Consider the following 110892-nt stretch of genomic DNA (forward strand, 5'->3'; position numbering starts at 1 on the left):
AAACAATAATTTTTTATAAACAATCGCATATTTTTTCGGGTTCTTCACGCTGTAAATGGGCAATATTACAGTCAGATTAAGCGCACAAGGCTCACCTTTAATAATCTGTAAAAAAAACTTTGTTCATCCAATCCGTTCTGAAGATATCAAATTTTTTGTCAAACTGTGTAAAGTTTGGATGCGCAGTATAGTGTAGTGCAACGCGGCGCGCTTCGCAGTTGGCCTTGCATTGTCCCATGGGATCATACACTAAAACGTATAGCACTTAAAAAAGACATAAAAAAGGATTAAAGATTCAAAAATGAGGTGTTTCATTACCAGAATTTTTATTACATACATCCATATCTACATGAAAACATACAAAATTTAATTAGTAATAATACTCTCGAAACAAGATGTGTCCTCGGAGAAGATTTTACTTCGAATTTTTTTGTTGCAGGTTCGAAGTGTTGAAATTGCCGCGTTTTTTTTATAGCTATTGCCTCATTGAAGCGTTTGGAAAATTTTTTCTCATGTCCATCATGATCTTTTTGCGAACAAAAAACAAAATCTATCGATTTAAACGCATCTTTGGCCCACTCGAAAAGAACTTTAGCATCGCGAATATGATTTCCAGCAGCACGCTGCATACTTGCTTTTCGGGCTAGCCTTTTAACTGCTCCGCCGACCCCATCGCACGCTCCCTTGCCAGGGGAAGTCGCACAGTGCGGCCGATTCCCGAAAAGCTGGCCAAAACTCAAAAAATTAAGTAATTGATTAAAAATTTCATACTCGGGGATTGTCGGGGTCGCTGATTACGAATTTGATCTAAAAATTTTGAAAATCCACCCCCTTCCACCCCTATTGGCCACCCCCTCACGTGAAATAGCGTATATTCAAGAACATAATCAAGATGCATGTAACACAAAAAATAGCATAAAAGCCAAGGTAGCAAGTGGTAGCAGCTGAATCTTGTTTTATTCAGTAACCATTACTTTTTTGAGTAACCTTTAATAGGTTTCAAAGCAGCATATGACGGCGTTGTATTACTATACAGTTTGAAAACTCAAATTTTATAAAAAAAATTGCAAAAAATGTATCTACGTATTGCTAAAAATTTTGTGTCGAGGTATTGATATGTACTAAAGATGTCTCGTATTTTACTAACCTTCCGAAGATGATTCCATTTGGTTTCGTTCAATTTACTCCATTACAAAATCTTTCAAATGTGTACAACTTTCACTATTCATCGACAGTAATACGATGCTCAAACGAAGGCCACGTTGCGACTGAAAATACAGAGGATACTTAGGGTACAGGACGTTGCTATGAACGATTTTCACTTCTCAAGGCATTACTGTAGCCAACCCAAAGACATAAAAACTCTATCAAGAAATTTTTTTTTTCGACTTTTGGCCAGCTTTTTGGGAATCGGCCGCACTGTGAGTCGCGAAGAAATTCCATTCGGCTTCGATTCCGAAATCTTTTTTGTGGGAATATAGGTTCAAAAAGTTAGATTTATTCTTGTTCTGCGATGCAGCTCCATCAGAAAAATAAGAAAACTTTTTTGTATATCTGGATCTAAATTTGCTTTTTAGATACTTAACAAGTTTTTAGTTTAACTTAGTTTTTCAGAAATGATGACAAAGCTTAAATGATGCTGTTTACCACCGATACAATCGTAAATTACTTACGGGTTAATGACCACTTGGCTATTTGACCAGTGATGAGATTGGATCGCATCTTGCACTTGAATTTTGTATTTTTCTGCAAAATCTAACGTGACAACGAATTCTCCATCACTTGCAGTGTTTTTTTCCAACAAAGTAAGCTGCTTGGGCTTTTGATAAAAAGTCGTTCTTTAACACGGATGCTAGATCTTCGCTTAACTTTTTCAAAAACTCTGCTATCTGATCCGTCGTTTGTACTATATCACAGCTGCAAAACAAAGTGTTCACGAAATTGCACTGCCAATTCATTTAAAATTTTTTAGTTACCGATCAGTGTTGATCCATTGAGTAAGCCTGACTTCTTCAACGTTATTTTCAGTCAATATTTTTTGCAGTTCATCAATGATTGGAGCCACTCCAGGACATTTATTACATTCCCGAAAATAACAAACTGACGTTGAATTATTGCACACAGAACGCTTTATGTAATCGCCCACAGATTCTTCAAAGGCGATCTTACTTTTGCAAAGTTCTTGCTTGATTCCATATATTTTTAGAGCCACCTTTTGATGCATTTTGCAAACACATACATTGTGCGTGCCGTTTTGGTCTGCAAGAATACATTGACGGGGTCTGAGGTATAGAAATTTTGATAAACCAACCTGAATGTCAGAATACTCTATTTTAAAGTGTTCATGTAAATCCACCAAAATTTAAAGTAACAATCTCTTCTGCGGTTTCAATTTCTTTCCATTTTCATAAACCGTTACACATTCTTTCATTCTAGGTAACAATCTGCTGGTTCTTTCTAACATTTTTATAATGTTTTTTTTTTTTAATAATAAAATATATCTATTAATTTCATTAAAAATTAAGGCTGATTCGTTGTACGTATTTGAATACAATATAACTCGAAGAGTTAATCAAATCTCCTTAAGAAACTTTCAGGGATTATTGAGCAAAAAATGTTTTTTTCAATTAAATTTAAATTTTACAAAAAATATTTTTTTTTTTTCAATTAAATTTAACAAAAAAAATTTTTTTAATTAAATTAAATTTTAAAATTTTTTTGATAGTAAATTTTTTTCAAGTTACCAGTTACCTGTTTTCCATTCCCATCGCGTGCAAGCGCGTACCGACGGTTGACCTGCCAACATCCAACTCTTGAGACATATCATCAAAGGTACGACATGCGTCTTCATCCAATAATTTTTGTAGTTGAGTATCTTGAAATTTTTTCGTCGAAATTGACACTTTGGAAGCGTAGTATAGTAATAATAAGTAATAAACAATCAGTTGAGTTACTCTCCCTGCTCTACATGCTGTACGTAGACTTAAGAAGACGCATTATGGCTGGCACAGAGTAGATAGGGAGTTCCCGCCAAGATAGTCCGCCTCATCAAAGCCCTCTACGAGAACTCCGAACTGGCAGTGCTTCACAAAGGCGATATCAGCGATCCATTCACTACCAGCGCAGGCGTAAGGCAAGGTTGTCCCCTGCCGCCCCTTCTCTTCGCCATCGTCCTTGATTACGTCATGAACCAACCGACCCTGCACAAAACAGGCATCGTATGGAGTTTCACCAGACATCTTGAGGACCTGGACTTCGCCGATGACTTCTGTCTCCTCTCTCACAAACTCTCTGACATGCAAGTGAAGGCGGACAAACTAGTCGCGCTGGCACGGACTGTCGGACTGGAGGTCAACATCGCCATGATCAAGGCTATCAGAGTCAACCACAATAACGCAAGGCGGGTGCCCGGTGGAATTTGTCGAAAGCTTCTGCTACCTCGGCTGCACTATGACGACAGATGATGGAACAGATGAAGATGTCAACTGCAGGCTAAACAAAGCAGGGGCGGCACTCGGACGATTGCATACAGTTTGGGCGAGTTCGTGAATCTCCAGGCGCACTAAACTACGAATATTCGGCTCATGCGTGAAGTCCGCATTGTTGAACGTATGCGAAACATAGATGGTCTCTAACACCATCACATAGAGGTCACAATCTTTCGTCAATAAATGCCCGCGCATCATCTGCGGAATATTCTGGCCAAACACCATCAGTAACGACGCACTGCGGAGATTAACGAACGAGGAACCCATCCTTAGGCAAATCAAAAGCAGAAAGTGGCGATGGCTAGGTCACACATTAAGAAAACCACCAGATAGCATCAGGAAAATGGCACTGGACTGAAACTCGCAAGGAAGCAGAGGTTGCTGTCGACCAAAAAATACTTGGGAACTAGCAGATACCGACACATCACGGGACGGTGCGAAAACAACAGCACAGAACCTCTGAGTGAACAAGGAAAAAAAAAAAAAAAAATGTAGACTTAAGGCCTTCACTGTATATTAAAACAGAGATATAAAAAACTAACAAAATGTATGCCAACACGCTTAATAGCCACTCGAATGCTTTAGCTATAAATCTAATACATAAATAAAAGTCAAACTTCTCTTCCACTTGAGTGGCGCGATAACCACTTACTCGCCACGTAAAAATCCTTCCCCAATGAAAGCGACAACGAAGCCTAATAGTCAAACTACTGGAAGATTAGAACAATGTCATAAATTAGATTTGCCAGATAAAGAATTGTAAAGTACCTAAAACAAAATGGTGTATGCTGGTTAATCTCACGCAGCCCAAGCACTCCCATTACGTGCATAGCTTAAGTCATACCAAATATTCACAAGATTCGCTTATTGTCGTAAAGATAAATTGCAAATAAAAGTAGCAATAAAACGCAAACAAATGTTATATTTTGATAAGCAAATATAAAAGATTGGTAATTATTTTAAAAATTGATATTTTATTACGCACTAAACTATTTGAAAATAAGTTACATTTTAAATTTAAGAACTGCTTCCTATTTTTTATAATTTTAATTTATATTTTTTCATATTTTTTTTTAAATTTACATATTTTTATTTATCTTATTGACATTTTCTTTTTATTAGAACGACTTAACTTATTTGTGACAAGTAGTTAAACAACTATAATTACCTACAGTATGTATGTATGTATGTACAATATCACAAAAGGTCGGCTGAACGATTAGTTCTGTTTGTTTTATTTAGAAGAGAATGTTACAGTTTAAAATATAAATTAAAAACAAGTTGTAAAATGAAAAACAATGTTGCACAAAGGACTGGGCGCATAAAAGCAACGGTATTGCTTGCAGCATTTGTTTTTTGTTGTTGGTTTTTTTTTTTTGACATTTCAAATTTAAAACAATTTACTTTAGTTCGAAATGCAGCTAAAAATACTAGTAAATACTTAAAAAAACTTTGTATGGAGAACTGAGTTCGAGTACTCAATGTAATAGGCAGACGACAGAGGCGTTAATCGGGTTTATCGGCGCAGTTGATGCTGATTAAAATTGTTTTCCTTCATTTTGGAGTTACACGGAGTTTCGACCCAACGTACTCCGCATGGCGAATGGTAGTCACGCACCAAACCATTCGGCTACGACGGCAGCCGGCGCAGTTGATGCTGATTAAAATTGTAGTGTGAAAGACGGTTGTTGCGCGGATTAGTGAAGAGCTGATTTGCTTATTGGATAAGATAGATAGATAATACGGGTACTAGCAGCGCTGATGCTAAGAAAAAATTATTTATTTAGAAAGAAATCCTGAATTGCAATTTCGCAAACTGCGCCGAAATATCAAAATAATTAATGCGATTTCGAAAGTATTAATGCAAACTAGCATTGCAACCAGTCTCCCTTGTTCTTCGTTTTAAAATTATTTGATTATTTTTCATTCACAGCAGATATTAGTTGTCGTTCGTTTCGGCAATGTTGCCATCGAAAATTCCCCTAATCCGCTTAAATTTTGAGAAGTAAGTCTACTTGACAGTCCGCATTAGTTGCACTTCATTACTGAGATAATTCCGATTTAAGTCGTTAATCGCGATTAAAGCCACTGACGTTCGCGTAAGCGGAACGACTCGGGAGTGCCGCTCCAGTATAATTTCCCGTTCATGTATGGGAAATGTTTTTGCTGCTACAACCACTACAACAACATGCCACCGTCTGTCTAAGCTATTAGTGTGCAGCAAATAAGGTTTAGCTTTTATGCGCAATCTATTCATCTCTCTCGCACGTTTGTAGCTTCAATTGAATTTAAAAAACAAAATATTTCTTAAGCGTAAATAGCAAGTAAAATTGTAGAAAAAGTATTAAAACATAAAAGTTAAAAAATATTACAAGCACAGTTTGGACAAATTTTATAAATACAGAAAAAAAGCAAATATGTAAGAAAGTAAAATAATAATTTTTTTTTTTTGTTTTTTTTGCGCACAGTGTAAAATTGCGGACGAATGAAATTGTTATTAATAAATACCTCACATTTAGTTTAAGTTGAAGATTTGGCAACCAGAATTACAGACATTTTTCATATATCACAACTAGGCTTGGAAATATTGCTTTCTGTTTTTGTATTGAAATGAATCCGGTTTCAAAGTAATTATTGTCATTTTTCACTCTAAGGAACGTTCCATTAAATTATTGAGTACGGCTTCTTAAATAGAATTCAAGGCATCAACTGATTTGCAAGTATCTACAAACCACAGAGTTTAGTCCACTATACTTTAGTTGGCATTCTTCAACTTAAATGCCCAAATTTGGAGCTTACGATGCCATGCATGCCATGGAGCCGATGGCAACCGATCTTGCAGTAGCACACACGCAACTGCATACAATTAACTTGCTTTATACTTATGTACTCGTATATATGTACTATATGTACGGAAGACATTTTCATAAAAAATGTAGCTGCATATTGTTTACTTATACAATTCACACTATCTACTATTAGTTTGGGCAAAAGAAATCCCTTATTTTCTCGATAGATGGCTGCAGTGGTCGATACCTCGTAAAGTATCGGTGAAAGAATTTAAAGTTTATGTTTATTACAGTAAAATAATGCATTTTTTCTTTTTCCCCAAACTAATATTTCTACTCAATTTTATTGCTTTTCCGCAACCCTTTCAACACCGTTTTCCACCTTCCAATCCGGCTCGAATGCCTGATTTGTGTGTTGCATGCTCAACGCTGCATCAGCGTGATTCCGATTGCGGGTGACCTGTGTGGAGTGGTGTAGACCGTAGGTGAAGTAAATCACATAGCCAATGCACACCCATATCAGGAAACGTATCCAGGTTTGGTAGTCCAGCTGGAACATTAGGTAAATATTCACAAACACACTAAGGCAGGGTATGAACGGCACGAACGGCACTTTGAATGTTAAATCAATACGAGAGATCGGTTGCATGCCAATGATGATCGCAATCAATATGAGTACCACTGCAAGTATGCTCAACGTCACTGTGCCAGCAGTAGACTTTATGCTATACACAGACTCCACCGTGTCCCAAACGATGCAAATCAAAGCAAACAGTACAACGGCAATTTTTGTAATGCGTGAGGTAAGCAAATTTGGTTCCCGATAGGAATTGCCATTGTAGAATTGGCGTATAACTGTTGGGCAGCTTATGGAAACCGTCTTCATATCCATATCGCCATCCTGATAACGCAGCACCAGCACACAAATCGCCACAATTGTATAGGCCAGAAGTGTACCAATGGACATCATATCAATCAATTGGTCCAAATCGAAGAGGAGCGCCATTAGAGCTGGAGAAAACCAAAAGAAAAATTATGGAATTGTTATGAAATATTTAAAAAGTTAGTGCTGTTAGGTGACATAAACGATGTCAGAGGAGTTATTGTAAAATAAATAAATAAATAAATGGCGCGTACACTTCTGTTAGGTGTTTGACTTGGTAATATTGTGATTTGTGAGATTAAAACTAAACAAACTATTCGTTAGTGCCGTGTGAACATTTGAGTTCATTGCAGCTATAAAATACAAGGCAGCAAGCGACAGAAGATGACTTCCAGCAATGTTTCGCATAACAGCAAATTTGCTTAGAGCCTTGTAAAGTTAGAGAAGGTCTATGATTGAAAGTAATAATAAGTGAATAGGAATGAAATAATAAAAAAAATATATATAAAAAAAAATTTTAAAAAATATAAAAAACTAAAAAAAAATTAAAAAAACATTAAAAAAATAAAATAAAAAATAAATAAAATAAAAATATTTTACAGCGTCAATCTCGTCATTTAATAGCCACACCTCCTCTTCCTTAAAACTTACACTTAGATCTAGAGTGGCTTCTAGATCAATCTGGTGAAAACTAAAAGGAGGCTTAGAAACGGTGTTATATGCAAAAGTAATTTTTTATAATTACAAAAAATAAAACAAATTCCCAACTCAGTTTTCTGTCATAGTCCAAGTCCGCATTAAAAATAGATGTACTATAATTAACGAGTATTTTGATTTTATTTTTTAGGCTCAAAAACTTACCAGCAAAACATCCAGAAACTATGGTTGCCATTAGTGGTGTTTGAGTGTAGTTGTGTACTTTTGACAATTTCTTGAAAAGGATGCCGTCATTTCCCATCGCATATAGGATACGTGGCATAGGGAACATAGCACCCAGTAAACTGGTGGTTAATGCAAAGACTGCACCAATGGTGACAATCCATTTGATAGAGTACCAGCCAATATCATCGAAGGCTTTGGGGAATGGAGCATTTCTATCCTGCAAAAAGCAGATACAAATTATTAGTTCAAAATAGGGTTCTGAAGTGGTTAATGGTTTTATAATATACAATAAACATTTTTTGAGTAGTTTTGTAATTTTCGCTTTCGCTTTTGTAATTCCTAGCAGTGTTCGCACGTTTAACTCTACTAATACGTCAAAATATATTTAATTAATTTTTACATTTACATTTATTCAAGGTAAATTCCAACAACAATATTTTGTACGTTTGATTGTCAAAGAAAAATATTGGCAAAGTTGAAAACAAAGAATGAATTCGCCTTGTTTCACTCTGGGCTGACAGCCACATCGACACGAGGAAAGAAAAAAAATCAGCTGATTTACCGATACCACCTTTAATAGATTCGCCTTGCATTTATTTTAGGCAGCACTGGATGACATGAATTTTTATGCCGAACTGTCAATATTTTTTCGCCCAGTAGTTCAATCGCCGAATGATTCAATTCAATTATGTGAAGTATGTAAATCTGGAAATAATCTGGGGGTTACCGTATCTGAACCCTGGTCTCAGAAGCACTTAGACTTATTCATGTATTGGGAAGAAAGCGCAAGACGAAAATACCTTCCGAAGAGATTCCCATCAAACCAGGCATTCGTACGTTAAAACTGGCAGAACCACTACGGTATATATCCAGATAACAACCTGTGGCTTGAGTCCCCATTTTTTGCCGAACATAGATTTTCAGGAGTAGAAAGCAATGCTGGTCTTCTTTATCCGATTTTCAATGTGTAGCTTCCAATGGAGTTTGGAGTCAAAAATCAAGACACTGAACTTCCGATGAAGGAGGGAGAACGTGGTTATTTAATCCGAGAAGTCTAAAGTGTGGAGGTTTACATTTTTTGGTAAATCGCATCAGCTTCGTTTTGTTAGAGTTCACTCTGAGGCCACAATTGACAGCCCAGAGATTGATTACAGTCAAAGACCTTTCCACGATTTCAGCCATGACTTCTCATCGCCTTTCACGTTATGTCCATCGCTGCTCAAAGGACAATCAAATTAAAGGTACAGACCTCTCTATTCGCAAACTGGAGTTTGAGTGTCGTATCAGGACAATCTTTCCAAGTAGGGAGGATGCACCGATGCCAATTTATCTATTTTCTTTCAACTTTTCGTTCTACAGGCATGGAAGATATTAAAATTTTTCCGATAGTCAAGCTAACGGCATTGACTGCAGCCTTCAGCGAATAAATGGTATTATGAGTCTGTTTACTGGCTTCACGCTCAACTACTTCCCATACGCAGTAATCCACGTGATTAAAACTTGGGGAGTTAGACAGCTATATGTTCGATGTTATGCGGTCATTGAAATTTTCAGTCATCCAACCTTGTACCGCTATCGCTTTGAGTGAAAGAGCAGAGTCTTGCTGAAAAATGTATTGGCTGTAAGCGCAAACACTATCAATTCAGTGTTTCACTACTGTCTCTAGAACTTCGATATATGCAGCAGAATTCACGCGAAATCTTTAAGTAAAGAAATGTGTAGCTGGAAGTTTTGTGTGCATGACAACAAGAACCTCTACAGGAGGAGCATAGCCATCTGTCATTTCTGCGTTTGGTCTTGGTCAAACAATTTTTTTTTTGGCAGAAGAAAACTATAACATCTCCGGCGCTTCAGGGTGTTTAATTTTGCTTAGAAAAGGTTTTGAGCGCATAACTCGCTTTTCTCGTGTTTGCTCCGACTTAAACTGTCTTCAGCGCATAACGTAAGATTCATACCAAAAAACTTTATGACGAAATTGACGATTAAGACCCTCAGAAACATTAAGCTTTCTCGCAAGGGCCCTCATTGATTTTGAAGGGCTCTCATCAATGATCGCTTGCATTTGTTGAATAAATTCTGAAGGTCGGCCAGTGTCAGAACGCCCCTCGTGCTTTTTGCGTTTTGCAACAGATTTTGCACGGCCGCCTGACGCTTCTAATTCAAGGCGAACCTTATAAACGAATGCATGGCCTTACTTAAGAAAATTAGAGATTTCTACATCGATAACTGCATGTCTCTTCATTTCTTGAGTTAAGTTGTAGCCCTCCATGTCATACGACGTTTACTAGATTTTGATTTTAAGCCTTGCCTGCGCAACTACAATTTTTATATACATTTTTTAATATTAAATATAACACAAATGCGTTTAAAACTTACCAGCTCAAAATAAGGCACCATCATCGTAAGTACCGTTGAAATGCCGAAGTAAGACAAAAATATGATAATTAGCGAAATAACGATCGCGAGCGGAATATTACGTTTCGGATTAATTGCCTCCTCTCCAGTAGTGGCAATGCAATCGAAGCCTACAAATCCAAAGAAACATTTTGCTGCTCCAGCCAATACACCACTAATACCAAATGGCATAAACCCGCCATTACCAAAACCATCGGGCACCTGATCTTTTGATATGGTCCAATTAGCGGGATTAGCTGAAAAAAAAAATTGTTTTTAATAAAAATATTTTATTTAATTCTTATGAACAATGTACTCAATATGATTTGCAAATATTTACTTACCATTTAAAGCACCAGCAACTAGAACTATGCCAATAGTGAGCAAATTTACTGCTGTGAAAATATTATTCAAAAAGCTGGACTCCTTGACACCGAAGGATAGCAGCGCCGCCAGCAGCAGTATCACACCGCAAGCTAAAAAATCTGGATAATTTGCCAAGAAGCTCACTTTGATGGGCATTGCTTCTTCCAGCGCAGCTGACATAGAATTGTCGATCAGTGCGTCAAAGTATCCGCTCAAGCCACGTGCGACACCGGCTGTGCCTACAATCATGAAAGTTTTTGCATAGATGAGTGGATTATAATGGCATACACGACGCGATTTCTGCACTCACCAATGACATACTCCAATATTAGATTCCAGCCTATTGTGAAGGCTACAAATTCGCCAATTGTTACGTAACTGTACACATACGCAGAGCCTGCTTTAGGCACACGTGCTGCAAATTCCGCGTAACAAATACCAGCAAAAGCAGAGGCAACGGCAGCTATGAGGAAGGATATCGTCACGGCGGGGCCAGCGAGACTATATGCAACTGACCCGGCCAACACGTATACGCCCAAACCAAGCGTGCTGCCTACACCGAGCGCTGTGAGATCGAAGATATTGAGCACGCGTGCCAATTTCGAATCGTTTTCCACGACATCATCCGTTTTTCGTCGAGTAAGAGCGGCCCACAATTTTGACATTTTTGCACTCTATTTGTATGTATGTATGAGCGGTGTGCTGTTTGTTAGTATTTTTGTTGTCTTTTTTTATAGTGGGCAAGTTTTTTATTTGCGATATTACCAGGCTGGAATGCTTGCTGAAACGAAGAAAATAGGCAATCAATATAAATTGCGAAATTTTGAAATTTTGAAAATCGAAGAGCCATATTTAAAAAGGACTTAATTTTACTTTTCGAAATTTTTCTATTTACTTTAACAAAAACCACATTTTAAAATTTATGAAAAAAAACTTTAACAAAAGCATAAGGTTAATCCCTCTTTTCACCCCCATCCCTTGTTGAGGAAAATGTCCAAAGCACGCATCAGAGAGACGTACACTCAGCCCAGTCCAGCACCATTCTGGGTTTATAGAAAGAACTGGCGCTGGATGAGATATTCTGAGGAGGAGAGGGCACAACAGATCTTAAGACCGAAGTCCCAATATTGGTCTATATATCTATCCACCTAAAAGCTGGTATCACCGTCACTTCAGAAATACGACAGCTCAATATTGAGGGAATACAAAATAGCGACGATTGTATTGAGAAAATTAGTAACGTGAGTGTAGAGGAGATCTCCTACTAAGTAGAGAATGTCAAAATAGCGATGATTTGGAAACAAATATGTATAGTAGGGTTAGGTTCATACCTAGGCGAATCTATTAAAGGTAGCATCGGTAAATCAGCTGATTTGTTTTTTTTTTTCTTTCTTCGTGGCCATGCCAGAATAAAACGAGGCGAATTCATTCTTTGTTTTCTACTTTGCCATTACTTTGCTTTGACAATCAAATGTACAAAACTTGTTGTTGGTCAAATGAACCAGCTTTAATGAATGCGTATTGGTTAATACTATAAACAAGTAAGATAATAGAAAGGAGAACAGAAAGCAAAGCAGGTGCTTGTAAACAGAAAAGAAAATGTAAGCAAAGCGCTAAAATTACATCACTGATTCCTGGCTCTGTTGATCGAGTAGCGGTGCGCAAAATGTGCCAACTTCTGTATTCTCTCATCCATTGAAATTCTTAAAGCATTGTGTTGTTTACTATTTACAGCCAAGAGTCATCAATTACAATATTACGGCATCTCTGAGAGTATTTTTGGATGGGACCCAACAATTAAATGAAAAAAAGAGCGGCGTTGCAAGGGAAATTCCGTCATGAATAACAATAAAAATGAAACACTATACAAAAATAAAGTGAATACAAATATTCGATTATTACGTCCGCGAATCAGCTGATTCTTCAAATTGACTAGGAATAGGATAACTGTTCGCGGATGTTGCCACCTTCTTTTTTCTCTCTACTGTGATTTACACTCGTCATGGTAAGTCGAGTAAATTTGATATCAAATTTCGAATTTGAGGTAGGAGAGAGTATGGCGGAGAAAATTCAGAAGTTGTGGCCAACATCAGACCGTTCACCGACTCTCAGCGATTTTGAAGGAATCAGCTGATTTGTTGACGTAACAGGTGCTAAGGCGGCTCTTTGTTCACATACACAAAACTGAGATTGAGTTGGTGATATAAAAAAAATCAACGCAGCTATTGCTCATGTTGATTCGCTGCCGTGTGAAGATAGATGACTAGATGCGAAACTCTCTCATTTAATGTGAGAGCACGCCCAGGAACTCGTTTGAGTAGTTGGCAACACTGCCAGTCGTTGGGCTGATGAATTGCTGATATACGAAATGGCGGGTTAACAGTAATAAAGCGCGAAAAATAACTCACGAAAATAGATTGCTTTTACGTAAATGCCCCGAAATACATATTTTGCAAGAATTTAGAAGAAGTTAAACGTTTAAGCGCGCATCAACTTCCGCCCTTTCAACAGCAAAAATTAAAGAAAGGACAAATGTTGCCACCCGAAAATCTACAATTCGAAGGGCTATTCTAAAAGCGCCACATATGAAGCATAAAAAATTACAAAAATAAACCTTTGAATAAATTTCGCAAAAGAACGTAGCCACATTTTGCAAGGGATCACGTGGCTTGGAGTTCTGTTACAAACAACGATCCCGGTGAATGGAAAAAGGAGTATTTAGTGACGAAAAGAAGTTCAATGTGGATGAGTACAATTATTATTTTCATGACTTAAGAAAGGAGGAAAGTCACTTGAGTCGACATCACAGCCGTGAAGGTGGGGTTATGGTATGAGTGGTGCTCCTCGTAGTATGGCGTGTTCGAATTGAAAATTAGAGACTACAAAATGACGGGAAGAAGCTTTAAAGCTCTGTTAGAATCATCTTTTCCCGAGATTCGCGAAACGTTTGAACCTTTGGATTAGATCTTTTAACAGGATAATTCATCTGTACACACTTCAAGTGAGGTAAAAACTTCGATTGCGTCCCGAAACGTTGAAACTTTAGTCTGGTGACCATATTGCCCAGATCTTAACATTATTGCAAATTGATGGGTATGGCTTGCTCGTAAGCTTTTTGAGAATTGGCAATAATTTGAAGATAAAAATGCTTTAATTCGAATCCATTCATCAACGTATTTTCAAAGTAATTTACAAACAAAGTGGCAGAATTCGGCTGCCGAATCACCCAAGTGACGTAACAGCCAAAGTTCCCCTCACAATTTTCTTTTTCACCATAGTTAAAGAGCACACCTTGTAAATCACCCAAGTGACGCGGCAACCGAAATTCCCCTCACAATTGTCTTTTTCCCATTGTTAAAGAGTAAACCTTGTAAATCGCTCAAATGCCGTGGCAGCCGAAGTTCTCCTCACAATTTTCTTTTTCACCATACTTAAAGAGCACACCTTGTAAACCACCCAAGGACCGTGACACCCGAAGTTCCCCTCACAATTTTTTCACCATAATTAAAAGCAAGCATTGTAAATCTGTCATCCTTGTCAAATACGATTGCTTTAGGCAACATTTTGCTCCATAGAAATTACTGCCTCTAATCAAGTGAAACGGACTGTGTCCACAGACCTAAAGATCGCTTACATGAATGGATGGAGAATAAATATGCGCTCGCTGTATCAGTCACAATTATAAAATCATATGGGACAACTTCAAAAAACCACTTCAGCTCTCACAGTTCGCAATAAAATCGATCATATTGTGAATGCCGGAAGGTGTACTTCTACTCTGATCATTATCTCCGGGGGACCAATAATACATATAAGTACAGGTTTTTAGGTATTTTTTATTAAGGCTAATGGGGAAATTTCAGATTTCTGTTAGTAGCGAGAGTATATTGACAGATACTCATGTACATATATGCATACATATATATACATACATACATACATGCATCACGGAGGTCGCGCTCCCTTGGGATCGGGCGACTAAGCTGGGCTCTAAGCTACCGTGGGGGTCGGCAGGTTGCGGATAGCCGGACGGCCTGTAGTAGCAGGTTAGTTGCGAATAAGTTCTAACAAATAAGCAGCCCCCGACAATGAGCGGCAGAAACGGAGGAAGCGGTCTAAAAGCTAGCAAATCCGAAGAGGTTCCTGTGACAAAGGCGAAACGACACCGCCTTTAATAAAATAAGTGTCCCCCTCATCATGCAAAGGCATGGTGAAAAATACAAAAATCCAGAAGCGACTGACTCATATTGGGCGGCTCCCTGGTCAGCGTCTGTCCTCCATGTTAGGGGCGGCTGTTAATTTAATACGATCTACATTAAGACCGCGCCCAGTAAGGTCTTAATCATGGAATACTGGAATACGTTAGGACATACCGCCACGAGCTGACGACTGTATTATTCTGTTTCCCTAGTAAGCGGAGTGATATCTAGCCGAAACGGCATTCAGGCTAATAATCCAGTTGCCCCCGCCCCGTTAAAATGATGGCAAGTCTCTAAGAACGCTCCATATCCTGTCGCCATTAAGTGTCGGCGTAGGTCTAGATGTAACATTCCTAGTTAACACTGATTCGGCTCTGAACTTAAGCTCTCATAAGGAGCTTTTGTCAACCCTCGCATGGCCTCCCTGCTCGCAAAGATAACCATGGAATCATTTACAAGTGACTACGCATCAGGATATGGATAACGACTTATGAGTTGGGGCCCAACAAATTAGAAATGTCTTCAAACCAAAACCAAAAACAAACCACGGAAGGAAGTGAAGTGGTAACAAAAATAACATCAGAGGTAACAACAACCATTGCAAACGGCAATACGCGGCAGCGGTGAATTGCTGAAAAACCCGTTCCAACGGAGGAAAGAACCAGGTCGGCATCACCGTGCATGCAGCACTTTGGCTTCACGAAAGCGATGACGGCCGAAGAAATATATCGAGCCATCGGCGATAAGGTCAAAGAACTAGCCGAAATGATGGAGCTTCCGAAGAGGAACATAAACCAGCCAATGCGAGATTTGGTCACGTACATAACGGACCTACACAAGAAACTGGAGGGATCTATCCTAACTCCGGAAAACCTGGCGATAAGAGGGGCGCATAGTGAACCATCTACTGTCAAAGATGGATGTACCCAAACTTCGCCTCTAATTAAGCGTATAGATTCTACGCCAAAAAGGGCTATCGACAACGCCGCTGCAAGGAAAAGTCCTGCAAAAAGAAACAAAAATAACCGCGTTGAAGCTTTGAGAACAGAGCATGTTGCAACCGAAAAATGGGAGATGGTTAAATCCAAGAAAACCCGGAAGGATTAACGCAAAATACACCCAAATCGGATGAAAAGACAGAAAGAAAGCGTTGGCAGCATATCATATGCGGAAATCCTGAAGCGGGTTAAGTCAGAGCCAAACCTAAAGGAGCTGAATAATGACATTCAAGGGGTCAAAAAAACTGCCAAAGGGGAGTTACTTTTGGTGCTGGCAAAACCATCTGACCCAAACACCCTGAAAATCCATAAAGCTGTTAAGGCGGCTTTAGGAGAAGCGGTAGAAGTCAGGGCTCTAACGGAGCTTCGGCAAGTGGAAATCCGAGACCTTGATGAAATCACCACAAAAGAAGAAGTACATGAGGTGATAACAAAACAGTTCAAGGAACTTGACGTACCTGCCTCAGCGATTCTGGGCCTACGAAAAGCATATGGAGGCACACAAACAGCGACACTAAGAGTAACGCCGGAGACCGCTACCAAGCTGCTTGAAGCAAACAAAATTCGAATAGGCCTTGTAATTTGTCGCATACGAGAGAAAATAGAACCAAAAAGATGCTTCAAATGTATGGAATATGGGCATGTGGCAGGAAGTTGCAAAAGCCCAGCTGACTACACTAGCGTCTGCTTTAAATGCGGCAACAAAGATCATCAGGCCAAAAATTGCACACAAGCAGCAAACTGCATAATATGCAAGAAGAAAAATGTAAGTGACACAGGGCATGCGATGACCAGCAGTTAGTGCCCAGAATATCAGAGAGCTCTGAAAGAAATACGACAGAAATGAAGATCTTACAACTTAACCTTAACCACTGCGAAAGCGCGCAAGACCTACTCACGCAGTCTATACGGGAACACAAAATAGACGTTGCTGTACTCAGTGAACCCTATAAACACCTAGAAGGCAATGGCTGGGCCTCTGATATTACTGGCAAGTCGTCAATCTGGAACTGTGGGACAAATAGCTCCCGACTTATGAGCGTGAAGGCAGCTCGCGGATTTGTACGAGCGCGTATTGGGGAAACATACGTCTATAGCTGCTACCTACCGCCCAGCTTAACTCTGACTGAAGCTACCAGTATCCTAGAGAATCTCGCCCTGTGGTCGAATCTAGACCTGTGGTCGTAGCTGGTGATTTTAACGCTTGGGCTGTGCACTGGGGATGCCCGCGAACAAGTCCAAGAGGTCAAGTCCTCTTGGAAACTTTCGCCATGTTAGACATAGTCCTTATGAACACAGGGAACCAGCAGACATCCCAAAAGGCAGGAACGGGATCGATAATAGACCTTACCTTCATGAGTCCCAACCTTGCTCGCTCGACGAAATGGTTTGTTAGCCAGCATTATACCCGGAGTGACCATCTCGCGATAATCTGCGAAATAAAGAAACATGACGAATCAAAGGTGCCATATACATACGACGCGAGATACAGGGTCGACTCAATGGAGGCTGAAGTAATCGAAGTCATGCTGGCAGATGTAACACTCACTGATGATGCAACTGAGAAGGCTACACAAACTATGAAGCACCTAACAAAAGCATGCGACGCAGCCATGTCTAAAACAAGGCCTAACAGACATAATAGTGAACCCGTTTACTGGTGGACAGCGGAGATTGCGGAATTGCGTAGCGAGTGCAACAGAGCAAGGCGAGTTTATCAACGTTCTAGGGGCACGCAAAGTTTCCAAGGGAATCAGCTTTAGTATAAGCAAAAAAGGAAGGCCCTAAAAAAGGCAATTAAAGGGAGTAAACGACAATGTTTCCTCCAGCTATGTGACGAAGTCGATAGTAACCCTTGGGGACTCGGGTATAGGCTAGTCATGAAAAAACTAAAAGTTTTCAAGCCACTCCCAACAACGTGCCCGGCCACACTGCGTAATGTAGTTGAAACATTGTTCCCAGCACAAGATGCTCTCCGAGCCTATGATTTGGAAAAATGTTGTGAGGGAGACCAAAATATGCAGTTGGCAGACAAAGATGAGCTCCTGATGATCACTAAACGGATCAAAAACAATAAAGCTCCTGGCCCAGACGGAGTCCCCAACGAGGCACTAAAAGTGGCAATTCGAAGCCATACCGACATTTTTGTAGATCTCTACAATACATGTCTAAAAGAAGGCACATTTCCAACTCAGTGGAAGTTACAGAAACTGGTGCTGATTCCAAAAGGATCTAAACCAACGGAAGATCCTGCAGGCTACCGCCCCCTTTGCATGCTCGACACCGCAGGTAAAATTCTAGAACGGTTGATCGCTAATCGTCTGGAGGCTGCCATTGATGACGCAGGCGGTCTATCATCCTCGCAATTCGGATTCCGCAAGGCTCGCTCAACCACAGATGCTGTAGTTGCGGTTAAAAGCATTGCGCAGAAGGCAATCGAAGGAACTCGGTGGTTATACGGTAGCAAGGAATACTGCCTAATGGCAACGCTAGACGTAAAGAATGCCTTCAACACCGCGGACTGGAACCAGATTCTGATGGCGCTTGATTGCTTCCAGGTTCCAACGTATATACGAAAGATTATACTCAGCTATTTCACTGACAGAACCCTCCGCTATAATACCGATGCGGGTGTTAGGGAATATAAAATAACTGGCGGAGTTCCACAAGGCTCAGTCCTAGGCCCCTTGCTGTGGAATATTATGTATGACGGAGTCTTACGTCTCAGTTTACCCACAGGGTCCAAAATTATAGGGTTTGCTGACGATATCGCGGTTGTGGTCGTAGCTAAAGTACTACAGCAAGCAGAAGCAACCTACAACCAGGCTGTCGGCGTGGTAAAAGAATGGCTGCGCAAGAATGGTCTAACTCTTGCGGATCATAAGACGGAAGCAGTGCTTATTAGCAGCAGGAAGAAGGTGGAGTCGGCAAATATAATGGTGGGCGAAAATACCATAGGATCGAAACCGTTCATTAAATACCTGGGCGTATTAATCGACCATTGGCTGAACTTCAGAGATCACCTATCATACGCAAGCAGCAAAGCGGCAGAGGCAGTAACAACACTGACGCGCATAATGATGAACACTAGAGGCCCTAGGCAAAACCGTAGGAGACTACTTAATACTGTGGTCTCATCGATTTTGCTGTATGCAGCTCCAGCATGGGCGGAAGCAACTAATTGCAGCTCATATGTGAGTTGTATGAAATCAGTGTATCGACTGAGTGCCCTCAGAGTGTGCTGCGCGTTTCGAACGGTATCAGAAGACACCATTATGGTTATTGCAGGACTACTCCCAATAAATTCAATGGCAAAAGAGTACGCTGAAGTTTACCAAAACAAAGCTACTTCAGAACGACAGACAATACGCAAGGAAGCAAGAGAGCGTAGCTTGCGTTCATGGCAGGGAAGTTGGAGTTCGTCCCTGAACGGACGCTGGACGTACCGTCTGATTCCCTTAATAGCCAAATGGGTTAGCCGTAAGCATGGACAGTTAGACTATCATCTGACCCAAATACTGGCGGGACATGGGTGTTTTAAATCCTATCTATATAGGTTTAAGCACGAAGACGACCCGTACTGTTCTCATTGTGCACCAGCTGTAGAAGACGCAGAACATGTTTTCTTTGTCTGTCCGCGATTTGTGTTCGAAAGGGAGGAATTAAGCACTAGGGTGGGGAAGCCAATTTCGGCTGATAACCTAGTCGATATTATGTTAGAGGCAGAAGAACACTGGTCCGCTGTATGTAATATGGCAAAAATAGTAATCTCCAAACTGCGTCGCGCTGAACAACAGCGCAGATCCTCATGAAGAGGCAATAGGCCGTTCCCCTTCCCGTCAAGTGATACTTGACGGTTGACGTCGCTGAACAACACAGCGCAAATTTTCAAGAATTGGCAATAGGCCGCTCCCCCTCCCGCGAAGTCATGCCTAACGGTTGTCCCGCGGTGGGAGGGAAACGGAGCTGGGGTGGGTTTTTAGTGGGTGAGTCGAAAGGCAAGTCCCACACTTTTCGGCTTTCAATGCTTTGTGCCACCTCCATAAAAAAAAAAAAAAAAAAAAAAAAAAAAACATACATGCATATATACACATCTTATCGATTAGTTATTGTCAAGAATGCAATTACTTTGTGCGTTATTTTTTTCCAATACTTCAGGTAGATTTCAAAATATACGAGTACGAATTAAATGGTGGTTTTATATGAAAAACAATCGTACTTGTGCAATGTAAGGTAAGTTAAATGTACATACATACAAATACAGGTACTACCACTACATTGACGTCTGTTTAAAAAGTTTATTGTTTATTTATCTTTTTTTTTTATTCTAAAACAACTTTTTCGCATTAGTCAAGATAATCGTGCTACAGACGGTTGAAATCACATAAGCGTAGACTTCTGAGCACACACACACACAAATCTATATACGGCAAACGAAGCACATTTGTTGCTATACGGATAAAATCTGTATATAGACATTAAAGAATGGCAATTAAGATAAATTTACTTGCATTTATACTTATTCAAGTCTTTGAACCTCCGCTTAAAGCTATGTTATAAAAAAAGTATGAATCTATTTTAAAACAAAAACACATATTGCACATACAGACATATCGCACTTGTTACGTTAAAGCGTAACAACTCAAAATCTGAACATTTTCAGTAGAGACGAAAAACTGTTTCCGTAAATATTAATAATATAGGTATTACAAAGAAAAAAATATGTAATTGCACGAAAATATCATTAAAAACAATATAACGGTTGTTTCGTTCTTATTTGTTTAGTAGTTGCGCTAAAATAACATATTTTTGAGTTGTTACTCTTTTCCTTTTCTTTTTGAGTTGTTACGCTTTAACGTAACAAGTGCGATATGTATACATATTTGTATGTATATAAGTATGATCACATTATCATTCTCGCACTTATGAATTCGAAAACCGATAAGGTTTTGCATCCAAAAAATTATTTTTATGAACATTCTTTTGTGCTCGACAAACACTTCAACAACGCTTGACTTGCGAATCTAACGCTTATTTGCACAGCACAAAAGACATTTGCATAGGCAAAAATGTCTGCTAGAGAACTACATACTTTAATAAGGGTAAAGCACCCGGATGTACTCGTATGTACATACATATTTAAAACTTATACCAATGCCGGTTTACCGATGCTTGGCGCAGATGAAATTATTTAAGGGGTTACATACGTCAAGAATTTTCAAAAAATCGATGTTTTTTTACAGATTATTATTCTTTATAGTTTGAGGCGTATTTCTGTGAAAGTCGATTGTAAAAATTCCCCAAACATACAAAGTTATGGGAGACAATGTAACTGCCCGACGAGAGTTTGATGCGCACAGGTAGCTATCCTTTGTTTGAGGCAGCTGGACGTTACTTGAGGAGCCTTTTAGCCTGTCGCTTCTTTTGTTATTCTAAAGTATGTATCGGGACATCTATAAAACATTATCAGAATATGTGTAGGGTCTATATGCTAAAGTTTATGAAACTAAAGAGAACAGTTGTGTGTGTTATTTGCCTCGAGCGAAGTGCAGTTTCTAATATTTTTTGATGCGGTTTTTTAAATATTCGAAAGTGTTTTCTCTATAGATTTGATTTTTGATGTTTTTATTAAAAAATTGTATAAACATAATTAAAGCGTGACATTTATGACGTAAAACGCACACTTTTTTTAAAATGCCGTAAATTGCAAAATTTTTCGAAATTCAAAAATCCGGCTCAACAGACTATAACTACAATTTTTTTTTACTTTTTACAGATCCATCAACATTTCAAGGAGAAAGGATGCAGACGGTGGAGCAACTTTTTTTTATTGTACTTTGGGTCGCGTGATTTTTTATATACTAATTATTGTAAGAAAAATTAAAATCATTTGTTTATAAAGGTTAAGTACTAATAAACAATGTATAACATTTTTTCATATTTATTTCTATTGCCATCCCCTCAAAAATAGTTTCTCCTTTAGCGCTGCTGGACGTATGTAACCCCTTAAGTATAAATGGAATTACTTAAGTGTAAAGGTAGATATTTAAGTTTAGATATGTCTGTGTGGTTCTAATGAAATTCACAGATGTAACGATTGCATATTTTATCAATTTGTGCTGCATGCCTTTTTATAGAATTTAATATTCCAACTTGGTTCTAGAAAACTTAACAAATTTGCATAATTTGATAATTGGAATACTACTCAGTGACGTCATTAAAAGTATCACAAAATATCTAATTTTTTTCTTAAGGAATATAGCTCATATTTTTCGCAAAGGTCAGACACAAATATGAAAAACTGCTACACATCAAAAATGTCGAATAATGTCTCGCAAAAGAGGCATTCGACATAATTAAATAACCAAAGCGCCCTCGGTAGTCTAGCGTAAATGCACTAGCCAGCATCCCTCGCATTTTTCCAAATTTACTTTCTTTCCTTGTTTCTAAAAAAAAAAAACAAAAGAACTCTCATTCCTCATTCCTCAAACCCCAAAACTTATCCTTTCCATCCTTTACATCCTTACTCCCGCACAATAGTCAGCGCATTGGCGCCAGGGGAAGCGGGCGATCGCGATAATAACGCAGACACACCAAATTTAGCGAAGTCCTCAACCATCTGTACGATCCTTCTTGCAGAAAAATCTGAAACAAAGATGGCGCTCTAAGTAGTAGGCGTTGTTCCTAAGCAACGAAAGGTGGACATTCCTACTTTTTAGGACCGGTAGCGGCAGGCTAATCACCAATCCTGTCAGAAATCAAATAGATTAACGAAACCAACGCAAGAGGTCCTATGCTCCTGAGAGGACCACTCCTGTCAAGGGTATAAGAAGAGGGTATAGATATGTAGATACATAGCCATTGGAGGAAATATAATTTTTGTTTATACACTGGGAGAGACTGCACTAATTTCAATGGTTATTCTATTGCTAAAAAGTGGATATATAAGGTGGCCTCTACGGCCGCAAAACGTTTTCCTTTTCGTTACGGACGCAATTTTTCGAGTAGGTAGAAATCACAGAGAGCCATATCAGGCGAATACGGTGAGTAATTGGTGGTTAAAATACGATTTCTAGTCAAAAAATCAGTCACAAGAGTGGATCGATGAGATGGTGCATTATTCAATAAGCGCCAGCTTCCTCCTTCGCGGTGTTCTGGGCGAATTCGACGAATGCGATGCAACAAACGCTTCAAAACGCCAAGATAGAAAATTACATTGACGGTTTGGCCTGTTGGCATGAACTCCTTGTGGACAATTCCCTTGGATTCGTAAAAACAGATGGGCACTGACTTGATTTTTGACTTCTCCCATCGCGATTTTTTGGGTAGTGGCTCATTTGGGGTCTTCCACTCGGCATTTTGACGCTTAGTTTCAGGTTCATGTTGGAAACACCACGTTTCATCACCAGTTACAATGTTGTGAAGGAAGTTCTCGTTTTTTCTCGCCTCTTTAATGAGGTCTTTTGAATGTTGAATTCTGACCATTTTTTGGTCCTCAGTTAACTTGTGCAGTCCTCAACTTGAAACGTGCACAGACCTTTCGTAAGTCCAAATGATCAGTTAAAATGCCATAAATCGATGTTTTGGAGATATTCAACTCCAAATCCATGAATTTGGACCATGATTTCGGTTCATTTTTAATAAATTTTCGAACAATTTCGATGGAGATTTGGGTCGGCCCGAATGTTCATTGTCATTTATGCCCTCACCGCCATCTCTGAAACCAGTAAACCACCCATGAACGCTGGCACGAGATAGACAATCATCGCCATAAAATTTTTCATCAATTCAAATGTGTCGGTAAACGTTTTACCCATTTTAAAACAAAATTTGATAGTAGCTCTTTGTTCGAAACTCATTTTTGTGCAAATGACACAAAGATACTGACACTTTAGACGCAATAACTTCGCTTCCACTGAACCGAATCTCACCAGGTTTTCACTGGAAGTCAACTAGGGATGCAACTTCCAAGGCACTAACTCATTAAAAAGATGGCGCCATCAAAAACATTGAATGACGCCTGTCTGGTTTATTTTGAACTTCACCTTGTATATCATGCTTTGTTTTTATTAGTACTTTTTGATACTGAAAATTTTTGTTTAATAATCTTAATTTTTCAGATTTACAGCAGCACGTTAGTTTTTTTTTTGTATCTTTATTCACAAAACACATACACCCACAACGACTTTATTGTATTAAAAGTGCATGAAAAAAAATTTTTAATTAATTGGTTATAGAAAAGTGAAATATTTTATTATGCACTAACTATTTTGGAGCTATAACATTTTTTGTATTAAGCCATAAATATTTATTATGCTTGCTCAGCGCAAGACTTAAGTTGAGAAATATGCAAACAATGTCACTTTTTATAGCCATATCTACATATGTAAATATTTCAATATTTTTTCTTTTTTTGTTTTGGTTTCATGCATTCAATTACACCAGATCTAAAAACTTGTAGCGTAAGAAAAAATTGCTGCTAATAAAATAAAATAAAATAAATTTTTAATTGCTGCGCTGCATTTGTATTGACTAAAATGTTGGCCAGGTAAGCAATATAAGAATATTAACCAGTAAAGTGTGGCCAAAGCCAGCATCTGCGCCAATTTGTTGGAGATTTCTACACTTTTATGCCACCTCTGTGCTGTAGACGCATTTTTATGGGAGACTTTGCTTGCTACTCGAAGGTTTGCCCTTGCGCGCCGAGGGAAGAAACATTTTCTAACAATTTAATGAAAGGCATGAAAGCCCACAAGTGGGCATCGAACACACGCCCAGCGGTGGGTATGACGCGCACTAAGTAAAGTTGATAGCAACGACCGCCAAAGAATGAAACAGCTGCAAAAAAACAAAAAAAATCAAAACAAAAAAGCAACAAGTGCAATTAAATCAACCACAACAACGTCAATGAAACCAAATTAATTCACAAAGCTAACTATGTGATATATTTGACAAGTTGAAAAAAAAATTCCAGCTTTTTGTTTTGTTTTGATTACTACATTTGCTTAACTGAAAAAACACGTACACCGAATGCAACGCACGAAAAAAACAATGAAAAAATTATAACACAGCTGAAAAACACTTGAGCAGCTCAAGGCTGTTGACGCCGTCAGTAGTGTTGCCGTCCTTCTCCTACCAAAATTGGTATGAATTTTTCCACTTGGTTGATTATTAGATTTGTGAGAATTTAGCATATTTTGCCACCAAAATTTGTCTTTAATTACTCACGATTTTTGTCATCGATCACGAATGGGTTTTTGGACTAAATTAAAATGCGAGGTAGTTTTCTCTTTCAGCATTTGCTTGAGTGGGGATCCATAACTATGTGAATTTTATTAAGGGTAAGCAAAGTTATTCTTGCAGCGGATATCAGTTTGGTTTTATAAATCAAAGCACATTTTTTGAAACTACAGGGCCCGCCATCTATCGTTACGGATTTGAACTAGGTATTATTTGAAGAATGGTAACACTTAGCTGTCATCTGATTTGACAGAAAATTAGTTTTATTCTTCCGCTGAACGAAAATGGTTGTGTATACGCTCAAAGAACGCTGGGAAATATTGCGACATTACTTTGAAAATCATGGTAATGTTGCAGAATGTGTACGAAAATTACGTACGGCAATGGGAAGAAGAAAAGCACCGAATGAAGCGTATGTGCATTAATGAGCGAGGCGCAGCCGTAACCGTCAATGGAGCTGCGATTTGACACTGTTGGATTATTATCTTTGGAGTGCCGTCAAAAACCAGTGTTATGCCAACAAACCAGCAACAATTGATGCGCTGAAGACCAACATAGATGTCATAGCTGAAATACAGCCGCATACAATCGAAAATGTGTTGAAAAATTGGACCGATCGTATGGGATGGTGCATGGCTAGCCGAGGCAGCCATATGAATGAATTTGTGTTCCATCATTAACCGGAAGGATTGTACTTCAAAATAAAACAGACAGTTTGGACAAATATTGAGTAGTTTCTTTTTTATAGCATTTTTAATTCCGTAAAGTTATATGGCGAACCCTATATAAAGAAAAAAATGTTTACTTAAAATTTTGTTATTTTTTTATCTTTATAACTAATTTTGCTAATGAACTTTTTCATGTAGGTTAGGTTAGGTTATAGTAGTAGTCAGTCTGCACGACCAACTCACTTAAAGCTTGCAGCTCCGTTGTGATAGCACTGTGCAACACGGGAACCTAATTTATTTTTCTTCGTGGAACCATTTTGTGGATCTTATGAAGCGCAGAATTGGACCCATCCCCACGCCAGACAGTTCCGTAATAGAATTGAAAAAAATATTTACCTAGAAAACCTGCTCTGACTTTAGCTAAGGCCGGACAATTGTAACGGAAGTGCTCTACTGCTTCTTCCTCATCTCTACAGCTTCTACTTCTTTTCTTCATACAACTTTTCTGATTTTTAGTAGGTTTTGATTTACTTACTTTACTAGGAAGTTTGGTGGGAATAAAATGTTACTGAGTGGCAACACTGTATATAAGTGCTTAAAATGGAATGCCATTAAAAATGTGTAGCAAATGTAAAAACAAGATAACAACAACAAATAAGTCAATAATATTACAGCTATTTAAGTTGAAAAGCGGTAGAGACATAGAGTAGTCGCATACAATTAAAAATATTTCATATTTTTAGAGTAAATGATCAGGCAAGAATTTTTATATACCGTCTATTACAAAAAAAAACCGAACTTTGTTAAATAAAATGAATGCGCCATCTTTTGAACATTTATTTCAAAAATATTAAATATTAATTAAAAATATTTATTTGAAAAATATTAAATATTAATTAAAAATATTAAAAATTTTTGAAATAAATGTTCAAACGAGACTTTTTATATACCGTCTATTACAAAACAAACCGAACATTTTATAAGTAAGAATAACTTATTAAGCTTAATTTAGAATATTTCTGAACTCCGTGTTGTTATTGATGTTGTTGTTGTAACAGCATAAAAAATTCCCGGATATAAATCCGGAACGTTAAATTCTACATACGCAGTTTGTTCGAAAAAAAGGTGACTTTTTTACGCAAATATGTGAAAAGCCTTGAATATGTGCGCCGATATCTAGACTTTATCCAGCATGTCGAAGGAGAACATCTCATTGATATGCGATTGCGAATATCTGTGAAATTCCATACACGAAATTCTATTTCGTCCATTACTTGAAAATCACTTGACTTTCTATACGCAAACGAGTGTCAAACACAGAGAAATAAATCAATCTGGCTGAAAATCTTGGTGTGCGACCTTCCAAGAGATGCTACTAACTCAGCATAACCTCAAAACGCGCCAGTAATTCCATTTCGCTGACTTTGCACGGACCTTCAAGCAACTCTCGTGACTATATATCGCATTTTGATCGAGCTTTTAGTTCAGTCAGGTGGTCAGTTTTGGACGATAATGCCACATCTCATCATTAAGAGTTGTGAGGGGCTTTATGTCAAATGGGAAACTATTTTATTTGACCATTTGCTATATCCACCTGATTTGGCACACTACGACTATTACCTATTCCTGAAACTGTATTTTGAATGAATGCAAAGTGTCATTAATCATTCAAAGCCTATTGTGACCATTATCCTATATAGCATTCCTAAAAAGTACCCGGCTAAACCCATAAATAACTTGGAAAACCGTGCGATTGATTAAGGAAAAATATTTATCAAAAAATACGCAGTGATTGTGAAATGCTTGGAGACTTTTTTTATTTTATTGTTTTTTTTTTGTAACAGGGAGTGCACTTTAAATTTTCTCTGCCGACAACGTCAAAAGCAATTATTTTTACAAACTCAGTAACGCCTTTGCGCAATAAGTTGTAAATAACAATAACCAGAGGAAAGCGTTTTTGCATATGTTTTGGCACTTTATATGGTACAGCAATATTTAATTTTCAAAAGAATAATTAAATGCTGATTGTGAAACAAAAAAAAAATAAAAAATTAAATTTTTTAAAGCACAAAATAAAAACTTGTTAAGAATTCAGTTCCTGTCAATGACACTGCAAGCAAAATTTATATTCAAATTTACATATCCAAAATTTACTTAGATGCATAATTTGGAACACGTTTCATCGCGACCACTTGGACACATACATACTTATATATAATATATGCATGCATATGGCTATAAGGTTTGTAATTTTAAGATTTCTTTTTAAATTGTACTTTTTTGTATATGAATTTCTTTTTCAACGCTGAACCCATAAAATATAATATTTAATCACATCTCATGGGCTTAAAATGAATCCGCGTACGTTTTATCAAAGTTCTGAACTAGCGGTTTTTTGCTTCTGCTTTGAACAGAAGAATCATACGAGAAGATGCGCTTGACACGCCTGGCACTGGTACCATGAGATGTGTAAACCAATGATGGTATGTAAGCAAGCTACAAAAGATACAGCCACTTATTCACAAAATTGCTGAAGTTATTCCCAAAATAAGACCCCAAAATTTTGAAAGTATACTAGCGAGTTGAGTTCACTATTGGGGTATAAATGTTGCGAATGTCGCAAATGTCTATGGAAACTAAGGTCTCAGAAGAAAAAATAATCATCTGCCCTTATGGATAAATCCTTCGTCACAGTATTTTCTTCCAAAGAGGAATGGGATAATGGGCTTAGTGTTAAGGAAAATGATATAAACATCTATACAGATGGCTCAAAACTAGACAACAGAGTAGGTGGAGGGGTTTACTCCGATAAACTCGGAGTTAGCCAATCTTTTCGCCTACCCGATCATTGTAGTGTATTTCAGGCGGAAGTCACTGCCATAAAAGAGGGTCTTACGGTAATAAAAACGAGAGTATTATCCACAAATGAAGTCTTCATACACTCGGACAATCAAGCAGCAATTAAAGCGCTAGAATCTAAAGCACACTCGTCAAAAACAGTCATAGAATGTTATAAACTTCTAAATAACGTATCAAAATACTACAAAGTACATCTTATTTGGGTGCCAAGCCACAGGAATATAGCAGGGAACTGCAAGACAGATGAACTTGCTCGAGCCGGTGCAACGGTCGACCTCCAAGTGGATAAGACGCTGATACCCATGCCTATAGCCACTTGTGAACTACTTATAGATAGGGAAACCATCAATAAGGTAAATACAAGTTGGCAAAACCTCTCAACATGCGAACTAAGCAGACAGACATGGCCGAATTGGAACAGCGGTCGCTTTTTGATTGCTTGTTAAGATTTAACAGAGAAGCTATAAGAAAAATGATACTGGTATTAACTGGTCATTGTCTAATAGGCAGCCACGCTAGAAGGTTAGAATTTCTGCAGAAGCCGTCTTAAAACAGACGAAGAGGAAATAGTGAGACACGTTTTACGTGAGTGAGAAAACTTAGCTGTGAGGAGGGAGGCTCCGCACTCTTGATCCGGCCTTTTTAACTGATGTAGCAGACACAGCGCATCTAAAAATAACGAAGCTTTGCTCGTTTATTAAAGCTTCCGGATGGTTTGAAAAGGAACACATGGGTAAGGATAAGTTCCAGTGGTATCACAATAGACCTATGAAAGGTCTAAATGGGTCAATGCGACAGCCACCCCACCTACCTACCTACCTTATGGATATTTTGCAAGGATAAGAGATTCAATTAGGACGCCCACTATTATAAAATTATAAAATAATAAGTAAATACGTGGTTTGCCTTTTATATTGCAACGCTACTTTTGATGCACTATAACTCGGTATTTTTATTCAAAAGTTTGGTACTTTTTTAGCATAAACTTGCATATAAAATATATCGACCTTCGCCAAGTAATCTTTGGCTGACCGCGACCTCTGCTCCCTTGCGGGTTCCAGTTCAGTCCCATTCACCTATCCATCACCACTTTATACGTTTGATTGGCCATAGGATTGGCACCACACTTAGGCACTGTGAAACGCTTTTTCAACGAGTTCCATTGTAGAATGAATTTTGTGAAGACCGTCCAAAGTTGTGCCAGAAACAATTGATGACGTGCGTCAACTGACAACATAAGATCGTTGAGATAGAGTCATCCTTGGACAAAGTGGGACCAGCATACAATCAATCTTGCTTGAATATTTGGTCGTCAAGAAGAATTTGTACTTATTGGATACCGCATAATTTGACAATTGGACTCGTGCCGATTGGTGCAAAGAAATGTAGCAGGAGCAAAGTACAGGTGATGAATCTTGGATCTATGCATGTGAGACGGAAACAAAATAGCAATCGACAGGTGTATGGCTGTTCCAAGCTTAATCCAACAAAAGTTGTTCGCGGAAATAGCACCTCAATCTGGTCATATCGCAACTGTACCAATAGAAAAACTTAATACAGTCAATTCTGATTGGGACACAACCATTCGTTTGCCAGAAGTTTTCGGAGAATCATGCTGCACCAAGATAATACGAACTCCCACGTATCAACTCACACAAAAGGGTTTTTGAGCACCCTAAAGTTTTAAAAATGTATGGCGCATAAGCTTGTACAATGGCAATATCCAATGAGGCATCCCTTGGACTGTTTGAAAGAAAGATTCTGCGGAAGATTTTTGGACCTTTGCACTTTAACAATAAGGTGTGTGAGCTTTACGACGACATAGACATAGCGCAGCGAATAAAGATCCAGCGGCTTCATTGACTGGGTCATGTCGTCCGAATGGATACAAGCGCTGCGGCTCTGAAAGTATTTTCGATATATATTCGGTAGCAGCTGGTGGTAGCAAAGCAAGAGGAAGGCCTCCTCTAGGTTGGATAGATTAGGTGGAGAAGAACTCGGCCTCACTTGTCCAACTGGCTTTGATTAGCACATAAAGAAACGACCGGCACGCTCTGTTAAACTCAGCCAAAATAGTATAAGCGGTTATCGCGCCAATTAAGAACAAGATTGATTAAATTAATGGGCCATCCGCCTTACAGACCTACAGAACAATTAATACGAATTAAAAGAATAAATGTTACGAAATTTTGACACCTGAAAGCCAAGAATTTGAAATTATTGGCCTTTATCTCACTGTGACGTAAAACTTAAGTGTTTTTTACTTTTACTTTGCCGTCATTTGATCCACTACAAATTCCAAAGGTAATTTTTTTTTATTCATTTTTTGATATAGAATACATACATAAATATGTGATACTACCGATAAGACATTCGGACTTTCATTGAGCTGCTACTCATATATAATTTTTTTTTATAATTTTTGGCACACTTCGCTGCTATTAGCAAAAATACTTTGTGTGCCAGACAGATAAAGTTGTGTTTCTAAATTTGAAAAATGGTTCTAATTGAAGGGACAATAAATTGTTTCCAATATACTCCGGCTGTATACAATATACTCCTCAGTGAAAATAATTTTTATAATAACTTCAATGGCCATAAAATATCAGGATTATCAAAAAAAAAGCCTCATTGATTATCTATATGAAAGACCTTCTTTAAGTCAAATTTCTTTAATACCATACAAATTTGAATAAAAAGGGTTCGCTGCATATCTGCGGCGCGGTGCAATCGATAAACCTACAGATCAACGTTTTACAACACACACTTGAACAACTGTAGGTTGATCGATGGCATCGCGCCGTGGCGGAGGAGTTCGTTGAAGCATGAAAATCAATCATGAAATTTCGTCTCTCCATAAAGCCGAATGGTTAGTGCGTGACTACTATTCGGAAGTATGCAGATTCGAATATTCGTGTATGGAACATCAAATGATTCAAAAAGTTTTTTCTAATAGCGGTCGCCTCTCGGCAGGCAATGTCAAAGCTCCGAGTGTATTTCTGTCATGTCATAAAACCATATATGTCTTTTTCTATCTCCTCATAAAAACATATTTGCCGTTTGGAGTCGGCTTAAAACTCTACGTCCTTCTATTTGTGGAACAACATCAAAACGACCACAAATGAGAGGACGATCCCGGCCAAACGCCCAAAAAGAGTGTTAAGCGCCAATTATGTATGTATATATCGTTTTAAGGAAAAAAATCCAAACTTTCGTTTGAGCAGAGTGAAATTCGAATCGAAATTTGAAAAAAATTAAAAATAAAATTAAAAAACTCGCCCTATGTTGCTCTGTTTTCTTTTCGCTTTAAGCGATTTTTAAAATACTAATTAAATAAATAAATAAAAATTTAGCAAAATTTTTTTTTCAATTAAAATTTAAATTTTTAATTATATTTAAAATTAAAAAAAAAAATGAGAAAAAATTTTTAAAAATTTTCTGATGTTGTTTTAAGTTTTTTCTTCTTTTACCTATAAGTTATTTTAAAACTAAATTTTAAATTTAAAAAATAGCATAAGTTAAAAAAAAATTTAATTTTAAATTTTCTTTTAATTTTTAAATATTTCTTTTATGTTCTTGCTTCTTTTAGCTTTAAGCTAATTTAGCAACGTTGTTTTTTTTTCTTCTAATTAAAAATTAAATTTTAGAAAAAAAACAATTAGCAAAATTAAAAAAAATATATAAAACAAATATAAGAGAAAACAAAATAAATGGGTTTTATAGGAGTAAAAAAATTAACTAAAATTAAAAAAAATATAATATAATATATATAAAAATATAAGAAAGACCTTAAAAAATATTTATAAATTAAAAAAAGAAACAAAACATTTTAAAAAATATTAAAATTTTATTTTTGAATTTTTGCTAATATTTTTTTAATTTAATATTTAATTTTTTAAAAAATTTTTTATATATTTTCTTTTTAATTTAATAAAAATATTTTTTATATTTCTTTACTATATTTTTTTTTATTTTTGTTAATTTTTTATATATTTTTTGATGTTTTTATTAATTTTTTATATATATCTTTAATTTTGTTTTCTCTTAGCCAGACAAGCAAAAAAGGAAAACAGGCTTGCACAAAATAAAACTAATTCTAAACCCTTCTATCTAAAATTAAAAAAAAACAATTAATTTAAAAAAATGGATCAAAAGTTAAAAATTAAAAAAAAAACGTATTTAAAAAAATTATCAAAGTTAAAAAAAAATTGAGGATTAAAAAAAATAAAAAAAAACAAATTTAGCAAAAATTTAAAAAAAGTGTACTTTTTTATCAGAAAGTACGCAAAACATCCTATAAAAGACATTTATTTTGCTATCTCCACAAAAATAATTAATTCTAAGCTCCAATTTAAAAAAAATGTTATCAAAAACAATGTTCCAAAAATCAAAAAAATCTCAACAACCACTTACTAATTCCTCACTCTTTTTTGCACAAATTATGCTACCGTAAAGTGTACCAACTTTACCAAATTTCATTAAAATCGAAGCGCTGAGGTTTTAGGCCGGCACACTTGACGTGTTTTGCCTCATTTACAAAATATTTTGTTACTTTAGTTTTATTTGCAAATTTTAATATTTTTTTTTTTGTTACTTTTTTCTTTCAATTTTTATTTTCTTCATTTCTTGCTGACCGAGTTCAAATAAGGAGTAACTCAACAAAAAAAAACAAAGAACTTTATATTTACTTTTCTTTGCTGTGCCTTTACAGCAGCTCATCGTTTTCATGTTATGCTAATTTGCCACAAACGTAAATCCCCACATACACACACACAAGTCAAAACACTTAAAACATATTAATTAGCCATAGCACCAACATAAACACTACATGCATATGTATGTGTATGTGTAAGTGTAAGTTAAGTTAAAGTTTCAAGTGCAAATATGGCTAACGTATTTAATAAGTAAACAAAAATATCTATATGCAGTTTCTAAATGATCAAAATGATGAAGTAGGAAACGTTCACAAATGTCAACTGGTATGTAATTTATTACCTTGAAGTCCACCTTCGACCACATTTGAATGAGCAAAGCTACAAACTTACAAACATTCATAAATATGCATATTTAGTGAAAAAGTCATTTTTTGATAGATTCGATTCATATAACTGCGCTGGCTTAGGCAAGTACGACCTTAAGCTTTGCTACAGATTTTCAATTGCTTACTATACCTTATGCGCTTGATTCTTCAGACCGGAAACCTTTAGCACTTTTTCACCTAACTCAGGTATTTTGAAGATTAATTGAAAATATTGGCTTCCATTGGCATACCATGCAGAGCAACAACTGCGCGGAAATTTTTCTATGCATGCCTCGTAAATGGTGTAACTCTAAAACTGTTACATGGAATTGGTGCTGTTATTTATTGTAGTTTGCTGGTTGATAAAAACTTAAAAAACTGTGAGCGAGCAGTGTAGGGTTGTTAAAAAGTACAAATCTAATCAAAATTGTATCGCCGAGAAAAAATTAGGTAACAATTTTGAAGGAAAATACTGATAAGAAAGTAATCGATTAGCCTTTATTGCATTCCCCAAATCATACATTCCGGGAGTTTTTTTTTAATTTTTTTTCATTGAATGAAAATAAGACGTTAATTTTTTGATTAGAGATTTTTTCAAAGATTAAAGATTTTCACTTATGGTTTATTTCAATTCAAATAACTCGTCTATAAAATGCGTGCCATAATTATGTGTTTATAAGTTTTGATAAAAAAAAAAAACTTTCAAATTATTTTTTATAAAAATTTATTTCGTTCAACTACATAAATTCAAGTTTCAGATTTATAAAAATCGCCCCATATATTGATAAAATTTGATACACATTTTTTTGTATTTTGATAAAAAAAAAAATTTTCAAATTATTTTTAATTATTTTTTATACAAAAACTCAAGTTTCAGACTTATAAAAATCACCACATATTCATAAATTTTAATAAAATATTTCTTTTCAAGTTATTTTTAAGTATATTTTTTATAAAAACTTATTTCATTCCATAAAAAAACTGCATAAATCCTAGTTTCAGACTTATAAAGCTGTAAATACAATTTTCTTTAAATAAATTCTGATACAAAATTTTAACATTTTGTGGAAAATTTGTCAAATTTTTATAAAGCTTGTGCGCAAACTAATCACCCAATTTTTTTTAGTAACTTTGAAACTTGTTTTTAAATGCTCCTTGTTATATAATACACTATACTCTTATGAAAAAATAGTTAAAATTAAAACATTAAAAAATATTAATAATCAAAAATTAAAAAAAAGTGTAAAATCAAAATTTGTCAATCGTCAAAATTTTGTCCTATTATAAATCCAAGTTTTTTTGAATTTTTATAAATCTTGTTTATATAATCTTATTTAAAATTAATCATCAAATTTTTTTAATAACTTTGAAACTTGCTCTTTGTTATATAATAAACTCTACTTTTATTAAAAAATAATAAATTTTGACCATTCAAATTTTGTCAACATGTGTTGATCGTATAACGGATTTTTAATCAAAAATTCACATGCATCTCTTGTTGATAATTGCAATTTTACAGATCACTTTGAGACCCTTAATACTCGTTAAGATGGCAGTCCCATCTACAAGGAATTCAACAACAAAAGTTACGTGGTCAAATATTATTTGTGCACTTTATTATTTTAGTTCATCTATGTATTTCCCTCACAAAACAGTCTTGTCATTGAGGGTAACTGTAGAGCCGATGAACTAGCGAGACTCGGCACTAAATTGTCTGATGAGTACATAGATAATGACATAGGGATACCCTTACAAACATGTAAGCTACTCATCCTTGAAGAAATTGTAAAGAAAGCAAACGAAAGATGGCGTAATGAAGCCACCTGCAAAATCGCCCGTCAACTGTGGCCGACACTAAATGCTAAACGCACAGAATCTCTGCTAAGCCAAAATAAACACAGTCTTAGCACATTGATCTCAGTCATAACGGGGCACTGCCTAATAGGTAGACACGCCCAAAGGATGGGTGTGCAAACACATGACTCCTGTAGAAGTTGTCTAGATGAGGGCGAGGAAGAGACGATCCCGCATCTTCTGTGCCACTGTCCTGCTCTATCCAGTCGCAGGTTTACTATTCTGGGTAGACAATTTTTTAATATTTTAAAATTTTTGAAAAGCACACACTGGTTTTAGGGGAGATAGGGACAAGCTCCTCACGCGGCATCACAATGGGCTATGAGCCTGAGTTTGTCCCACAGGACAACCGCTTCAACCTAACCTAACCTATGTATTTCAAATCTCAAGACAATTTAAAAAATCTATCTAATGTGTGAAGCCGCGCTATATAAAATTTATCTCTTTTATTTTATTTCATAGGAATTTTTTTTTAGTATTTTTGTTATGCTTCCATATGCTTTTTTACACGTTTTTATGAATACAAATCGGTCCACTTTAATAGTCAAATTTACTTTAAAGAAGCAATTGAAACCCTACAGGCTTGAAGTGAAGCGTTTACATTAAAAACCAATTTTGAGAAATTTTACAGCGATGTATTTTTTACAACTTACAATTAGCAAATGTTGTTCCTGCTTTCGACCTTTTATTGTTCATAAATTACTTTAGCGCGTTGGGCTTAAGAGTTCAAATATTTGCTTTGTTTTGTGGAATAAAATCACTATTTTATTAAATTAATTTTTTTTTTTTGTTTCTCAAAACGTTCGTTCCACAAAAACTTTCTTCAGCACAATTGTAATTTATGCCTGCAACAGGATCTTAAAAAGACAACGGTAGTATTTTTTGCAATTTCGATTTAATTTTTTTATATTTTTTCGAATACATACAATTTAAAAAAATTTATTACAATTTGTTTTCCTCCACTTGTACGCTGAACAGTCCTTTCAATATGAATTTCTTTTTTGACTGTGTTTAAAAACGATAAAACTTATTATTTTATTGTAAATTCACACACGTCCGCCTTAGCGATCGTACACGCAGTCTTATGAAAATCACAGGCTATTTTAGCCGTAACGTATCCGCACCGTTGGCACAGGTAGGCAGTCGTTAGCAATTTTACCTCAAGCACGTACTCGTACACGATCACTGCAATATCACTACACCTCCACACGCGTTACGCTCCAAACTCGTTCTGAACGGATCGTGTCTGGAGTAAGCCATCATAAACCTTTAACGGCCGCAGCTCTGCTGTCAACAACGTTAACAATGGCAACAACAACAGCATTCTCTTGTAGTACTAAATCAACTCAACAACATGCGCCGCTGCTACTTCAATGCGCTCTTAACTCTTTTATGTATTTTTGTTGTTGCTGTATTTATTTTTTATCTCTGTCAAAGTTGTAGACGCCGTAATGTCAATTTTATTGTTATTTTTGTTGTTCTAAACCATTTATTAGTATTGCGGTTGTTATTGGTTAGCGCTTTCTATTTCCCCACCATTAATCCAGAATGCACCGAATGCGCTTGGATTGGCATAATGTACAACTTCATGTTCATGTTTTTGTTATTGCTTATACACTTGTGATTATGACGCTCGTCAAATAATTATTAGTGCCCATCGATTAGCAGTAATGCGAATACGAGAACAATAAAAATGGTCACGCGAACCGCCTTCGTTTCTTAGCGAAAACAAAAGTGAGTAGAGTAATAACTGCTATACGAGTAAATACTTATGTACATCGATTGTATAGTTTCTGCACCTTTCGCGTCTTGTTTTGACGACAACACCGCTACGCTTTAACAACAACGTCACTGCACGCAGCATGGATGTACTTACATATGTATATTTGTGCTTAATCTAATCGGTACTTTATACATTGCAGAGTGCACCGGAAATTGGCTAACCATAAAAAAGTAAAATTAAAATTATAATTAAAATTAAAATAGTAGTAAATACGGCTTCATGATTTATCCAATCTTCAAGTGATGTGTGCGTGAAAGTTTGTGATGTCATTAATGGATGAAGCATAAATCAAAATAAACCATGTATCACAAAGATCTATTGATATCACGATGCGGTGTAATATAAAGAGATCTGGGTTAGCTGTGGCCAAGTGCATTGAAATAGGGTGATTGCAGCGACGCTTATACAAATGACTCATAAACTGCTGATACACATCGTAAACTGCACTGTCTGTTGTGGCTTGCAAGTGGGAGGTACTGACGAGCTATACGCACTGCAGGCAATGACTCAAGAAGTGATTCGTTCCAGAAAAACTATGCAACCAGAAATAGAGCAGATATAGCGCATGAAATCACACATTTTTGGGAAAAATTTATTGTCAAGTCTTGCATTTTCCCATCTATGTCATATGATTTGACTTTAGAGAGAGTTAATGTTGGTTACGATAAAAATTGTGCTACAAAAATTAAGCAGCCGTAGCAGGTGTAGCGAAAAAGTTAGAGCCCAGATATCTAAATCTTTGCCCGACCAGAGCAGGGCAGCTGGGAAGAAGGTGCTGAGATGATTCCAGCTCGTCTTACGGACAGCTTCTGCGGAAAGGACTTGGAGCAATCCCAAACCTTGCCGCATGGACACTTAACGGGCAATGTCCGGTAAGGATACCTACCAAATTCAAGAGCAGCGATTTCGTTGGCTTTAGATGGACCCTCTGGCGCGCTCGTTCTACCCATGATCAGAAGAATCTCGCGACTTTGCACGAGGCCCCATCTTTCCAAGAGCAGATGTTATCAGGTTATCAAGGGGATCCCAATCTTCTCATTTTGCGATGAAACCATCTCCAGAGTCCACTGTCTAGCCAACTCATCGGCCCATCAGTTTCCCTCTAAATGTGAGCCCAAGCAAAAATGTATGCTTTTGGTACGGATGTTATTTTCGAACATGCAAAATCTAACATTGGTCAAGGTACAAGGTGGCGCAAAATTAATCATTCAATTTTGCTTTTGAACAACTCTTTTACTAAATCAAAAAAACAATTATTTTGAGAGATGGAAATCTTTATTTTGAGCTTTAGGCGCTTCATTGATTGTCTGTTTGTATACTGCAGCTGTTTAGTTCATAAGTATCAAATATGATTAACGTACCGTGCCATTTGAAAAAATGTAAATCTCTCCATAGGGTTATTAATTTTGCCCCGCCTTGCAGATATGGTGATCAATTAGTAATATTACAGAAATCGCTTCAATTTGTTAAATTTTATGAAATGTTAAATTTTGAGAAAATTTCCCAAAAATGGTATGAAATGTAACCAAAGTATAACTGAAAGTACGCACATACGCGCAACTCCAAACTCAGCTCCATTTAAGACTTATTGAGAGAGCTGAGTGTGGATGGGGTACTGTGATTAGTAGAAGGCAGACTTTAAGGTCGAGATATAAACCTTCCCTTTTTCACTTCATTTCGACCAAAGTTGGCAGGAATATCATTTGGCCGTGTCTAGCCGTAATTTTGAAATATGACAAACATATAAATAAATATCAAAATTGTAATATAAAGCGTGTATTGGTATTTGATAATTAATAGTACTCTTACGATTCTTTACAAGCATGTCAGGTTCCGTTCTTCTCTTCTTGTTCTATGTGATAACACAACAGCAACAACTAGGCTGAAGTGAACTATGAGGTTAACGACCTTGGCGTTAGGTTGCTATTAAGAGAGAGCAACTATGTTACTCAAAACTTATGCTAAGTATGCATGTGTGTATGTAGTACAATAACATTTCACTTGTGCAGCAGATTGTATTGCTCGACTCAAGGTTTTACTTTTCTATAATTAGACTTACTCATTAATTGTATTATTGCAGGTGTTAAAATTAATTGGCCTATAATATGCAGAAATACATTTGTAGACACTTTGATATTAACAATTTACCACTTTAGATGGTTGATAATCACGCAAGGGCGAGTGCGAGTAATAATATTAGACTAGAGGGTTATTATTCTTCATTTTGATTTATGCTTCAATATAACCTTTTAGTATTTCGAAATCTACTTCTCACTTCCTTTTAAGCGAATGCATGTGATTTTTATAATTTTACTTATAAAATTTGATTGTTTTATCAATTAGCTTTTTTATATTATCAATTTGTCAATGAAGTAATTTAAAAGCACATGGCAGCCAAAGTCCTTCAAGTTCGAGTTTTTTTTTAAGTTCCAATTAAACACATATTTTGAATGGGAACTCATTATCTGTTTATTGACATACTCGTGTGGTATGGAGTAGGGGGTCTACACTGTATGAATTGTAAATAATACTCTCCAAATACCCCTCGTGTATAAGGGGTCTACACTGTATGAATTGTAAATAATACTCTCGAAATGCCCCTCGCGTAACAGCAATTTCGCGTTGAATGTTATCTTTTAAAGCTTCAATTGGTTTTGGTTTAACACTATTCCTACCAAAGGTGTCAAAAAAACACCCTTCAAATTTTAACTTAATATTATTCTCTGACTGTAATCCAACTTTCTCGATTCATGAGGGACCTACAGTTTTAAGGCGACTCCGAACGGCAAATAGTTTTTATGAGGCGATTTTTCAGGGCAGAAATAAACTCGGAAGCTTTGCCATTGCCTGCCGAAGTGCGCCCGCTTTAAAAAAAAAAATCATGTGCAGCATCGTACACGTGATAGAAGTGAAACTTCTGTGTGTGAATGAGTGTGAATAAGAGAGAGAGAGAGAGAGAGAGAGCGAGAGAGGAAGAGAAGGAGACAGGGATAATTTCAAAAGAAATACAACAGTATAAAATTTGTGTAACCAAAATTCGATTTAATTAACTATATACGCATTATGCTATCATCTGTTGGTGGTTCAATTGGTAATACAGATATAATTGGTTTGTGATAGCTGAAATATGAAATATATGTACGTGATTCAATATTTTCTAGCGTGTGAAAATTGCATCTAGTGTAGTTCCGGATTTTGTTGTTGATTCTTTAGGGTTATTGTTTATCTGCAAACCGAATGTTTCTCGAAGAAATTGAATCAACGGCAAAGAATCATTGGATCCGAAATTTACGTTGAAATCTCCCCCGAGAATCAATGGAATTTTGTCTTCGCCTCTTCCAAGTGCATTTGCACCTGCGTGGTTGTAAACCAGTAGTGAGCGGTGAATGAAATATATTATGTCATGAAGATTTTGGTTCGGTGAGATATATGTAGATGGAGGCTAAGACAATAGTTTTTCCATTCAGCGTTTGACATTCTGCAATGCAAACATCGCCAACTGGTGTGACTGTTGATGAATATGACTCATTTCCATGCTTGGTGTGACGATATTTACGCTATCATCTTGATTGTGGTAGATTGCCACACCGCCAGCTCTAACATTCAGTCGCTTATATTTGATGACGCAATTGAAATTTGGTATACTAATATCCTCGTTATCGTTTAACCAAGTTTCGGACAAAAGTACTATACTCGATTTGCGGATGGCAGAGTCTGTTAAATCTGCGGAATGCGCTCGTAGGCTCTGACAATTAAGAGTATATACAGATAGCCCTCTTCTCTGAGTCATGAAATCGATTATTTGTTTATCCACAGTTTCCAGTCTATTTAACGATAGTCTCCGGAATTCATCTTGTAAATGAGACATTCTGACTGATGCCCGTCGACCATGGTAGAATCTAAAATCATTTCCGTTTGTTATAATCCACAAGCCTTCAATACAAGTGACTCGTAAACTAATGATTGCGAATGTTTTTTATCATATTCGTAAGCAACTTCAGAATAACTGCTTCCCTGAGACTTGTGAATGGTCGTCGCACAAGCACAAACTAATGGTAAATGTGATCGTTTAGCGTTAATCGTTTTGTTGTTGTTAAGCGGGACTGTCGCGTAACATTATGATGTATAGCTCTCCTTCTCTTTCTCTCTATGTATTTCTGTATTCTCTGTCTTACAAAGAAGCCTATGTCTTAGGTATAGAAAATGTATAGCTCTCTTTCTCCTTCTCTCTACGTTGTATCTTTTTTTCTCTCTCGCGTAACGAAATCTCTAAACGTTACATTTTTTCCAATTCACTCTCCATTCTCGCTCAAATATCAGACCGCCGCTAAAGAAGTTTCACTTCAAAAATTTCCTATGATTTTGGTGTCTCCTGCACGAGGATTCAAACAAACGCACTTCTGAATGGTAGTCACGCACCAACCCATTCGGCTACGGCGGCCGCCTGGCAGTGTAATTTTCATTCCGCTGATGTCTGTTTCTAACATGGGGTGTCTTTTTTACACCTTAACGATTTTACAACATTTTCAAAATTTTCAAATTTTACTTAACTCATAGACAAATTTACTTACGATTCTAGGAAAATAGGGAAATTTCTGTTAGGACTATAGAAAATCGAGGAATTTCCGTAACAATTTTTATATTCGGTTGCTGTCTGCAATATTGCATTTTACTGCATATCATTGAAGTGATAAGTTCCAGAAATAATAGCACAACATAATTTTTGAGTTTGCCATTACAGCATTCACAGCCCTCTTACTTACAATATAAGACATGTAAAACAGGGCGTGTCCATCCATGTATACATAGATTACTCAAAACTCGAATATGGGAGAGGGGGCGGAGGTGTATATTCCAAACATCTGGCATCGGCAATTGTGGCCGACTCTCAATGCTAAACGCACAGAATCTCTGCTAAGCCAAAATAACCACAGTCTTAGCACACTGATCTCAGTCATAACGGGAGACTACCTAATAGGTAGGCACGCCCAGAGAATAGGGGTACAAACACATCACTTCTGTATACTGGAAAAGTTTAGGTAAGCAGCAGTAATTACCGTAAAGGATGTAAATATCTACTCTAACAGCCAAGCAGCAATTAAGGCCTTGGGCTCGTTGTTTGTGCTTTCGAAATTAGGCGGGGAATAGCTGACTTCTCTCTCGATTGCATTCGACTACTTTAATTATTAAGCTCATTTGGGTTCACGGTCATAGCAGCATAGAAGAAAAGTGCTGGGCTATAGCCAGCTGGCTATACGGGGGACCTCTGAGATGGTTTAATAACAAAATGAGAGAATTGGAGTCTCCTTGAGAACCTGCGTTCTGCTCCTGGAATGATGGGCCTCATATCAACTTAGCAAGCACTGGGCTAGTGCGCAAACGTGCAAAGTCACGAGATCCATCTGGTTACGGATATATCGGTGGCGCTCGAAGCACTTCTAAGGCTAACGAAGTCGCAGCTCTCGAATTTGGCAGATATCCTTACGGGCATTGCTCATTAGGTGTCTATGCGGTGAGGGTTGGGAGGAAAATACTTTCAGCAGAAGCTGTGGAATAATAACAGCACCTTCTTCTCAGCTGCCCTGCTCTGGTCGGGCAAGGGTTTAGACATCTCGGTTCTTACATTTTTGCTACACCTGCGGATATTGCGGGTTTGAATATCACACCTCTGGTGAAATTTTGAATATTTGTCCAAGTGAAAAAGTAAAAAAAAGAATAACTTGCCGTATCTCCAAAACAGTTAGTTTGCGGGCCCTTATTCACTAAAACGTTTTTGCTTCTTTTGTTCCCTACTTTTTCCTCCTTAAATGTCAATCCTATTACTGTTTTTACCACCCTGTATATAGTACGTACCTACCTCACATCACTTCGACTATTCAAGCAAACTTACGTAATAAGATTCAAAATTGGTACCAAAATCAGATACTGAGTTTAATGCGATTAAATTAAAGGTCTACTTATACGAGTAGAAGTTATCACATGAGTGGTTGCACAAGTATCCACACGTACATTACATTATGTACATACAAACATAACTAAATTATAACTTAGAGTGCTTTATGGACGGTTGGTAACCCAATTGAAAGTACAGAAATGTGTTAAAAATTTTATCAGCCTTGAAATCATAATGAACAGACACCTAGAAATGGCACGTAGTACAAGAGAAGCAGTAAGGAGCTAATGGATATATTAATCCAAAAATATTTTAGAGTCAAATGGCATAAAAGAAAAATATCTTTCAAGCAAAACTTACTTGCTTAGATAATTAAAGAAATATAGAAGTATTTAAGGACGAGTGAAGCTGAGTTTTCGTGCCCACATTTTGGGAAGTATTTTTGCAATTAACTCGATCAGGATTATATTGGCAACAATGGCGACAGATCACTCGTGGTGATGGGAGAGCAATTAGCTTTTCATTTTTCATGGGTATAATCTCTTCCACTTCCCGATACTGCTTCCTAAATGAAGCGGATACGAGGTGGAAACATTTCAGTACCTGTAACACGGCCAGACGAATGCAGTCAGAGAGGAATATAAGGAATTCGCTTGAGCTACTTAAGAAGAAAAGATTAGCTGCATGCATCAACTGCTGTAAAGAATATGCACGTCTTAAATTTAATTACGCACTGCCCAAACTACGCAAAGGGTTAAAGAATAAATTCTAGCAAGGAAATTTTGAGAAAGGCTGAAGCTCGCCTTCACTAAAGGGGTTAGAACTTATTCAGCCCTATCATAGAATCCGTCGTAGAAAACCTACGAATACGTAATCGTGGAATCCATATGAACACGGAAAAAGTGCTGCCAAACTCAAATGTTAAATTTTAATATTTCGACAACAGCTCACTTCAATGTAAAGAAGACAATTTGGCAAATAATCTTAAAGTTTTTTGTTAAGGGGACAGATACCTGTAAAATTTCGAAAAAAACTCTCTAGATATGGACGAACCTTTGCCTTTTTGATAAAGAAAGAGTTTACTCAAATTCGGTTTAAAATAGGCTTATCAAAAATTACCGCTTAAATAAAACTGCATTTACATACGTTTTTAGTTTCATTGAAGACAGCACAAGCTCAGCCAGGTCGTCGTCCATAACTCCAGTTCTCCGACTATCCTCTGTTTTACGGTTTCTTGCGGAGGGAGGCTATCAGCACGAAGTTGGTTGGCAAAGATTTCAACGTGCCAAAGGGACAGTCGACATTTAGCTACATACATATGTGCCAAAAGGCGTATTGGCCTCACTACAAACACGATTGTGTCCTCAGTGGATAAATCTCGACATGAGTGGAGCAGACGAAGGAACTAGGAGCTTTATAAGCCTTAATGTATTGAATAAAAATCCAAAGGCTCCGCTGGTTAAGTCGTATCCTGCGGATGGCTACGTAAGCTCCAGCTTTGCGGTTATACGAAGCGCTAACTCCTGGTGGTGCAAGAGGAAAAGAAAGAAAAAGTAGTGCTCAACGTTGAAAAAGCCAGTGGAGAAGCATTAGTCATCACTCGGCGTTCCTAATGGGTGTCAGCTATTAGGCAGAAACTACTTTTTTGTACGCAACTAAGTTCTCTTGATGAAAATACAACTTTATTCTGAAAAAATGGTTACAAGTGAATCATTGAAAGTATTGCCCATCGCTGGCTATTTCCCATTTTAGGGTTTCCAGGTAGGTTTTAACGGGTTTGGCAACGTGAGGCCGAGCGTTGACATGCTGTATAATCACTTTTTCAGGCCTCTCCGTGTATTGCGGCCGCTTCTCACGCAGTGCTCGGCTCAATCGCATCAATTAAAGTCGATACCGATCCCCAGTGATGGTTTCGCTTGGTTTTAACAGTTCATAATAAATAACACCAACTTGGTCCCACCAAATACATAGTATAACCTTCGCAGCGTGAATATTCGGCCGAGGCGACGACGTAGAAACATCCCCATGACTTTCTTTTTTTTGGATTGCTGTAATGAATCCATTTTTCATCACCCCCCACGATGCGATGAAGAAAACCCTTCCTTTTTGCCGCTGGAGCAATTGTTCACAGGCGAAAAAACGACGTTCAACATCCCTTGGTTTTAACTCATAAGGAACCCAAGTACCCTGTTTCTGAACCATTCCCAAAGCATTCAATCGCTTGGAAATGGATTGGCGGGTAACTCCTACTACTGAGGCAAGCTCTTATTACGTTGAACAATTCCCCCAATTCAGCGTCTTCGAAGGTTTTTGGCCTTTCTTCACGCGGACGGTCGTCAACGTTAAAATCACCGTCTTTGAAGCGACGGAATCAACCTCGGCACGTTGTTTCACTTAAAGCAGCATCTCCATAAACTTTTTGAAGCTCTCGATGTGCTTCAGCCGCCGTTTTTTTCGAATGAAAGAGGAAAACCAACACTTCCCGCAAATGACGATTATTCGGCACAAAATCAGACATTTTCACAAAAGCAAAAGTATATGATACCAAAATAAAATCACGAATGTGTCGAAGCAGTTTGCTTACCATATGTCTAAGCTTGGTTTATGACGTTTAGGTTATGTTAGAACCGACTAACACACACTGTTGGCGGCATTTATTGGCAAACAGCGGGAACTTAGTTGCGCACCAAATAAATTTGGCCGCAAGCACTCAATCTTTTACTACCCCATTAATTTTTTAATATATTTTTTCGCTATATATAAGAATTTAAAAGCCACAAACGGATATTTAACATTATTGTTTTTACTAAATATTTTGCTTTGAGCGGAACTTTACGACATTACTATTTTAAGCTTCAAATTCACTTTTACCGAATCATTTTTAGGCAATTGCCATTTCGTAGAGAAACCAAAACAAAAGCGACAAAAAGCCATTCATTTTAGTCTAGTCTATGCCTATTCAAGTTTTCATTTCCTTGATTCTTTTAACACAAAACATGCAAAGTAGGTCAAATATTTTTACTGCTTTTAAAGTAGTTCCTATTTTAACTACAAAAATGACAGTGAGTCGCGCTTTTTAGCTACTTTGCATTAATTAAAATTATGTAATTAATTCAATCCGCAACATTTTGACTATACGAAGAATATATATATGTGTGTGTGTGTGTACATACAGTGAGTCTCGAAATGTGAACTAATATTTTTGATTCAGACAGCTGCTCCTCTTATTTGTGACGTGCGCCTTGATGTTGTTCCAGAAATGGAGGAACCTACAGTTTTAAGCCGACTTCCAACAGCAAATGATTTTTTTATGAAGAGCTTTTTCATGGCAAAAATACACTCGGAGGTTTGTCATTGCGTAACGAGTGGCGACCGCTATTAGAAAAAAACAAATAGGTTGTGTAAATATGATGATGAAAATTAAAATTAATAAATTTTTTATTATTTTCGATTTCAATTTACAGCGGAAAAATCATGAATAATTTATTAAGGAATCAGCAAGCGCCCTTGAATTATATTTCATTAAGCAATCATCACGCATTCTTTTGAAGTTTATCTCTTATTTAATTTTGTTTACAGCCCACGATTGAGCAATCATTCAAGCCCAAGTCCACGGTGAACGGTCATGCAGCAATCCTCTATAAAATCACTGCTGAAGTCAGACCATTTATATGAAAAATTTATCAGTATTTATATGGCAGTTGTCACTGATGCCTCCTCACTGGGTAAGAAATTTCATGAGCGTTGCAGTGAGACAACTATATACCACTTATAAAACTAAAACAGCAGACAGTTACGAAACCCGCAATATAGTATAAGTGTGTACCAAAGAACGGTGCTGCTTTTTCGCCGGAATTGCAAAATTTATTATATTTTAAGACTTCCGCCAAAATAACTCGGAGAATTATTTCGAAATTGAAAATACCTAAAAAATCGAATTTTTTATAAAAACAAAAATTAAATAAAAAAAGTAAAACTAGTTTTTGAAAGTATTTTTTTGAATAAATCAACTAAAATCAATTAAGAGTTTAAGCTTAAAAGTCAACAGAATCAAAACAATGAGATTTTTTGAAAACAAAATGACGCAAAATGAATCACCCCATGGAAAGACTTATAAGAAACTCTACAAATGACGTCGCACCTCAATCATATTTGACACTTCTGAACTACATAGACAACTGCAGTATACAAATAGACAAACAATGGGAAAAGGTCAGAAGAAAGATTTCCATCAGTCAAACAAACTTTTTTTTTTTTTTTCAAAAACCAAATTAGATGGTTATTTTGTGCCACCTTGTATTTTCAGTTCCGGAATTTTTGTATCCACCTCTTTTTTCACTTGGTGCACACTATTAAGCCTCCGCAAGAAGAATTCGCGTGGCGTGTCTGTGAACAAATTTTAATTCTAGCTTGACCGCATAAAACTCATAATATTTATAAATTAATTGGCTGTAAAAAATACAACTTACAATTATTCAAAATCGCAATATATTCAGCAAAGTTGGTTAATAACCTCCAGCAAGAACGTTGACTTGACTTTAGACTTTGAAAACAGTAGCGACAACTGCAGAAATGCTTATATTTACACTTATATATTATGTATTATATGTATGTATATCATGCATACATACATACGTTTGAGCTTGTATGAATTACCTCTTTTGAGTATTTGATAGGCATGCAATCGTAGCTACCGTTTGTAAGCTTGTTGGGGTGTGTATCAGTGCTTGCGACATCTATGGTTGCCTTAAAGCAAACTGGCAGCTAAAGAATTAAAATTATGTGGACCAAATTGTGTCTTTGGGGCTTACACATACATACATACATATGTAGATACGAGAGAATTTGGCAATAATAACAATATGACAAGAAGCCGACGGACATGCGAAATAAGACAACAGTGACCTCTCGGGTAGGCTTTACATAAGTCGAGGCAAATAATGCATAAATAGTAAAGCGAAATACACAATACGGTAAAAAATTCCAATGAAAAATTAAAAATGAAGAATAATTAATACAATAAATAAAAAAAATTTAAATAAGAAATAGTAAATGGAAAATACAAATAAAAATGAAAAACAAAATATAAAAAATTAAAAATTAAAATATAAAATATAAAAAATAAAAAATAAAAATAATAAATAATAAATACGAAATTAAAAATATAAAATGAAAAAAAAATGAGAAATAAAAATTATAAATAAAGAATAAAACATTAAAAATGGAATATAAAAAATAAAAATACGAAATTAAAAATACAAAATATAAACTTATTGTAGTATGAAAATAAAAACAGAAAATAAAAATTAGAAAATAAAAAAGAAATATTAAAAGCTAATAATAAAAAACAAAAAATAAAAATTAAAAATCAAAATGAAAAATAAAAAATTAAAAGTGAGGAATAGAAAAGCAATTAATACAATAGAAAAAGTTACAAATGAAAAATAGAAAATGAAAAATACAAACAAAAATTAAAAACAATATACAAAAAAAAAATAAAAAATACGAAATAAAAAACTGAATAATGAAAAATAAAAAATAAAAAATAAAAAATATAAAATGAAAATTAAAAGTTAAAAATGGAACATAAAAAATATATTAGAATAAAATATGAAAAAATACAAAATATAAAATAAAAATAAAAAAATATATATAAAAACAAACAAAACGTAAAATTATTGTACTATGAAAATAAATACATAAAATAAAAAATAGAAAATAAAACAGAAACAAGAAATATAAAGCTAATAATAAAAAACAAAAACCAAAAATTTTAAATTAAAATAAAAAACAAAAAATGGGGAATAGAAAATGCAATAAAGTTACAAATAAAAAATAGAAAATGAAAAATAAAAAAAAAGAAAATTAAAAATTAAAAATGGGATATGAAAAATATAAATATAAAAAATAAAAATAAAAATAAAAACACCAAATAAAAAATTCAAAATATAAAGTTATTGTAATATGAAAATTAAAAAAGAAATTAAAAAATAGAAAATAAAAAATAAAAAAAAGAAATATTAAGAGTTAATAATAAAAAACGAAAAAGTAAATGCCAAAAAAAATATAAAATTAAAATTTAAATTTAAAAAGGAAATATAAAATATATAAAGTAAAAATAAAATATGAAAAATAAAAAATAAAAAATAAAAACAAAAATATAAATAAAAAATTAAAATTAAAAATAAAAATACAAAATAAAAAATACAAAATAAAAAATACATAATACAAAATATAAAATTGTTATAGATGCTTTCCATTTCAATTCAACCGGGCTATTCGGGGCATGTTCTTCGATTTCGATGTAACTCAAATATGTTGCTCTCTGGTCAAAATAATGACACACGTATTTTTTTGTTCGCCCGAAAAAATTTTTTTTGAAGATTTATCGGCAATTTTGTTCTTCGGCTCAATATCGATTTTTTTCATTATATAAGATTTTTTTTTTTTAATTCTGGGTTCAAAATGATTGTCATTACTTACACGAACGACTTCATGTAGAAACAATTGCAAAAAAGTAGTTGAACATTTTTTATTTTCCAAAAAACAAAAAGTGCGAAACAGGTTTTTTACTCAAAAATTCATTACTCAAAAACAACTCATTTTAGCTACTGGGCATCCAGCTCACTTGAAGTTTGAGGCGTCCTCTTGATTTGGAAAAAGTTAAAAAAAAAAATACACTTTTTGAAATATTGAATTTCGAAAAACTTTCAATTTTTTTTCTTTTTTGCTAAATCAAAAATTTTCAACTACTTCTTTGCAATTTTTTCAACATTAAGTCGCTCGTGTAAGTAATGACGATCATTTTGAACCCAGAATTATTAAAATCGGTTCATTTTTGACTAAGTTATGGGCATTTAAAAAAAAATGTCTTATATAATTAAAAAAAATCGATTTTGAGCCGAAAAACAAAATTGCCGATAACTCTTGAAAACAATTTTTTTCGGGCGAACCAAAAAATACGTGTCTCATTATTTTGACTAGAGAGCAACATATTTGAGTTACAACGAAATCGAAGAACATGACCCGAATAGCCCGGCTGAATTGAAATGGAAAGCATCTATAATATGAAAATAAAAATCAAAAATAGAAAATATAAGCAAAATATTAAATGTTAATAATAAAAAGCCAAAAAATAAAAGTCAAAAATGAAAAATGAAAATAAAAAGTTATAAATAGTAAATAAAACATGTTAAATAAAAAATTAAAAATAAAGAGTAAAAAAATAAAGTGTAAAAAATAAAAGAGAGGGGAGAAAGAGGAAAAAGTCATTCAATTTGGCTGCGAGATGAGTATTTGCATATAACTTGTTTACCCTTTTCCAAAAATTTTCGCATTTTGGACATAAAACAACACAAAATTTATCACGAGGAGCAAAGGATTGGCAACACTGCCCAACTAGACTAGTGTGACGTCACGCACTCCCTGATGAGCGCAATTTTGTTTCTATCATTCTTGGCTCAAAACCCTCTCCGTTGGCAAAGAGGCGTAGTTGACGCACTATGCTCCAATTAAAGAGTTAAAGAAGAAAATAATTATAATCCAATGCGATCTAGTAAAATAGGCAAGTTGATTGAGAGTGGTTTTTCATGAGAATTTATTTTAAACACCTCAACGCATATTTCTCCACGGAAAGTAGGTAAAATGTACTAATTGATGGCATTTTTCGCATTCGTTCGCATTTTTTTTTATGTTTTTCATAATCTTTCATTATAGAAGAGAATTAATATATATAGAGATCTAAATATAATAATAATGTCATTAAGAAGCAAGCATGGTAACCCTATATGTAAGTAAATAAAAAAATATCTTTTGGTCATAAATCACCTTTAGCAGTTTATTAAGCCATAAAATTTCTTTAAAAATTTAAACTGCATACGTAAGCCATTACACATCAATTCTGCAATGAACCATTCTAACGGCGCGTGTACTGAGTTATACGATTATGGCTTTGGATTAGTGACTGCTTTCTGAATAGTTTTTCGGTCACATTTGCCTTAGTGCCAGCATAATCTGCATTTCTTCTTCTTCTTTATTGGCGCGATAACCGCTTACGCGATTTTGGCCGAGTTTAACAAAGCGCGCCAGTCGTTCCTTTTTCGTGCTAACCGGCGCCAGTTGGGCAAACCAAGCCAAGTCAAGTCCTTTTCCACCTGATCTTTCCAACGCAGAGGAGGCCTTCCTCTTCCTCTACTACCACCAGCTGGTACCACATTGAATGCTTTCAAAGCCGGAGCGATTCGGACGACATGACCCAGTCAACAAAGATGCTGGATCTTTATTCGCTGTCTTGAAACCTTCTGTAAGGCACCGAACTTTCCGGCGTTTTTGGTAAGGAAAAACATCTTAAGCTCCTCGCACTCACGTATTTTGAACTCCCGTTTCTTCCTTCGTTCCTTCTTCTGATAATACATCTCTCTTCCTTTTTTAACTCCCGGTAGGGATCCCACATGGCTGGCGTTGCGCCCGATCGCAGCGGGGCTCTATAGGCAGCATCCTTTCTTTGCGCGGCAACATGATATTCCTTGTCGTACCAATTGGTTTGTCGGGCTCACCGAAATCCGATATCTTCTTCGGCGGCGGTACGTAAAGAACGAAAAATGTTGCTCCATTGATCCATCTCTGAAGGCAAAAATGAGAGTCGAGTGACGAATCTTCCGGCAGTCTGTTGTGATTGCAGCCCCCGATGTCGAGCATTCTTTGCGTAGTTAGATGCTTTTTGCTACACAGAGGCGTGCGCGTATTTTGGCTGTAACAAGTCGATGTTGGGTCATCGGATCGTACGAGCATCTAAAACACTAGAAGCGTGTCTTCCATCTATCACAACATGATCGATCTGGTTTTTCGTTTTTCAATCAGGAGACACGCACGTAGCTTGCTGTATTTTTTTATGCTGGAATCGGGTGCTGCAGACTACCATGTTTCGAGCCCCGGCGAAGTCGATCAGCCTCTGTCCGTTACCAAACGTTTCGTTGTGCAGGCTGAATTTTCCGACTGTGCGACCAAAAATTCCCTTCTTGCTCACCCTGGCATTGAAGTTACCAAGCACGATTTTTATGTCGTAGCGGAGGCAGCGCTCATGGGAACGTTCCAGGCGCTCCTAGAAGCAATCTTTGGTCGCATCGTCCTTCTCTTCCGTCGGAGCGTGAGCGCAAACGAACAAGATGTTGAAAAATCTCGCTTTACGCGAATTATTGCGAGACACTCGTCCACTGGAGTGAACGACAGTACTGGCGACAAAGTTTCTCTACCATTATAAATCCACCACCGAATTTGCGCTCCTTTACATGGCAGTTGTAGTAGACGTCGCAATGTTCAATGCACTTCTTGCTTTGCCCCGTCTATCACATCTCTTGAATGGCAGTGAAGTCAGCTTTTGCTCTTACGAGAACATCAACCAGTCGTGCAGAGTTACCTTTTCCATCCTCGCTCTTCCCATCAACCTCTTCTTCTCGCTTTTATTCAGTTCTGGGAAGGCTCACCTGCAGCTCTATCCATTATCCTATCTCTTTCTTTTATTTATTTTTTTACATAGTTTCACAATTTATTTATTATTCTTTGAATTCTGTTATCTGGGTACCACATTTTCCTATAATATATCAGCCAAAGAAATCTTGATTTTTATTATAGACCATATAAATTGTCACAACGGATGACGTCTGAGTATAGTAGTATGTACATACATATATACGAATAAAAATTGAAAGAATAGAAATTGAGTTAGGGACTCAGATTGAGGAATAACTGTACTTACATATAAAATATGGATGTGCAATCGCAAGTAGAAGTCAATAAATTTCTAAGAAGTCAAATTTTGTATCGAAAGAAAACAAATTGCAATTCAATAGTGAAAAAATACTCAATGTAGACTAGTTATATATTTATCAAGATTAGATTATCAACAATAGTTAGCTTGAAGAATAAAATTTAGTTCTAAATGTTATTAGTTGTTGTAAAACCAATGTGACGGTACGAAGAATTGAAGTGTTTTACAATAAAGACGGAGAAATAACAGCTGAAGTATTTTAGTAGAATTCAATGTTTTAACCCACCTCGAAAGCGAGTTATCATTACGACCTCACGTTTGGTTTTTGTCAATTTATTTATTTTTTATTCACTCATTACAGGCGGCCAACAGTGACGAGTGGATTTGTGCGCGACTACTATTCGGTTGAACCGGAATATTCGGTTGTAATGTAATGAAAGAAATGAAGAATGAAGAAAGAGCTGTTCGGTGTATTCTCTAAAACAAACAATCGATTCAAAAAGTTTGTAGTTGAATCGTGTCCAGAAGTGCCACCACGAAAAATACGAATTCGCTACGTAGGTAAAAAATTACCATTGCCTCCCGGAGGTAAATTACTCATTGGTTATATATGTACTTCGGTAGTTAGACCAATCTTAATATATGGAATACTTGTATGGTGGCCATCTGCTCTAAAAACGAGTTACGCTAAAATCATGAGTAAGGTCCAAAGAACAGGTCTTTTATGCATCTCTAGTGCTTTAAGTACTACCACAAACAAAGCGCTAGAAGTGATAATCAATTTGGCTGCACTAAATCTCGTAGGGAAAAACGTTGCCTCGGCGCTTAGACTCAAAATTATGGCGCTATGGAAAGAAAGGTGGCTTGGCCATGTATTTTGCACACTCTGAACAACCACAAACAAGAAATAGACTATTCTATTCCTAGACTTACCTTCGACAAGCTCTTCAGGTCAAGTATACCGCCAAGAAGGGAGTGGCAGACAGCAAGGCCATGGAGAAGGGGGGAATTAAATTTTTATACAGATGGTTCCAAGCTAGACGATAAAGTTGGCTATGGAGTATTTTCGAAAAAAATTTAATTGAAACTAAAGTGAGTTGGTCATATGGACCGACTACCACCATAACCTAACCTACCGGGGGTAAATGGTTATTAAAATAATGTTTTTAAGCCAGTTTTAATGCTTTGTATCTCAAAACTAGGGATCGAGCACACATAGCCCTTCTCTAAAGGGGTTATATACAGTTAGAATTTTCAAAAAATCGATTTTTTTATTTTACTTTCTTAATGTACATAAATTTAAGAACACAAACAGAAAATTTAATATCGTCTCATTGAATATTTTCGACGTTACACGCAAATTTGAAAAGGCGTTTCAGAGTGCTTGAAAGGACAAGGCTGGAGCGGCAACGCGTTTTTCTCAAAATGTGGTTTTCAAAGTCGTTGAGCAACATTACTCGAAAACGGCTAAACCGATTAGTTCGCTAATTTCAACACGAGATTCTTAAATACATTTTTAAAAAATTAAGCGAAGATTTTTCTCATCGATAAATATTATTTTTATAAGCAATTTAAGGCGGAAATTTTGGTCAAAAATCAAATTTTTTTTCGAAACCGCCATTTATTTTGCTTATTCCTTCGATTAATTACGAGATTTTACATTTTTTAATTTCAGAGGACCAAGTGGTCACCGCAAAACGTCTTTTTTGAGAAGAGCTCCCGGAGATCAGCTGTAGCTCCTTTCCAAATAAATATTTTTACTAATAATAAGTCTTAAATTACAGTTCACGGATAACATAATATGTGTACAAATTTTTAGATCAATAAATTTAAAAGTTTTTTCAGAAAAAATTCTGCAAAACTCGCTTTTTTTGGCCTTCTAACTGTGTATAACCCATAAATGGAGACTCCCGCAAGGGTTTTCTTGCTATTCTCTTTCCTATCTTGAATAAAAATTCCTTGGGAATTTTTTACCTTTTCTCTTTCCCTACATTTCAAAAATCTCAACCGCCAAATCTAGGGACTTTATCAAGGCGAATATATTGACGGCTGTATCGATAAATCAGTTGATTGCAAGGCGAATCCTTCCGTTGTTTTCTGCCTTGCCGAGCCATCAAACGTACAAAACGTCACCGTTGACCCACCTTTAATGAATGTTCCACTAACACGTAGAGATTGTAGAACTATGATAGGCGTGTTGCCCAGTAGCAACGTATGCTTATAAGATATGAACCTCGGAGAGAGAGGAATGTAGGAAATAGAGTGAGCAGGCATTAAGGAAAACTGTAGAGCATCTCCTTTGTGGATATCCTGCGCCAAAACGCGCTTAAAATAAATATTGGGGGTGCACCACAGTTTGACACATGGAAGGACATCTCAGCAGTGGGTTGGCAATGTCTCCTTAAATTCGCAATAGGAATAGGAACCATGCGGGTGGAGTATTTCAAAACGCATAACTAATGAACTAGTCTATGCGTGACTGCAAGTCAACCAGTTCAACCTAACCTAACCAAAGTTTCAGTGCGTGCATATTTTTTAAAAAACCTCTTTCATCTTAAAAAAAATGTTGTTTTTTTTTTAAGCAAGTGAGCAAAACTCTCTATAAATGCAGATACGCGCAAGTGCTCTACAAATTTAAATCACTTAATATCACGAACTAATCTTTATATTGTAATTTCAAAACATCATCCACTTCTAAAATATTTATACATGCATACATATCTTATCGTCTATTGTCTACATGAAATAAATAATAAAACTTCGAAATGCTTAATAAAATTATAAGTGGCACGGAGCAAAATTTCTTAGATAACTACGTCATAAATTCGTTCAGTTCGTTTTGTTACCAAAGTAACTAAATAATATGCACACATACAAGTATGAATAGTCAGTAGGTGTGTTCGATAACAAAATAAGCCATCACCAAAATTCTCTCTCAAAGAGCAGAAAAAGCACAAAAGTGAGCAAACGCAAAATTTGCCATCAATTGCAAAAATCGGTAGAAGAAAAGTTATTGTTTTCAGAATTTCATCAAAACTTTCAACTTTTTAACCAGAATTTTTAGAATTTTCCTGTGTCTCATTGAATTTTAGTATAACAAAGTACAAGTTTAAAGTGACTGCAAAGTGCCGTTGATTTTTGACAATTTTTTTCGCTGAGGCCTCACGACTTATCTGCCATACAAAATACTAAGTAAAAGTAAGTATTGGGTTTCAGAAAGCTGTATGCAAAATGGGCGCCGCATTGGGTAGCAATGAAACAAAAACACATTCGAATGTGACTTTCTCAGCAACATTTAGAGCATTTTCGAAAATATAAAATGGATTATGTGCGCCGAAACAAGAGGCTAAACTGAGGCGTGAACCTGGTTCTTCGGCTCCGAAATGAATTCGTGTCCAGAAATCGGCCAAATAGATGCCAGCACCAATTCTTTAGAATGTTAAAGGAATTTTGTTTGTGAATTACTTTCAAACTGGTGAACAAATAAATTAAGACCAGCTGAAGGGAAAAAACGTAAAAAAGACGCAGTTTGCAAAAGAAAAAAATTATTTTTCATCAGGACAATGCACCGTGTCGCAAGAGCATTCTGACAATGGCTTAAATCTATGAATTAATGGCTTAATCCATGAATGGCTTAAATCCATCGAATTGTTGGAGCATCCACCGTATGCACCAGATTTGTTCGCAGACCTAACAAAAAATTCATGCGTGGATAGCGTTTTTCATCAAATGATGAGGTCATAACAGCTGTGGAAACGTATTTTGCAACCCTCCCAATTTCCACTTCAGGAATGAAATTCATAAATTGGAAACTCGTTGTAATAAGTGTATTGATATTCAGGGAGACTGCACTGAATAATAAAGTTTTCAAAGCATTAAATTGTTGTTGTTCTTACGAACAGCTAAACTTATTGAACAACCTAAAACCGCATAATTACAAATTTTGTACCAAATTTTTCAGAATTTCATCAGAACTTTCTTTCCAGAATTTTTAGAATTTTCCTGTATATGCGATTTCGTAGCTCACAAAGCACACGTTTCAAGTGACTGCAAAATGCCGTTGATTTTTGATAATTTTTTTTTTTGCTGAGGTGTCACGCTTTTTCTGCCATACAAAATATATGATCGTTTTTTTTTATGTGAAAGAAAAAGTCTAGCATAGTCAACAATCTACGTATGTATGTAATAGTAAATAAACGTGAAAAATGCTTTCATAACTCAAATAAATAAATTTGAAACCCTCTTGCTGCTGTAATCATTAGAAAAGCTTTTTCAATTTCAGTATCTTTTATCTAACTAATCTCAAACGGGTGAGTTGTTGCAGCTATTAAACAGGTTCATTAAGTATTAAACGCTTTCTATGTTACAGGTACTTAAACAAAGGCATCTCAGTAAACACTAAAGTATCTATCCAGAATTGACTTCCCTATCCATTTCGTATTCATTTACTTTAATAATTATTGTTGCATTAAAACGCGCCACAGATATACGAGTACTAACATTGTTGTATATTTATAAGCATTGGGCGATTAAATAATGTATAAGTAGATTCAGTCGATTTATATACTTACACATATATACGTATACAAATTTGTGTGAAAGTATGTGCGCGTGTGTCAATAGAATTCACGATATGAATGAATCGTTACTAATCGCTACCGCAGCGATTAAACAAATATGCAATTAAGCACTTGCTTTATCTGAAGAATTCCATTGCTTATTCACGCCTAGGTATTGGCACTAGATACAATTTTGAAATTTTTTCACAAATTGTTTTATACCTCGATAAGCACAATTCAATAACAATTCGTTAGACACTTGGCACAATAAACGCCTGTGGAGATCGAAAATGTCCTAGTATTTATAACCTACCATAATATATCTGTGTTATATCAGTTTGGGGGAAGATAGGTAGGTGAAATGGTTGAAGTGCCAGTCTGGCACTCCTCAAGTAGCACTAAAGCGCCGTTTCGATACCATTAGGAGACCTCCAAGAGGCAGATATCTACAGCCAGCCAGATCTGTTGATATAATGGAGAAGATTGGTGGGATTTAGGGTTAAATGGGAATCCTAGCTTTTCCGCGTGTGTGCCGATCGTCCAGTGACCGGTAAACACAGCTACGAGTTTGGAAAATGAATGGCGAGGAGTCCAAAGAACTTGCTGAGTCCTTCGTATATTATGCTGGGGCCAAAGGGGTTTCGAAAGAGCGCACGAAGAAATGAAGCTCCAACTTTTCTGCGCTTTCCTGAGAAATGATGTGTGCAGTTCCCCTTTAACAACTATCAGGGGGGACGCCAATGACCGGGTATGAGGTCTCTGAGGCCGTTTCGGTCCCCTTCCTGGCAAGCTCATCAGCAATTTCATTTCCCTGTATGCCCCAATGTCCCATATCAGAGAAATGTTAACTGCACACCAAAGAGATTTGATCTCTTCCTTACAGGAGTTTACTAGCTTCGTTCTGCATAATGGCGTCGTCAGAGCCTTGATCGCGGTTTGACTATCGGAAAAAATCTAATCCTGCAGGATCGCGAAGACTTCTGCTTTAAAGTTTGAGGGAAAAAGAAATCCATTATTTTTGCATAAAATTTTTGCGCTAATGGTTTAAAATTGGTTTATGTTCGATCTTTAGCCCCTGTGATCTTTATTTCTGTGATTTTATCGACATTCTTCTACATCAAAAATCCCTGCGCGGACTCAACGAAACCAAACTTGCTTTCGTAATTAGCTGTTGCAGTATCGGTATCATAAATCCCATTTACAATTTGAGCAGCCTGGTTTACATTTTCGCCTTTACTGTACTCTACAAAAAACTGTAAAATTTAACGAATTTTCTCCTTGTTGACTTCGATTGCTAACTCCCTGTAATATACTTATAAGTCAGAAGACATTTTACAAATATTTGATTACTTTTAAAAGTGACTTTAATTGTATTGGAAATATACCTTCCTGTGAAATATCCTTTCTTAAAAATAAGTTCAATATTTCATAGAACTCTTAGTCGAGCTGGTTCGATGTTTTTCTTTTCAACCTTAAAAAGACACATGATGGGAACATGAGGGTAGAGGCCAGTTCATTTGGGTGCGATTGAAGTTGATTTCGGTATTTTCTAGTTAAATTCCGAAAAGTCCCGATGAATTTGGGCGTTTGTCACGTACCACGGAGCGTTGAGTAGGGTGCGAAGGGTCTTGGATTGGAAACGCAAAATAAAATATTTCGAGTCATTAGACCTAGAGCTTTCCTGTTGGAAAAGATATGCGTTTTCCACGTAAGTCGTCTATCCAAATGAATGTCTAGATATTTAGCGGCTTCACATTGCGGGATTGAGATACGGTTTAAGTTTATTTGTGGCAAAAGTTACGTGTTGAGATTTATTTCCGTTCACTTTCAGCCGCCAGCTCCGGAGCCATTTGGAAAGTTTATATACATATGTATGCTTATTTCGACCATAGAAGAGGCTTCTGCGGCATCCGCTGCTGTCGTCATAATTGCAGCGTCATCGGAAAAAGTACCGGTGGGTACACCATTTGTGGTTGGCAGATCGTGTGTAAAAATTAGGTACAGGATTCGGCAGTATATTAGCCTCGTGGCACCACAGCTTTAAGTTGGAAATTGGAGATCACATTTTCGTAATTTACGTAGATATATATCTTGGATATATTTTTTCCCCGAAGATTGCGTACTTGGTCGAAGTGCCAACCATGCCAACCGAAAGCCTCCAATTTCTATCATATTGTTGTATGAACATTTTTATTTGTATTATCTAATTCGAATTTCACATTTGCAGTCACACCACTTAATCTTTATTCTTTTGATATTTTTCTGTTTCTTCAAGGGCCTCTTAGTAAGAGTCCACAGCCTTCTGTGCGCTCAGAGCACTGCTTTTAATTTTCTAGAATTGTCAATGGCAACTAATAAAATAATCTAGATTAAAGATCTCTTAGACACCTAGACTCTAACCTCACTTTGTGACTACTCTCTAAACCCCTAAACAAATACTTTTAACCGTAAATATTATATTTGTAGAAAGGACTCCAAATATCATATTTTTCGATTAAAAAGTTAAAAATTACATGCATGATGTCTTTAAATGGCTGCCTTATGGAAAGTTATACTTAATATTTTATTTTAATGGAAATATTACATTAGTTTTAATTTCATTGAAGCACAACTTTTTAAACAAAACTAAATAAAAACATATTATAGAAAATATTTAGTATCTCGGCACTTTTCTTAAAAACTTTTTCTAATTTCACAACTACTTTTGCAGCCAGCATTGTTTCTGTTCAGAAGTTTAATAGCCGCCTGGCTGTCAGTGATAGGAAAGGAAGTAAATACAGCTTACAGTACGAGGCGAAGAAACCGAGGTTGATAGATTACAAGATGTGGCCATCCAAAGCGAAATTGTGCGAGTAACTACGGCTGCCACGTCAACGGAGATAAGGAAGCAGAAAAGCAAATACGCCCAATCCAACCCAGCTCTATCCTGAATTTAATAAGGGAACTTAATCTGAATGAGGTACTTTGATAGGCAGAGGGCACAAAAGGCCATGAAGTCGAAGTGCGAACCTCGAAGCAGTCTACCTATCTATCTAGGCAGCAGAATTCTGCACACTCATTTTACACGTATTCTTGCACTCGTCTAATAAATCGTCGCTCAGACTGCAACGAGGCGAAATAAGTACTGGCTGTGTTGTTTTTTTCTAATATCACCCATATACTCTCAGTTTCGTCGTAAATAAACTGCCGTTACATCCCCAGTCACGTCAGCAAAGCAGCTGATTTCATCAAATTAACTGTGAGCCAGTTAATGATCTGCTGTTAGCCACACCGTCTGAGTTCTTTTCACTATAAAAGGAGAATTGACCTATGCACGGTTAAGCAAGGATGATAGATTACCAGATTTGCTATTTAGCTATGGTGAAACAGAGAATTGTGTGGGGAACTGGCTGCCACGTCACTGTTGGATTCGGCAGCCAACTCCTGCACGATCATTTCACATGCATTCGCACACACGTCCAATTAGTCATTGTTCAGATAGCAACGAAGCAACATGAGCGAAGGCTGTGTTGATTGTTTTTCGTATATCACTAACACAATCTTATTGCCAGCCGAAATATGCACGGTAATGTCACACATATTCACACACTCGTGAAAGCAGTCGTTGTTCAGTCGGCAACGAAGTCTCATTGGTTACTTTTTTCGTATATTACAACACAATCTCAGCTTTTTCGCAAACAAACCGCTTCGTGATGACCAGTGACGTCAACCTATCAGCCGATTCTGCCAAATCCGCTCAGAGCCGAATTAGGACTGTTAAAGAGTTCACCTTTGAAATATTCTCACCACGCGGTTGAGTTAAAACAAAAGATTGCTCAAATCCGTTAGCACTACTCAGCTCTCAGCGCTTTGTTAGAACGATATATTGAACTGACATACATAATTCTAGAGCTTCGTTTACATATTTTTTTAAAAACCATTCCCTTTTTTCTCTCCATTCCCTTTTCTATTATCTTCCTTCTTTACTTGAATCTAACCTATCCTTTTATTTTAGCTTACAATTCTTCGTTACTTCGCCACTCTCTTCTAAGCTTTCTCCCACACGACTCATTTAATTAATATGGAGAAAATGCGCAACACCGCCAAGGAAAAAAATTATAAAAAATCAATGAAAATTTTCAGCAAATTCAAACTAGCACCTTGACGTACTAAAAATTTATACGCTATAAAACTGCATACCAAATATCTTATTAGAAATTCTAATTTAACGGCGGCCGCCGTAGGCTAATGGGTTGGTTCGTGACTACCATTCGGAATTCACAGAGAGAACGTAGGTTCAAATCTCGGTGAAATACCAAATTAAGGAAAACATTTTTCTAACAGCGGTCGCCCCTCGGCAGGCAATGGCAAACCTCCGAGTGTATTTCTACCATGAAAAAGCTCCCCATAAAAATATCTGCCGTTCGGAGTCGGCTTGAAACTGTAGGTCCCACCATTTGTGGAAGAACATCAAGACGCATGCCACAAATAGGAGGAGGAGTTCGGGCAAACACCCAAAAAGGGTGTATGCGCCAATTATATATATATACATATATATACATATATATAATTATATATGTATATATAATTTAAAACAAATTTAAGCTAATTTTTGCATAAAATTTGAAAATGGGTTTTTACACACAAATAATAAAAGTTCCTAAAAAAGAAGATTAGTCAAAACTGATCAAACTGATTTTCAGCTATCGATTTGTCGCGGAGTGTACGTGCATAATAATTTCTTAAACACATTTTGCTAATACAAATTTGCATTGCATTACCAGCTGTTACCCCAAACACTGTTAATATGCGTTCTTATCGCAGTTTTTCACGCTTTATTGTCATGCGATATTAAATGTTTACATTAAGCTTCACATGCGGATATTTCTCACTTTTGAGATTCAGAGCATTTAGTTAAAGTGCTAACCTTGCTGGCCGACGTGCTGATCACGCTATCCCGGCAGGGTAATTCACGAGTTGCAAGCTGATGCGCTTCTAGTGAATTTGAAACCACGACACTCTCTCCTCTTGATATAATGTATACATCGATAGTTTTGAATGGAAAACCTTCCAAACCTTTCACAATAGGAGAAATGTCTTAAAAATTCTATACGTGTATGTCGGTAGCAGGTACTGTAGGGGCTACTAAACGATTTCCGCCAAACAAAGTCGGTCTGCTTATGGGGTCCTGGAGAAACGAAAACAGAACTTTGCTAGGTTATAGTTGATGAACTCAATTCACCGAGTGGTTTCAGTAGTAAAATTATGTTTTGAGGACAGCTACTAACTTGACATTCGCAGGGATTTGGATATACCAACAGTCAATTTTACATTTCCCTACCATTTAAACCATTTTTTGTACTTTTTTGGAGGCACGTCTCTACTCTGACTTCCATTGTTGCAGTTTTTTATGTCTTATTTGGAGTTTGTGTTTCTTTATCATTATTTAACCGCCAGGAAATACTTGTCTCGCAAATCTGTATGAAACTAAATTTTTTGACTCGACTGACACAATGAATTTAAAGAGAAATTGATTGATTGTCACGACTTCTCTTCGCCATCGTCCTTGATGACGTCATAAGCCAGACATCTTGAGGACCTGGACTTCGCCGATTACATCTGCATGGCTGGTCTCTAACACCATCTCACAGAGGCTACAATCCTTCATCAACAAATGCCTCCGCTTCACCTGCAGAATATTCTGGCCAAACACCATCAGTAACGACGCACTGTGGAGATTAACGAAGAAGGTCTCCATTCTTAGGCAAATCAAACGCAGAATGTGGCGATGGATAGGTCATACATTGAGAAAACCACCAGATAGCATCACGAGAATGGCACTAGACTGGAACCCGCAAGGAAGCAGAGGTCGTGATCGACCAAAAAAGACTTGGAGAAGGTCGATGTTGCGCGAACTCTCTTCTCGAGGGTGGCCAAGGAAAAAAAATAGAGAAGATATAAAAATGTACAACGAATGGTTAAGTCCAAGGCGAATTCATACAAGCTGCTGTTACTAAAGCAGTTGATTCTGTTTTTGCTTGCGATTTGGTGATTTGAATGTCAAAGTGATCTGTCTTTTTATTGGTGCTTTGTTCATTTACTTAAAATCGGATTGAATTCTTAACATTCAAACCACCAAATTTCAAAGATAAAATAGATGTGGATGTTTTTGTTGCTCAAGTGACTTCACTTTGTACAGATTCATTCACCTTGATTATAGACTTAACTTAACTTTTATTAACTTAATATTATAGGGCTTTCCGATAAAGTTAAATATCTAGGAGGAATCTTGGATAGGAAGCTGACTTAGGAGACACACGTTTCACTGAAGGTTAATTGCGCATTAAGGATTTTCGAGCAATACCGCAGAGCCTTTGGTAAAACCTGGGGTCTGAAACCTGCTGTGGTCATCACTTACGCCTCTGTGGTCTGGTGATGACGGATCATGGTTAAGTCTACACTCCGGGAACTATACAGGTTGCAAAGAAGTGAAGGAAAGACGTTCGGTTGATGGTCGGTATTATTACAGGACACAAACCATGGGATCAGTATATGACCACCATTGAAATCATTGAGGACTTGCCTGCGAACACGCTGAGAATTTTCTCTGAGAGTGTCCTGCCTTTGCTAGAGCAAGGCTACGAATTTTGGGTTCCGATGTCGTGAGAATGAGTAATATTCGTTCTCTAAAACTGGAGGATATTTACAGATTTGCCAAAGGATCTGGAAAGTTCTCATAGGACTGACTACCTTTTTCTCTCTCTCTATTCTTTCCTATCTCTTTCTCTGATACTTTTGCCCTTTTTCCTTGACTATCTACGCTCTTTCCAGAGCTCTAAATACAATGGGCTTTTTAGCCTGCGTATTTTAGGAGCCACCAAAACTCTTGGTGCTCCTTGGCTCGACCTATTCAAATTTAATTTCGAATTTCAATATTATAGGGAAAGCTGTGTTTGTGGTTAGTTAAAACTTAACTTAACTTAAGAAAATGAAGAAGCTTTAGATTTTAGATCCTTAAGTTTTGGTCTTACGTAAAAAGAGCGACAAGAGAATTAGGTTTGTCATATAAATGAAGTGCAAATAATTTTTGAAAATAATTCATTTTATGTAATAGAAAAACTTTTACATTGACATCCAAGCAGCAATCAAAGCCATAACGGCTGTAAACTCACACTGCGTACGACAATGCTGAAATAGGATGGATGAGCTACGAACTGAGAAAAAAGCCACCATCTACTGGGTTCGAGGACACAAGGGAATTGAAGGAAACGAGAAAGTGGTTATACTAGCGAAAGACAAAATATCATGCACTGCGACCAGATTAATTTTTTTATTTTCTCGATCCCTCGTTTGGATAATACGATTTCCACTGTTTTCATTATGGTGCAGACCTTCATATTTAAAAAATAATAAAAACAAACTCTTGGTATCACTATGCACTCCAAGTCCAACCTAACCTAACCTATGTAATATTAGGTTGGTAACTAAGTAATTGCGGATTTCAATCATAGATGGCTTCAGTTGAATTTTTAGGTTTGCAGACGTTGTACAAATGTAAAACACATTTTGTTATTTGATAGTTAACAATTCAGCTGTCAATCAATAAAAAAAGTTGTTTGATCGGTTGCGTAGTTTTCGTTTGGCATTCGTTGAAAAATGGAAAATCAAAAGGAACATTTCCGTCATATTTTGCTTTTTTATTTCCTCAAAGGGAAATCCGCAAGCTCATAAAAAGTTATACCCTGTTTATGATGTCGAAGCCTTAAGGGGGCAGATACCTGTAAACGGGCATATTTTCCCTGATTTTCATTAAAATTATTTAAGGGGGGAAGCTGGTCTAGAATTTTGAAAAAATCGAAAAATTTTTTTTTTGTCTTAAAAGGTGCTTTAAGGTCTTAGAAATAATATACCAAATGAGGGATGCCAGCAAAAATGTCTAAATGCCCAAATTTTTCATTCGACGGCAGTGCCTCGCAGGTATGCCCCGAACGCTATTTACAACTTTAAACGCGTTTTTCTCGAAATCACTTTTTTTAAACTGACCGAAGACATAACTCGAACAAATCTTTACCGATTCTTACGAAATTTTGACAATACATTCGAAATACCTTTCTCCGGAGACGTACGTAGGATTTTTTTATTTATATTACATAGTTTTTTTTTAATCAACAATTTTATGTCGTTCTTTATAGTGAAAATTGTAACTTTTTGTTCAAACGTGCACCATTTCGCGAAAAAACAAAATATCGATATAGAAACTAAAAAAATTTTATTTTTTGATCCAGGACAAAAATTAAGGAGTTTACGTCTTCGGCAATGGACCCACTAGAAAAAAAGGCGCCTTAGGAGAACTGCTGGACAGCGGCCATTTTGAAATTAATGCAGACGAAAAATTTTGTATTTGTATCATGAAAGCTATATTATTAAACCTATTTCACAGATTTTCGATTGATTCCTTTGTTGAGTCAAAATAAATTCATAAAATATGCCCATTTTTGCGCTCTAGACCAGCTTCCCCTCTTAAAATGAAGAAGTCAATATATTTTTTTCAAATTTTTTTATTTTAATAATTTAAAATTGCGGATGTACACTCAATTCTTCGCAGAGGGGCTTCTCAATCGGCAGGCATTGTATCATCGGCGTCAGTGACCTGAATACAAAAAACCAAGTATTTTTTTGTTTATTAATGTCATAATTTCTATATGAATTAAACAAAAATGAAAAAAAAAAAATTCGCGGAATAAAACGCTTAAAAAAAATATGAATTTTGGGGCGAATTTTCCTACTATTTTTGCTTCGAAAATATTTATTTTTTCGAAAAATTATAAATATAAAAATAAAAATTATAATATATTATAGAAAGTAATATCATAAAAAAGATGGAGATCGGTCAATAACTTTGCGAGTTATCGTGTACGCCAATTCGAAAAATATAGTTTTTAGAAAAACGCGTCTAAAGTTTGAATACAACGTAACTATACCTCTCCCAGCGCTCGAACGCAAAGAATAGAGTCGTCACGGTTGACGATCTGTAATATAGGAAATACGTAAATCTGATCACAAGCTGATATTCATCAAAAGAAGGTTTTGTTATCAGTTTGGTGGGATTGCAAAGGAATTGTCTACTTTCAACTCTTACCACCCAACCGAACGATCAATTCGTAGACATCAGAATTGAACAACTAACGAAATTAAACAATGCAGTTGAAGAAAAGCGGCCCGAATTGACAAATCGAAAAAGTATTGTATTCCATCATGACAATGCAAGGCCACACACATCTTTGGCCACTCGGCAAAAATTATTGGAGCTTGGTTGGGATGTTTTGCCACTTCCATCATATAGTCCTGGCCTTGCACCATCTGTTACTTTTTGTTTCGATCTTTACAAAACTCCTTGAATGGTAAAAATTTCAATAATTATGATGATGTTAAATCGTACCTGATTCAGTTTTTTGCTAATAAAAACCAGAAGTTTTATGAACGTGGGATTATGATGCTGCCTGAAAGATGGCAAAAGCCCATTGATCAAAATGGGCAATACATTACAAAATAGAGTTATTTAGTTCTATGAAAAAATTGTCTTTGATTTTCTAAAAAAAATCCGTAATTACTTAGTGGCCAACCCAATAAAAGAGATAAGTAAAACGCATTGGCGTGTCGCAAATTCCTTAAATTAATCTAAATTCAGTTAAGTTAAGCTTAGCCAGTTTTATTCACAATTTTTCACAAAGCCTATCCACAAAATGCAAAATTCGTGTAATATCAACTGATAGTATATTTGGAGACACTGAATTAAGCAAGTTGCTTACGTACTAAGTAGCTATAAACAACCTCTTTCCTTTAAGTGAGGAATGCCGACCTCAAATGAGCGGAGAAGTGGCGAATCAAAAGCAGCTATTATTAATTGTGAAGATCATTGGCTTACCGTGACATACTTACATTATGCCTAGAAACATAATTCCTCCTTCATGTTATATGTACGTAGAAGTGTATGTTGTACACATAACACGAATTTAACACATTACTTGCGGTAAAAACAACAACGTGTAGCAATACACAACCACTTGTACGTAAATTCATTCCATGCACTGTAAAGGGGTAATATTTGCTTACAGATACAGGTGAAGTACCCGTAAATGACTGCAATTAAAAACAGACAGTAAAAACAAAAGAAATAAAAAGAAACAAAAATAAATAAAAGCAATTGCAAAAATACAAGTGTCTAATTTCAGCATACTTATGACGCTTGCGGCTAATTCAGAGTTTTGCTAGACATTTGTACGAGTTAAATTAATGTGTATGTATGTATAAGTACATGGATAGCACACATACATGCACACTGTTTTCCGCAAATGCGCAAACACTTGACATGATACCGAAAACACCGTTATAAAAAATTCAAAATTATAAAAATATTTGACGTATATTAATTTTATGACCAGTAAATTCATATCAATTCGCAACGAGAACCCTGCAGTCAAATGTAGTAGTTCTAAACCGGCAATTAACTAACTCGTTTTGCAGCTTAACTAATTCGCTTTTTATCTATTTTTAGTTTCCTACAATTTATCAACTACCTTTGCCTTTGCGCACACTAGCTCTTAGTAAATAAGCACTAAAATTTAGTCCAATTCGTGGCAAAGGCCATAAATTTTGGATGAGATATGTAAAAGGAAATAAAAGTTGTAAAAAATCCCATTGTTCCTCCTAGGAACCACGCGACACATATAAAACGAGATCAATGTAAAGGTATCGGATTTTAAATGGAAATGGAATGGACAACGAAAATTCAAATTGATTGGACAATATCTATTATTTTTGTGTAGAACTATTCATGGCATTTATTCTTTAAGGATAATCCTCTTCATGGCACAAACACACTCGGAGGTTTGCCATTCTCTGCCGAGGGGTGACCGTTATTAGAAAAACTTTTTCTTAATTTTGGTATTTCACCGAGATTCGGATCTATCCATTCGGCTACGGTGGCCGACTTTACATATCTCGACAAATAAAAGTCCAACGATCTTGATGGCCGACCCACTGTTCCGAGACGAGGAATAAATTGCTCACCAAAACGACGACGCAGTAAATCCATTGTTTCACGGGCTGTATGGCAAGTAACGCCGGTTGATGGAATCAAATGTTGTGGAGACCACGGGCTGCAATTTCCGGCATCAAAAAGTCTTTTATCATGGCGCGCTAGAGTTCGCCGTTCACTGTTACATTTGAAGAAATATGGGACGATGATTCCTCCAGCCCATAGGCCGCACCAAACGGTTATTTCAATGCTTCAATGGATGTAATGGCTGTTCTTGAATGGCTTCGGATTACTCTTCAGCCCAAATATGGCAATTTTGCTTATTGACGTAGCCATTAAACCGAAAATGGGTCTGAATGCTGAAAAAAATTCGGACCCGAAAAAGCGGATCTTCGGCGAGTTTTTTAAGAGCCCAGCCACTGAAATTATTATGCTTTGAAAAATCGGTTGGCTTCAAATCTTGGACTAGCTGTATTTTATACGCTTTCAAATCAAGATCTTTGCGTAAAATCGTCCAAGTAGTGGTATAAGGTAGGTCAAGTTGTTGAGAAACGGCGTCGAATCGATTCTTCCGGGTCATCGGCAAAACTCTCATTTACAACCGCAATATTCTCTTCACTTCGTAATCTAATCCGTTGAGTAACATCCAATAATGTAAATAATTCTCTCTCCGATAGATTGCCGAATAGTACCATAAGTTGGCCTGAGCGCGCGATATTCACCTTTTACAGAGCGTCGATTTTCATAATACAGTTGCACAATTTGTTAATGTGGTTGAGTCGTAAGTCTTTTCATGATGAAATGTCAATGAATACTTAGAAAAATTGTGTATTTACTTGACAGTAGTCACGCGTGATTTGTCAAAAAACGCATCGAAAAAAGTACCCCCAATCAAACCATATTGGGCTATCGAGAGATGATTAATGATTTTTTATGGCCGGAATTGGATGGTATTGATCTGGACAACGTTTATTTTCAACAAGATGGCGCTACGTGCCACACAAGCAACGAAACCATTGATCTTTTACGGGAAAAGTTTCCGGACCGTGTTATCTCTCGAAGAGGTGATCACAATTGGCCACCGAGATGTTGTCATTTAACACCTTGTGACTTTTTTCTTTGGGGCCACGTGAAAGAGAAAGTCTACGCCAACAGCCCAGGGTCGATTCAAGACCACAAAGATGGAATACGTGATACTATCGAGTATATTTGCTATTCGGTTATGGAAAATGATGATTATCATGATATTGTCCTATAAGCGTGGTCGTGGTGGTCATTTGCCTGATGTTATTTTCCACTATAAACGGCATACCTTCCTCTTTATAATGAAATACACATCCGATCATTTATATTAAAAAATAGCATTTTTCTTTGAATATCAAAATAACATCTGTCATTGGAAAACCCTTTATAAAAAACTCTGAGCAACATCTAGCTTTACATGGAAAGGGTGGCCTTTGATGTAAATAAAGAAAATACATTTTTTTAAATTAAATTTAAATATGCAGTGGTAGTCACTAAACGTAGCAAAAGCTTTGGTAGAACCAGGAGAGGAGTATATGAAGCATATAAATTTTCATTCGATATGATATCTGATATGTGGCTGTTCCAAGAAAATTTTTATTTCCTTATGGTACAAATAATTTTCTCACAATTTTATAATTTCACTAAAGCCTTGCTTTTAATATTCATTTCGTATGCATCTTGAATTGGTAACTTTGCAACTCGAAGAAATCGGTTCAACTTCACACCGCAACAAAACTAGTCACTTAAACTTCTCAAGTGCAGTAACTACAATTGTACGAGTATGAGCGTTGTATATACATATGAGTTCATACCTAAATATGTATTATGTATAGAGTAATATAATAGCTCACAAATTCCCACTGGTACGGTAAAATCATAAAAAAACTATATTTAACTAAAACATAGTGAGTCTCAAGTGCGTTAAGCTGTTATGCAATATGCAGGTGCTTATTTTTGAACTTATCTGCGTGAAGCTGAGTATTTTGCAATTCAGTTGAGTTCGGCTCTTCAAGCCATTCAAACTGGACAGCACAAAGTGACAAGAATTTTGCAATAGACCAGATATTATGAACTATCTTACACTTAACAGCCATACATTCATGATGTTCTAAAATTGTTGATCTTGTGCGGGACATTCTCTAGAAATATGAGAGAGTCGACAAATTTAAATACTTAGGTCTCTTCATCAGCAGCAATGCTGACACTTCCGTGGCAATAAATGAACGACTTAGCGCAGCAAATAAAACAATTTTTGCGCACATAAAATTATTCATGTCTCGATTGCTATCAAGAGCTCAAAAGTTCTGATTATTCACTTATCCTCAAGTTTAGCCAAATCATCAATTGCTGAGGCCGTGCGATTCAATTCAATGGCAATTATATCTGTTTGGCAAGCCGATCACCTTGTTGGCCCGATTTCTTTGTGTGTATTAGAGTCTTCCCTTTTCCCGAACATGTCTAAGAATTTAAGACGTATTGAGAGATTTACAGTCTGTGTCAGAAAAAAAAGCCCGCGATTATTCATGATGTATAAAAGATATATATTTAAAATTTTTTTACATGAAGGTATGTACAAAACTACGAGTCGCAATAAGCCGTGTAGTCTTCATCGTTGTCGAGTATAGCCTGGCGTCTTCTTCATGCTTTGAACCAGCTCAAGGACTAGATTTTGCGAACTTGCTGCACGAGTTGCTTTAAATCATGGAGCGGCCTTCCGGCAAGATGCGTTTTCATAGTTCCCCACACATTTACAATGGGGTTGGCGTCTGGGGTCTGGGAAGGCCAGTCCAATACTTGATTTGTTGTTTTTCAATGTGTTTTTCTGAGAGCAGTGGTTTTGATGATGTGGGACGGTAGGATATGTTCGCCTTCTTCAGTCTTCGTTGGATGGTGTTGATACTCACATCTATTCCCTTTTTAGCAAGAACTGATTGTGCTTGGCGTAGTCACAAAGAAGGGTCCCGCTTAAAAAATTGGACGATCACTTTATCCTGCTTTTTTGTGGTCACTCGCTTCAAGTCGCGCTTGGAAAAGTCATAAACATTTTTTTACACCTTATACCGCTGATTCCACATCACAACAAACCTTTTTTGATTTTTTAATTACTTTTGCAGCCGCGGCGTAAAATAATTTCGGCCCTTTCGAATGCGGCCCATTTGAATACAAGAAATAACTGCATTTAGTACAAATTCGCAACAAAACGAACACCCTAACGGTACTTGCATTTTTGAGCAAAGTATGAAAAAATAATTAAAACACAAGACTTCGAGCGCAAAAAATAGGCACCGTTGTCATTTTATCATTAAAACAAATATTAATTCCATAAAGGCCAGCGCCTTTGATTGAGTGAGAGAACTGACTTGAGAGTGCCGAAATAGCAAAGATTTGTAAACCAAACGAAAAGTTGGGTTAAGTTGATGTAAATACCACAGATACTTCATACTTGAAAAAAGAAAGAAAAGTTAAAAAAAAAATTAAATAAAAATATACAGTTAAAGCGACCCGGTGTAGGTAGAGAGTGGTCCGCGCGCTCCTGTCCTTCAAACTTTGAACTCATTTATCTCGAAACGACTTTATTCGGCTTGCTGTTGTCAAAACAAAAAACTGTTCAACCGAATCGTCTGAAATTTTAATATGTTTTTCACAACATCAATTTCAATCGCCCGTACTAGAATCATATTATTATTTCAATTATTTCGTATAGTTTTTTGATTAGAAAACTGAAAAAACCCCGATTTTTAGAGTGTCAAATTCGAAATCGCGCCATTTTGTCAATTTTTTTTTTTTGTAATTTAGTAGCGAGATGTAGCTACAATCGCACTGATTAATCAATTTTTTTGGTTTTTGTGTTTCAGATAAATAGAAAAGCCAAAATGGACAAAACCGCCCAGGTCCAATTTTTCGGGAAAGTCAACTTCAGCGCCATTTTTTAAATTATTAAAATTAAAAAAAAAAAAAACAATTTTAGTAGAGTTATTTTATTTGGATAAATTTTTTCGGCTTTTTTCATATTCAACATAACCAAAAATTCCAAAAACGTAATTAATTTTTAGAACATTTTGTATATTTTTTCCAAATTTAACATAACCAAAAAAAACAATAGTTAAATTAAATTTAAAAAAATTTCATTTTTGTATGTAAAAGAAGTTAAATAAAAAGCCTTAAAAATTTAAATATGGTTTTTAATTTTTTTGTTGTAAAAAAAATCGTGATAATACCCTAACTTTTCGAGCTCTAGCCCACCGGGACCCCTTAAAACAGTGTAATATCTGATTCTAGTAGTCTACTTCGCTGTTCGCTCTGTTTGGGTCCTACTCGTTTGGCGAAAAAATTGCCTTGTGAAAGCAACTGCAAAAGGCCTCTATTTGCCTCTTCTTTGCTCTCTATCTCTCAGCTCGACTAACTTGTAGAAACATTTGCATACGACAGCAACAACAAAGTTATCGAGCAAGTTTTCGCCTCTAGCGAGTGGTTGATTAAACCTTATAAAGCTGATATAACCCATGGTACCGATATCGGGTAAGTTTCATTCCCACTTCTACTACTAGGTAACAAAATGGCAACAGAAGCTAATGCGTAAATATTTCATTATTATTTTGAAATAATTTATCATCAGAAATTAATCAATAATTTTAAAATTAAATGCATGGCTTTGACAGTAGTCGAAACTAAAGATTTGCTCAGTTGGTACTTGGCACGAAAGAAAGAGTTTCTTCACGCAAGGAAGAAAAGAAATGCCTGCGCTTATGTTTTAGAGTGCAGGGCAGGACAAGGCTGCACCGTAGGTTAAGAATCTTTTTAAGTGTGAATATAAATAACAAATTCTTTAACACCCTTCCGCAAATTCCATTGTAAATAATTTCGTTTGCGTACCGGTCAATTATTAGTTTGGGGAAAAAGAAATGCATTTCTTTCTCGGTAGATGGCTGAAGTGATCAATATCTCGTAAAGTATCAATCAAACAATTTAAAGTTTATGCTCGTTGTCAAGGAGACATTTCACACTAAAAAAATTATTTTGCGGTTTTTTATTGGTTCCATTCAGTTTCAGGGTGTTAATAATGAAAAAATGACGTTAATTTTAGTAAAGGCTGTATTTCATAGAAAAAGGTTGTAAATTTTATTAAAAATATATCGTCGTATTTTCTAATATGCAAATTACTTTACGTAATGGATTATTGTAAAAAATAAAATGTAAGCACTTACCTAATTAGATAATTAAATGCATTAAGCTAAAATGTAATCATATGCGAATATTAGTGGTTATTCCAGCCAATGTAACTGTTGAAAAAAAATGTAAATGTCATTATATGACATACCTATGTATATATAATATGTATATGAGGTGTGGCAATTAAGTTCGGCGAATTTATCAATAAAACCCAAGCAAACTCAGTTACGAGCAAATTTTATTATAGATCTCCAAAATAGTCTCCCTCTGACAAAACATAACGATGATCCCGTTAACCCTTACAGCATCGCAATTATAGCTTCATTGGCATCCTATACGCCATGTACACCACGATGTTCCCTTGAGGCATGACTTCAATGAAGTAGAAAAGTTTACCGCACGAGAAAAAGAGTTTCACATCTAGTCATCTATGGCCGGGAGGCGACCGTTGTTAAAAAATGAAAATTTTTTTTTTATAATTTTACTCACTTAGTGCCTTATTAAAAATGCTTCTCACCACATTACTACACATTTCGTATTTCACATTATCCATGTGCCATTTTGAGCACCCTTTATTAACATTAACATCCCTAATCGCAAATATTGCGCCACTTACCTGTTACAGGTGATTTCAAATATTAATATTCACAGACTTTACCTTAGTTAATTATTTTTTGTTTAATGCATTTAAATAAATTGGTCCTTGCAACTTAAATTTGTTCTTAATAACTATTTTTTAACAAAACTTAAGCCAACCACGTAAATATTTCTTTAATTGTTTGTTCAACGGCACTTTTGGTAAGAAAATAAATCGCACAAAGCAAACATTTGCAAAAACAAACAGCATTAAAAAATTACAAACAGCATAAAAAATACTAACAAGCACACGAAAGTCATCTAAACGTTTAAAAACTGGCGTGTGGGCAAGTAGACAAAGTATACGGAATTAACTGTAGAACACACGAAAAAAGTTTGTAAGGTAAGCAAACGCGACAATTGACCGCAGAGAGAGAGAGTGCTAGTCTCTAGTCTCTATATAAAAGGTAATAATTAAAGCAAAAACAAGAGAAGGCAGACTAATATGGTTCGTTAGCTCCTGTATCGGATCTTGAAAATAAAAATAAGTGCAAAATATGGTGCATCAAATGCGTTAAGTGAATCTTATTAATTTCTTTTGTGTAGTTTCTGCATCATGGTTGATATTAAATATCTTTATACTTTAATTTCAATTCTGGTTCTGCATAATATTGTATACCCTCTACTCAAAAAAAAAACGAGCCATTTACAAATAGAAACAAACCGAATATATTTTGTGAGAAATATTTTTTTATTAATGAATATATTCGACTTCTGCTTTGACACACAATATTGGATGCTCTTCCGAATTCTCAAACTAGCTATCAATAAATGTCCTTATTAGAAATATCCCTTAGTATAGTTATCACCGATTATATCGATTTTTTATTCGTATGTACTTATATTCTGTCAAAATAAAAAGAGGTTGTCTGTAAAGTCGGTTTACTGACGATAGTTTAACCTGATAACGTCATAAGAAAATACTAATTGAATGGTTGCATTTTTCAAAAGAAAATTTTAATTTTATTTGTTTGATAGATATTTTGTATGGATATAGAGAATGAGTTAACATTAACATAACATAATATACTTTAACATAACATAACATAACATAACATAACATAACATAACATAACATAACATAACATAACATAACATAACATAACATAACATAACATAACATAACATAACATAACATAACATAACATAACATAACATAACATAACATAACATAACATAACATAACATAACATAACATAACATAACATAACATAACATAACATAACATAAAATAACATAACATAACATAACATAACATAACATAACATAACATAACATAACATAACATAACATAACATAACATAACATAACAAAACATAACATAACATAACATAACATAACATAACATAACATAACATAACATAACATAACATAACATAACATAACATAACATAACATAACATAACATAACATAACATAACATAACATAACATAACATAACATAACATAACATAACATAACATAACATAACATAACATAACATAACATAACATAACATAACATAACATAACATAACATAACATAACATAACATAACATAACATAACATAACATAACATAACATAACATAACATAACATAACATAACATAACATAACATAACATAACATAACATAACATAACATAACATAACATAACATAACATAACATAACATAACATAACATAACATAACATAACATAACATAACATAACATAACATAACATAACATAACATAACATAACATAACATAACATAACATAACATAACATAACATAACATAACATAACATAACATAACATAACATAACATAACATAACATAACATAACATAACATAACATAACATATCATAACATAACATAACATAATCACGTCAAAAAATAATAATAACATTAAAACAACAGGTATTATTAACAAACTTGGTTTTATTTTAAATTCTTCAAGTAAATCAAATTAATAATAATCAATAAGAAGGCATATGCAAATACAAATACGTGAATTTATATATGTACATAAGCGCATATACATACACATATACGCTCACTTAAGTAGGAGAGAGCAAGATGTCGAACGTTGCCGTTCGTTTGCTTTGTTTGCTTTGTCGTTCGTTCCGCGCTTTCGCTTGGAGTTCATTCAAGGTAACGGCAATGAGCAAGGTAACACTAATGAGCAAGGTAACGACACATTTTTTCGTGCGTGCAGCCTGTTAAATCGAATTATAAGACGTTATCACGTCAAAAATATCAAGAATTGTTTATTTGAAAAGCGCGTGTTACACGTAAATACGTCTAAATTTTTTTGTTTTTTTTGCTGGGATGTTGGTACAACTGTCCTCTATAATGTCGCAGAGTTTGGGCGTGATCTGTCGATCTGGTCGCCCATCAACGTCTTCAACGGATGAAAACGTCGACAAAGTCAAGGAAATGGTGCTAGAAAACCATCATTTAAGTTTGAGGGAGGTAGCTCGTGGCCTTAACGTGTCTCACGAATCAATTCGCAACATTTTACACCATTAATTCGGCATGAGACGCGTGGCTGCTCGACCCGTTCCAAGAGAGTTGAATTTCTTTCAAAAAATTCATCGGAAGAAGGTGGCTGAAGACATGCTTGAGCAAGTAAATTCGGACCCAACGCTTATCAGCGCATCATAACAAGTGATGAGATGTGGGTGTATGAGTTCGACATGCAAATCAAATGGTTCTACGGTAAATAAAGAATATTATTTGGAAGTTAGGCGACGTTTGAGAAAGAATGAGCATAGGAAACGGCTCAATTTGTGGAAAGAAAACTCATGGACTTTGAACCATGAAAACGCACCATCTCACAAGACTCGTATTGTGAGCACCTTTTTGGCCAAAACTCCACAAATATCATCGAACAACCACCGCATTCACCGGACTTAGCCTCCTGTGACCTTTTCCTTTTCCCAAAACTTAAATTGCCACTCCGCGGACGCCGCTCTGAGTCGATAGAAGCCATTAAGGAAAATTCGCTGAAGGATCTGAAGAAGATCTCTTCAAACACATTTAAAAGGATCTTTGATGATTGGACTAATCATTGGCATATGGGTATTGCTTCGAATGGAGCCTATTTTGAAGGCGACAAATTAGAGTTGATGATTAAACCATCCAAAAGAGATAAGATTTTTTTATATTTTTTCTTCTTTTGTTGAATAGAGGGTAGGTTTTTGAGTACTAGCGTACTAATTACTTTAGTAATTCCCGGAAAAACTAATTCTAAATTAGCTGACTTTTGCTGCGCTTTATTTTCGCTAATGTGGCACTATGTACATATTTACCGTAGTTCCGCATCGTTTGGTACAAACAGCAAATCGATCTATTAGTCGCAATTAGCGATACATACTTGAGGTTTCATATATATGTGCATACATATATACGCAAACATTAAATTGGGTCGATTTGTGTGAAAAATACATACATACATATAATCGCACAAGTGTATTTGACAAGCAAGTAGGTAGTAAGTTCAAATCCCAACAGGGAATTTGCCTATGTATACATATGTATGTATATACTACAAGTATTTCTGCCAGGAAAAGTTATCTCATAAACAAATCATGTCGTTATAAAACTATAGAGTTCTTCGTTTTGAAAAGAAGTTCGGCCTAAGGACCTTTCAAGGATGAATGCGTCACACTATTAATATTATTAAGACTTCTAAAGATCAATTTTAGTTTTTTTATAGCTAATTTATTGATGTAATGGAGTGCTTTTCTTTACATTACAACTTTTTGACGTGATAACGTCTTATAATTCGATTTAACAGGCTGCACGCACGAAAAAATGTGTCGTTACCTTGCTCATTACTGTTCATATGTAGTTACCTTGCTCATTACTGTTCATATGTAGTTACCTTGCTCATTACTGTTCATATGTAGTTACCTTGCTCATTGCCGTTACCTTGCTCATATTAGTGTTACCTTGCTCATTACTGTTCATATGTAGTTACCTTGCTCATTGCCGTTACCTTGCTCATATTAGTGTTACCTTGCTCATTACTGTTCATATGTAGTTACCTTGCTCATATTAGTGTTACCTTGCTCATTGCCGTTACCTTGCTCATATTAGTGTTACCTTGCTCATTAGTGTTACCTTGCTCATATTAGTGTTACCTTGCTCATTGCCGTTACCTTGCTCATTGCATTGAATGAACTGCAAGCGAAAGGGCGGAACGAACGACAAAGCAAACAAAGCAAACGAACGGCAACGTTCGATATCTTGCTCTCTCCTACTTAAGTGAGCGTATATATGTATGTATGTATATGCGCAAATGTACATATATAAATTCACGTATTTGTATTTGCATATGCCTTCTTATTGATTATTATTAATTTGATTCACTTGAAGAATTTAAAATAAAACCAAGTTTGTTAATAATACCTGTTGTTTTAATGTTATAATTATTAATTTTTTTATTATATATGAAGGAAAAAATGTATGGTAATATTTACCATATACCTTATAAGATATGTTGTCTATACTAATATTATAAAGAGGAAAACTTTGTTTGTTTGTAATGAATAGGCTCAAAACTACTGGACCGATTTTAAAAATTCTTTCACCATTCGAAAGCTACATCATCCACGAGCAACATGGATTATATTTTATTTTGGAAATAGGGCTCGAGATATAGGTCAAAACGTGGACCCGGGTAACCTCGGATGTGTATGTACAATATGGGTATCAAATGGAAGCTGTTGGTGAATGCTTTAGTCCAGAGTATGTTCCATGCTGCTCCGTGACTAGGGTCTCGAGATAGAGACCAAAACGTGGACCCTAGAATGTGTTTGTACAATATGGATATCAAATTGAAGCTGTTGGTGAATGCTTTAGTACAGAGTATTTTTCATGCCGCTCCGTGACTGGGGTCTCGAGATATAGGTCAAAACGTGGACCCGGGTAACCTTTGGTTGTGTATGTACAATATGGGTATCAAATGAAAGCTGTTGATAAGTGCTTTAATACGGGGTAATTTGTTATGTTATGTAATGTAATGTAATGTTATGTTATGTTATGTTATGTTATGTTATGTTATGTTATGTTATGTTATGTTATGTTATGTTATGTTATGTTATGTTATGTTATGTTATGTTATGTTATGTTATGTTATGTTATGTTATGTTATGTTATGTTATGTTATGTTATGTTATGTTATGTTATGTTATGTTATGTTATGTTATGTTATGTTATGTTATGTTATGTTATGTTATGTTATGTTATGTTATGTTATGTTATGTTATGTTATGTTATGTTATGTTATGTTATGTTATGTTATGTTATGTTATGTTATGTTATGTTATGTTATGTTATGTTATGTTATGTTATGTTATGTTATGTTATGTTATGTTATGTTATGTTATGTTATGTTATTTTATGTTATGTTATGTTATGTTATGTTATGTTATGTTATGTTGTGTTGTGTTATGTTATGTTATGTTATGTTATGTTATGTTATGTTGTGTTGTGTTATGTTATGTTATGTTATGTTATGTTATGTTATGTTATGTTATGTTATGTTATGTTATGTTATGTTATGTTATGTTATGTTATGTTATGTTATGTTATGTTATGTTATGTTATGTTATGTTATGTTATGTTATGTTATGTTATGTTATGTTATGTTATGTTATGTTATGTTATGTTATGTTATGTTATGTTATGTTATGTTATGTTATGTTATGTTATGTTATGTTATGTTATGTTATGTTATGTTATGTTATGTTATGTTATGTTATGTTATGTTATGTTATGTTATGTTATGTTATGTTATGTTATGTTATGTTATGTTATGTTATGTTATGTTATGTTATGTTATGTTATGTTATGTTATGTTATGTTATGTTATGTTATGTTATGTTATGTTATGTTATGTTATGTTGTGTTGTGTTGTGTTGTGTTGTGTTATGTTATGTTATGTTATGTTATGTTAAAGTATATTATGTTATGTTAATGTTAACTCATTCTCTATATCCATACAAAATATCTATCAAACAAATAAAATTAAAATTTTCTTTTGAAAATGCAACCATTCAATCAGTATTTTCTTATGACGTTATCACGTTAAGCTATCGTCAGTAAACCGACTTTACAGACAACCTCTTTTTAAATGGCAAATGTAGGGATTTGCTAAATCTTAAAATAATAATAATTTGTATCATATCTTTATTTCAGTTGTCCAGCATTATCATCTGGAACTCTCAGTAGGCTTGGAAAATACTTTTTTGATACATCGTGCGCATATATGTAATTATGTAAAGCCCCCTAGTAAAATGCGCTCTCCAATAGTAGGCCGTATGATATTGTTAGGTTATTACCGCTCCCGAAGAGAGCAGCTATTGCTGCCATTAATAGTATTGAAAAAAGTAACTTCTCATAGAACAAACAGATTTTGAAGACTTTTTCATTTGAAAAATATTTTTAATTTCTTTTAGAGTTTGAATTACAATTTTAGAGATGTTTTTCATTTGAAAAAATTTGAATTTCGCTTAGAATTAGGATCAGGACTTTGGAGACTTTTTCATTTGAAAAAAGTATAATAAAAATATATCATATAAATATAATTTCGCTTAGAGCTTGAATCTGACTTTTGTAGCCTCTTTTCATCTGCAAAAAAAATTATTTCACTTAAAGTTTAAATCAAATTTTTGAAAACTTTATTCGCTTGAAAAAATTTTGAATTCCTCTTAAGTTTTGAATCAGATTAAGGGAACTTTTTTTATTTGAAAACATTTTAATTTCGCTAAGAATTTAAATCAGACATTTGGAGACTTTTTTGCATTTGAACAAAAAAGTTTATTTTCACTTAAAATTTTAATCACATTTTTGGAGACTTTTTCTTTTGAAAGAAATATATCGCACCCTAAATACAAAAGGGTCACAACTCAAAATTTTCCACACTCGAGCTTGACTTGTTTACAGTAGCACAGAAAACAAACTATGTGACATATCACGCTGAAATTTGCCATGTAAGCTTATAACAGTCCTACCAAAAAACTAAAAATTTATTTTTGCCATATGTCATCCGCGGACCGTTTTATTGATAACGTCTCGTTCATATTTGAGCAGAAAGTACATTTTGAGTTGTGACCCTTTTGTATTTAGGGTGCGATATATTTAGTTTCACTTGGAATCTGCATCAGACTTTTGGAGCGTTTTTTATTTTGAAAAAAATTTTAATTGCTCGTAGAATTTGACTTTTAGAATCGGACTTTTGTCGATTGGTAACAGTTTTAAATTTCGGTTAGATTTTGAATAAGACACTTAAAGACTTTTTTCATTCAAAAAAATTATAAATTTCGGACTTTTTTGATTTGAAAAAAAAATTCTTTAGCTTAGCTTGGAATTTGAATCAAACTTTTGGGGACTGTTTTCATTTGAAAACATTTTAATTTCGCTTAGAATTTTGGATGAGACTTTTGGAGACTCTTTTGATGTCAAAACAAAATTCTTTAGTTTCGCTTAGAATTTGAATCAGACTTTTGGGAACTTTTTTCATTTGAAAACATTTTAATTTCGCTTAGAATTTGGATGAGACTTTTGGAGACTCTTTTGATGTCAAAACAAAATTCTTTAGTTTCGCTTGGAATTTGAATCAGACTTTTGGGAACTTTTTTCATTTGAAAACATTTTAATTTCGCTTAGAATTTGGATGAGACTTTTAGAGACTCTTTTGATGTCAAAACAAAATTCTTTAGTTTCGCTTGGAATTTGAATCAGACTTTTGGGAACTTTTTTCATTTGAAAACATTTTAATTTCGCTTAGAATTTGAATAAGACTTTTGGAGACTTTTTTGATTTAAAAAAAAAATATTTAGCTTCGCTTGAAATTTGAATACGATTTTGGAGATGACTTTTCAATTGAACAAAAAAATTGAAATCTCTCCTAGAACTTGAATCAGACTTTGGCAGACTTTTATTATTTAAAATTTTTTTTTAATTCGCTTAGAATTTGAAGCAGACTTTTTGTTTGGAAACAATTTTGAATTTCGGTCAGATTTTAAATAATACACTTCTAGACTCTTTTTTCATTTGAAAAAATTTTAAATTTCGGTTAAATTTAGAATAAGACTTCTCGAGACTTTTCGTTTGAAAAAATTTTGAATTTCCCTTAAATTTTGAAAATAAAAATGAAAAAAAAAAAAAAAAATAAATGAAACTTTTTTGATGCAAAAGAATTTTTAATTTCTCTTAGATTTTGAATCAAACTTTATGAGACTTTTTTCATGCAAAAGAATTTTTAATTTTTCTTAGATTTTGATTCAGGTAAATACGAAATTAATGTACGATTTCATGATGAATCGAAGCTATTAAAAATAAATTTTTGGTTGATAAATTTGCGTCTTTTATTCTACTGTTTTTATAATTTTGTCAAGGTATTGAAAATACATGAGAAATGACTAAAAAGAGGTTGTCTGTAAAGTCGGTTTACTGACGATAGTTTAACGTGATAACGTCATAAGAAAATATTGATTGAATGGTTGCATTTTTCAAAAGAAAATTTTAATTTTATTTGTTTAATAGATATTTGGTGTGGACATAGAGAATGAGTTAACATAACATAACATAACATAACATAACATAACATAACATAACATAACATAACATAACATAACATAACATAACATAACATAACATAACATAACATAACATAACATAACATAACATAACATAACATAACATAACATAACATAACATAACATAACATAACATAACATAACATAACATAACATAACATAACATAACATAACATAACATAACATAACATAACATAACATAACATAACATAACATAACATAACATAACATAACATAACATAACATAACATAACATAACATAACATAACATAACATAACATAACATAACATAACATAACATAACATAACATAACATAACATAACATAACATAACATAACATAACATAACATAACATAACATAACATAACATAACATAACACAACATAACATAACATAACATAACATGCTGTTCAAGCAAGGTAACGACGCATGAGCAAGATAACGACGCATTTTTTGCTTACTTTGATTCGATGTCTAGCCCCTCGATCTTCCTCCTAGAAAACTAGCTTCTGGGAGATCCCACGGAGGCATTCTTTGGCCGCGCTGCTATTATGTAAGAATGAGAGAAACAAGATTGCGCGGAGAGTGCGTGACAACACATTAGCTGAGTTGCCAACCATTTGCTCTTCGCAATCAATTTTGGGTTTTTTTATACCCAAAATGCGAAAATTTTTAAGCTTGGTGTTTTCTTTCTTTTTTTTAAACTGTAAGTTAAAAAAAACTGTCTTATTAAACGAAAGACTAATATTCACTCTGAGAAGATTTTAGTGTTAATAAAAATTTGTTGGTTCTTATAAAATTTGATATTTTGCTCCTTTTAAGGTTATGTTAGAATATTAAATCTTCTTCTCTCAACTCTTCTTAACATCGAAAACTTGTTTACACACATTAAAAAGCGTTTGAATTTACTGAATGCGAATTAAAACCATAAAAGTGTAATCTCTTCTTCCGGTCCTCAATGCTTAGTGGGACATAGGGCATGAAGAGGTGTGTTCATAGTAAAAAGAAGCAATAAAAAACCATAACGACATTTTTACAAAAAGAGTACCTTATCTCGTTACATAACCTCAAATTTACTAAAAAAAAGTCGGGGTCTTAACAAAAGAGTTTCTTTTAACAAAAAACTCATAAATTAAATTGTACATAACCATAACACATTTATTAAAAAAAATAAACGCACATTTTAAGGACAATTTTTCACGCAAACAAAGTTCTTTGAGTAACTCACTCAAAATTTGGTATTTCATTTTCTTTAAATGGGCATTTTAGTGCGTTTTTATATCCAAAGCTAGACAACACTGCAGTAGCGAGAGAGAGACTTGATTGCTAAAAGGAGAAGAACACCAACAATAGCCGCAATCGCGGGCAATGCGACCAGATGTTAAAAAGAAGGCCACTCTGGTGCTAATACATCACTTATTGTGAAATTTTCTGAGAGCAAAGTAACGGTACCACGATAGGCGCCATCTCATTATTCGATCCATCATGGCTATTATGCTACGTGAGCAACCACTGAGAGCGAAGATACAGAAGTAATTAAAGATTGTGCACAGAATCTGGAGATTCTACAAGTCTTGCAAATTAAACCGCGCCCTTTGGATGTCATACTTTTGCAACTCGGCAAGGTGGTTTAATGGTGGTCAACTTCTGACTGCTTGTCATTGTCATTGGGGTCAATACAAACTCCCAACTTCATCTTAATAAATAGCAGCCATAAGCAACTACGAGAGAAACTGTCTTCTAACAGAAAATATATCCTGTGCCTTAGCTTCTCGAACAAAGTCACTCGGGTATACTTGAATGCTTGCCAATTTCGACTATCGACAATGTTTCTGGTGAGCATTTTAAGTAGAATTTCCTTTTTTCTTCCATTGCAATATTTTTCTTCCCGTTTTTTTTTTTTCAATTGTGTCGTGTCGAATTTTGTACAGAGTGTCTCAAAAAAATGTATACACTCGAGATTATAAAAATGGAATATATTTAGGTAATCCTTCTAATATAATCTAAAATAATCTAAGATTAAAAGTACAAATTTATTTAGTCAACGCAAATGTTGAAATGCCCCTCTTGCCGAACACATTTCTAGTTGTTCTTCTTCTCTTGCTGCGCTCAAATATGACCGTAGTCTTCCACAACGCTCTTTATGGACATTTTGAACAGTCACCTATATAGTTCAAACCTGTTCCTGATCCGAGTAATGATGAGTCTCGAAGATGGAGGAAGCCTGAAATTTCCATCTAAGTCATCGCTGCACTTCCACTGCGTTCTCACACATATGGCAGCACTTAAGAATAAATTTACGTTTTCCAATGTCTGGTCTAATATTAGCCGTTATTTTAAACAAGATGTGCCTAAAACTGTATATTTTTAGACACTGTGTGTATGGTATGGATGCGAATTTACATAAGTGCAGATGTATGTGAGTTTCGAAGTTGGCTTTTAAACGCATAAACACCCTAAATTAGCAGCGACCATTATTACTAATAATAACTTTTTTTGACTCATTAACGAACAATTTTTATTTTTAATCAAGTTTTTTAAACTCATTAGCACATATTTATAAATATAGATTCAAAGCGTGATATCGTTAACGATAGCCGCAATTCTGCTCATGCATATATAGGGTTTTCCAAACAGAGGTGTTATTTTGATATTCAACGAAAAATGCTATTTTCTAATATAAATGATCGGATGTTTATTTCATTATAAAGAGGAAGGTATGCCGTTAATAATGGAAAATAACATCAGGCAAATGACCGCCACGACCGCGCTTACAGGACAATATCCTTTTCATGAAATTTTCCATAACCGAATTGCAAAGTGGCTGCCCTACGTCCTCGTTAGCCTCACGAATTCCATCTTTGAGGTCTTGAATCGACCCTGAGCTGTTGGCGTAGACCTTCTCTTTCTATTTTTATAATTTCATTTCGAAGTTCATTGTATTTTTAAATGTTACTTCCTCTTTTTCCGTCTACTTTCGTGACCAGATTTGATATTATCAGCTCACTAATTAAATGTTTCGATTGTTTAAAAATTACGTAAAAAATATTTTTATTGGTGTGTTAATTTTACTTGTTAATAGTTCATTCATAAAAAAATTAAAAAAAAGGGTCATAATTTGCATGGCACATGGCACACTTGATTATTGCTGTTAAAAAGCTTTGATGCGATGCCATCAGAATTCCACATTAGGTCTGTACATGAAGCAAAATATTTTTAACAATTGTTATTGTTATTAATTCTTAATTTTCAAGTTTTGCTGTTCATGTATCCAAAAAACTTGCAAAGTAGAGGAAAGTGAGAGCAAAAAGGCATTTCATTTTGAGGGGAAGTTGTAAATTTTTACTGGTTCAATTTTTACTTGTAAGAATTTGCAAGCGAGAAAACCTGCTGGTCGCAAAGTGAAAATACGCAAGAATAAAATGTGTGAATTGAGTCAAAAGTTCTAAATTTAAATAAAAATGATGAACAAAATGGAGAATGCAAGTAAATATATTTTAGATCACATTTATAAATTACATTTCAAGTCATATATTGAATAGGAATCGGCCAATGATATAGAGGTATGTACTGTTGCCTCCAGACTCCAGTCACCGTTGTTGCAGTTTCGGAAATACAAATCGGAAGCATTGAAGGTATCTTTTGTATTGCTTCTACTTTTTGGTTATTAACTAATTTAGCAATATAGGCGGAAGCATGGAAAATATGAAGAAAGCTGTGATTGCCACAATACAAACTGGTAATGGAATATTCTTCATCTGGCAGCAATGATGAAAGGGATCAAATTATTGTGGACAAAATAACACCATGTGATGCTGAGCTTATTACTTTGTATTTTATTTGCTTCTTTTTCTATTTAATACGAGATAACTCAACTGAAAAAATTTGTACTTTTTGTGATTTTCCCCGCCAACAATTTAATTAACTGTTCGTAAAACTTACAAATTGTTACTGATTTTGCATTCATCTACTTTTTTTTTTTTGGGTGATATTTTTCTCTTTGCAAGCGAATGCTTGGAAATTAAGTTACTGGCAAGTTACTAGATAATTTTTACATTAGCAAACCTATTTTATCCCGTACTTATGAGGTTCAGCGAACTAGAGAGTGCTAGTTTACTGTGCTACCCGTGTCATTCCGGTATGTAGAAGCGGCTTTCACGGAAATGAGAGCCCTACAAGCGGCTGCCCGTACTTTTCTCTTCAAATTGTGCTGAGCCGTTGGTTTGGAAAATCGCATAGTAGAGGCTTATATCTCTTAGTAGAGATTTATATCCTGTTAGTAGAGGTTTTTATCCACCTAAGAGAGGTTTGTATTCTCTTAAGAGTGGTTTTGATGCCAATTTAATTTAAAATAATTCTCCCTTTTTTTTTTAAATGTACCCGCACTAGGAGTAATTTACTCCTCAAATTTTACCAAAAATTTAGTGTAAAAAATGTTTCCGCCTAATAAAGTAAACTTCTTGTGTTTCGTTTATTTATTTTCGTGTCTTTATAAAAATAGCAAATTATGGTGTTTTTAAGCCGGTTTATAAATAAATAAACTATATAAAATAAGTAAATTTTATTTATTTATTATTTTTTTTTATTACGTACATCAACTACTATTTTCTATGTGGTTTAGCTGTATTACAGCCGACGCATGTGTGCAGAGTATCATGAATAAAAATGTCACAATCAATGCAGTAAACTTGCAAGCATTTCTCACAGCGATACACATTTTTGTCCGTTGCTTCTGTTAACGGCTTTTGACAAGCATAGCAATTCGCAGCCTGTCCATTGAATTCCAGTTCTGTAAAGTGTTGCACAGGAAAAAGATGGTGATAGGAGCGAGCCAAATGTGGCGCTGATACCAATGTCAAACCACAGGTCTGACATTCAACTGGTAACTCACAATATTTACTAAAACACTGCGGACAATGGTAACCACCGGAGGTGAGCTTACTTGGTTCTTCTGTATTTTCAATGTGACACATACACATCGAAAGTGGAGGGTCCTTGCCACCGTCCGTCTTCGCATGTGGAAAGCCCATTTTTATTAAAGAGTTCTCCTGCGTTTGCGCCGCTGGCGGTGGATCTACATGTGCCAGCAATTGGTCACGGTAATGTGCATCATCGAGAACAGCGCCATAAGTGCCTTGAGTTTGTTGCGTGAGATGACGACAAACGTGTATCTCAGCAGAAAGCGAGATTACGGAGCAGCGTATGTTGTCGGCTTTAAGGCCATCGATTGTACTATTTATGTCGACCGGATCGCATGTTGTCAGTGAACCCATAATTATGAGTATTTCGCGCGAAGCGTGACTGGGCACAACCTTTAATGCTTTCATGGCCAGATCGAGACCATTCTGCAATGAAGGCTCACATGTGAGGGGAATTTTACTAATGCTGGGAGGGTTAGAAATATAGATATTTGAGTGGTACTTTGGCATTCTTGTTATATATTGATTTTAAAAAACTATCTAATACCTTTCCAGAGCTTTTAAATGTAACTTCGATGTGCCAGTTAGCTCAGTCAACTTTTCGGCTCGTTTTCCTTTCAGTGCAATCATACCCAACTGGCTGATAGGATTCTGGTCAAAGAATTCTTGAACAAAGATTTCCAAAAGCTGCAATAAATTTTTTTTCAGTTAGCTTATAATATTAAATTACTCAATATAAACCTTAATCGTGCACAACATTCGTGTGGGTTTCAAATCAGGCACCGTCATTGACTCGGAGCAATCCAGTACAATGTATAGATGTCTCATCATTCCCAGACGGTTCTGCTGCGTCTTTTGCGCCTGCCGCTTCCGCTTGGCTTTTTGTATAATATCGGCTATAGCGCCGTCCAGCAGTCCATCATCATCCTCCTTGATGGCTTCCCTAAGGAAATAAAAAGCAAACTTATTAAACTCCAAACTTACCGAAAGTTTGCAGAAAATTACTATGATTTTTACCATGTTTTTTCGTAGCCGGTTTCCCAGCGATACTCTTTTGGGTCTTCTCCATCAATATCTGCCATTATTGTATATCCTCGTATGCCAATAAGAAATTATAAGAAATCACGAAAACCTGGTTAAGAAATAACTACGATCACCGCAATTCACCGACAAACAGCTGATTTTACAAAACAAAAATGTATTGCACTTTTCAGCAAGGAATGTGATGCCACATTTAAAATTCATTCCAGACAATAACAACCAGAAGTCTCCACTCGCAGTTTCGTATGAAATTCAAACAAGAGGAAGCATTTGCTCCTAGCATTTTATTATATTTGATGGGTACTTGCAAATTTTTAATTGAAAAGCTGTTTCTAGAAATTCTGAAGCTTAAACGATATAATGTTTTTTTGAACTGGAAGTCGTTTCGGCCCGGTATGCAATAATCTTTTCTTAGTAGTCGCCTTTTTCTGCTTTCAGCGAATTGCTTACTACTAGCGGCCAGTATAGCCAGTAAATAAGTTGCTGTATTTGTAATTGCTATTTTTACTTTTCTTCCATATTAATAATATTTATTTTTTATCCAAACTCAATATGAACTAAGTCACAAAATGTAAGCAAACGTCACAGCTAATTTAATTTCATTATTTATGTCTGCCTGTGTAAACTGGTAGATGATTTATGATGGCAATCTGATTCGAAAATATTGCATATGCCAACATAATTTGAGTTGAACAGCTGTTTAAATGGTTCAATTATCAGCGCCGATTTATTGCAGAAGAAAAAGTTCCTCGGCATGGTTATCTCATAGGAGTTGTGTCAAAAATGATGGAATATAAGTTTGCGCCTTCCAAACTTGCTGTGACGTCATCTCTGCAGATAAACAAACAAGAGGAAAAAAGCTACTTGAACATGCACACATCATTTCTTCGCACGGCGTAATTGGCAAAAAAAACTAGAAAAAAACACATTTGAAGGTATTGCAATAATGCGTGCATTAGCAATATAACAAGCAGCACTTCATTATTAGTGGTTCGTTTAAATTAAAAGTCACAAATCTTAAGATTGCAATATTACTAAATCATTCACTGAACCACTACGAAGACCGCATCTTTATTTATCGTGATTTTGAAACCGACGCCACCTCAAATAAACAAACATTTCCTGAACTATCAACTGACAAACCGCCAAAGTAACGAAATTGGTGTGAGAATCCCTCATATAATTCAGTCACATTAATAGAAATTAAGGAACTTTAAATAGAATATATGAAGATTAATCTTAAATTCTCAACTGATACTGCCATGTCACCGAGTTTAGAAATGCTATAGTGAAAATTAGTGCGTTGAAAATTTTTTTGACTCATAATATATACGATATTTAAGATACAAATTTAGAATCATAGTTTTTATTGACTAACATAATTATTGAATAAAAATAATAAGAATGTATGTGCTTTATTTTCATAAAATTTCTCCGATTCTTAGGAAATTTTTAGAGTTACCCTCATCCACCCAAAAATTAACTGTTTGCAACAAAATCCCATGCACTGCTACAATCGCCATTTTGATTGGTTGATCGCTTATACTGCGAGTGCTACGTTTTGCAAACGAACGGAAAAATCTTGCATTTGCTTGTTTTATATTTCGTTTGGAAGCAGCAGCAGCAATATAGCAAATTTCGGTAGGTTTAATTGTTTATAGCAAAATTTTTAAAAGTACGCTTGCTTTTAAATTACAAAATAATTTGTAAAATATAGCAAAACTTTCTATTTAGAAAAGCTGTGACGGCAAGGTCATATTTGGGTTCCACGGAAAATCGGTAGTGTAGGAATTCATAAATTCTAAATAAAAAATTAGAATTTAACAGTAATAGATAATGAAGTGATGTGTGATTTTTTGCTCTAAGCTACCGACTATTTTGAAAAGTGCTATAGCTTTAAAGGAGAAAAAAAAAACGAAAAGTATGAAACTGAATTTTTATGAGGAGGCCAAATCGAAATATTACCGTATTTGGCGCAATTTAAGTAAAGTCTTAATCATTGTAAAATTTATCTTGTGATATTGCTAAAGAAGAAATGCAACTATTTATATTTAATTATATATTGCAGATCGGCATATTTCGCAATGGTTGGGCGCGATATCACTCCAACGGAAATCGGAAAGCATTCCAAACTAATTAAGAGTAGGTATCTACTGAATATAGTATGTATATATTAAAATTAAATATCACATTCATTTAAAGTGGCGCAAGAGGAAATGGCCACAATGGATGTTCTTGTATGTGGCCGCTGCCTCAACGTATACCATTTCATCGAAGATTTTGATGAGCATAAGCAGAGACCTTGCCAAAAGGAAAACAACAATGTGCGTGAATGCAATGACACCAAACCAAAAATTTGGGCTTTCTTACTATGGAAAGCAACACAACTAAGTAATAATAGAGACTCGAGTACAGCTAGTCCGAATTCATGGGCTCTTTATCAAACATGGGTTAAAATGGATGAAAGCTTGCGGGAAACATGGATTGTAGCTGGCAAAACAATCCAATCTTTTGCCAAAGTAGGTCAAGGTGGTCTACAGGAGATGCCAGTGAAAATAACTAAGACTGTTGTTAATAATACTAGTGAAAGCGCATCACCAGGTCGCAGTAAGTTTTTATAAATTTTTAATAGAGCTTTTTATATAATAATATAAATAAATTTAGAACTTTTAACACAAACAAAACCACAAGTAACTAACTTGAAACCTCCGATCAAAGTGACTGATGGAAATAAGGACGTTGATAATGATCCTTCACATAAAGGGGGTACATCTGCCCCAAAAGTTGTGAAAAAACCGTTTACTATACGTAGTGACGCTGTAGGTGGTGTAACACAAAATAAGCTGCCAACTGGAAACGCCGCTAAGCCATTAAGGTTAATTTTTGTCCAAATTGTGTTAATAGAAAGTTAAATTATTTAATACTGACTTAATGGTTTTTGCAGCCGACGTGCCAAGCGCACTGTTCCCAACTCGGATGAGGTCATTGAGGAGAATGTGGAGAAAATCGTTGCAAAGCGTTTTAATCCCAGGCGCAAAATGCATGAGTATTTAGTGAAATGGGAGTCTCGCACTCATGAACAAAATACTTGGGAGCCATCTTCACATTTAGATAACGTTCCACATCTTTTGGAAACATTCGAAACACAATTGGCGCGGCAAAAAGAGACACGTGCAGCATTACAAGCGAAACAAGCTGCACAATTAGCCAACGCAAGCAAAATTGGTGATAGTAAATCAATTGACGCTGCAAAAAAAGGTGAAACCAATGTCTCTACCAAACTTGGAACTGGTATAGGAAAATTACAAACCGTTAGTAGTAGTAACAATGATATTGGTGATAGTAACAAATCCACGGCAGGTACAGATGTTTCTGCACGGCCTTCACGAACATCCAAAACCAAAGCAATGGATCAGGTTAAACAATGGGTTTCTGGAAGTAACCAAGTCGCTTCAGGTGGAGCTTCTCCAACAGGCAGTGACGCCGCCGGGAGTGGTAACAACTCACAAGATGGTGAAAGGGATTGGTCTGTGAATACCAGCAATAGTTCGGCAAACGTTGGTGCGGCTGGCTTAAAACGCAAATTGGAAGATTCAGATTTTAATGATTCCAATACTAGCGACTTGCCTAGCACTACAGCAACAATAGAAGATTTAGAAGAGGATCTAATTCCATCACACACCGTAAAGCGTATGAAGAACGGCAATGCTATTTCTATTGAGGTAAAAGCGTCATTTCTGCTTTTAAACAATAGAAAATACGAAAATATTTTTTTTTTTATCGTTCATAGTCCAAAGTGGTTAAGGTGAATGGAACGAGCAGTACGCGTACACCCGCTTCAGTTAGCGGAGAGTCATTGCCAGTAGGCCCGAATTCAGCGGAGATTATTATAACGCAAGATACAAATGCTTCCGGCGTGGTAAAGAAGCCTGGTTTCAATAGCAATAGCCGCAATGTAAGTTCATTAACTGGCAAGTGGCAAACATTTTTATGTATTTATTTCTATTTCCCATTTTTTTTTTTTTCACGAAACATTCTGATACTACTCACATATATACTTCTGTAAATTAAAAAATATATACCTATATATTTATGCCTGCCCAAAAATTCAGCCTTAATTAACTTTGGGCTCTATAGTAATATTTACCTCATCATTTGTACGTAAACATAGACGCGCTAGGTATTAGTTTCTTAAGAAGATTTTGTAGTTGTAACATCAAAAACATTTCAAATACATGTACGGCGAGTGCTACTGGAGTGACAACAGTCCTCGACCGGATGTATAATGAGTCCGGGTCGTTCTGGTAACGTAGAATCGGCTGTCGGGGAACGTTTCTTAAGAAGTCCCTAACGTTGTTGAGCTATGGGAAATTTTATTGTAAAGTTTCCGGGGAGGCAAGGGCTTTGTAAGAACGTGGCAGTTGAGAATTCTCAATAATCGTAATTTAGTTGTAGTGATTTCGTTTCTCAAAAAAATATTTTTTTTTTTTTCCTTTTTATTGCGATTTCGGTTGCGATTCTAAAGTAAGTGTAATCCGGCGGAGAAATTTTGTGTTCGATTCTGAAAATGCCATCTTGAATGGAGGCGAGTTTCTGAAAATCAATTGACTACTTAATTTATATAATCACTTGATTCTTTTTCGCGGTATTCAACTGCTTTTTTTTATCAACTTTATTTATGAAACTTTTTTTTATAAATTTGATTTATGAAACTTTTTTTTTATAAATTTTATTTATGAGACTTTTTCTTATAAATTTTATTTATGAAACTTTTTTATAAATTTTATTTTTATTTATAAAACTGTTTTTTGTTTCCTTTTGAAATTTGTTCTTTCTTTTTTTACAATTTTTTAGTAAAAATTTAAAGTAAAAATTATTGACTTTTTTCGTTTATAGACAACACCAAAAAGTGAGGCCCTAATTCGAATACTATCGAAAGGAGAATCAGCTGTGTCCAGCACAGGCATAGTGCGAGTTGCCGGCGGAGGCAGTGATAGTGGTAGCGAATCCAAATCGGCAGCGTCCACCGTAACAGCTGGTCGAACACATATTCGGGTAGGAGCTGGTGGCGCAACTACAGTTGGTAATACGCAAATCAACACAATTTCGCGCCAACAACATGTCCAACGTACACCAGGCAGCACTGCTTTGCAACGAAAAACCATTATGACCACCGGTACAACGCAGCAGCAACGTGGTGGTTCTTCAGTGCATGTGCGTACTGGCGGCATAACGAGCTCTGCTCAACAACACTCTTCGCCAACATCAGGGCGTATGATAATACCTCGTCAAGGTAGTGCCGGGCATGTAACACGACCCACTGCCAGCAGTACCACTAAAACTGTAACGCCAGAACAGAAGATTCTACAACTTTCGAAGTCGGGCGATTTGAAAGTCACTAAAAAAGTCATGACACGAGAGGATGCCATTGCACAGCGCATGAATCTAAAGCAGCAACAGTCGCAAATCCAAATTCAAAAGGTACAACAAATCACACCACCAACCGGAGGTGGGCGCACAAGCCAAGTAAGCGCGGTAAGTGTGCGTAAGCAACCAGATGGAACATATGCGCATGAGGAGCAACACCAAGCACAATTATGCCCCATTACTGGTAAGTAAAACATCAGTGTTTCTTGCACTGCTTATATATTAAGCCAAATCAAGTTAAACTAAGTTCCCATCAATCTAAACAAAAAATGTTGTGTTGTAGGCAAAATATTGGGACAGGATGATCAGGCGATGTCCCAGCAGCAATTTCAAAGCGGAGTAATACATACACAATTGATTACTGGCGCTAGTGGCGAACAGCAATTGGCGTTGCAACAAGACCATCAGCAACAATTACAAGACATCGACCCAACATTGCTTCTAACCAGTGATCAACAAATGCTCACTAATGAAGATGGTACTCCATTGTTAGTAACTGGAGAAGATGGTACCGTATACCAAGTGGCCGGTAAAAATGCCGAAGGACAAACTATTCTTGTAACCCAAGGCCCTGACGGCGAACAACAATTCGCCTATGTCGCTGCTGCCGAAGGTGATGATAATCAAGTGCTAACTCTCGATAACGCCGTTGCAGAAGCAGTAGCACAAAATTCCGGCGAATTGCATCAAGCTGAATCCATGGCAGAACCTCAATATATTGTCAAAACAACAAAAGAAGATGGCACCACACACGTAGTTACAATGAGTGAAGCAGAATTGCAACAGCATCAGGCTTTGACTGCAGCCCAACAACAGCAACAAGCAGATGCTGGTAGTGGAGCCGTTGCCGTAACAGCTAGTGGTGGAGGTGCTACCGGGCAACTGTGTATACAAACGTCTGACGGTGCCGATGGACAGGAAGCTAATATACCTGCTGAAGTCATACAGGCTGGCATGCCTTCTCCAGGTAAATATTTTTTAAACGATTTTGTGCTTTGAGAATCTTTCGATAAGTATTAGCAAAACTAGGTTTCATTAGATATAAAACTTGAATAATTACGATTGACACTTTTCAGGTGGTACACGGCGGGTGGTATTGTTATTACAAGATGGGACTTACATGATGACTGAGATGCATGACGACGAGTTTAAAGCACTAAATATTGCCGCGTAAAATAAAGATCTGTATTACAACCCTTGAAGAATGTCTTTCTAAAATTTGTCACTCTAGTTATTCAAGTTTTAGCGACTGATAACTATGATCGTTTAATGTCTGCACACGGATGTAGTCAAACTAAGCTAGAATATTAAAGTTAGATTTAACATTTGCTGCTGAACGTTAAAAAAAGAAGAGCTCGAAATAGCATCGATCAATAAGCACATTTGCAAAGCCGTATTTTACCTTAGTGTTGGAATAATTTTTAAGAACGTATTTTATTATATTGCCCTATAAGTTTTGTTATAAAGCGTAATAGTATTTTACTATAATTTTTTATGGATTTGATCCTTTAAAGTGCTTCAATCAAAAAAATATTGTAATTTTGTGAATTATGAATTAAAAATTTCCCTTGGCTTTTTAGAGATGTGCATGTAAGCGTTCAACTTTCATTGGTATCTATAATTATATACATTTTTATTGTATGTATGTTTATAGCTGAACATTTCATTATGTATGAATATACTTAACGAATAATTAAATAAATGCAAACTAGAATAAACAACTTATATTGAGAATTAAAAGCGTCTGTCTTATGTATTTTAAAGAAATTAGATCGAAGATTTTTAAACGCCATGCACATCATCTCGACACTGCTTTATGAATTTTGCTATGAAAAATCCTACAGTGTCAATGGGCACTCTTCCGGTTTCTTTGACGTTATGGCTAAACCGTTGTACATACTGCCTGCAGTAAAAGAAGAAAAGAATTGTACTCGTGGTCCTTGATGTATATATCCACATATCATTCATTTGCTTGGAGATGACGTGACGCGAAAATTTTGTGCCTTAGTCTATATTTTAAACAACTCATTTTGGCTTTATTTTTGCTTAGGAAGCAATAGTAAAATGAAAGCTTTTGCAATCTGTCGTTCGCCCAGCAAGCGAGCGATATGCGGATATAGACATACAGTTATGGCCGTGTACCTACCTCTCATCATTATTGAGACCTGTGTGCTTAAGGCCGCTTTCGCCTAAACGAGGAACAGCGGCAACTAGTCGTATCTGCGGAAACGTTTCAAGCACCCAACTCACAATGCACTCATTCTCTTCTTCGGTGACTGTGCAAGTGCTGTAAACCAACACACCGTTCGGTTTGAGCAGCGGAACTGCTGCTGAAAATAACCTTCGCTGCACTTTTGGATATGACGCCAGCATTTGGGGCGTCATATTGGACGATGCTATCAGAAACGGTCTGTTGCCCAAAGCGCTGCAGGGTGCATCAAGCAAGATTTTATCAAACGTATTCGCCGCGAAAGGCGGCGATTGTAAAATTTTAGTAGTATTTTTTGCAGGAATAGATGTATCGAAGGCTTTCGTAGCATCGAAGGCATAAGCGCGTATACTCTTCAAGCCTTCACCTCTTATCTTTTCTTGCATGACAGCGATTTTCTTGGCTACCTTATCCAGAGCTATAATTTCGCCTTGATCATCCATCATCTCTGCAATATGTGTTGTTTTATTTCCGGGAGCGGCACACATATCGAGCACACGTTCACCAGGCTGGGGGTTCAGCACCCGTACGCATACAATGGATGGCAAGTTCTGCAGTAGCGCTTCACTGCAACTCAAGTCGCCAATGGTGGGTACCCCGGACGTAGTTTCGATCATCTCCACCGCCACTCCTTTCAACCGCTCAGTCGGCGCGCTGTCATTGGAATCCCCAAACTTAGTTAAAGGTCCAAAAATATGATGCCGTTGCATGCGTACGACGCCCACACCCAAAAAAAGTTTATCTGGCGAGTCGTAACGCGTATTTGTGCCTTGTTTACACTTGCCCGCCAAATCGGCGTACACCGAAACCTGCTCACCCAATTTGGTGCCCGCTTCCATGGCAAGTACACCAGGCGCATATAGATGAGCGCCACGTAGTAGAGCTGCACCACAACAGCTATCTACCACAACTTCTCTTTGTAATTCTGATTGCTTTTGCGTCATATCCGGAATACTGACTGGTATGGGCGATATGCTAAGAACCTCTGGAATGCTGGGAATTTCATAAACTTTAGGTGGCTGCGCATATCGGTCACGTAGCACTTGTTGTAGTCTCTGCTTGAACGCTGGCACCGTCGTGCGTAGCACATTTATGCGATATGTCGTAATAGTTGGCGGCCGGCATAACCAACTCATCAACTCCGCTATCTGCGTGGGCTGTAAAGATCATAAAAAACATGCACTATATTTTTTGAATAAAAGGGTATTTAAATTTTTGTCAACGATCTTATGCGATGATGGCTCTCCATAATGGCATCATAGAGTGAAAGCAATCAACGATATATTAAGCGTTCCACGGCTTCGGTTCTGTGTTACCGGAACGAGCCGGATTTATAACCGGTCAAGGACTATCACTCCAGCAACATTATGCTACAACAATAACAACTTCAGCAGCATTCCCCGTATATGTATGTATGGGGAATGTTTATGCTCTTACAAAAACAACAGCGATCTTTTAAATTACGTTCTGGATATTGCAGCAGGTTAAACTTCTGCCTATCTCAAAGTGATTTCAACGTACTGTACACACATACATATGTACATATGTCTGGCATGAAAGTAATCATCTCTTCACTTGCCCCTGAAGTTGTTGTTGTGGCAGAAGTTCCCAAAACTCTGCCCGGGGAAGCTAACGGCCGTCATTGTCTATCTCGCGTAATGGTGAGACCGGAAGGAAAGGAGGTGTTAGATGAATGAGATTAAGGGATTATATATAGAGAATTTTCCAATAATCAATTTTTGTTCTTAATGTACCTACATCAATTTAAGAATACCAACAGTAAATTTAATATCGTTCCGGTAAATATTTTCAAAGTTGCATGCAAATTTGAAAAGGCGTTTCAGAGTGCTTTTCAAACTTTAAACGCGTTTTTCTCAAAATGGTAATTTCAAAGTCGGTGACCAACATTACTCGAAAACGGCTAAACCTTTATTTTGCTTATTCTTTTGATTAATTACTAGAGTTAACACATTACTTTAACGAAATCTGTTTGGTTTTTTAATTTCAGAGGATCCAGTTCAGAGATATAGTGGTCACCGCAAAACGTCTTTTGTAAGATGAGCTCCCAGAGATCAGCTGAAGCTCCTTTCCAAATAAATATTTTTACTAATACTAAGTTGTTGTTGTAGCAGTACCTGTGCCCTGTCAAAGTAGCGTATCCACCGGTCGTCTTCGTCTAGGACATCTAACGGTAGGCCCAGGAAACTAGCTGTTCCGACGGGTTGGGTCCAAAGGGTGAGGGGTGTTAGATGAGTGGGTTTAATGGGGCATGTGAAAAGGTGGTTAGTGTCGTGCGGGGTGCCTTCACATATTAAACATATGTTTAGACATATGGAGTTTAACCTGCTACAATATCCAGAACGTAATTGTGCCAAGATTGCGCGGGACTCTCGGGGAAGTTGGAGCTCTTCGTCTGCGATTGGTGGTGGTTGGACTCCGATAACGGCATTCGGGGGTCGGGAGCTTAAGAAGGTGGTGAGAGTCTCCCGATGAATGTCGTTTATGGCCTGTCTGTACACTGTCCGATCCAGTAGCTGTCTGTTGGTTTTGTCTGAGATCTCGTCCGCGTAGTTGAGGAAATGCCTCCTGATGTGCCTGGGAGGTGGCTCAGGCTCGAGCAGGTGTCTGCATTGGTGAGGCCTACGGTAACACCCTAGCAAAAACTGCTTACTTAGAAATTTGTTATGCTCCTTAATAAACAGCGTTAGGGCCTCATCATGTAGGTGTTGTATAGGTGACATCAGAAGACATCTATCGCGGTCCTTAATGCAGTGTTTTGGCAAGTCTGAAGCTTCGTCCACTGCGAATCTCTGGTTCCAGGCGACCAGACAGGTGCAGCATAGTTTAGAACCGATCGGCCTATTGCTTTAAAAGTCGACAGCAACATTTCCTTGTCTGTGCCCCAAGTGCTGCCGGCGAGCCACTTGAGAACCTTGTTGGGATTATGTACTTTAGTTGCAATAGCGGTTGTATGCGCTGAGAAGGAGAGCAAGCTGTCAAAGGTGACTCCCAATATTTTGGGGTTGTTAACCGTCGGAATTTGTGTATCGTCGACTTTCACCTTGAGTTGTAGCTTGACCTCCTTTGTCCAGGTGGTGAAAAGGGTCGCCGTGGAGTTAGTGGGGGAGAGTTGTAAATTCCGCGCAGTGAAGAAGCGAGAAAGGCTTACGAGGTAGTTGTTTACCAGCATAGGCCATCAAAACTAATACTAAGTCTTAAAATACAGTTAAAAGATAACATAAAATGTGTACAAATTTCCAGATCAATAAATTTTAATTTTCTCAGAAAAAATTCTGGAAAATTTGCTTTTTACGCTTTTTGCTTTTGCTTTGCAAAATTCGAAAAGTTATGGAAAATGTTGTTTCTAATAACGATTGCCTTTCGGTACGCAATAGCAAAGCTCTGTTTGTATTTCTGCCATTCAAAAGGGTCCTCATAAAAACCATTTGCCATTCGGAGGCGAGGGAAACCTGTAAGACTCTACATCAAGATGCAACCTCCAACTGGACCAGACAACCAATTATATATTGGGTGTTTTTTAAGATGCACGAGAAATATCGATATCAATAACTATGGTTTGAAAGTTGAGAATGGCAATTTGTCCATAGTATTTTTGCGTAAAACTCCATTCCGCGTGGAAGGCCTTCGGCCGCGCTTAAAAAAAATAACCCTCATCAGTCCAACTCCGGCTACGCAATCCACAGTATTTTTGCGTAGAACTCCTTTCCGTGTTAAAACCATTGAACCCAAAATTAAAACGTCATATGCGTGTGTGTAGTAAGGAGGCACAATAACCCCCATCCCCATCATTAACACTAAAGTGGTGCACAAATGACTTGCTTATTACAAAGCAACAAGTCACACATTGCATGTGACACTGTTTGTGAAGACAAAAAGCAATGTAGGCACACAACTTGAACAGCAACGAAGAAAAACTGTCTTCAACAAGCAATACTACTTCGGCTCTAGCGACAGTGCACGAATTGCACGACGCTGCTTATATGCTTGCATGGCAATGGTAGAAAAACATTCTCATACAAGCTTTGCCGAAAGACATCAAGTACAATGTGTGAATTGGTGTCATATGTATGTATGTACGTAGTGTATATTAGCGGCAAAGTGTAAGTTACATTCAAATATTAATCAGAATTTAATTTTTATTCTACAAAACCATCATACCAAACATTAACTGCCTATTTGATTTTAAAATATCAGGAATTCATGTAAGTAAATAATCCACATTTGACACAATTCACTTGTTTGAATTGAATTGTTTTTCATTGCCTTTCAGTGTCATTGCTTTTCTTGCTATCTTGCCGAAATATGTGTGTTGTGATAATGCTGAGAGAGAAACAAGTCATACAAAAGCATGATTTGGTTTTCTCTCTAGCTGCTATTGCCTGTTACTGTTAGTTGAGAACAAAACACTGCATTGTTGTGTGAATTTAGCAAATGACTTGAAAGCACATATATGTCGACTTGTGCACCACTTTAATTAACACTAAACTAAAATACTTCATTTTTGTTCATATTATTGTTTTCATTTGCAGGCATCCAGCAGCACCATACTGTTGTCATTCCAATATTTTTCTTATTCGCGTTTAAAATTGGAAAGTGATTGTATGGACAAATGCATTTGCATTAAATTTTAATGAAAATAATTCGAATATAAGTATAAAAATAAGTAAAAACACGCGTGTGAGTGTATATTTAATGAATTTTAGTGAAGTGTACCAAAATATTTACTGTAATGTGCCAAATTATAGTGAAGTTCCCGAGAGCACTTTGAAGGTAAATAATTACGAAAGTAATATTTCCCGAATAACTTGGAGTTATAAAGATTGTTCCTTGACACCTCCCTAACATCTCCACCAAGTTTCATTAATAAAGACATTATAGTTTGCCAAAAATTGTCCAATATACATACATTATTGCGAATCCCAGCCATTATTTCCCAGATTATACTAAAAAAATTCATTCCAACAATACTTCTGAATAAAGTTAGTATATGCCATATTTTGTAAGTTGAGTGATAAGAAATATTTTTATTATAATATTTTTACTAAATAAATAATAGAATCGGGATAGAGATAGGATGGTAGCCCCGCGAAAGCATTTGTCCCATGACTTAAGCTACAGTGTGCGCGCCTAAAGCCCAATCCGAACAAATAATGGCCCAACTAAGAAGTCTTTAGTGTACGGTGACTCCAATTGTGTAAAATATTCAGTCATAATATAGGGTTTACATGCATTTTAATATTAAATTAGTATCCATTAACGTGATTTTTCTCTGTTGTTATTGTATTCTTATCGAAACATGGCAACAATGTTTTGCAGTTTGCCAATATCGAAACAATTTAATTGGCTACCCTCGTCAAAAAATTAGATAAATTTACACACGAATTATACAAACACAATAAAAAAATTCGTTTTCCCGTACCTTTTTTGTTAAATAACTATCTATTACTTACAAAAAATTTCAAACTAAACATATTTTATGCACCATTTTAGAATTGTAGCAATACGCACCCACAATAAAAAAAAATTACAATTTAATCACAATTTCCATCAAACACGCCCAGGGTTTGTCTTTAGTGGAGAAGTATTATTAGAATAAATATAATTTAAAAATACTAGATATCCTGAATTTCCTCAAAAATAGACATTGCACTGTCCACTTAAACCAATAAAAAATGTTTGGAAATATATGTTTTTACAAAAGAACAACGGCAACCCTGCCATATTTCTCTCCCGGTTTTCTAGAAAGTGATCTCTCTCATCGTCGTTTTGTGTATGCGAATAGACTATTGCCGAGAAATTATTGTTAGTCTTCGGTATGTTTTAATGTTTGTGGAGTATTTTTCAAATATTAAAAAACAAATTGAAATCAATTTAACTTACATTCCGTTTAAGAATTTGGGACTCAACAAGTGCGTTACGTTGAAAAGGTGATTTTGGATACATTTTTTTCTAACTTTATTAGGTTTCCGTTTTGCGGCAGAAAGTGACGAAAGATGTTTAAAGATAAGGTGAAAAATGTGGTGAAACATCTATATTTAAATGGTGCCGAACTTATTAAATGTCCCCCTCTTTTGTGCCGCACAATCATAACTAAATATCAAGGCACATCCTGTGTCGTTATAAATATATAGTTTTCGTAGGAATCATGATTTTTACGATTTTTAATATTTAATAGTTACATAATTAAGCATATTTCAGTTTGGCGCAATACAATTTTAATTAAAAAGTTTTTAAAATACGATAACATCGTTTTGCAGGTTCAATAAAAGTACACTTTTCTTTCAAGGCACAATAGTGTTTGCTCATTCACGCATGTTCGCGTACGACACCATCACGACACGACGTGGCAACTTTTCGTTGTGTCTGCTTCATTAGCATTCTCAGCAAGCCCAAAACTAGTCGCACTCTTCAATCTAATATTTCATAGGCATGAAAATACAGGAATATAGTTGATTCTACAGATTCTCGTGTGTGAGGTGATAAACTATTCGTGGTGAGCTATCAATTTTATTTGTCAAATAGCGTACTTTAATTTGGTGTGTTCGTGTGTTTATTGCTCTGTGATTTTCGCTGACATTTCCAACTAGAATTGAATAAAATTTCTGCAATTGCGTGCGTGAATTCAACTCATTTGATTGGTGCGTATTTAATCACATAAAGAAACATTAATATAGTTGCGTTTGAGTTGCAAACTGTAATTATATGTTTGATACAGGATTCTGCAATCGCTACTCGCGATGTTGCCTCCATGTTTTTCGCTTCAAACCGACAACATGCCATCCTTTTCATTTCATTATTGAATATCTTCATTGGGCGAAGTGAGATGCTCAAGTTAATGCAGTAAAAAGTTTTTCTATTTAATGGAAAAGAGATTGGTAAAATAAATATAAGAACAGTATATTTGGTAAAGGTAAAATAAATTAAATATGGCACAATCATATTTCAAAAATCCGCTACCTACTTGCATGGACATATTACAAAAAAGCAGGCACTCGTTTGTATCGTAGTCGTATTCTCATCTTTACCACTATATCGTGGTAGAAAGTAATTATAGTTTCTTGCAAATTGAGTTCGGTAAAGTGGCATTGAATTTCTTAAAAGCGTAATTATAACATTTATAATTTAACTACATTTATAAATGATAGGAGTGTTCATTGTGCTGTGAAATTTGGGGCAATCAGTAACATTATTATAATCGTGAGATAACTAGTACTGGTTAACAAATATTTCCATGATTCGCTTTCATAACTGATATATTTCATAAATTTCCGCTTTATTTTACTTGCGAAAGTAGTTTTCAACGGTACGCGATTTGCTCTAGATGCTGGAGTTGGGGGAAAAGGTGTGTTTCCATTTTCATTCCAAACGCATCGGTTTTATATGACTCCCTTTATCTGCGTCTGCATGGTGGATTCAAATTAGTGTGTCGAAAATTACGTCTCCGTCATCATTAATAGTGTGGTGTATTGGCGGCATCGCTATCGCTGTTTTCTGCTTGCCCACGTTACTATCTTTGTCTTATTACCGTTTGTCGTAGTTCCTTTTACGTATTCTACACTTCTACGTTCGTTCAATCGTCGTCACTTTATTGGAGTTTCTCCAATTTCTTCCTCTTTTCGCTTTCGTCGTGTATTTGACGTAGGGTGGTGCTTTGGCCGTTCTGCAAAAAAGAAAAAATTGGGTAATATAAAAATTAATTGTATCACAAAGAAATAATTTAATTTATTAAAAAGAATTTGAAAGTGAAATATAGTGGTAATAATCAAGATTTTGAAGTGAATTCGTTGCAATTTTTGTGAATGAATGTGAAGTCGACTCGGTCACAACAACAACAAAAAGTCGAAGCCATGACATGGCAGTTCCATAAAAAAATTATTTCGTTTCCTATGTAATATATGTATATTCGTGGTTGTGAAGTTAGTTGTACTAGTAATTTTCTTCCGAAAAAAACTAATATTCTTTATTGTAATAAATAATCTTGAAATTAAGTATTGGTAGAAAACGATTGAATTTCTAAATGCGCCGCTGACTCACTCGCAAATTTCGTTCCCTCTCTACATCTTGCCACCTTGGTTTTCTTTGATCATAAGGTAATCCCTACTTATGAGCAACCTTATATTTCTCTAAATGCTAGGTATAAGATTATTTGCAAATTTCTTGCAACGTGTGATAGATAATATGCGAAGCTGATTTTATAGTGATCGAAGAATGCCTATGCAAACCTTATAGGTGAGATTTCTATTGCAGACGTGAATTATATTGAAAGTAATGAATTTATATTATCTCCCTAAGTTCATATTTCAAACATGGTAAATATTGCTATGCTATTGCAGAAAGCTGAAAAAATCCTATCTTAGCCACTCCGCAATATCTTCGTTATTTCCCATATATCGGGTAGTTCCGGTAATCTGGTCTGTTATGGGTCATGTCTGTAATAAAACGGCCATTGTGCAAAATATGTTGCTGCTTAGATTTTATATCACTGAGGCTCATTTAGTAAAAATGCTTCACTAAATGTTGTTTTAGCTTTAATCAACAGCCCGATATTCTCTAAATGGAGGGCTTTGCAATTTTATTACAAAGGAAGTTGATATTATAAGACGGCAAACCATAATCTACTTTGACTTAGAAGAGAAATCGCTGATTACAATTTTGAAGCGTTTGAACAACTTGCCATGTAAAAATGGATAGAAAAATCGTTTCTGGAACTGGTTAATTTTTTTTCACCATAAAATATACATTATGCATATGATATATATATATTTTTTTTGTTGTTCCTTTTTACTACATATACGTAAATATTATATAAAACATCTACTTACAGCCGACTTGTTTGTAATTGATTTCCGACTGCAGCTTTAACGTGCCGAAACTCGGATCGACTCTGGCATACCGATCAATTCCATTAAAGTATATATATTAATCTCAAGTTTGACGCTACTTATACAAAAATATAAAGGACAAGAACAAACTCTGCAAAACTTGAATCAAAATGGGGAATGTTTTTGCAAATCTATTCAAAGGACTTTTTGGAAAGAAGGAAATGAGAATATTAATGGTCGGATTAGATGCCGCTGGTAAAACCACAATTTTGTACAAACTCAAATTAGGCGAAATTGTTACAACGATACCTACCATTGGTGAGTAAAATGTAATTTATATTAAAAAATTGCAATAAATAAATAAGTTCATTTTTCCTATTTAAGGTTTCAACGTCGAGACTGTAGAATACAAGAATATTAGCTTTACAGTATGGGACGTGGGCGGCCAAGATAAAATTCGTCCATTGTGGAGGCATTACTTCCAAAATACACAAGTAAGTAGGATTTGTGTACGCTGCAAATATGAAAGTTTGCCCGACTCGTTTTTTGTTATTTCCATCTGCTAAAATTAAGTGTAGGAAAATTTAATCAATCATCAATGATTTTCCATTTGAACAGGGACTTATATTCGTCGTTGACAGCAATGACAGAGAACGTATCGGTGAGGCGAGAGAGGAATTGATGCGTATGTTAGCCGAAGATGAGCTCAGAGATGCTGTTTTACTAATATTCGCAAACAAACAGGTGTGTAAACATAATTATAATATATCAAGGAATAGTGAATTAAATAATAATTTTTTTAAGTATGCATTATTATTTTTATTTACTTCAAATTATTTTTACGTTTTCTTATTTATTTTATTGTGGTATTCAATTAAAGTCGTGCTTTTAACATTTCCACCATAGTTTAATGGAACTTGTATTTTAACGTTTTTCACCATTTTCTGATAGCTTTTCAAAATAATTCAAAATGTATTTCACGTATTTAAAATTTTTAGTTTCTTATATATTCGATAACATGTGAATGTGTTTTCAAACTTTAAATAATTTCTGTCAAACTTTTGGGTTCGTGTCCGAGTTTTGCGTCATCTATTTTTGCGAAATACTGCTTGAGTCACAAAGTATACCTGACTGGCGTGAGAACTTTCATTCCGCCCTGTATCATTTCGTATACACACTTGAAGTTACATACATATGTAGTTGAATATTCTATAATTTATAATCATACAATCAACGCAATTATTTCTTCGATTAAATATTTACTACATAATACTATAATATGTTGTGATACGTTTTTACTGATAAGAAAATGTAGCACTGGTGTTCGGTACATATACTTTAATAAACAAATTTATATCGACTTTCAAATAGAGTGCTGAATTACTATGCTTATTCAATAATTTCAAGCTATAGCGAAAGCGAAACTTTAAAAATATTAAATGTAAATGTGTTGCTTAGCTTTGCTTACTAGAAGCGGTACTTTTTGAAACAGCTGTTAAGAATACAAACAAGCAAACAACAAAATTCTCCCCTAGTAACCTTTTATCTGTGACGGTTCTACATTAGGCCTCTTCTATTCGCCATTTCCCCGCTTCTCTATGCTCGATTAACTTGACGAAAAGTTTGCATGCGAAAGCAACAACAACGTTATCGAGTAAGATTCGCTGATAGTGAGTATGGCTATAAATCATTAGGCCGCACTGCCTTAGCAGCACATGTAATTTAAAGCAGTTCTCTTTTCGCGCTACCCACATTTATTTATTTGCTTCATATATTCGCCACTTGCTAAGACTTGAAGAAAGAAACAGTCCTATTGCTTTTTGACGAATTCAGTAATTAAAATAACATCATTGACAGTACAGCTCCTGTAATCCGGAAGTAATTGTTTTAGGCAAAAAGATTATTAGGGAGTTCACAATATGTACTATTTGTCGTATTTCTTTAATCATGCTATTGTATTAGCACAGTTGTAAAGTTGTTGTTTTTGTTTAACATGTACAAATACTGCTATTTCAATACAACTTTAAAAGGTATGTTTAGTGTGCTATTTGTCTATGCTATACGATCAGCTGATTTTGTTTACCATCACAATTTGTGCAAAATCCAACACATCCAGGCATTTCTTTTTCTGTGGCTGCAACCAGCTTTAAACGCTCTCTTTCATTGGGCCAGAATAAAAATCTACCCTTTAAATTGAGTATGGCTGAAAAAACTCGCCTGGTTACGATTTGAATGGTACCGCCATCTCCAACACCAAATAAGGATGCCACTTTACGGATCGAAAGTCCTTCACCCGAAGATCCCAACCTATAAAGTACGATTTTAAGCTGAAGTTCAATCGGAAGCTGTATTGTGTTGTTATCACTCCGAAACACATCATCATTTTTTACTAAGATTAAAAGGTGGTCAAACTCCATTTAGTTTACCCGCAGCATTTGGCAAAATCTGTTTTCATCTAAATGCTCCAATACATTCAGCTTACATTGGTTTGACTTAGGAATTCCTAAATGGACACCTCGGCGATTGTTTAGCAATATCAGTATATTCAGTCTGAAACTTTCATCGATATCTTCCTGCTCGTCTTCATCACCTACAATCAACACGTAAAAAGAGCACAAAGGAAGTGTTGGATTACTTACTCTCGTCCACAATGAAGATGTCGTGTGTATATTTTTGACAAATCGCTGCTATTATTTTACTTTTTTCGCTCCTCCTAGGCATTTTTATGTTTATATTTATATTTTGTATTACTTTCACTTCTGCTAAGCAGCTGATTGATTGGGTGAATAGCATTCACAATAGTACATCAAATAGCAAAGGATGTTCACACGTTCGACTATACAACTGTGCTATTTCAATAGCAGAAGGGAGAAATAGCATCAATAGTACACTTTGTGAACTCCCTATATGTATTTACATTATTATGTTAATTATTTTTAAACTATGATAATTAAACTGAGAAAACAATACATGGCGAAACTAAAAACATATAATTTTCTTTCAGGATCTGCCAAATGCAATGAGCGCAGCCGAAATCACCGACAAGCTCGGTTTGCACTCACTCAGAAACCGCAATTGGTATATACAGGCGACGTGTGCAACCAGCGGCGATGGTCTCTATGAAGGTCTCGATTGGTTGTCCAATCAACTTAAGAATGCTAATCGCTAAATACACACACGTATAAATATATTAAACAAAAACACCTTTTTGATTTAAACATAAAGTAAAATTAATGAAAATTTGAATAAAAGAAACAAAAAGCGAAAATGAAAGCAAAAAAATCAACTAAAAACGACATCCTACTGATCCTTCTTCTCCTCTTATCCCAACTACAACAAAATTAAGTAACTTAAGACGGTTATCATTTATTTAGCGCCTGTTGAAAACGACAAAGGTAATGATATGGAAGAGGAAGGTCAGAGCGTACAGAACATCAGTAAGGAACAGGAATTAAATGTAAAATCGCTATATAATGAAACTATCCATTTTCAAAACAATTCTATATATATTTATGTATATGTATGTTAATGACAAACAATAACAAATTGCAAAACATTACGTATATCCAAATGAAATGATTAGTTGTGAAAGAAGGGAAGAAACATCAACAAGGATTACATATATGGCATCCACTTTTAAGTATAATTTTAGTATTTCCTGTCTTTATTTTATTATTTGTAATTCTATGAATATCGATTAAATTTAATTGAGACCAATATTACAAAATATAAACAAAGGCGAAACACACATACAACACACATGCTCTTTATATACAAAAGCAACTTAAAATAAATAATAATAAATTGTAACAAAAATGGAAAGACCGCAACATAGATAACAACACATTCGACAATTTTGATAAGGTACCAATAAAAAGACGATTTCCCTGGTCTATGCTCTACTCCCTATCTTCTGGTTATAGACAAGTGGATATTATAAATAATTATTATCTTAATACTAATAATGATGCGTAAATAAAAAAAGAAACAATTAAAGAGTGGACTATAAAATGTTAAGATTTCTTGTGATAATTTCTGAAGAAAAATCACGAATATCGAATTTTTTACTGTAGAGCTTTGAAATTGTCAAATCGTAGGAATTTATAAGCATATAGTTAATAGCCAGTGGCTATAGTCCCGAATAGTTGTTTTGTTTTCAAAAGACCATTTAAACTGATAGTACATTTCAGACTGACGCCGCCATGGAAAAAGTTGGCATGTGCCAAAACTCCAAGCTTGGTCGTTTGAATGCCATATCTTGCACAAAAATCCATATAAAGAATGGACACGAAAGAAAATAGTCGATTGTGTTTACCCATCACTTGCGTAAAACTAACTGTAATTAAAAAATAAGTATACATATTCTTAGTATTTGTTATCATTATTAATTTGGCGTATTCACTTTTTGTAACTTCTACGTATTCTTCAAAATGTATTCGGTTAAGTAGGAGCTTTTGTAGAAAATTTTGCTCAAAAATCAAGTAAATAGTCATTTGTCGCACAATGCCAAAGCAAAAACTTGAAATTGTTCGAAAAGTACGGTAACTTATGTGTTAAAAAAGTTTAATGAAACCTTGTCGGTGGAACGAAAGCCTGAAAGTGGAGGAAAAAAAGAATTTGTATTGCAGTCAAAAGCTAATGAAACCACTTTCATTATTTCGGAAAACGCTAACCTTTCACTTCGAGATGCTGCAAAACGAGCCCGTATGTAGAAAGGTTACGTCCAAACAATTCGTAAAAGTGAAGGTTTGCTATCATATAAATAGATTGTAACACCCAATCCAAATGATAAACCAAATAAGAGTGCTAAAACATGTGCGTGAAAAGCATACAGTCAAGACATCCACAAATATGACCGTGTGGTTATGGACAATGCAACATACGTCAAAGCAGATTCGGGGCGCTGAGTTCTACACGATGGACGATGCAACATACGTCAAAGCTGACTTTAAGCGAGTTGTCTACTGCAACCAAGAGAGGAGTTCCAGGTACCTTGAAGCTTAATATGTTTGGGTGCCAAGCCATCTGCCAGTGAAGTATGAAAAGCAAAACGTTAATTACCACGGGCACTATAAATCAGGTAATTTGCTGCCATTCATAAAACAACATAAAGGCTCAGTTCTGTACTGATGCAATTTAGCATCGTATAATTATAGCTAATTTGCTATGAACTGGTATGAAAATCACGGGGTAAATATTGTTCAAAAGGACCTCAATCCATCAAACGATACATAATTGTGACCCATTGGAAAATATTGGGCAATTGTTAAAAGAAAATTGCTAAAAACAGCAAAAGAATTGGCAGAGAGCAGCCGATACCGTAACGAAATCTGATGTGCATCGCCTAATGGAAGGAGTCAAATCAAATTGCGCCACTTTGTTTATGACAAAG

The 110892-nt window shown here is 35.7% G+C and overlaps 5 protein-coding genes and 1 long non-coding RNA gene across 16 annotated transcripts; 3 read left to right on the top strand and 3 right to left on the bottom strand.

Annotated features, from left to right (window-relative positions):
* Positions 1-4442: 4442 nt before the first annotated feature.
* On the bottom strand, positions 4443-74755 carry LOC129240464 (cationic amino acid transporter 3). 7 transcript variants are annotated; one of them, XM_054876280.1, is made up of 6 exons: positions 74735-74755; positions 11113-11583; positions 10781-11041; positions 10419-10693; positions 8022-8259; positions 4443-7288 (listed from the first exon to the last, which is right to left on the bottom strand). In XM_054876280.1, exons 2-6 carry the CDS (start codon positions 11465-11467, stop codon positions 6621-6623), a joined length of 1797 nt encoding a protein of 598 aa, XP_054732255.1. In that variant the 5' UTR covers positions 11468-11583; positions 74735-74755; the 3' UTR covers positions 4443-6620. The 7 variants fall into 7 exon arrangements, with proteins under 7 accessions (XP_054732255.1, XP_054732249.1, XP_054732251.1 ...); XM_054876274.1 differs by lacking the exon at positions 74735-74755 and adding an exon at positions 74513-74723; XM_054876276.1 differs by lacking the exon at positions 74735-74755 and adding an exon at positions 74471-74723.
* Positions 74756-86450: 11695 nt separating this feature from the next.
* Positions 86451-86963, top strand: LOC129240469 (uncharacterized). The gene is made up of 3 exons (XR_008582073.1): positions 86451-86547; positions 86604-86696; positions 86750-86963. It is a non-coding gene; the product is annotated as an uncharacterized LOC129240469 (long non-coding RNA).
* Positions 86964-87607: 644 nt separating this feature from the next.
* LOC129240467 (general transcription factor IIH subunit 2) lies at positions 87608-89566 on the bottom strand. Its single transcript, XM_054876284.1, has 4 exons — positions 88998-89566; positions 88722-88923; positions 88528-88667; positions 87608-88446 (listed from the first exon to the last, which is right to left on the bottom strand). The coding sequence occupies exons 1-4, from the start codon at positions 89060-89062 to the stop codon at positions 87663-87665; spliced, it is 1191 nt and encodes a 396-aa protein (XP_054732259.1). The 5' UTR covers positions 89063-89566; the 3' UTR covers positions 87608-87662.
* A 1000-nt stretch (positions 89567-90566) lies between these two features.
* On the top strand, positions 90567-96106 carry LOC129240463 (uncharacterized). Of its 4 annotated transcripts, none has more exons than XM_054876270.1 (9): positions 90567-90662; positions 91090-91163; positions 91224-91628; positions 91686-91896; positions 91966-92743; positions 92812-92976; positions 93918-94632; positions 94732-95415; positions 95525-96106. In XM_054876270.1, exons 2-9 carry the CDS (start codon positions 91106-91108, stop codon positions 95620-95622), a joined length of 3114 nt encoding a protein of 1037 aa, XP_054732245.1. In that variant the 5' UTR covers positions 90567-90662; positions 91090-91105; the 3' UTR covers positions 95623-96106. The 4 variants fall into 4 exon arrangements, with proteins under 4 accessions (XP_054732245.1, XP_054732246.1, XP_054732247.1 ...); XM_054876271.1 differs by lacking the exon at positions 90567-90662 and adding an exon at positions 90710-91005; XM_054876272.1 differs by lacking the exon at positions 90567-90662 and adding an exon at positions 90710-90942.
* LOC129240466 (tRNA (cytosine(72)-C(5))-methyltransferase NSUN6) lies at positions 96084-102790 on the bottom strand. Of its 2 annotated transcripts, none has more exons than XM_054876281.1 (3): positions 102559-102790; positions 96595-97814; positions 96084-96351 (listed from the first exon to the last, which is right to left on the bottom strand). In XM_054876281.1, exons 1-3 carry the CDS (start codon positions 102619-102621, stop codon positions 96231-96233), a joined length of 1404 nt encoding a protein of 467 aa, XP_054732256.1. In that variant the 5' UTR covers positions 102622-102790; the 3' UTR covers positions 96084-96230. The 2 variants fall into 2 exon arrangements, with proteins under 2 accessions (XP_054732256.1, XP_054732257.1); XM_054876282.1 differs by lacking the exon at positions 102559-102790 and adding an exon at positions 98416-98420.
* Positions 102791-103181: 391 nt separating this feature from the next.
* Positions 103182-109517, top strand: LOC129240468 (ADP-ribosylation factor 1). The gene is made up of 5 exons (XM_054876285.1): positions 103182-103316; positions 105503-105818; positions 105885-105994; positions 106119-106244; positions 108505-109517. The coding sequence occupies exons 2-5, from the start codon at positions 105671-105673 to the stop codon at positions 108667-108669; spliced, it is 549 nt and encodes a 182-aa protein (XP_054732260.1). The 5' UTR covers positions 103182-103316; positions 105503-105670; the 3' UTR covers positions 108670-109517.
* Positions 109518-110892: the final 1375 nt, after the last annotated feature.

Source organism: Anastrepha obliqua, chromosome 3, assembly GCF_027943255.1.
Source record: "Anastrepha obliqua isolate idAnaObli1 chromosome 3, idAnaObli1_1.0, whole genome shotgun sequence".
Classification (NCBI taxonomy): Eukaryota; Metazoa; Arthropoda; class Insecta; order Diptera; family Tephritidae; genus Anastrepha; species Anastrepha obliqua.

Bases quoted from the DNA above. Each gene is read 5' to 3' on its own strand.
- LOC129240463 (XM_054876270.1), top strand. From the start codon at position 91,106: ATGGTTGGGCGCGATATCACTCCAACGGAAATCGGAAAGCATTCCAAA. The intron at 94,633-94,731 runs GTAAGTAAAACA...GTTGTGTTGTAG, and splicing joins ACAATTATGCCCCATTACTG to GCAAAATATTGGGACAGGAT. The intron at 95,416-95,524 runs GTAAATATTTTT...GACACTTTTCAG, and splicing joins GGCTGGCATGCCTTCTCCAG to GTGGTACACGGCGGGTGGTA.
- LOC129240464 (XM_054876280.1), bottom strand. From the start codon at position 11,467: ATGTCAAAATTGTGGGCCGCTCTTACTCGACGAAAAACGGATGATGTC. The intron at 10,694-10,780 runs GTAAGTAAATAT...TTTTTTTTTCAG, and splicing joins AGTTGCTGGTGCTTTAAATG to CTAATCCCGCTAATTGGACC. The intron at 8,260-10,418 runs GTAAGTTTTAAA...TGCTTTTTGCAG, and splicing joins TGGTGCCTTATTTTGAGCTG to GATAGAAATGCTCCATTCCC.
- LOC129240468 (XM_054876285.1), top strand. From the start codon at position 105,671: ATGGGGAATGTTTTTGCAAATCTATTCAAAGGACTTTTTGGAAAGAAG. The intron at 105,819-105,884 runs GTGAGTAAAATG...TTCCTATTTAAG, and splicing joins TACAACGATACCTACCATTG to GTTTCAACGTCGAGACTGTA. The intron at 105,995-106,118 runs GTAAGTAGGATT...CCATTTGAACAG, and splicing joins ATTACTTCCAAAATACACAA to GGACTTATATTCGTCGTTGA.
- LOC129240466 (XM_054876281.1), bottom strand. From the start codon at position 102,621: ATGTATCCAAAATCACCTTTTCAACGTAACGCACTTGTTGAGTCCCAA. The intron at 97,815-102,558 runs GTAAGTTAAATT...TGATCTTTACAG, and splicing joins CCCAAATTCTTAAACGGAAT to CCCACGCAGATAGCGGAGTT. The intron at 96,352-96,594 runs GTAGGTACACGG...CTTTTACTGCAG, and splicing joins GGTCTCAATAATGATGAGAG to GCAGTATGTACAACGGTTTA.
- LOC129240467 (XM_054876284.1), bottom strand. From the start codon at position 89,062: ATGGCAGATATTGATGGAGAAGACCCAAAAGAGTATCGCTGGGAAACC. The intron at 88,924-88,997 runs GTAAAAATCATA...TTATTTCCTTAG, and splicing joins ACCGGCTACGAAAAAACATG to GGAAGCCATCAAGGAGGATG. The intron at 88,668-88,721 runs GTTTATATTGAG...AATTTATTGCAG, and splicing joins GAATGTTGTGCACGATTAAG to CTTTTGGAAATCTTTGTTCA.